We start from the raw sequence: 144179 nt of genomic DNA, 5'->3' as shown, positions 1-144179 counted from the left end.
TTAGATGCAAAAATCCCCAACTAAATACTACCAAACCAATTCCAACCATGTATTAAGAGATATATATACCATGAAAAAGTGGGATTTTTTCCTGGTATGTAAGTTTGGTTCAACATAAGAAGACAAATTAATGCCATATACCACATTAACAGAATGAAGGGTAAGAAACACGTGATCATCTCAATTGATGCAGAAAAGTCATTTGACAAAATCCAGCACAACTTCATGATAAAAACACATAGAAACACTAGTAATAGAAGGAAACTTCCTCAACAGTCAATGTGATAAAAGGCTTATCTAACAAGCCCACAGGAAACATCCTATTTAATGATGAAAGATGGAAATCTTTCCCTCAAAGACCAGGAACAAGACATGGATTCCCACTTTTATTCAACACTGTACTGAAAGTTCTTACCAGAGCAATTAAACAAGAAAAAGTAATAAAAGTCATCTAAGTTGGAAAGGAAGAAGTAATACTTTCCCTATTAACATCATATGATGCTATATACAGAAAATACTGAAAAATCCACAGCAAAGCTCCTAAGCTAATAAATGAATTCAGGAAAGTGGCAGTGTATGATACCAACACCCAAAAAGCATTAATGTTTAAATACATGATCAATAGAGAGTTGGAAGAAAAAGATCAATGAAAAAATTCCATTCACAGTAGCAACTAAAATAAATAGGAATAAATCTAGACAAGGATGTAAAAGAATTGTACAGAGAAAACAAACAAAAAACATTCCTGAAAGAAATCAAAGAAGACAGAAATAAATGGAAGATCATTCTATGTTCATTGATTGGAAGACTAAATATTGTTAAGTTGTCAATACTATCCAAGGCAATACATAGATTCAATGTAATCCCAATGAAAATTCCAACAACCTTATTTGCAGAAATGGAAAAGCCAAGTATCAGTTTTGTGTGGCCAAGTAATTAAAGCCACCTTGAAAAAGAATAATGAAGTTGGGGGACTCAAACTTCCTGATATTGAAACTTATAAAGGCACAGTAATTGAAACAACATGGGGAAAGCAGATGTGGCTCAAGCAATTGGGCTCCTGTCTACCATATAGAAGGTCCAGGGTTTGATGCCCAGGGCCTCCTAGTGAAGGCAAGGTGGCCCGTGTGATGAGCTGGCCCATGTGAAGTGCTGGCCTGCGCAGAGTACTGCTCTGCACAGGAGTGCTGCCCCTCACAGGAGTGCCAGCCCATGCAGAGAACTGACGCAGCAAGATGATGCAACAAAAAGAGACACAGAGGAGAGACAATAAGAGAAGCAGCAGATCAGGGAGCAGAGGTGGAGCAAGGGAATGATCGCCTCTCTTCCACTTCGGAAGGTACCAGGATAGGTTCCTAGAGCCACCTAATGTGAATTCAAGCAGAAACAGAAGAGCATACAGAGAATGGACACAGAGAGCAGACAATGGGGGCAGGGGATGGGAGGGAGGGGAGAAATAAATAAATTAAAAAAACACAAAAACCAAAAAACAACATGGGACTTGCACAAGGGTAGACATATAGACCAATGTAATCAAAGTGAAAGCTCAGAAATCAACTCTCACATTTACAGGCAACTGATTTTTGACAAAGTGTCAATGACCACTGAATTGGGAAAGAATAGTCTCTTCAGCAAATGGTGCTAAGAAAACTGGATCTCCACTGTACACACACATACACACACACACAAAGGAGGAACCCCTACCTCACACAATTTTTTAAAAAAATCAACTCAAATGTATCAAAGACCTAAACAAGAGAACTGGAACTATCAAACTCCTAGAAGAAAACACAGAGAAGCATCCTTAGGACGTAGTATTAGGCAGTGACTTCTTAGACTTTATACCCAAAGCATGCACAAAAAAAGATAAAATAGATAAATGGGACCTCATCAAAATGAAAACCTTTTGTGCATCAAAGGACATTATCATGAAAGTGAAATGACAGCCTCCACAATGGGAGAAACCACATATCTGATAAAGGTTTAATATCTATAATATATAAAGAAATCCTTCAACTTAACAGCAAAAAATGCAAACAACCCAATTTAAAAATGGGCAAAAGTATTGAAGAGACAATTCTCTGAAGAAGATACACAGATGGCCGGAAAACACAGGAAAAGATGCTCAACATCATTAGCCATCAGGAAAATGCAAATCAGAAACACAAAGAAATACCATTTCATGCCCATTAGAAAGGATCCTATTAAAAAATGGAAAGTAACAAGGGTTGGAGAAGATGCAGAGGAATAGGAACATTCACAGGTTGCTGATGGCATCGTAAAATGGTGCAGCCATGTGGACGACAGTCTGGTGGTTTCTCAGAAAGCTGAGTATAGCATTACCATATGACCGGACAATCCCACTCCTAGGTATATACCCAAAATAATTGAAAGCAGGGACTCAAACAGATAGTTGCACTCCAATGTCCATAGCGGCATTATTTACAGGTGCCAAAAGAAGAAAGCAATCCAAGTGTCTATCACCTGATGAACAGACAAATAGAATGTGGCATATACCTAACATTACTTAGCTGTAGAAAGGAATGAAGTCCTAAATAATATGACACGGATGAACCTCGGAGGCATCATGTAGGAGGAAAAAGCCTGACATAAAAAGGCAAATATTGCATGATCCCATGGATTTGAAAACACAGTTAGAATAAGTATAACTCAAAGTTTGGGAGTCCAAAATATAGTTTACCAGGTAACAAGATGTGGACAGGGAATGGGAACTTGAGGCTTAAAATTTCCAGGGTTCCTATTTGGAATGAAGGCTTTTGGTAACAGATGGGGTGATGTTAGGTAGCATAACATTGTGAACACAACAGCATGGGCATATATATCTGAATTTGATTAAAGCGGGAAATGTTAGACTGTATATATGGTAACAATAATTTTTTAAAAGAACATGGAGCTACACTACACAGTAAGCCCTACGTTAAACCATGGACTTTAAATAATAGTAGAATGATAAAAAACGTGCTATCATTTGTAACAAATGTTCCACACCAACACAAATTGTTGTTGGTGGGATGGTGTATGGGAATTCTATAATTTGTGTATGATTGTTCTGTAAACCCACAACTTCTCAGATAAAGAAATACATAAATAGTTAAGAAACTATTAAAAACAGAGGGCAATCTATATGTGTTTTTAGGTACAAAGAGGAAGGAAATTCTCTCAAATTGTGCCTTCATCAATGGTCTCCATGGTATATTTCCAGATCATACACACAAATAGCTTAAAAATAAGTAATAAAAGATATAGCTGAATGAAGTTACTAAATTAATTTATTCTTTTTTTTTAAGATTTATTTATTTATTACCCCCACCCCCACCCCATTGTCTGTTCTCTGTGTCCATTTGCTGCATCTTCTTTGTCGGCTTCTGTTGTTGTCAGTGGCACGGGAATCTGTGTCTCTTTTTGTTGCGTCATCTTGTTGTATCAGCTCTCCGTGTGTACGGCGCCATTCCTGGGCACTTTCTTTCCCACTGGGTGGCTCTCCTTACGGGGCACACTCCTTGCGTGTGGGGCTCCCCTACGCAGGGACACCCCTGCGTGGCAGGGCACTCCTTGCGCGCATCAGCACTGTGCATGGGCCAGCTGCACACAGGTCAAGGAGGCCCGGGGTTTGAACCGTGGACCTCCCATGTGGTAGACAGACACCCTAACCACTGGGCCAAGTCCACTTCCCAAATTAATTTATTCTAACAAGTTAGTTTAAGGAGAACTATGAAATAGTTCAATTGCCTTATGACCCAGAATTTATAGACAAAGTCTCTTTTCAAAACCTGCTTCAGATGGATAATACTCCTAAGGATCCACAGGCTGACTTGACCTTGCCCTACAAATTCCAACATATTGTGCTTCTCCCAATAGAGATTCTAATCCAGAGGTACACTAAAAGCTCTACTCCAGTAGTAGGGGTAATATGAAAACAAGTGAGAAACATCACTTAAAAAGTTAAAACGAGCTGCATCTATTAATTGGGAATTCAGGATGCTCCTTTAACAATGATCTGAAAATAACGGTGGCTTAAACAAGATGGAAAGTCCTTTTTTCTTATGTTAACTGTCCAAGTATATGTGCTAGGCAGTGCGGTGCTGTAGTGGTTCTGTGGTGCTGGAGAACCAGCATCCTTCTGTCTAATTGCTCAGTCACCCTCTACATGTAGTTGTTTTTTTTTTAAGATTTATTTATTTATTTCTCTCCCCATTCCCCCCCTCCCCCCAGTTGTCTGCTCTCTGTGTCCATTCACTGTGTGTTCTACTGTGACTGCTTCTATCCTTATCAGTGGCACGGGAATCTGTGTTCTTTTTGTTGCATCATCTTGTGTCTGCTCTCCATGTGTGCGGTGCCATTCCTGGGCAGGCTGCACTTTCTTTGGCGTAGGCGGATCTCCTTACGGGGTGCACTCCTTGCACATGGGGCTCCCCTACGCGGGGGACACCCCTGCGTGGCAGGGCACTCCTTGTGCACATCAGCACTGCGCATGGCCAGCTCCACACGGGTAAGGAGGCCCGGGGTTTGAACCGCGGACCTCCCATGTGGTAGGCGGACGCCCTAACCACTGGGTTAAGTCCGCTTCCCTACATGTAGTTCTAATCTTGCAGTTCTAAGATGGCTGCTCTAGTTATTACTATCATATTTGCTTTCCAGATAGCATTAAAAATAAGGGGAATGAAGGCCACGCCCTTTTCCTTTAAATATTATGCCTCAAAATTATACAATTCATTTCTGCTTCTGTCATTTGCCAGGATTTAGTCCTATGGCACGAGGGCCTGGGAAATGTAGTCTAAGCTGGCCAATTGCCCAGCTTAAATTCTGGGATTCTATTTTTAAAGAATGAAGCATGGTGGGGGATGGATATTGAGGAGACAATTGCACTTTCTGCCAAATAAGATAGGCATAATCAGTAATGATTGTCATAATTTATTGTATTTTAGAGTAACCTTGGAAAACAGTGCTGCATTTCCTTCTATGTTTATGCTTAGAGTCTAGAATTCTTTACATTAGCTCCATTTTACTAGCTAATTCTTGTTCAACCTTTAATATTTCTTAACATAATATTTCCCTCAGAAAATTACATTGACACCCAAGATGGATTTGGTAATCATTAACTCTACTTCTATAATAGCTTCTCTATATCCCTTTGGTTTGCAGTTGTAAGAATGTATTTTAATTATTTCCTCCGTATCTCTGTTCTCCAATACTCTAAGAACCTTTAGGCAAGGACTGATTTATTTATATTTACATTAGTAGAGCAAGACCTGATAGATGGTATATACCTATGCATTTTTGTTTGTTTAATTTTTATTTTGAAATAATTATTTATTTGCAAAAGTTTACATAGCAAATATAACAAGAGCCCTATTCAGAGAATTCCAACAAAACTCCCACCCAATCCATCAGCTTTTTAACATTTTGCCACATTTGCCATATCATCTATTGATCTAACCAATCTATCTACATTTCTGTTTTCTAACACTTGAGACTAAGTTGTTCCCTTGAACACTTCGTACATCGGTGTATATTTCCTAAGAACAAGGATATTCACTTATGTAACTACTTTAAGTATAGTTTGCAAGTTCAAAAATTTAACATTGATACAAAGCTTACAGTCTATTTTATAATTTTTTCTTGTGGTCCAATAATAACCTTTTGGGCATTTTCTCCTTCATTCTCTCCAATCCAGGATCATGTATTACTATTGGTTGTCTCTTTAATCTCTTTTGTTCTTTTTAATTGTTGAAACACATATAAATATGAACTTTTCTGTCTCAACCACCCTGAGGCATCCAGTGCAATGGGATTAGCCACATACACAATGCCGTGCTCGCCCTCACCACTGTCAGTTACCAGAGCTTCCTCTGCCATCGTGCACGAATTCCTCCATCTCCCTCCTCCCCCGACCCAGGCACCTGGACTGTACCTCCATGTTGCCAGCCAGCCCTATGAATTTGCTTATTTAGCTGTTTCATGTGAGTGAGTCATGCAACATCTGTCCCCTTGTGTCTGAATTGGCTCATTCAGCATGGTATCTTCAAGGTTCTTCCATGTCATAGCATGCACTAGAACTGCATTCCTTTTTAGAGCCGAATAATGTTCTAGTGTCTGTTGTTTCAGTTTCCTCATTGCTAAACCAATGACCCTGCAATGGACTGATGTAAACGAAGGGAATTTATTGGATCATGGTTTTGAGGTCAGAAGTCCAAAATCAATGCATCATCGAGGTGATGCTTTCTCCCAGAAAAAGTGACATTCTAGAGCTGGATGCCAAGGATCCTTGGTTTTCTCTCACTGACAGGCATGTTGTGGCCTCCTGGCTTTTTGGGGTTCTGTTAACGTCCGGCTTCTGGCTGCCTCCTCGGGCTTTCTCTCAGTGCATGACCTTCCCTGTAAGACCTTTGATAATCAGACCAAGCCCCATCCTGAGTCAGATGGGCCACACCCTAACTGAAGAAACCTCCTCAAAAGGTCGTATTTACAATGGTTCACACAACAGGAATGGATTAAGTTTAAGAGACTTTTGTTTGTTTTTTCTTTGTTGTTTTTTTTTTCCCCCTGGGATACATAGCTACAACACACCTAATCTATATATACCATATTTTGGGTATCAGTTCATCTGCTGATGGGCTTTCGGGTCCCATCCCCTCTGGGTGTTGTCCATGATGCTGCTATGAACATTTGTGTGCAAATATCTGCTCAGGACCTGCTTTCACTTCTTTTGGGTATATTCCCAAGGTGGATAAGCAGGTCATTTGGTAGTTCTATGTTAAATGTTTTTTTAACTATCACCAAACTAGTTTCCCCAGTGACTATACCATTTTACATTCCCAGGCACAATGTACTAAGGTTCCCATTCTTCAACACCCTCACCAGAATTTGTTACTTTTTTAAAAATTGCAGCCATTTTAGAGGTGTGGGGTGATGTCTCCTTGGGGCTTTGATTTGCATTCCCTAGTGGATGACATTGAGCCTCTTTTCATGTGCTTCTTGGCCATTCGTATCTCATCTTTGAAGAGATGTATGTGCAAGTCCTTTGCCCATTTTTTTGCTGAACTTCTCATTTTTTTCTGTGCATTTTTCCAGATATTTTCTTTGTGATTATCTTGGAGCTTAAATTTAACATCCTAAATCTCTTGCAATTTTGTCTGGTATAATAACAACTTTAATTCAATAACATACACATACTGTGTCCCTAGAGCCTGCAGATCCCCCATCTTTATGTAGTTACTGTTGCAAACTACATGTTTGCACATACTCCCAGTATGTGTGTGGAGGTCAGGCAATGTCCTTCAGTCCTGATGCTGGGGACCAACCTGGGAGAGTGGGCCAGCTCCGCACTGAGATGGTGAGGGACTGGGGAGGGCCAGCCGGGGCACCACAGTGGATTTCACACCACTGTTGTCTTTTTCTTGACTTGGCACCTGCCCGTTTACTGTTTTCTGGAGCTTTGAAAAAATAGTGTGCCCGCTCTAGTTTTTTGCTTAAACTTTTCTGTGGTGGGACAGAGTCCTAGAGCGGCTCACTCCGCCAACGATGACCTGAACCTCACCCATATTTTTGTAAGGGTAAATGAATGAATGAATAAATACAGTGAAACTTTGGTATTCTAGGATAGTCAGGGAAGTGTAGTGTATCCAAGGAATGGAGCTATAACAGCCAAAGACTTTTAATTCCATAACCAAAGGTTAATATTATAATATTAGTGAGCATGTTTTATTCTTGATACTTGGTACAGGGTATACTATACGCTTCAGAAATGTTCCACAAACAAAATCAAAAGATAAGGTGAAATACTTTCAATGGCAAGGCAGAAGGGTGTGTGGCTGTGCTGAGTGTACACTGCACCCTTCTAGAAGGGGCCATTCACAGGGTCTGTGAAATTACATAGTGACATCCTGCACAAATACGGAGGCCCTAGTCATATGAACAATTTTAACTTTCTTACATAGAAAATAAATTATTAAAAGCTGAAATACTTTAATTAGATTTTATGTTTTTAAAATACTGTAGTGTATTAAATATAACAGTCTGATAAAGTATCAAAGATAATTAGTGTACTTTATAATTTTGCCTCAGATAACTATTTAATGGGTTGCTAATTGTTAGAATGATGTATTTGATAAATGAATCCTATACTTGATTGATTCCTGGAAAATAAGTTTTTCATTTCATCTTATTTTATTTTTAATCTGATCTAGATTTTTTTTTCCTAGTTGGAATCTGTGAGATTTTTTATTAGCATTTGGATTTTATATATATATATGAAGAAGATTATCATAGCCTGCTTAAAGTTGTATAGTATATATAATTTTTTATGTTCTAGTGAATGCACACACCACCTTTTTTTTATCTATTCATTAACTGATGACTGTTTGAATTGTCTCTACTTTGTGGCACTATCTGGATAAATATAAGAGGCCTATTTTGATATTGAATGCTCTGTTTTTCAACAAATTATTATTAAAGACTATCAAAGTAAAAAGCATTTTCAGTTTTTAGTATTGGATCATTTATTGGTATATATTATATCCATTGTTAAAAAGACTGATTTGTCAAATTGGTCCTTAGTTTGGCTTTATATTATTAAAATCATAAACTACAGTACCTGGCAAATGGGTCCTAAATAAATGGTTACTTTTATTTGTAGGTATTATGTTTATCAGATTAGCACATAATCAAAATTCTGGTTAAAAAAAAGTTTCTGGAACAGCACTAACCAATACAACTTTCTGCAATGATGGAAATGTTCTGTAAATCTTCACAGTGCAATGTAGTAATCCCTTGCACAAATGATTATTGCGCACTTAAATACGGCTAGTGTATCTGAGCAATTACATTTTTATCTAATTTAATTTAATTTAAATTTAAAATTCACATGTGGTGAGTGGCTACCATGTAAGACAATGTAGTTCTAGAAGATTCTGTAAAAGCTATCTTTGAAAATTGTCGATTTTGATTTACTACAAGCATTAAACATTTTATATGCATTGTTGTTGAGTCTAAGAATTCAGTATGAACTTGCACTTGGAAGTAGAATATGTGATTTAATTTTGAAATCCTTTGTGTTTTATAAAAAATTAATACTCTAAATAATTTCATATTTAGTATTAAAAGGTATTATAAAATAGGGTTCTGCTATTTAAAAATTCCACCCATGGTGGGCATAATAAAATAATAATTTTAGGTATATACGTGTATTTTTAATAATTAATATGTTAATAAACTCTAATTCATACTGAAATTCATAATCTATGCAGCTTATGCTATTTTGAAATCTCAAGTTTTGGAGTGTAAAAAAAAAATCTTAGAGCAAGACTTCAAGAAAACAATCATGTTACTGGTTTATAAAACACCGTACTTACATGGAACAATTTAATCGTTAATGGAGGAAAATGTTAGTACAGTAACTCACTGCTTTTAAACCAGATTCAAAGTGGTTTTCACTGAGAAATGTCTTATTTGAAGTAGAGAGTTAAAAAACATCAGACAGATAAGATTAAATCGAAAGCATTCAATGATTGGCAGATAGCAAGTGGCACAAGCACAGGTACTGTGCCCTTGCTTTCCGCGACAGAGGTACAATCAGATGAAAAGAAAATGGGAAAATCTACATTAGGTGCCTAGTTCACTCCCGCCACCTCATATCTCACCCACCCCCCCCAAAAAAGCTGTCTGTAATCAGTTACAGTTGACTGAAACAACAATTAGTTTCCAGGGATCGAAGAAAATGAACGGCTGACCAGGCAACCAGAATATCCCACAGTGAGTTAAATATTTATTAGTAAGCCACTCTGCCCAAAACAATCTGAATCCTGGCGTATTTCCACTAAAATAGCTCATCAGTAATTAATTTGGCATGTCATTTTGCATAAAATTAGTAATTAATATTAGTCTATGCGCATTACGCTAAATTTTTTTTCACCAAAGGATTCAATCTCCCTCACTTCAAAAACATGCTAAAACAGTCATTTTACGTTTTGTTTAGAGCTCAGGCCATATATTAAAAAGAGAGGAAGAAGGATGAAAAAGCATTGCAGTCTCCATGAAGGAGACATCAAAGTTTATAGACCCAATTTATTTGAGGTTTTTCAAGGTCACTGCATTTTTCCCCTTCCACTGCTTCATATTATAAGCACTATAATATGAATGGATCTCACATCCAGTCCCCAAACTTTAATGATATTTTCTCAACTTTTAAATGGATCTTTTTCAAAGTTTAACAGGTTCTAAATGGAACCTTTGCAAAATGAATCATTTTACATTGACCATTTTCTCGATCTTTTAAAATTAATCTCTTGGCTAAGTAATGGCAATATTATCAGTAAAAATAAAATAGCTGCATTAGGTGATCCTGCAATCATAAATACTTCACTTTGTTCCACCTTTTATAAGTTTTAGCCAAATAACTATACAAATACCCTATGGTTCACAGCCGTAGATTCAATGAATAAAAATATTTTAATTAAATTATTTAAAGTTAAATCACTGTTTGCCTGAAGAAAACATATACCCAACAGTTGTTCATTCACATCTATCACTGACATTTCCTTTCAGATCCATCTTTGGAGCCTACTTTTACAAGAGTGATTTCAACAAAGTTTGTTTCTATAATTTCTTTTTGTCTACGTTTTCCCCTAAACCCAATTTGTGGGGAATTCTGTTGTAAAAAATCTTTTCTATGTTGTCTTATCTTAGCATGCTCTTTGTTTCCTCTAAAGGCATATGGCAAACCACCCCCCTAAGATCAATGCTCACATAATTGATTGTGGCTCTCCTCCATCTAGCAGTTTCCCTCAGGTCCCGATCACCTTCCTGGAATCTCGGGTCATTATTTGTACCTTCCATTTCCTTGCGCTCTCCTTCCATTTCTCTCCTCTGAGATGGCATCCTGGTGGAGAGAAGCTGGCTTGAAGATAGAAAATGTCAATAGTACAACTACAACCACAGCTATCATCTTTACTCCTGATAGTGTTGCTGATAGGTGACCAACATATGTTTTTTATTTGGCGTCTTGGGCAGGCACTAAACCAATCGTTTTGCACGTTATTTTTTCTTTCTCTCATTTAAGTCTGAGTAATCTTGCCAAACACCAGTTTCTATCCTTATTTTTTTGGCTGAGAAAATTGCGGTCCAATTAGGACACATAACTTGCTCAAGGTCATATAGCAATTAAGGAAGCCAGGATTCAAAATCACGTCTGTTTAATTCTATATATGTACACAGATTTATAATACTTGCATTATATACATCTTAATTCTGCATATAACGCAATGTCATTTTATTCCCTGGTGACTTCTCTGATTAGAAAAAAAAATTCCACATAATTTTAAATTTTGGGTACCATACCAGTACATTTCACAATTTTCCCCCCAAAACAATAATATTTGTCCTTTTGCCCAGAATTTTTTTTCTTGTCTCAGGGACCGATATTCAGGCCATTTCTCCAATGCCAGAAAACCTCCGTTGTTTAGAGAACCAAACAGTGATATCCCTGCCCCGGCTTTTTGGCCCTTTGTCTCTGCCTGCTACCCCCACCCATGCCTTGCATCTGTGCTTCTATCTCCTCTTTTCACTTGCTTTCTCTGTCCCATAGATTGTGCTGTTTCCAATTTCTGGTTTCTTGGGTCTCCATGCTATGTTCCTTCCAAAGAGAAAACTAACTAGCTTTATCAAGTGTTTTTTATTGAGATACACAAATAGTCTCAATATTTCATCTTGCTATATACTCATGCCTTAAAATACCATATATAAAACATACATGTGTGCTTTGTGTGTATATATGTTCATATATTCATACACATATATATGAAAGAGCAAGAGCTAAATAGGTGGACACCTAATGTGTAGATAGGAAGCAAGCAGAGGGCCAGCGAGCCATTCACGTCTCCCGATATATTTTTCTTGTGTCTGGGTTTTTCATAATAAAGATTTTTTAAATTGAATGTGTTTTAATGGTATTGTGTTTATATTCTAAGAGCTTTTTTATTTTAGAATACAGACTGAAAGTATTCTAGTGGAAAGGGGAGGGAGTATACACTAAAGTATACAAGATAGACGATGAATTGATGATGATGATTGATGCTGGGTGTCCCATACATTGGAGGTTATTGATGTTCTTGCTACTTTTATATATGCTTGATATTTTTGAAAATAATTTAAAAAAATCTGTCTAGGAAGTACAGAGTAAGCATGTTCTCTTTGATTCAGCCCTTGATTTAGCATAACCTTTTAAGGGACAATATCCCACCCTTTTCTTCCAGCCCCATCAAATGAACATTTTATTCTTTATAGTAAATATACAATGCACGGTGTTAGGAGTTTTGTCACATCATTTTATGGAGGTCTGAAAATCATGCCAGTTTCTCCTAGGAATATTATTGTCTGCATTTTTGATATTTTAGGAAGCTTGACATGTTTGCTACCCTTCATCATTCTCATTTTTGATATTTTAGGAAGCTTGACATGTTTGCTACCCTTCATCATTCTCACTTATCTGTGAAGCTGTACTCTCATGATTTCTTCTTGTCATTGCCTTCCTTCTTTTCAACGATGTGGCCGGTGATGAAAACCATACTGGATACTTACCTACTCTGCTACGTGCTAGGCGTTGTTCCATGCAGTTTAAAATTTTGACTAACGCAATCCTTACACTAGTTCTCTGAGGCAGGTACTAGTATTGTCTCCATTTCACAGATGATGAAACTGGAGCATGGAGAGGCCACATGAGCTCAGAGGTGAGAGAGCTGGCATGTGAATCAACACAGTCACCTGGCAGCCACATGACCCCTACTTGATGCCTCTTCTATACAACTGGGCCCATTGATTAACTCTCCAACATATCTTTCTGCCACCAAATTCCTCTTTAAACAGCAAAACAGATTCCCTATCCCACACGTGCTCTTTTAGCACCTCCCTGGTGCCTGCCTTTTTTCACTGGCTACACCCTCACTCGCTGTCCTGGAGACTCTGACTCCCCCTCAATGCGGGCTGCTCTTCACTGGTCGTGAGGTGCCTGTGCTCTGTGCATTCTGCAGGAGGCAGGAGGGCAGAACAAACCTCAGAGGCACGCACACTGATCTTCCATGCACCAGAGACTCGTTTGAATGGCTCTCTACTCCTGGTCGACCCACGTGTTTCTGAATTAGACCAGAGATCTGAGGAACTGCGGGAGAAATGACCCCATCACGCTGCGTCTGCTCTTGAAGATGTTCCCTCTGTTTGAGCACTGTCCCTGGTGGTCCTGCGTACTTGTAAGGGCAATTTTTATGTTACTGGACTTCTCATGCCTAATTCTACTGCATCTGAAATGCAATCAGTATGGCACAGGGAGTTAGTTTAGTTAATTTGCTAACCAGCTTGTTGTCTCCTTTGACTTATAACTAGCTAATACACTAGAAAACGTTTAATTTTCAATATATTGGTTAATATATTAACAACCACACCTGATGCCAGCTCATTAGTTTACAAGTTGAAATCTACCATGATAACAAAGAGTAGGGGAGTTTACAGGTTAGAAGGCCCTCTAGAGAACATATTTTGGGAAGTGCATGCTGTAATGACAACCTTTAAACAAGTAAAGCTTTTAGAAATAAGGCAAGATAACAAGAATAAGGGATCTGTTTCAATCTACCAGTAGAGACACCTCATTGAAAAACTTGCTTTTCATAACTGAGATGTCAATTTTTACACTTTTGATTATACATCATCAGGTCTTTCTTTCTTTCTTTCTTTTTTAACAAACACAGCACTCCTAAATTCTGAAAGGACCCATGCTAGTGGTAACAGACACCTTTCCCTCAAGGATATTATAGTATAAAAGAAAAGATAAAAATGACTATTGTATATACAAGTGATGATATAGGAGTATGGAAAATATTTAGGAGGAATGATGTCTGCTAGAGTTAAGAAAAAGAGGACAGCTTGGGGAGGTGGACTACATTCATTTTTAGCCAATATGTACCCTTAGTATTCCAGTGAAGAAAACACTGATATCAATAATAAGGAAAGAACTATTCGCCTCTGGAGAAGCAGAATGAGTTAATGCCTGCACAATTTTAAGACCATAAAACGTTAATCAAATCTTAGCTATGATAACTATATGTCCTCCCTCTGAAAAACGTTGAGTTGCAAATGTAATTTTTTGCCATAGTGTTTGTTCTGAAGCCTACAATGCCCCAGCATGTTAGAAGAATTGTTGGAAAGCAGATTAAATTCCATTTGTATTGGGCATGAAGGGTGTGTGTTTGCCAAGCAACCATTGGCAAACCCCAAAAAATCCTGAATTTGGCTTCTCAAGCTCTGATACAACTAACCCTCCTCCTACACCTCACACTGAATTGACTGATTATTTTGCCTTTATATAGCAACCCGTATGAGTCAGACTTTCCCCTGTGAATTTCATTTACTGGTAATGTCAAGTACAAATCCTTATTAGACCACAGCAATGCTGTGTAAACCTTTTTAATCACCTAATTGTTTTGCCGGTGAGCTATAGCTCTAGAAGGAAGAATAAAATTAATTTAGTGATTACAAGAGTATCCGTTAGCCTTCTAGAGTAAGAAACATCAGAAAAACGAAGACTCTGAGCTCCTTTGCACTATCAATTTATTATTAGATCGCAGTGCCTTCCTTTTCCCTTGTTTTGCAAAAGAATCATTATCTTTCCAAACTGTGTGTGATTAATTATAACATAATACATTAAGAAAGCATTTTTCCCTGATTAAGCTATATTTCAGAGTCTTTGTGATACATAGATGAGCTTATCTTGACATGCAGAATGATTTATAGAAGGGCAGCACAGACCCTCAGGAAAAATACTCTCCAAGGCTTACCAGGGAGCTTACCAAAATTTGCCAGAAGACAAAACTCAGGCTACCTTCGAAATAAATGGAATTTTTGTCTTTGCTTTTTGCCATTTTCATACTGCATAAAAAAGGATTTAATTTTTGTAACCCTTGAAGTGTTTTTTCCTCAGGAACTTGTCTCAGAACACGGTCACAAAGTATTCTGCCACATTAGAAATAAGCAATATTTTAATTGCATGAAATTTGCCTAACGCTGGGTGCAAAAAATAGCATTAAGTCTGACTTTAGTTTATTTTTAAATTATGTAAAGGAATAAATGAGACAATGAGGCTTTTCCTAAGGATAGTTTAAATCAAGGACAGGAATAATATTTTAAGATCTAAAGAGGTTAACATAATGAAGTAGAAACCAGCTTTTAACTGGGAAAAGGCAAAATGCCAGAACTGAGGGAAGCAGTGGGAAATATAGTGGATGTAAGACCTTGAATATGCCAACGCTGAAAGAGAATTAGATGATGGTAAATTGCTATCATGGTAGTAAAAAGAGATATGATGAGTATATGTTCTGATTCAGCAATTCTCTGAGACTTGCAGCCTCTGTCTCACTTGCAGAGATCTATTTTTTCTCAGAGCCTCTGTGTGAACTCAGTGTACTCCCTGCTCCTTGAGCTTCTCCCCTCAGCATTTCATGAAGCCCAAGCTCTCCATTCAGGGGCACTGCCACCTGTGTGGTCTCGTGCTCTTCCTGCTATCCTTCACCGACTTGTTCTTAAAAGTTTTTGCTACTTAAAGCCATCAGTGGCTCCTGAAAATGTGTAACATAGACAGCTGCATGAAATCCACTCAGAGTGTGGAAAGAATGGCTGGTCCCAAGAAGCCATTCTGACAAGATCAGAGTATATATGTCCTGATGGGTATCATCATCTCATAACACCAGCCGTGTGCCAGGGCCAAAGCGAAAAGAAAGAGAAGGATGGATTTAGTAAGGGTGATGGAAACTGAGCATAGCCAGGGCATTGAGGAAGCAATGGAGAAAGGGAGAAACCTGGAAAGAGGCACCACCAGCCTCCACTGTCTAGATATTCTTTGTAGATTTTAAGTCATTATTTCTGGTAGGCACTGTGTTTTATTGTTGGCTCATCAATGCACTTATTTCATATGAGGAAAATAACTTTAATTTCCTAGTGACTTCCACAAAAGCCTAAATATCAGGGAAAATCATTTAGCCAAGTAAAAATACACTTAAGTAAAACGATTGGCAATATTATTTGACACTGAACAACATCAGACTCATTCTCAGAAAAAAACTCTACATAGTCATGTATAGGGAATGAAAGATCATATCGCTTATTTCCAAATACATGTGTACTTTAAAAATGATTTGTCACAAATGTACAAATCTGCATTTGCCTCACTACTCTTTGAAGTAAAAAATAAAATACATAGAATATGCTCAGATGTATCCTAATGAAGGCTAAGTTGTCACCTAAACAAAGCAATGGTGTTCTTGATATCCATAGGTATTGAAGGTATCTAAAAATATTTTCAATAATTTCCTATCCATAAATAATCTAAAGTATGTATATATGTATATATTGCTGCATAAATGGACATAAATAAATCTCACTAGAGAGAAAATAGTTAAATGATAGTTAACAGGTAATACTAGGTAATTTTTCTTCAATTATTTTAATTAAATAACAGTGATCCATAACTCCCCAAATCCATTAAGTCTCAAGTCTTTCTCCCCCTCTTTCCATAGACTCCATTTTGGTATAATACTTGATTGCAAGAGGTCAGGAAAGGTTGGAAACTGACAATGTATTACTTCCTGAGGTTGGTAACTGGAGTACATTCTGTCCTTGGTGCCAGAAATTAGTAGTCAAGAAACAACAGACTAAAAAAAAACCCCTCCAAGTTGAGTTCAAATGACAAATTACTATATATTGCACGATTGCGCTATGCTAATGTACTATTTTAAGCAAAGTGAGATTATTTTAACTTGCTACCATATTTGAGCATATTAGGTCTCTGGGATATACAGGTCTTTCTGAAATACATTTTGCTTAATTTTTAAAAATATATGGCATCTTAATTTATAAATAATTTATGTAGTATAGAAAGAAAAACTGGTAGTAAGAATGCCTGTATTTATTTAGGTCTCTGACCTTAGACAAAGAACAAGCTTTCAAAGTCTCCGTTTTCTCATCTATAAAAAAGCGTTCACAATCCTTGTTCTAGGGTTCTTACCTAGGAAAATGCACATAAAAGGGGTCTGAACATGATAAAGTATTATGCCCATAAAAACTATTTTTGGAGAAACTGAGAAGCTCTTAGCTTGCATAATTCCATCTTAATAACACCTAACTACTACTATAAGCTGGGGAAATGTAGTTAACCTGATGTGCAAGAAATATCACATTACCGAACGACTCTGAAAACTTCTCTAAAGGCAGGTCTCAAGTTAAAGCCCACTTTTGAATGAAAACTTTTCCTAAAAACTTTTAAAACCTGCCCCCTACTTTGTTCTTCTGTAGATTCTCATGTTTACTAAATTTAGCATTATTCAGCTAAAATCTGACTTTCCTTTAGGTCCATGAAGGCAGTGATTCTGTCTTTTTCACAGTTTTATTGCAAATGGTTAGCATGATGCCTGACGTGTTGTAAGTGCTCAGTAAATATTTGATGAATAATTTGATTTTGAATAAATTAAGAGATACATCGTATTGTTATGATAAAGAAAAAAGCCTAATTTTTAAAGAATATTACCCTTCAAAGAAAACTGTTGTTTTCCTGCTAATACTGAAACATATATTCTTGTATAAAATTCTAAATTTGTTACAAAATTAAAGTAGAGATAATAACACCTAGTTATTGGTGATTAAAATAAAAGAAAATTTGAAGTAAAATATTTTAGAGAAACTAAAGTATCTCTCTATATTAGACAAATACCTCTTTAATCTTTGATTTTATAAATACAAGACAATGTTATAACACACACAAGCAGCTAAAGTCAACTCATATTGGAAATGAAATTCACAGTTTCAGTCTAAGGAAAACATGGTACATGTGCCACCATTTGGTGAGATTATGGAGTTGCAAATAATTGTTGCTAATTTTCACATCAGAATAGAATGGGGGAAATTCCTTGCATAATATAAGATATCATATGATTTAATATTGGAAATAATACCTTTTTTGTAAAAAACCACAATTTAAATTATACATAAAGTCATAAAACCTAAATCCACAGCATTAAAAATGTTACAAAAACCCCATATCCAGTTCGAAGTGGTTCTGGTTAAAGTTGAAGGAAAGATTTTTGCTTTCCTGCCCACTAATGTTGTTTTACATGTTAATGTCTGACCAGTGACAACAGGGCCCAAGGAGTTCTAAAACCGTGGGTTACCATTTCTTGTCAAAGCTGAAAGGACCCGAGAGGCTGTCCTTTCTAGAGTGTGTGTGGCTTGACCTTAAACTAATGAGCCTGACTTTTCTTACCTGGCTCCTAAATTGGCTCTGAAGCTAATTCCCAAAGAGGAGCTCAGGAAATTTATTCAATGAGCATGGCATCCTAGGAATTGATGTTTCTCCTTCTGAGGGCACACTGTCATCTGGATCAGAAATTCTAGGGTTGCTTCAAAGTCAGCTCTGTGAAGATACATTCTCACCAGTGACCACTGCAGGGCAAAATCCCCAAATTCTGCTTGACTCTCCCCTAGCATTTTTCTCACTCTGCTCTTTGCTTTCCCAAAGGTGCTTTGGGCATTTGGCACGGGAGAGGACAGTGTCCTCTGCAGCTGGCTTCCTCGTAGAGCCGAGAAGCACCTGCTGCAGTAACCACAGAGCTACAAGTGTTTGTTGTTATTATTATGCTTCTTATTATTGTGTTACCATGTATACAACCTAACAATGCACCTTTTAGCCACATTCAGGCATATATTTCAGTGCTGTTAATTATAGTCATAAAGTGGTTACTAGTGCAATTATAAAAATGCACTGCCATCAGTTGTCACAAATGTTGCACACCTGTGTTTTTTGCATGATTGTTCTGTAAACCCACAGCCACTCTAATTTAAAAAAAAGTTTTTGGTTGTAAGTTTAACTTTGTCCCAGCTATTGGCACCTCCTTCCATTATACTTCTCCACTGCCTGCTAATCTTTGGACACAGCTATTTCTTCTTGATTTCGAATTGTCCCTAGACAAGAGGGAATTTGGAAAACGATGCATTCTGATTATCTCAGCTTTTTCTTTCAATTCATTTTTGTTTGTTTCTTAGTTTCCTGCACAGGGCCTGAAATATTTGAAAGACTACCAAGTTATGTTTTAATTTATACATGCTTTAAGGGAAATTTCAGTTTGTCTAATATACTTAAAACGGACAGTGGATAGTTTCTGAAAAATTCCAATGTGTAACATATTATTTCCTTTTCCTGGATAAATCAATTCAGTGAGTTGTATTGGTGGAATAAATAAGCTCCATTTTGAGAAAGGAATTTTAGAATTGTGCTGAACAACAAATGAATTCTCAGGAATTGTAAGCCATCTGTAGGAGACCGTTTTAATGTAATTTTGAGAGCCATAATATAAAAGTAAGAGTCCCCATCTAATTAATTTGCCTGTATAGAAACAAATAACCCTGCTGTGACTGAATAAAATTCCCCAGGTTCTGGAAAAGACACCTTACTTTATTTTAGCTGCAGAATTCAGAATAGTCTCAAATATACTATTCAGTTAACAATAGAAGTCAAATATTACAGGTCAGGAAGAATAGTCCATCTTAACAGTTACAGTAGTAGTGCTTGAAAGTCATATTTGTTCAGGACATAAAATGACTTTTTGGTTAAGACAGACTCTAAATAAAGTCATTTTTAGGTTAAGATAAATACATCATACATTAAAACAAACTCAGCATGCCTTAGGATGGATATAAAATTAATTTAATGAATTCCATGTCAACTTCATACTTTCTAGTGACAATTTGAAGCATTGTCACAGTAGTTAGAAAAATTATGTGATTTCTGGAAACTAAAAAATAGTCTATGATTTTAGAGTTTTGTTCAATTCCTATAATATTTTGTTATTTACAACATTATTATTTCTAATTCATTGGTAAGAAAGATTTGATGCTGAATAACAGAGCTGAACTTATTTTTTATTTCTTTCATTTATGTACCTTATTTGCAAAATGCAGCTAGATATTGTGTTATTTTTTTATCCAGGTTTTGATGAGAATTTTGTAAACCATTTGTAAACTATTTGTGCTGTTCTATTCTATAGGAGAAACAGTACAAAGTCTTTAAAGAATTCCTGTTAGAAAAATGTTGCATCCATTTTCTTTGTTGTATTTTGTGATGAAATGCCCTGTAATGAATTAGGTAAAATTTTTCTGGTTACAGATATTTGCTCAGTAATAACAAGATAGCAAGGAAGAAACTAAAATTGAAAACAATAGCTCTATTGATTGAGTGGAATAAATGAGTTAAAAGTAAAATTAAGGCTAGATTTTCAATTCTTTCTAAGTCAGAGGTTTTTTACTACTTATGGTATAAACAAGATTTCTATGTGGATTTTAACTCAATGAAATGCAAATATACAATAATAAATCTAAACATTTTTAAGACTTCTTTAACAAGATTTGATTTAAGACTTCTCTAGATTTGATTTAAAAATATTTTTAAAAACTATTTGAAAACTTTTAAATTCTCATTTAAACAAAGACTGCCATAGAGACTTAAATATTTCATCAGTAAAGGGACCCCAAACATGGGTGTAAAATATATTATGCAATGATTTGTAGATACTCTCTGCAAAATGCAGAAACATGCGCATACCGTTTATCTTAAAGTATTTTGCCGTTTTCCTGACATTTGTTTATATTACGTCACAGGTGAAAAAGTCTCTCTTTTTCCTTTCTTTTTTTTCTGCTGAAATTTCCTTGTTTTGAAAGTAGGTATGTAGAGTAATAAATCACCCAAAAGTATTATTTGTGCTTTCCTTGTGGTTTCCTTACCAAGAAATCCAAAGTATTAGCAAAATGGGTGCCACCGTTTGTTTTAGAATGAATAGCTTTGAATGGTCAGCTTTCATCAAAGACCCACCACAAATGAACGACATTTGAAAATTGATTAGCCATGTGTAATAATGACGTGTTTATACTCAAAACTCAACTGGGAGTGGAGCGTGGAAGTTGTTCTACCTATGCAAGCTCTCTTAATGCGTAAGTGCTGAAAACACTTTGCACCTTTTAAGTTAATTTTTCATAACTCATAATAGTATGAGATAGGAATGGAAGGGAAGGCAGCAAAATCGCTGTCTATGTTTTAAAAGGCTGAGAAGGGTCCTTTAAAGTTTTTGTACTAATATAGATTTGAATAAGTTCCGGCTAATGACAATTGCAAGGAGAGCACCTGGGTTTCTTTTCTTTTTTAAACTAAATTTCAATGTTAGAACCACAAGGTGCTCAGAACTTTGAAGTGTGCCTCCCTTTTTTACTGCCATTTACCCCTTTATTAACAAGTAATAGCCTAACGGCAAATTCCAAACCATTTGACTAGAACTTCTTGGAACACACTTCTGTTTCATTTATCCTTATTATTATTTTCAAAAGAGGAACAGCAGACAGGAAGACCTGGAACAAAGGTGATGTGAGGAAATATTGACAGTCCAAACAGCATTTGCTCATGTCCTAGATTCTCCCTTTACTCTTTGTGCCCGAGATTTGAAAATACTTAACTGTGGAACTTTTCATTCCCATTCATAAGCCAAAGAGAGGAAAGAGCTTGAAGCAATATTAAATGTAGGAAAAAGTAGTTTGAGCCTATTTCCAAAAGATTAGTCTCCTTTCTCCCTATTTTTCCTTTTCTGGCTGACAGCTCCCTCCAAACACTGATATTTCCTCTCCTTTCATCTGATGCTAGGCTACAAACCACGCTGAAATTGTAGCAGCTACTAATATCCCTGAATTATTGTTTTTGGTCAATTGTCCTGTACTACTGTGATTACAGCCTTAACCCCATGACCAGCTAGCACAGGAAGATGTAGAGGGAGCCCGTTTTAGGTATGATTTATCATCTGGCCTGCTCTTTTTCAGGATTATTAGCAACATTTGTTCAGATTACAAAACCACAGTCACATCTTCACGTCTACAGTACAGATTTAAAGAAATTATTGTAATAATTCAAACCACAAGCACAGGTACATGTATATTCAGATATTCCAAAATTGTCTGATATTTGATGCCAAATTATAAAATATATTAAGGCATAAACCATACGGAGTTCAAATTTTAAAACACACGTGAAGCCTTTGTATCATAGTAAGCATGTATAAGTAAACTGAAGTATAAAAAGTAAACTGTAATTATCAAAAAATTCAGAACCTTAGATAAATTTGCCTGAAATATACGGAAAATTAATTTACAAATATATTTTGCCTGAATTCTCTCACTTTCTTGTCCTCTAGAGTCAAATAAGTAAATAAAATTGGTCTGTTTAGGCAACCACAACAATTATTTGTCCTACATTCTTTCCTAAACATCTTTTTCATTTCGCTGGTGATATCTGATGTAAAATATACTGAATAAATTCTAATAAATTTTAACAAAAATTATCATGGGTTATCTATGACTTCCTTAAAATCCATTTTGACATAAAAATATTATTGGAAATTAATCAGACTATTAGTATTTAATACAAAGTAAGGGACAACCAACACAGAGCACATTTTATTAAGTTTAACAAGACTGAGACTTTATTTTCCTTGGATTTGAAATAAAAACTATTTGTAAGGCACATGGGCACAAGTTTCTTGTCTACTTGACACTGGAAATGCTTTCAGCATTTTAGTGCTTTGAAGTATTTGTTCAGGGCAGTATCTTGGCTGACATAGAATCAGAGTTATTTAGGAAGAATAAAGAATATACATCAAATACCAGAATCACCACTCAGAAAACATCGTCTGCCACAGTGTGTAGTAGAGCTTTTCATGTCTGTTTTCTGGTCAAGATATACTGCATATTGTTCAGACTTCATTCCGATAAGTGCAGACACATGATTAAAGCAAATTTGCCTTTAATCAGTTACAGTTATTTTGGTACATCTTAGAATGTTCAGACATCTGATAGAGTTCTGTACATTTTATTACTTTAGAAAGCTTAGAAAAAAGAATTGCAAGGGGAAAAAGTCAGTGCTCTGCTGTTTGGCTGTTCCACATCATCATTATCATTCATCATTCATTGTTTTTGAAAGTAAATCATGAGAACCATGGATTCTCCATTTTAAAACCCTCTCTTCTATTTGAAGTCAAATTTCAATAAAATCAAACATCATGTTTCCAGTTTATTTTTTGTTTGATGTCACCTATATAATCCCAAATATTCATTGTGATAATATCTTCACTTATCTCTGTAAAATATCTTGAATAGAAAGTAATAATTAGTCATGTATTGAAGTTTTCCTCAAACATTTCAATCATGGGTACACACTAAATAAGCTGATTTAACATACAAATATTAAATATTGCTTTTAACTTTATTTTTTTAAAGTATTTTTTAATTCAAAATATTAAACCTTTGTAAGCTGTACCCCTCCAATCTATATCTGTGGCATTTAGAAAAATGATGCTGGAGTAAGTTGTAAAGATTACTAAAGGAAAACTATCTTAAAATCTGCGAGTGATAAATATCCAAATCACTACTCTGAAGGTGTTTAAAGGTTTAGGATTGCTATTGAGAAAGGCACCACAGAGAGTTCGCAGAAAATTACTCTCTTCTCACCTGTAATTGCATTATTTAAGTTGAATATTGCCTCTACTGAATAAAACACAAGTAATAAAATTGTTTTCATTTATTATGCAAAGTCCTTTTCAAACAAATTATGGTACTAAAGGAGTTAGGCATTCCTTATTGAATCAAATAAAGAACGAAGCAACTAGACTGCTTTGTGAACACAAGAGGATTTAATTTAGTTAGGACACAAACCACTTTATGATGAAAAAAGGAAAAAGACAGTGTTCGTATGGAATTGTTTCTTTTTACTGTTTACATGAAGCCTTTATATAATAATTAAAAAGACAAGAAAAATAATTTCTGGAAAATAAATCAAGCAATAGAAAATTACTTCCTTGGGGTACAGGTATGTGATAAGTAAATGTTCCTTTCTTCTCTCAAAAATACTGTTCTTCCATTCTTTTTTAAAAAGTGGAATATATTCCTATTCTCAAAATTATTACTGAATTGAATAAACTGTTTAGGATAGAAATCATTGTAGAATGCAATTACTTTTCTAATTGGGAGCTAAATTAGTTTTAGTATCATAAGAATTAGTCAAGATAGTCTTAATTAGAACAATTTTAATAATTTCACTTTACTAGGATCTAAATGTTATTTAATGTAAGTTGATGAATATTATTTAAATGTTAGAATACTGTGTGGTGTGTGACGGTGTTCCACTTGTAAGTGAAACCTGTTGATACTTTTCCCTTATGCTTGGGCATATTTCTCACTTTCCAGGGGTTCTTGGAGAAGGAAGCAAGCATGAAACTAGCATTCTCCAGGCATAGTGGCTGTTAAGAAAAGTTATGTCTTTGTTAAATGCCAGGAAGTATAACTTCTATAGATTCAGCAGTTTCCTTATCAGTGAGATGGGGTTAATAAAGTAGAAATGTATGTAAGCTACAAGGCATTTTTAAATGTTAATTAATATTATTAAAATTATTATTAAGTGTAATTTTTTTGCAATATTTCCTATGAGTATCAGAATGTTTGAATTTTATAAAACAGTTTCTTAACCATGATCTGCAATATAGATATAACAGAATGTAGGGAACAACGTATTTCAACAGATAAATGTCAGTCAGGCAGTGGCACAAACATGCATTACAAATTCATGATTTAAAAAAGAAGGAAAGGAGAGGATTTTATTTATATATTCTACCATCTGAGCAAATGACAGTGGCTTTCTTGCCATATGTGATCCATTAATTCTATAAGAAGTTGTAATAATTTAGATAGAAAGTAGGTATATTGTGTAATTTCTTAGATCAATAAAGAGAGAACTTTAACTTTTTAAATTTAAAAAAAGCTATAAAAAAAGCCTTTATTCTTTTTGGGGTAGTTGAAAAGTTTGAGTAATGGTATCACAACCTTATGAATTTAATTAACATCACTGAATTGTATACTTAAAAGTGCTTAAAATGAGAAAGTTTATGCTATATGTGGTACCAGAATAAACATTTTAGAAAAAATCCATTATATCATAATTCTAGCTATTTCAATATTTAAAAAATAAATAAATATATTACAGCTTAATGTTGCAACTAATACAATTGTTGAATAGTTTATTCTGTGCTTGCAACTCCATTTTCAGCATTTTCTTCATAAAAATAAGCTTATTTGTTATCCTTTCAGAATAAACAAACAAGCTAATTGTAAGATCAAATTTTTTATAAATTGTTTAAACAACAGTAATAGTAAATACTTAACAAATCTGTCCTTGTTTGGCAAATAGTTTGACAAAAATATGTATTTCCCTGACTTAAATATAAAGTTTTTCTTTAGAAATAAAATAATGCCATATAAAGAAACAGCAATCATAGACTGAAACTGAGATTTTCAAATATGTTAGAATGATGAAGATATCAAAACTGTAAACGGTATATTAAATCAAATAGAAGATAAATATTCACATGAGAGGTGTACTGTTGTGGATAATTACCATTGCTATAACAAAAAGTCTATATAGTAGCTGTTAATGAGTAGGCCACAGGGTAAGGTTTTTTCCCCTCCAAAATCAGTTTCCATTGCCTTTCACTGTGTCTGATAGTATCTCTTCTCTTAGGATTTGGTAGAGTTTATAGCTTTGTGAGCCTTGTATTCCCTCTTTCTCCCATGTGTCAGAAACCCTCTTTAGAAAACAAATTCCTGACTTTGGGCTCAGAGTAAATCAAAGAACTGAATTTGTGTGTGCCCAAATGGTATTTTGAAACCAACTATATCACCACAGAACTGAGACATGTCCTTTGCCATTGAGTATAACAAAATTCAGGCAAAATTTTGCAATGGATAAAAGTTCCCCTTCAGTCATATTTTTCTTTCTTTGAAAGCCACCTCTTTTAAGTCCCTGAAGTAATCTTCTGGCTCTGGGTCCTTTCTCTTCTGTAGAAGAGTGAAATTATAAGTTATTTACTATTATACAATGAAAAACAGAAAAAAGAATTGTAGCAAATTTATGAAAATTTAAAGAAAACATCACATCACAAAGAGAGACCTTATTTATGCAAAGGATTATATTATAAAAGGGTGTTCAAATGTGAAGGAGAATTTTAATTCTGGTTTTGATTTTGGTGTAGTGTGTAAAATCTACCCCCATCTTTCAAATTTTAACACAGGCATATTTTAAAAATTAATAACTGATCATATGACTGGTTCTATTATTCACTTCTTTACTTATTGAGCAATAAAGTTTGATTATGTGTTTATTTGCATGTAAGTACATAATTACATATATTTTCTAAGGGCATCAAAAGCATGGTTTTGACTTACACAGTTGGTAGGTTTTGGAACAACACCTACCATGCTCCTTCTGTCCCCTTTTGCGATGGAAAAATATGTTTGAGAGGAGATATATTTTATGTCTTCTTGTTAGAAACAGCAACTTTAAGATAGGTTAATGAAAACGTTTGAAAAAGATGTTAGAGGATATTGATGGAATATTTTTTCTCTTTGAATATGATCGTTAAAGAGACTTCCAAAACTCTGATATTACAATCCTCCTTATATTGTTAAATGTTGAGATCATTGTAAAGAGTGGTTTAAGAGTAATTGCAAATCAAGACTAAAGGCTTAAAATGTATAGGGTTCCTGTTTGGAAGGACTGAAATGTGCTGGTAATGGATGGTGGTTAAGGTAGCACAACTAGGGAAACGGACTTTGGCCCAGTGGTTAGGGCGGCTGTCTACCACATGGGAGGTCCGCGGTTCAAACCCCGGGCCTCCTTGACCCGTGTGCAGCTGGCCCATGCGCAGTGCTGATGCGCACAAGGAGTGCCATGCCACGCAGGGGTGTCCCCTGCGTAGGGGAGCCCCACGTGCAAGGAGTGCACCCATAAGGAGAGCCGCCCAGCGCGAAGGAGGGAGCAGCCTGCCCAGGAATGGCGCCGCCCACACTTCCCGTGCCGCTGACGACAACAGAAGCGGACAAAGAAACAAGACACAGCAAATAGACACAGAAAACAGACAACCGGGGGAGGGGAGGGGAATTAAATAAATAAAAATAAATCTTTAAAAAAAAAAAAAAGGTAGCACAACTTTGTGAATGTAATCAATAGTACTAATATATATGTGTATATATATACATATACATATTGTGTATATGAGGGTTAAAAAGGAAAAATGTTATATTCCATATGTGGTAACAGAATAAAAATTAAAAATAAAACTCCATGGAACTATGCTACACAAACACCAAGCCCTAAGTTAAACCATGTAATATAGATAGTAGTGCAATTATAGAAATGTGCTCTCAACAATTTTAGCAAATGTCCCACACCAGTGCAAAGTGCTAATAGGGTGGTATATGGGAATCATGTAATTTAGGCACGATTTTTCTGTAAACCTACACAATCTCTAAGAAAGAAAAAACTCACAATAATATAAACCGAGGAAGGTAGGAACCTAATCTTTTACATCCACCAATGTTTTTTTAGCACTGTGTGCTGTTCCCAACATATGGGAGATACTTCATAAATATCTGCTGGATTATATAAAAAAAATTAAAGTTAAAAAATTATAGGATCTTATGTTTCATCTAAAAACTACATCTTTTTTCTGTCAAAGTTATGTGTTAATTGTACAAAATTGACTTAATAAAAATAAACAACAGTACCCCAACGTTTATAGCAGCAGACAAAATGTGCTACATACACACAATGGTATAGTGTTCAACTGTAAAAGCGAGTGGAGTTCTGATATATGCTACAACATGGTTGAACCTTGAAGCATTATGTTGAATGAAATAATTGACACAAAATGACAGCTATTACATGGACTTGCATATATGAAATACCTAGAAGAAGCAAATTATACAGACTGATAGTAGATTACAGGTTGCCAGGAGGTAGAGGAGGGGAGTAAGAGATATTGCTTAATGGGAAAGAGTTTCTGTTTCAGGTAATGGAAAATTGGGAGTACTGAATATTGGTGATGGGAGCACGGTATTGTGAATGCAATTGATACCACTAAATTGGTCACATGAAATTTTAAAAGAAAAAAATTCCCATAATCCAAATACCCAGAGATAATCACTGTGAACACTTTCCAAGAAATTTTTCTCTGAAGGCATGTATATGCACTTTTCTCTTCAAAAAATGGGACAATACTACACTTGCCCGTTTTTAGCATTCTGTCACCTAATATATAATGAAGCACATATCACTAGTTTTAAATGGGCAACCATATAAAAATGTTAAAAGTTCTGTACTGAGAGTCTGTTGCTTATTCTAAAGAGGTTCCTGGCTTCTTTTTTTAATGTTTCTCCCTACTTGAAAGGAAATGCAACATCTGTGCCTTGCTTTCATACACCATCTCTGAAACATGGGTGAGCACTGACATGCTCCAGCAAGGCAAGAGACCGCAGCATCACTTCCATGTATGACCAACACTGCAGTGCTGCTTCCACACAGGAAAATTAGCAGTTTTCCAGTTGTAGTGCATTTGCATTGGGAAGGCTTATCATGGTGGTTCAGGAGCAGAGTAGCCCAGTCTATACTCTAAATGAAGGAGGAGGCTCGGAAGTTTTAGTAGTAGCAGCACGGGTTATGTGTCTGGTCTTGCTAGGACAGAATCCCAGCTGTCCTAGTGACTAGCTGGTTGACCTTGGGGAAGTAATTCAAACTTTCTGTCCGTGGGTTTCCTCACTTGTATAATAAAGATGTTGGCAACACTCCCTACATCGATTTTTGCGAGAATTAAATAAGTTTGCATGCTTCCCCTCCACACACACACACCGCTATATGAAATACTTAGAAAAATTCCTGATACACAGCAGGTAGAGCTCAAGAGGAGACTTAGCTAAATTTCAGTCAATTGGGAACATTGTTCTTGGTCACCGTCTGTACTTACAGGAAAGCAAATATAAATGATAAATTTTATTTAAAAGAAACTTGTGTAGGTGGTGTAAATGCGTGAATATATTAGTTTGCTTATGTAATCTCTAGAAGAAAAAATGAGACAACTCTACACATCTCTTCTGAGGCCACTTACGGCGATACGATAGCATCATTTACCGTCGTTAAAGATAGCTTATTAGTATTCATCGTCACAACCGTTATGAGTAGAAATCACTCCAGTCTGAGTAGACTCACTTGTTTTGGGACGAAAGGAGGAGTGCTTCAACAGCACTTAAAATGCGGAGACCAGCGATCACTATTGATGGCACACCTAGCAGTGTGACTGACTGGAGAAGAGGATTTTCTAACTTGAGACGTGCTCCCTCATCTTATGAAACTTATATTTTCATAGGGTCATATCACCAACACATGTAAAGCAAATCACAGTAGAAGATACGAACAACTCGTCTTCTAGTTGAACCAATTAGGGTAGTGAAAAGAAACTTCACGAAAGAAGTAGGACTTGGCATTCTCCTTGGAGAATTTGAACATGATTTGGAGAAAGAGGGGGGTCAATGATAACCCATGGTAAGAAGAAAGCATCAAGAAAGGTGTAACTAAACTATGGAGCGAATGAGTCTGGGTTGGAAAGCTGTGAGTTAATAGAAAGCATGGCATAGCTGTTTCAAATGAATGTAGTTGGCAGTGGAGGATCATTGGAATTTATTGGAATTAAAGCAAGCATGGGAGAAGCAATCTTTTAAAAAGTTAATTTTACTATTAGAATTTAGGGTGAATAAAGGAAAGTTAAAGCTTTTGCAGTAATATAGATTTAATGAAACAAGGACCTAAAGAGGGGGTATGTAAGGAATTTTTGGTATTTTAAGTCTGCTTCCCATTGTAGCACCTAGCACAGTGCCTGGCATATGACCAATAAATGTTTTGGCAAACAAACAGACAGCTTGAATATTAATGGTAAAGTATCACCAAGAAGCAAGTGTGGTTTCATTTTTGGATCCAGGCCATTCCAGGATAATGGCATCCTGGAAAGACTGCAAGGAAAATTGGGAATGAAATAGTAGAGATCGCATGTGGCATAGTTTCAGATATATTGAATTTGAAATAGCAATTCAATTGGAAATTACTTGAGGCCAGTGGGAATTGTGGAATTCTGATACAGTTAAAGATGAAGGATGGAGATCTCCTGGGAAGTGTAGTGGGTCGAGCTGTGCACACTAGTCTGGACATGGTCTTGTCTTGGTCCGTTTTCTGGTGTGTGTGAACCCACTTTAAACAGGATCTCTTGAAGATGTTACTTCAGTCACGGCATGGCCGAGCTCAATCATGTTGGGGTTTAATCTGGATTACTGGTGCCCTCTAGAAGCAGATAGAAATTCAGACATGGGAGAGAAAAAGACACAGGAAGAAGCTGAAAGTCAACAGTCCATGGATGCAGAACGTTCTGTATCCTGCCATAACCCACTGAATGAATTGGGAGAAGAGTGTAAACTACAATGTAAACTATAGTCCCTGAGATGTAGCAGTGCTCCAAGAAATGTTCATCAATTTCAGTGAATGTGCCACACTAATGAAAGAAGTCATTGAGGTGGGGAAAGTGGGGGGTGTGGGGACTGGGGCATCTGGGAACCTCCTATATTTTTTAATGTAACATTTTGTGTGGTCTATATCTTTTAAAAATAAATTAAAAATATATTTAAAAAGAGAGAGAGAGAGAGAAAGAAGGAGATATCCCGCTATGCACTGCCATGGGAAAGAAAAGCCGAGGACCAAGGATTGCTGGCAGCCAAACTCAAAACACCGCGGTCTTCGGGGAGAAAGCACCTCCTTGCCGATGCCTCTGGATTTGGACATCTCCTAGGCTCAAAATCATGAGCCACTACATTTCTCTTGTCTAAGCCAACTCACTGTTTGGTATTTGTTTCAGCAGCCAGGAACCTAAGATGGTTTTTACTCTTAGCACCGGAGTTGTATATTCATAGTTCTCCAGAGAAACAGAACTGCCAGGATAAATATATGTAAAAATTAAGAGATTTATTATAGCAGTTGGCTCATGCAACTGTGGGATTGGCAAATCCAAATTCCATAGAGCAAGCCAAAAGTTGGAAACTTGATGACAGTGCTGTTGAATTCCCCAGGAGAAACCACAAGTGGAAAATCCCAATGAAGGTAGTGAGGAATTACCCCGGAGAAGCTGACTATCTGGAGTAGAGATAGAAGTTCTTCTTTCCGACTTCTGAAAACATCACTTCTCCTTTTCAACTGACTGGATGAGAAGACTTCACTTCTTGCTAAAGGACAGTCTCCTTTGTTGATTGTAGATAAAATCAGTCATAGATGCAATCAACTGACTAATGATTTAAATCCCTGAAATACCTTTACAGTTGCAATCAAGCTAATGCTTGCTTCCCCAAACAGCTGGGCACTCTAACCTAGCCAAGCTGACCCACGAAATTAGCCATCAGAAGAGGTAACGCTATAGCTAACGTATTAGAACTTTGAGTGCAGATGGATTCCTCCAAGACCTGGGTGTCTACACATAAAAGCAGGTCAGATGGTAAAGAATGGTTTGCTCTTTAACCAAGTATTTAGATATTTTCCCCTGTCATGATAAAGTCCTTAGCTCTTCTGTATGTCATAAATTTCACAGTTATTTGCAAACACATATGCATGTGCACAAATGTAAATTCCTATAAACACACATACTCCTTTACAGCTGATGTGCTGTCTGGTATAGATAGAGAGGACAGGGTTCTGAATTAAGAGGAGTTGAAATTCCTTTGCATTATTGCAGGAGACAGGGTAGTTGGCAGACCCAATCTCCATTTCCCCCTTCCCTTTCCCAAGCCACCTTCCACAGGGGTGACCACATGATTCAATCTGTTTAATAAGACAGGAGCAGAAGTCCTGCATGTAGTTTCGGGCAGCATTTTGTTTATCCGGTACACATACTTTCCTTTCTCCTCCAGCTTCTTCCTGCTGAAATGTAGCTATCCACAGCATGAAGAAAAAAGAATCTCTGAGACTTTTGTGCTGACCTGGTGAACCAGCACCAGCTACTGCCTAACTTTGGACTTCTCATTATGTAAAAAATAATCTCGGTGTATACAAGCCATTTTATTTTGGCTTACCGACATAGCCACATACCGAATGTATGATCTTGCCTACTCAGATACCTCATTAGTAAAACGTAGATGATCTTAATAACACCTAAGTACTGTTGTGGCAATAAGGAGTGGATTATGTTTATGAAAACTGCTTAGCAAATTGTAAAATGCTGTACAAATGTTCGTTGTTATTGCTCATAAAATCATTTGTGCCCTTTCTCCACATCCAATTATATACCTTGATGAAAATGGTTGAAGTGGTGAATAAGTTTGCAGAAAGAGAAAGGAATTGTCCTTAATGAATTATTAACAGCAATTATCTTTTGTGACCCAGCTTTATACACTTACATCTGCCTAATATGATGCTATGTCCTTGGATTCCACCCAGGAACAACTAAGAGTAATTCATATGCATCATCTCGTTTCTCCCACACACATATATTGTGTCACGAAGTTACTGCCGGAATTTCCTTGGGAGATGCAGACCAGCATGTGTATTAGATTATTTGACTCACTAAGCTGTTTGTTGTTTTTTTTTTTTTGAGAATGCAAAAGGTAAAGCCTATATCCTTTTTTTTATTTTTTGGAAACAAGGAAGGGTGCCAGACCACAAATCCATAAATTTAGTTACTCCAGGCCAAACAAGAACACAAATATTTACATTACAGTTTATTTAAGGAAAACAAAATCTTTTAAGAACAAGGTGATGAAGTGCCTAATTCACATCCTAATAAAACAGAGATTGTCCACAGGGTATGGGCCAGCAGGAAGAAAATGTTAGGTGTTTACTTTCTTCGCGAATGTGTAAAACTAGAGCTACAAGCTGTAAACTCTCATTTAATTTTCAAGGCATATTGATTCATTCTGAATCAATTTCCTTATACCAACTCCTGAGCGGTGTGTGTGCACGTGTGTGTGTGTGTGGATATATATATAAATAGCAACTAAGTACTCAGGCAGCTGTGGTTGATTGTATTCGCTGCTGTACATGGTTTTGGACTCTGAGATCCTTCTTACCTGGAGCACCCTGATCTAAGGTGCTATTCCAGATCCCTTTCTGGGAAGAGGAATTGGACCCCCAATAAAAGTGTGCTTTGCTGTCTGCCTCTCGCCAATTTCAGGAGATAGGACACAGGGCAAAACTAGGGTGAGGCCATCCAAGGCCTTTCCTTGGTTGCAAAATTTAAGGGATCCAAAGAAAACCCCTCAAACTTTGTAGTCAAGATAAAGAATATTTTCATACAATATTTTTTAAAAAACAGAGTGACTGCAAAGTATCTATGATGAACAAAATATCATAGTTTTACCATTCATTTAAATTTCAAAATATTACATTATATACATATCCTCATTACTGAGTGTTTGGGGATTTTTTGCACTTTGTGCCTTAATCACCTCACACTATTGATGGGGGAAAATATCTTTGATTCCTCACTGGAGAAAAAGGCAAACCCTTTCTATTCCTCCACCACATGATTCAACACTCCCCAATGAAGTGAGCTTTCCTAGCGCCAGTCTGGCTGTTTCTCAGCTATCTTCACGTAACCTCAGTCCTCTACACCTGACATGATCTACACAATAGTGGCATAGTATTAGTTTTATTTTATTTTATTTTATTTTAAGATTTATTTATTTATTTCTCTCTCCTCCCCTCCCCCTGCCTTCCGGTTGTCTGTTCTCTGTGTCTATTTGCTGCGTCTTCTTTGTCCGCTTCTGTTGCTGTCAGCGGCACGGGAATCTCTGTTTCTTTTTGTTGCGTCATCTTGTTCTGTCAGCTCTCCGTGTGTGCAGCACCATTCCTGGGCAGGCTGCACCTTCTTTCGTGCTGGGTGGCTCTCCTTACGGGGCACACTCCTTGCGCGTGGGGCTCCCCATGGGGGGACACACCTGCGTGGCAGGGCACTCCTTGCGTGCATCAGCACTGCGCATGGGCCAGCTCCACATGGGTTGAGGAGGACTGGGATTTGAACCGCGGACCTCCCAGGTAATAGGCAGACTCCCTAACCACTGGGCCAAGTCTGCTTCCCGTATTAGTTTTATAGACACTATGACATTCACTTTCCTTGTCAATTATTGCCATGTGCCAAGTTTTAAAACATCCTTCCAAATATCTCAATCCCCTTCTCTAATAACTAAGGGATAGAGGGCCCACATATAACTTTCTTTTGCTGATTCTTCCTTTATGAAACAGTTATCTGTTCATATATTCATTCACTGGCACTTATTTTTTCCAAAACTATTTTATGCCAAGCACTTTTCAAGTTTCTGGAGATTACATAAGTGAATAAACATTCATTAAGATAATCTTACTGTGGCGATAGACAGTAAGCAAATAAACAAAGATTAGATAACACAAAGAAAGGTAAAATAGAGTAGAGGAACAGAATAATGGGGTTGGTTTCTTTCATGTCAATCACTTTACCTCTTTTCTCAATATCAGTATTTTCTTAATATCTGAGCAAATATTTTGCATTTAGAATGCAAATGATGGTTCTGTATTGACTAGGTTTGTCCTGTAGTTTAGTGATCTTTTCTAGCATATACCAGGCTCAAATAACCCTTGATTCATAGTTCTATACTTGATATTCATTACATCATAAAAGGCCACTCAACAACCATGCCCTTTGCAAATTAATATTGTCATGAACATTAGAGGTCATTTGGCAATAGTGAAACAGCCAGTGTTGATTCTGTTATATATTGTAATATTATATATCATCAATACTGACACATATGTTCAAAACTGTCGTAAATTGTCAATATCCCAGGGGACTAGTTGTATAAATAATTCTACCAAAGTCCATAAGCTTTTGGCCTCACTCTTACTTATTTCCTCTTTTGAGCAAACAGACAAGACATGAACATCACTTTAAACCATTTCATTATTATAGCATTTTAATAATAGTATTAATAATTTTTTCCTTAAAAAAGCATGTATTAAGCAAATTTTCTGGGGCAGAAAATATACAAAACTGCTGTGGATATAGAAGTTAATCACACAGACTTTGTCTTTTCTCCAGTGACGTCTTAAGATAGGAAAGAATAGAGATTTGAATCATTACAAACATGAATGCAACAAAGAATTATAGAATGTGATATTTTCTGCATGATAGGAGGAACAGGTCTCATGTTTTGCATTAAGAGAAGGCATCTCTCGGGCAAGTCATGTTTAACTTTACTGGGGAAGTGACTGAAAGGGAGTCAGAGTTTGAGCAAAAGAAAGAGCTGTATGAACTAAATCCCCAATACAGGAAAGTGTTTCGATGTTTCAGGAATTAAAAATAAGGACATTGTGCTAGAAGTGTTGAAATGGAAGCAGCAAATTGCTTAGATGTTGCTGGGGAGATAAGCAGGAGGAAATGGTCTCGCAGATCCAGTAAGGCCCAGCAGATCAGGTAAAGGAGTTTGGAATCTTTTCCTAAGAGGCCAGTGGAAGTGATCTTTGGGTTTTAAAAGGGAAGAGGATGTTTGTGTTTTAAATGAGTCCCTCTGACTGTAGAGTAGAGATTAGACTGGAGGTGATTCAAGGCAGCTGGTTAGAAGGCTGATATAAAAATCAATGCAAGACTTGATGCATACGTCGTAGGCCAGGGCAGCGGTTGTTGGCTTTAAGCCAAGTGGGCAGAGTCCAGCAATAGCAAGCTGGTACAGTTAGCAAGATTTAGTAGTTGATTGGATGAGGTTCATGAAAGAAAGTGTAAATTTGAGGTCCAGATTTCTGAGTAACTGGAAAGGGAATGGAGACATTTACTAAGATTGCTATTGATGTGCCTAGAGGACAGTAAACCTTCTCAATGGAAGATTGCTAGTATTTTCTACATAAATGTGAAGATCTACTAATGTTTTCTCTGCTTTGATTTTCTTCTCAGGAATAATAACAAAGTATTTTCAAGTCAAAAGACTGAACAGGGTCCCAAATACACAGCTTAAACCAGAATCGAATTACTTGGAGATCAGTCTTGTGGGGGATTCATTAGTTTAGATGTTCAGGGCTTTAATTTGCATGACATCATGGGAAGGAAGACATCCTTGAGTTTAGCCAGAAGGCTCAGAAGGTCCGATCGAGGATACATAGGGTGTTTGGAAGGAAGATATGGCTCTTATCAAATCCAATCCCATGAGTTTCTAGACCTCTGCTTTTGGGCTTTTCAGTAACCATCTGGCTTCAATTCTGTGACTGAAAGACCTGAAGCCTCTCTTCTTTGTCTTCCCTCTTCTTCCTTTACATACTTCATCCTCTTTTTCTATCCTTGTGCAAAGGTTTTTCACTTGGATATAAACACCAAATATATTCTCCCATCCCCACAAGTCATTTCCCACTTCTGGATTTTGAATATGAGATATGACTTTCAATGCTTAAATTTCAGTCTTCTTCATTTCCTCAATGTGCCATATTTTGCTTAAGAAAACATTGTTGGCAATGCTTTTCTTGTTTTACAACTGAGGATCTAAGAAAAGTAAACCCCATAGAAATACCACTAGTTATTAAGTGACATTGTCTTCTTGCTCATGTATGTGAATCCCCTATAAAAATCTCTGCTTTTTGTGTTTATTTTTTACGCCTCTTGTTTTCTTGTGTATGGTAAGACTATACTCCTCAAATACATCATCTATCTGCCTATCAATCAGACATACATATGTAAACCAATGAGCTAATGGCATATACTGATTATAAACAGAAATAATAAATAAGGGCATATGATTTCTTAAATTATGCAATATTTAATAATAATGATATAAATTTTGTATTAATAAATATTCGGTTCAAAATGTATATAATTTTTACACCTATCCAGAATATTTCTTCCCAACCGATAAGTTACCTACATGTATAAAAAGGAGCTGGCCACCCTACAGAATAAGGAGAATGACAGTTTCATCTTTAGTCTGCTCTCTTTTTGGATCCATGAATTCCCACCAAAGAACAGTGTTTTAATTTCCTTGCTGCCAAAGCAAATACAGCTATCGGTCGATTAAACAATGGTAGTTTATGGGCTTACATTTTTTTTTGAGGCTGGGAGAAGTCCAAAATCAAGGTATTGTGAAGGTGAAGCTTCTGCCCAGAAGAAGACTGGTGGGTCTGGGGTTGGCTGTAGGTGATCCTTGGTCCTTTCAATTTTCAGGCACACAGTAATGTATGTGGCTGCCTCTCTTGGCTTCTTACTCTTCCAGTTTCTGTGGACCTCCAGCTTCTGACTGCTCTCTTAGAAGGACTAAGACCCATCCTTCACTGCATCCAAAGTCCTATTTGCGAGAGTTCACACAGACAGGAATGGATTAAGTTTAAGAACAGGTTTTTCTGGGGTACAGAGCTCCAAACCAGTACAAATAGATTCACTTTTATAAGATCCTAAAAATCCAGAAGTCCTATCCTAGACATAGTTCTATTAATTTTTCTCTCAATCCAGTCCCATGCTTGTACATTCTATCCACCATTTAAGAGCCCCGAATAATCACTGTATGGTTTTCAAGAGACCATATGTTCATACAGTATAGACTGGATGATTCCTGACATATCCATATCTAGCACTTTCTAACCACTTTTATCTGACTATTCTGCAACATTAGAGAATTCAGAAATTAAGATATGTTACATCTTGATCTTGTTCTGTAAATTCTTAATCAACCCAAATGAAGCATTTGCCCAGGCTTTGAAGCTAAAGGGTATATCTATGTATGCATTTCTGCAGAAGTCTTATAAATGCTCCCCAAGCTTCCAATTCATCATATATAAATGAAGGATTATTAGATAAATGCTAAGGCCACTTCCAAATCTTCTATAAGTTTAATTAATTCACGTATATTAAAAGAAAAAATGGAAAATAATTTGTGACCATCTCTATAGATACTTTAATTTTTCATATGACTTTTCATATCTAAAAACCTCAGGGTGGTGTTCTTTGTAACTGAAAAGTACATGTGACCAAATGCTATGTTCATATTTTTCACTGCTCAAGTCAAAATTTCCTTGGCAGCCATTCTCTGCCAACACTTCAGAATACTGTGTTTATATTCAGAAAGATGTATTTCACAGATTGTAATAGTAACATAGTGTATATCACATGTCTATGAAAAAGTGGCATCAGAGAATATTAATGCTAGTTTTATACAAGAAAATCTAGTTTTATCATAATCACAATGTATTAAAGTGTGCATCACCTAAGTCTTACCTTGGTCCATGTTATAATTGGTTTGCATTATGAGCACTAAATTTATATAAAAATGTTATTTTATGGACTTTATTGTGTGATGTGTGTTATTTGTGTGCATAGGGTAGTTATGAATTGTTGGTTTTTATGATTTTTTAAATAAAATGTTTTTTAATGAAGATGAAATGGAATATTTTATTCTCCATATATTTTCTCTAGATATCTCTTGACAATTTTTTAGAGTTCTGTGTATGTTCAAAATGAGTAATATATCATCGGAATATTTCAGATGGAGAAAATGGAACATACTGAAATACCAATTCTCTTTTTAGCTATGGGAAACTTAGGAATTTGTTTAAAGATTAAAAAACCACCATAATCCAGTGCCAAAAAGTGTGGTAGTTTGATATTATTTATGAATCCCAAAAAGAGATGTAGATTATGTTTGTAAACTGGTCTGTTCCTCTGGGTATGATACCCTTTGATTGATTTACTTTCAAAGGTTTAAAGTTTTCTTAATCAAATATATTCAGGGCCTTTGATTCAAACACATCAGTAGGGCGTAGCTCAGGCTGGAGTCTCCACCCCTTTGGCTATATAAACAGACACTCAATCTAGAAGACACACAAGAGAAGACAGAAGAAGAAGAAAGAGAGAACTTTGTCAGTTTTGATACTGGAGCCCGGGGGAGAGAAGAGCTATTTGCCTGATAGTTTACAACTGACTGAGAAGAGAAGGGAGCAGCTGAGAAGCCTTGAGAGACGAGTCCTGTGCCTACAGCTGAGATCACAAGAAGCTGGGACCATGGAGGCTTGAGAGGAAGAAGGAAGAAGAGACCAGGAGAGATCGCCCGCCATCTTGCTTCAGCAGGTGGCAATGGAGTTTGGTGAGGAACTACCTTGAGTTGGACTCTAGAGGACCTTGTAAATGGAAGCTTCTGCCCTCAATAAATACCCTTTATAAAAGCCAACAGATGCCTGTACTTTGCATCAGCACCTCTTTGGCTGACTAATACAACAAGGTATTCTGACACCATTGTCCCCAAAAGCCAAGTGCCATTCAGTGAGAAAGTAGCTAACCAATATAAACTATGCCTCCCCATTGCTTTGTGATCAGATTTTACTCTGTAATGAAGGAAAGGATACTATTATTACTTGCTCACGAAGTGTCTGTTTTTTATTTCTCCTGTAATTTATCTTCAGTTGAACTGATATTGACTTCATGGGGAAAATTGTATAATCTCCAAAGAGATTTTTAAAGGACTAATCTCAGTTTGTCCTTTATTTTTTGTTTCCAGTGGTTTATTCTTCCCAGTGATTTATCTACCTAATAACATAATAGATAAAACCTGGTCTTTCAATTTATTTCTTCAGGAGCTGTTCATGTTTGAGCATGCTTTGTCCTTAATTGCCTGTGGAATTTTAGATAACCCTGTCTTTAGTGGTCTGAAACAAGTTGCAATATAAGTAATTAAGGCACTAAGCAACAGAAGTCTACAAATTGCTGTTTTGCTTCTATGTGTGATATTTAACTAATTGCTCATTGATGTGAAAACCTTTAACTTCATAGGTGTCATGACTTTAAAGTGAATAAACATTGCTTTTATATTTATTAAAATAGTGCAGTATAATAATGATAAAGCTTCCAAGTACTTTGAAGTACCATCCTCTGCTATATGCTGTGCAGTTTAAATTCAGAGTGTTGAGATTATCAACCCTTCTTTAGAAAATTGTAAAAATATCTGACTTCCGGGGCGAAGCTCATGGGATGCAGTGAATATTGCATTACCAGGGAGTAGAGGAATTGGTCTCTAGACCATTTCTCCCTAGCTAGGTGACCTTTACCTCTGTAGTCTTATTTCCTCATCAATAAAGTTAGGGATGGCATTAAATGCATGTAAATGGACTTTTCAGTGGGGTGTCTTCATGGGAGAATGCAAGGGAAATAAATGTAGGGAGAGAAATGAATGCCCTGTCAAAACATGTATTATGCTACGTAGGAAAGACACTTTTAAAAAAATTATTTTAGATGTTTCTTTTGCTCTTAGATATTGATATTTTAGCAAAGCACTTTCCTGAAGATGAATATTAAAGTAATAGTCTTGCTTAATCTGGCAAATGTTGCTGAAGGAAAGAATTGCCTTTGTGTATATTTAAAAATATATATATTTAGGGAGTGGGATGTATGAACGGGCATCATGAACTGTGTTTGGACCTGCTGTTTATTTTTATTGTGGTTTTTTCCCTGAAAATTTTGCAGCTTTTCTCCCTACTATGGTTTGGTGCCCACTGTAGTAACAATGCAAAAAAAAAAAAAAAAAAAAAAACCAAAAAACAAAACTAAACAAAACTAAAAATGAGTAAATTGCAATGATTCTTTTAACCCTCTCTCAGCGAAGAATCAGATGCTGTGAAAGGCATTTTCTCCTTACCCAGGCCTTTAAAATGACCTTAATCTGCAGACACAATCTGGCATTGTCACTACCTGTAATAGAGTTGTCACTATCAGAAGACATTCCTTTCAACAGCTTGTGTCCTGGACTAGATCACAAGTTGGATGATTTCATTCCTAGAAGGCTGTCCGTTGAGGGCAAGAAACATGTACTCGGAACAGGCGCAAAGGGATTTTTCTTTCTTGTTTTGCTTTTTTTTAGTTGCTTTTTTTGTCTTCAAATAGAAAAGGAAAAGAGAAATTAAATACTAAGCAGACTTCATAAAAGATTACCCGTTTTAAAACAATAAAAAAATAACAGTGGTTTGATTCAGAAGCCTGTTCAGCCTGTTTCCATCTGCCTAGGAAGCAGGGCTTTTCTGTGAACGCTGAGTTTGTATCAGTAGGAGCCATGAAGAAGGAATGCGTAAGAGAATATAGATTACTCTTAGCAGACCTTTTCAGCCATCTGGTGTAAAATTCTTCTTACCCTTCATAAACCGATCTTTAGTAAAAGGCTGAGCCTTCCTGTCGCTAGGTGGCAGTGCAGTCACACGCTTGTGGCTCCTCCTGTGCCTGCTCTTCAGAAGCTCCAGGCGTCAGTGCCAGGTTTCTACACATCTCAAGCAGCCTCCAATTCCCTTCTCCTTTAGTCAAAAGGCCAGCCTCTCTATACTTAAATGATGTACTCTGTACATCAAGCTCGGTGAAGTTTCCACTTGTGTGTGCTTTTATTTTGAAAGAAGACACTTCAATACATTTGTAACAACGTATCGCAAAACACCATGAGATTCTTCATTATCTTTGACTTAAACGGCTCAATATGAAAATGCTTTTATGAGAATATTAAAAATGAAAATTTTAAGATGCCCAAGAGCGATGTCATTGCTGGGGGAAAAAAAGTATATTCTAAACTCACAAATATAAACAAAAGCTCAAGTCTGTCTCAATTTTCTTTTTAAGGGTAAATGAACAAATAAGATATTCAAATCCTAGAATATTATCAGGGGCATCATTGTGTAAATTCTCTATTTATTTAAAATATTTTCTCTCTTAGGCTTGCTGGAAATAACTGTGTTTAGAAGAATACATTTTATATTATTGCCATAAATTTAGTATCGTTTGTTATAAGTAGTGTAAATTATTATAGTCTTTTCTGGAAGTATCCTACTTCCTTAATGACTGGTATAGTCGATTGGATTCCTATGCAGATAACCTTGTAGTATCCCATTTAATATATTTTGGCAGAATTCCATATTCCAGGCTGTCTTTGCCACCTTCTTTGACACATGAAGTACAGTATCTGCAATTCAGAAAACAAATCAATAAACTTATTTCTTGCCTTTTGTCACTTTTCTTATGCTAAAATAAAATAGATTTCAAGTTCTTAATAGGTAACTATTATCAGACTAAACATTTTTGCTCATGTGCAATCTGCCTGTTCTTTATTTGACTGCCTTGCAGACTTCTCTGATACCTGCTAGAGGAGCCAGGCTAAAGAAAATCCTAGCGGAGAGTTCTTGCCCCTCTGTTTATGTAAGCCTATTGAGGAGAGACCCCCACATCTGCCACCCTTTCCTCTTGCCTCACCTAGCTCTTCACCAAGGAATTCTCCATCCGGCAGGCTCAGCAGCCCCAGTCTTGTGTGGTCTGGAAAAGCGTGTTCCTTCTCATTCCTCAGAAAAACACCCATCGATAGGAAGAGGGTAGAGAAAGACCAATGGACAAAAGACCGAATTTTATTTACTTTGGGAGCTGACCAGATTGTTTTTTTAGGACTGCCCATAAGTCAACCCTGGTAAGCTATTGGTATTTTATAAAAATGTGATAAAAGAATGTGTAAGAAGCAGTTAAATCTAGAAAACTAGCTTTTCTTTAACGTTAAAACATTGATCTTCCTGGGCTCTACAGATTCTCCAATTTCATTTTTATATTTTGTTCTCATTTGATTTCCTGTTTATTTTCTTTCCTTTCCACTTGGGGGGTTATGATGTAAAGGGAAATATGGGACACCACAAATTCCTATAGGAAGTTTTCTCTCTCCTTAGGGATTCTGTGCACACGGCTTCATCTATGCTCACAGTACCCACTGATGACAAAATAGAAAGAAATTGGGCATGCTCGGAAATCTACTTGCTAATATTCCCTATAAGACTTTACTTAGTCCTTTTTATCTGATTAATTTTCAAAGGAGTTTTATCAGAACAATTTAATATATTCTGTAAATAATAATATTCATTCATAAACTCCACAAGTCAAGACATTTCCCCAAATAGATTTATTTCTGGAAATGTCTATTTCATTGAGTTATAAATCAGAATATTTAAAATCTCAAAACAACAGAACTGGGCAGAAACACCATGCTCCTCTCCTCTAATTATTTTAGAGATGATAAAATAGAATTCTTTTTAAAGTATTGATAATTTGGGACTATGTGTTTTATCTCATGCTATTTATTACAATAAGAGTTACGCAAAATAATAGATCAAATGATAACTCTTAAGCCAAAACCATCATGTCCAATTATTTGGTCAACTACCTTTTTAAAGAAGATGTAAATTCATATTTATTGACTTTTGGAAGTTCATTTGTGGATGCGATTATAGTCCTTTAAATCCAAAACTAGCTTTGTAAAACCAAAGCTGAATAAAATTTATATGATTTGATTACTGGCTTATTATTTTCCAGACAGTCTAGATGAAGGTTTATAGACCCCAGCGACTCCCTAGAATATGGTACTGGAGAGTTGGGCTCTTTCCAGCGATGCAATTAAGGAAGGTGTAAGCTCAAGGAAGCCAGCCCTTCCAGGACTCAGTGTCCACTCCATGTCAACGCAAATGATCTCTAATACATGTGAATATCTAATTTTCTAATGAAAATAGAGCGGCTTATTTTTCCCTCAAAATTTCCTAACCTATTATTATATTTAATTGCACTTTCTCATGCATCAAACATGATGCCAGGCATTAAGGATTCAGCAATAACTTGGAAGAGGCAAAAGACCTTGGACACATGGCACTCTTCTTACACCCTCACTGGTCCCAGCTATCATCCAGAGAGGCAGGAGGTTGGAGACTTACTCCACCCGACCCCACTCAGTGGTGGTGATCTAACTAGGCTTGTGAGGGTGTGACAAAGATACAAACCAGAAGGTATCACTTATCGCGAGAGAACAATTTAGGTGCTGGGGAAGTCTGACATGTACCAAAGAGGAAAATATAGATTTTCTTTCATCTCCACATTTCACTCCTCTAGTCATTTAAATTTAATGCCCAAACAATTGACTTTCCAATATTTAAATTCCCCAAGTTGAATGACATGACTACCTTCTCATTCGTCACATTCTGGCTTTTTTCTAAACACTTTCATTATTTGTCTACATTGATTGGATGACCTTTGCCATCTATTTGCTAGCCTTTCAAAGATTTAAATCTACCGTAAGTATAATCTGACTGCATTCTTCACAAATTAATTAATATTATTGGTCTCCTGTCACATATTTATGAATGGCACTTCCTTTATTTTTGCACCTGCTGTGACTCATATTAAGTTGTGTTCTCCTTATAAGATGCAAAGATTGACCTTTATTATGCAACCTAATTAAAAACGTACTAATTTTATGGGACTAAAATTTAATAAATTTATGTCAATGTAGAATGCTTGTTTTTATAATGCTGAGAATATTTAAATGCCAGTAATAAACCAAACAATATACAGAAAAATGTATAGTTGTTTGAATTGAAGCGAATATGAGTTTCTATATTTTTGTCTGGCTCTGAAATAAAGAATCAAGGAATTATAGCTTTGAATAGCCTTGATTTTACTAAGTTCACTCATGGTTTCACAACCCCAAAGTCATGTTTTGAGTTATCTTGGATTTTCCAGACTTTACAAGAAAGAGCAATTTAGGTATATTCATCATGATATAAAATATTTTCAGTTAGGAACTGAAAAACTTTATATAGAATCTCTTGTTGTAGGATATTGGGAAATGAGAGTGCAGTGAAGGTGAGATTTGTAAAGAAGTTGGGGGAAGTGTTGATGCCTTCCTTTTCAAACACTTTTCCAAGTTGCCAAAAAATCAATGATTGCCTGCCATGGTAAAGCATGGAAGCTCATCTATAGTAAGTGGACAACTTGGAGCCCACTTTACATGCACATGCTGCCACCACCATGTGTTCATCCTCAAGATTGTGGCCACAGAATTCAGGAGGGTGAGAATGGGAACTCACTCTAAACAAGGGTTTTGTTTATTGTTAATTTAGTGGTTATATTCACAATTAACTTGTCACTAGCATTTTATTTTTTTGTAAGCATAAAAATAAACATTTATTTTGTTCTTTTGCACACAGCACAAAATGTTCCTACTGCATCAATAATACTCTTTAAGAGTGTTATTTAGAGTCAACATTTATTGTAGACCCAGTGATTAAGGAATTATATCATATGTTCAATAGGCAGCCAGTTATTTTAAATATACTGAGTTGCTGAAAAAGTTGGGGTAATGAATGTTAGTGATGGAAAACAATATTACAAATGTAATTAATGCCACTGAATTGTACACTTGAAACTGTTTAAAATGGGAAATGAATTGTCTGTGTTACAACAATGAAAAGTTATATGTATATATGGCATGTACATTTTGCTGAGTTTTAATTTATTGTATTTTATTGCCAAGTACTAGGTGAAGTTTCTGTTTATAGACATAGAATATTGGCATTAAGGAGAGTTTAGCTCATTAAGCTCCCTGAGAGTCTTTTTTTCTTTCCTGTTAAAGGCTTTCCCTCTTTAAGAAAGGCTTGTTGAATTATTAATATTACCGGTGAAGAATTAGATTGTTTCTATATTTATTTATTAACTTAATTTGTGGATAAGAGTTTGATACATTGGATACATTGGATTTTTATGGGAGTTAGAGAAGAGTTATATTTTGGGGCCCCATGACCAGAGGGAGAATATGGGAGAGGAAGCTTCTGAGAGCCATGAAACTGACACAGCTGAGTTCCTGGGATTAAGGATGATGTCATCCATTAGAGGTGAGAACAGAGACTCCATTTAGGACAATATTCATCTACTTTATAATGTTCTGGTTGTCCGGACTAAGAAAGAGAGCATTGCATCATGACTTGCAGGTTTGGGATCCCCCAAAATACATACAGTAAGTGGGAACCTGACATATTCTACCTTCACTTCACTGTCTCCTCCATCATCTCCTATTTTCAATGGGCACTTGTTTGGACTTCTCCCACTGTCCTTATTCTTGATCCAGAATTATCCATACTTAGTCTTAGTTATGGTTACCTTTAAGGAAGGAATAAAGAGAAGGTTAACCACAAATCTTGAAGACCATTCCGTTTTTATGTTCAGATATGTGTTTATGGTGGCACTGTTTTACAGAAAATGCAACTGAAGTTCAGTGAGTGAAAGTAATTTGGCCAACACTGCATGGCTAGAACCAAGGCTTCCTACCTTCCTCTGCAAAACTGTTTCCAAAGCACAGGTGGCCTCTCAACAGAAGAACACTGTGCCCAGATTTCCTACACCAAGAACCCCAGGTGCTCAGAATGCTACTCCATTTCATTCACTGAGCTGGTTAAATGTGAGCCTAGTGAATTTAAGGTTAATCGCTAGAACGACAGAAATACACATGTGAGTTTTTACCACTTTCCTTGTGTGATATATTATTTATCAAATACTATCACCAGCAATGATGATACTGAGAAGTGGCTTGTTACATGTGTTTGTGTATATGAGAAGGAAGGGGGATGGACTTTAGTCCATCATTATCTCCATTATTACAAGCAAAGGTTTTCCAAAAACATAAAGTCTATCAGGCAAAAGCTGAAATTCAGAACCACTATGAAAATACCTTACTGTTGATCTCTAACCCGGAAGCAAAGTGCAACTTACCTTATTTTGTCTTATTTTTCCCAATGAGTTATATTTCTGAACTTTTGCTGACACTTTCAGGTTATTTTATTGCATAATGAGCATTGTTTAGCTCAGAATTTGTTGGTGTTTGTCTGCGATCATCATGTTAGTTTCTCTAATCACATCTGCTCCAAAGAATTCTGATCATTCTACATATTCTTTCTTATAACTTCTCTGTAAAGTGGCTGAAGACAATGTGGGAAGGTAAAGTGTATTACATATGGAAATATATAAAACACTAGAAGAAACAAATTTAAAATCTTTAGGGAAATCATACTTTTGGGAAAAAAACATGCTTACTCTTGAAGTGAACTTTGAGTCGGTTAATAAATTCATTCTCACTCTGATCTAAACTGGATTTTTTCTTGTGTTTGTGGGTAGATCAGAGACGGCTGCTGATGCTGAATCTCTGGATGGCTTTTCTCAGGATCCATGGAGTAGAAGTCAGGGCGAGGAGAAGCAGCCCAAAACTGCTTCTAGGGTCAAAGCCCATGGAAGTCACCATAGAACTCAACTCTTTTCATCTCAATTCCAGTGACTTTCTGAAATTTGTGTTTGTCATTCGGTGGCATTGTTTCTCCAGTGTCACCTTCTAATGTAGGATACAAACTCGGAACTAAGTAGATGTGACATCCTTTCATGTGACAATCATGGTGTTTATCTTATAGCCAAAGAAAAGTAAACGGAGTCAGTTCCACCAAATATCTTATGTTTCTCAGGTAATATCCTAAAAATTTATTCTTTATGAATCAGTAATGTTCATAAGGCATGGAAGCTTTAACTTTCATCATTGTCCTAGTTACTGCAATGGAAACTTTATCTCGTGTGGGTATATGGTGTATATGGCAAATAAAAATAGATAAAAGACATAGTGCATTAAAATGTGCTCTATTTCTCTATTCAGCATTACTTAGTGGCCAGAAAGAATCTAGTCACTTCCCAAAGTCCTGGTCAATTAAAAGAAATTTCCTTGCAGAGAAATCTGTTTCAATGAAATTTACCTTAAATGCATCTGGCTTATCCAATGCTAATGTAGATATTATATTTTTCCACACCAAAAAATATTATTTCTTCACCTCCACCTACAGCTTTCCCTGAAATATATGTATCTAGCTTATGATAGAGAATTCAAGGGTGACAAAATGTCATTTACATAATAAATGTGACTCTCATATTCAGTTTCAAGGATTCCTTATCAATAATTTAGAAAGAGTTAATAATATATTTATAACACATGCTAGAAGTAGGATAAAATTATTTATAAATGCTTAATAAATGTTTGATAATGCTTTTGCCATCTACGCTATAAATGATAAATAGGTGACTATAGATACCTTGTTAAAAATTTATGGCCGGCAGTTATGGTTATTCTATAATGCCTTGAAAAAAGTTATTAAAAGAAGGAATTAAACTTTACATGCTTCCTATAAGCCAATTATGGCAAAATATGTAAGCTTTGAAGTAGTCTGTAGGAAATGTTGGGTCATTATAGCTAATGATATTTATTCAGTGCTAGTAATCTACTCTGCAAAATACCAAACATAGTAAGATACAGTTTCTCTTAGTCTTAACTTTGAAATCAATATTTGACAAATTTCAGTTTTTATTCTGATGTCATGATTTTAAGAAAATTACTTTTAAATCATTCACAGTTAAATAAATACTCCAAGCCACACTTCTATATGGCAGTGAGGGTTTCCTAACATAGTTTTTTGATTTGGAATCATCACCCATTCTATTGAAATTTTATAAAGAAAAACATAGTGATAAGTAAGAGAAGTGGTTCCTTCCTAGTTAACTAAATCAACCCTGGGCATCACTGGAATTAAGATGTGTCTTCCAGCTTTTCCTTGTATCTCAGGAGATAGAGGAGCTGAATTACTGCCCTAGTATATATAATGTATATACCTACTCCAAAACAGTCCACATGATTTACACATATTTTAAATAAATAAGGCGTGAGGGGTAAAACACTTTTTAAAACTCATCCAGCATTTTGTTAAAACTATCTAATATCCTTACTAAATCCATATCCAATAACATCACACCGTTGTTTAACTTTTCTCCCTGTTGCTCACAGAATGATGTTTAAACTAATTTGGATTTTAATATAGCCAGAATGCCAAGTTTCTCCACGGGAAGTTTCAATTTAGGCACCCAAGATTTATCAGATTTATGAGTCAAAATCCATATTTATTTGGAGAGACACATAGCTGTAGTGTGAGTCCTACCTGCTTCCCCAAAGGAGGAGGAGTGAGTTTGCCAGTCCTCTCAACTCCAGTGCGAAGAGTTTCAAAGAACACTGCTCTGAGAACTTGACATATATCCCTTAAATTAGGAGGAAATATTAGCCAAGAACTTGGCACCTGCCAGAGGAATCTAGACAAGAGGCTAGAGCAGTTGGCTTAATGAAGAGGGCAGAGTGAGAAAGAGTTGCTGCCTCCATCACCAGGTAAAATGTGCATGAATTCTGGGTTTCAAATGTGAAATCTTCAATAGGAATTTTGGCCTGGGTCATTCTAAAGGACTTTGCTGGACGGTTCTTTTGTCAGAAAGCAAGTGGCCTCAGTAAAAAGAGGCTGGGGAGGGGCAGACTCTGCACATAGGAGGGTCATCAGAACGGTTTCTGGAAGAACCAGCTGTCCATGGCTATGGCACTTCCTAACCATTTGCCTATTGAATGAAGGCTGCAGCCAACCCACAGTCGTGATCACACACTGCTTGGGGAGGAGAGCTGACGCTATCAGGTGCTGTGGGAAATTAGTAATGAAGCACTATCCACAGTGCTCTACTAACTTGATGTCCAAAGAAAAGCACATACCACACCAGACTCAGCACACTTATGTCTATTGAACGAATAAAACAACTAAGATGCATTGGCTACATACGGAAAAAAAACAAGTTTAGAGTGGCAGCAATATAAAATGCATGATATGACCGGAATGAATTTCAAGTATTGGAAGCAGGTGAGGAAGTGCAGGTGTCTCCACGGACAAGGAGGAGACAACGAAAGATGATGGAGTAGGAGTGGAATTAGCATGGGAAACTAGACAAAATATGCAAGAGGGGACATAGTGCATGCAATATGTATTATCCCAGGGTACGAGAGGATGAAGTCTACCTGGAAACACAAAGCAGATTTTCTTTATTGTGGCAAAAGCTGTGAGATAAAAGCCTATGACATTTAAGAAATTTAAGACTAAGAAATTCATAAGTGAACTAAATACTGAAAAGCAGTGGTCTCCCTCTGCTCTCAATTCAAATAACATGTGTTGACTAAGAAGGGTCTCTCTTCATTAATAATGTTTGACTCTTTGTCTCCTTAAATAAATCATGAGCTTTTTGAGAGGAGAAATTCTGCCTCCTATTCTTTGCCCCCTCCCAAAGTACCAAGCACTAGGGCTGGGTACCTGATCGGCCCTGAGTAATTATTGGTGGATTCCAGGAATAGAGTCCCAATAATAACATATGAGGACAGTCATGTTTGCTTCTCTGCTTAGCTATATTAGAAGGAGTTGCAGTAACCTATTCGGTCCTCTCAGGCGAGGACTCCGGCAGACCATGGAAATGGAAATTAAGGGACTGACTAAGAAATACAGAGAAAAGCATCAGTAGAATTTAGTGACAGACTGGATGGAACACGACAGAAATTCAGGTGCCATTTTGGAAAATGCCAAAAGCATCGTTGAGGGCAGAATTACCTGAGCAGGTGACTTTATGCAATCAGGCAGTGCCACGAAAAGATCTAGTTATCACAGGAGGCTTTTTCTCCGTCTCCTTCCTGGCTTGAAAATACTGTCAAGCTACATTAGCACCAAAAGGAGTTAGATTGCAATGACCTTTACTATTCCACCGCCTTGATGTTTGTACTTTTCTAGCGATAAATGTAACATTACAATTATTAATGTCAGCATTTTCTTTGGAAACAGTGGTGAACTCATTAAGAACACTGCCAGGTGTTGCCAACCCCAGGTGTGAACCTAGTGGTTAGTGAGATGTAAATAACTCTTTATGGAAAATTTGCAGTCTAACGAATTAGCAGTCTCACACAAAGCCAACCTAGTTTCCCGTGATTAGCTTCATTACACCACTAGCTGATTTTGTGCAAGTCAAATAGAAAAAGTAGCATATGCCCCACCTTTTAGGATATAAATCAGATTACTGTCTACCTCACTGCTCAGTGCTTTCAAAGATAGTTGTCAGCCTGGCTGCAAAAAATATACATCTGTTAAAAGATACATAGTAGAGTACGTATCAGGGCTCTTGGTATTATCTTGCTCCATTTCTCTGAAATGCATGCCCCGTTTTACCCAACTATTGAAATATTTTTCAGTACCTTTGCAACTTCCCTAGAACTTGCTAGTGAAGGGAATGACACCTGCCGGTGTAGGGAGAGATGGGCAACAATTTCAGATCCATGATCAGCAACTGTTCAGTGGCCAGCCGCTGTGCTGAAAGTCCTTTCCCGGCTAGATGCTGTGTTCTGTTTCTCTTTCTAGGAGCTCTGAACTAAATATCAACATGATTCAGAAATGAAAAATAATGTAAGCATTTTGGGATCTCAAAGTCGGGATGCACACATCTGCTAGGCTATTGTGACTGCTGCTTGTTACTACTTGACACAGTCTTTAAATGCGTCCAGACACTGATGGGGTCGTGTATCCCCACGAATGTCATGATAATGCTAACATCACAGGAAATGTCTTTATGTGCCATGACAGCTGCACCGAATATGTGGCACTCAAGAAACATATTTGATTAATGGAGTATACCTCCGATAACTTTTAATGCAGCCATCTGTAACTTTTTCTTTGGCCCAGGTTTTGTACAGTGTGTAAAATGCCTACTTTTACTCATTTGACACTGCTTTAATTAATACAGGTAATAACTGAGTTTGGTGAAATATTACTATGTTAAGGAAGTCAACCTCTCTATTTGTTAGCCAAAGGGGTGCTAATGCAAAATATCAGAAATTGGGTGGATTTTATAAAGGGCATTTATTTGGGGTAGAAGTTTGTAGTTACCAGGCCATAAAGCATAAGTTCCTTCCCTCACCAAAGTCTCTTGCCTCGTGTTGGAGCAAGATGGCTGCTGAGGTCTGCCAGGGCTCAGGCTTCCTGGGTTCCTCTCTTCCCGGGGCTCATTTATCTCCAGGCTCAGCTGCTCTGATCTCTCTACAGTAGACTATCAGGCAGCTGCTCTGTCTCTCTCCCGGGGGCTTCTGCTGTGCCTAAGGACTTGTCTCTCTCCCTCTGTATTCTTCTCCTGTGTGCTCACATCCCAGGCTCCAGCTCAAAGCTCCCATCTCCCTTCTCTGTGGTGCAGTTTCTTTGTGAGTCCCACCCATTAAAGGGGCAGGGACACAACGTCCTACTAGTAGGCACAATCAAAATATCAATCATCGTTGAATCAAGTCAAAGCAAAACCTGAATCCAATACATTCTAATATGCCCAGAGGAACAGACCAGTTTACAAACATAATCCAATATTTCTTTTTAGAATTCATCAACATCGAACTGCTGCAGCCGCCAGAGCTAAGGTCTTGGAGAAGTTACTTAGCCTCTCTAGGAAAATAGGAGTTATAAATCCAACCTCAGAGAGTTGTGGTGAGAATCAATGAGATGCTACCTAAAGCCCCTAAGTGGGTCTCCCGGCCGGGGCTGTCTCCGGCGCTGGCCCTGCTGCAGGGAGACATCTGCACCTGCTCGCAGCGGCCTGAGCGGCTCCGCAGGCCTCTGCACACCTTGCGCATTGCAGGTGTCACTCCTCCACCTGCCTGGCAGGCAGAGAAGGGAAGGTGAGTGAATGCAGCCGAGGTCCAGCCAGCCCTTGGCCTCCAGGCCGGAGAGCACGGCGAGGACAGGGCAGGCCCCGAGCAGCCGGGCAGTCCCGGCACAGGCTAGCAGGAGGCAGCGGGCGCCGGGAGGTGGCCACGCCTGAGAGCCCTGGCACCCAAAGAGGAGCAAAAGCAAGGGTGTAACCAAGCCCGGAAAACCCCCGCGCCTGCGGGGAGGAAACCCGGGGCAGACCCGAAAACCTGGAGGAGGAGGAAGAGGAGGGCGACTCGCAGGCGTCCTGGGAGCAGGAGCAGGGACCGGACCCCCGGCTGCTGGGACCGGACGGCCTCGCCCCGCTCCCACGGCCCTGTCGGCCCCAGACCCCCGCCCCCCACGCCCCTGTCCCACCGCCCAGCACCCCAGCCTCTCTAGGCCCCCCGAGGCCCGAGGGGGGACGGTTCTCCTTGGGTTTGGCTCCCAGCCGCCCTTCCCGCCCACACCCCACCCACGTGCCCCCCTGGACAAGGCCGATGTCCCCCTTGGCCACCCCCTGCGCCGGCGTGTCCCCACTCCCTCGGGCGGGGGTATTTGTTTGGGCTCCTGGGTTGGGGGCCCCTTTTCTGTCTCTCCATTCTTCCCTCTGGCTCCCCATGAGGGAGTTTGGGGGCTCCCCCGGCCTAAAAGGGGGCCGGGGCCCGCTCTATCTCCTTCTGACGCTCCCCACGCTGCCAGCAGCAGGTGCAGCGCATGGAGCGGCCCCGACGCTGCCCCGACCCGTGCCCTTGTCACCAGGTGGGCAGGCGGGGCTTCACCTTCCGTCCTCCCCCACCTTCCCTGGGCCCTGCAGGTGCCCCCTCCCTGGGGCGCGAGAAGGCAGGGGAGGTGGTGAGTCTCCAAGCCCTCCCCGCGGCGACCCCAGCCCCCCGCCCCCGCCCTGGAACCTGAGTGTTGCTGTCGAGAGGCCGCGCGCCCTTGGTCAGCGGGTTGCAGAGCCCCAGCCTCTGCGGCCCCCCGAGGCCCTTTCCTCAGATGGGGCACGGGTACCAGGGGCCAGCCTTGCCCCTCCCGCCCCCCAAGGCTCTGGTTTCACCTTTTCCTCTGTTCACAAACTCCCTCTGGACCGCTCTGTTGGTTTTGTCCGATGTTTCCTTCTTAAAGGTCCATCATCGCAGCAGCTGCTGCCTCCAGCGCCAAGTGTCCTTCACCCTCGGTGCCTCCCTGGTCTGCCCTGTTCCCCTGCCCCCAGGTAGCTGACGGGGAAGCGGGCGGGGTGACTGACCACCCCAGACCCGCGGCAGGTGGGCCCTGCCCCCAGGATGCTGCAGCTGAGGGAGGAGGGGAGCCGGGGGCCCCCGAGGGTGTCGGGCTACCTCCCCTGGTCTGTCAGGGGACAGGGTCCGCATTCTTTGTCCCGTCCTGGGGCCCTCCTGGTTTCCTATTTGCAGTTACTTGAATAAAAAATATCCTTTTTCTGGAAAAGAAAAAGAAAAAGAAAGAGGTGCTATGTAAATATCTATTACGTTTGAGTATAGGATGTGCTCAATAAATGCTGGTGTCCCATTTGAGAGAAATAGCCGTCAGTTGACACAGTGCATCAGTGACTTCTTCAGTCCATATGCAGTGACTTGTGATTAAGTTATTGTCCTGTTCTCTTTGCTTATACGCATCATCCCAAGTGTCTCCCATCCCCAGTGTCCTCGTCTCCACTTACTTTTAAATGATAAGACATTCTGTGGCAAGGACGAGGGCCATGCTGCCATAGTATCTCAACTTAGCTTCAGCTCTGGGAAATCACAGGTTATGGGTGGAGTGAGATGACATAGCCTATATCTCCACCAAGCTCTACCTCCTATACTAAGCTATGCGTTTGTTGAATGTGCACATGCTGTGTCCTTGGCATATGAACAGCACTGTGTTAAATGTTTAATATAGCCCAGAAGTAGAACATATTTTCTTTATCTCCATGTGTGTGCTATCTAATTGTAGAAATAAGACATACCATGAGGTTCGGTGAAAGGAGACTTGCATAGGGAGTCAAAGAACCTAGATTTTGATATTAGCCCACTATTTCCAGAAAGATATGTAAACTTGAGGTTCAGTTTCATCTTCTGTATAATATGAAGAGAATAATAACAGTAACTCCTTTGACTCTGTGATATTATGAATGTTACTTTAATAGATATAAGAGGAGAGTCTCTCTAAATCAAGGGGTCAGTTTCACTGGTTTTAGGCACACAAAAACAGAATTTATCTTTTTTATTTATCACTTTAAACCATCTCCAGTGCATTTAGTGACTTTCCACAAACATCCACTGAGTGAATGGTGAGATGAAAGAGCGAGTAATTGTAAAGCACAATTATTAAACTAAACTTAGTTAGGGTGTGTTGTGGATAGACAAGTTACAAGACTCAAACTCGACTCTGTCCTATAAATTGCAAGCATCATTTCAGGAGAAAATTGAAAATGTGGATTTCTGGAAGACTTCATCATGTTGTATAAAGCTGATCCTAAAAGGATGTTTACTGTTGTTTTTTTTTTTAAAGTTCACCATATAGTTATTTAAAAATTTCTCTGTGCCAATGTTGGTTCCTTTAACCCTCATAATAGCCCTATAATGGAGGTACTCTGACTGTCCCCATTGTATTTTAAAGGAAATAAAGGCACAGAGACGTTTGGTGCTTTGCTTTAGGTCAGAGCACAGCTAATGCTATGGGGTGAGAGTCCCATGAAGAAGAGGGCAAGAGACTGCTGGTAAGGAACGTTACCCATGGAGATGCTGCGTGGGAGGGAAGCAGTGTAAAGATCCTTCCAATCCTGACCTGAAAAACTCTGGAAATACTACTAGAGTAGAAACAGATTTTTTTTTTTTCATTTTGTTTGTTATGTGCAATGAATAGGGAGGCACATATGTGTGGCTAGAGTTCTTAGCATTTCGTAACCACATTAAGGGAGAAATTAAAGACTTGTATTGTTTGCAGCAGATATTCAGGTTCTATGAACATCACAAACAAAGGACTTCCCTAAGCAGCTGCCTTTTCACAATCTAATAAATAAGGGTCATGCGAGGCAATGTGATTACACGAGGAGTTTAGCAATATCCTTTGCTCTTCTAATCCCTGGGTGGAAAAGTCATTAATAAATTCTTCAGAAGCATTTTTTCTCTTTTTCCAGATCAAAGGTAACATTGAACTAAAGGCATATTGAACTCCATAATTGCAGAACTGGGGGCCGAGTGTAGGAAATCGCATCAGCTACCATGGCAGCTTATGCACGGTACAGGAGCAGGTTAATCTGTAAGACTAGGATGCAAGTGCTTAATCAAGAGCTTGGAGAGCTTTATTTTCACATGAATATGTAGCAGAACAGGAAAATGTCTGCTTTAAAGGATGGTTAAACCAAAGTTTCCTACTTCCCCTGGAATAAAAAGCAGATAGACCCCGATATATATTCTCAGGGGAAACATCTGAGATTTTTGAGGTTTATTTACCTTGCCACACTGTTGTATGCACTGACAATGACTCTGCTTTTAGATAAATCAGTTCGTTTAACTGACATTTTTCTTTAAACTATTTTAAAAGCATCTTCATAAATCTAAGCTTTTCTTTTTTAGTAGAGAGAATAACAGGACATTAAGGAAAAATAGTCCTGCTCGTTCAAGTAGCAGGGTTAGCAAATGCCATGTCATAATGGATTTTTTTAAACATCCGTACAATGCTGCCCATTGCTCATCCTTTGATTCAGTAGTTGAGAAATATGGCAATTATTATCCAACAGACAGGATTCCATGGCTCCAAATGCACAGGGACTATAATTTTCCAAGCATTAGAGCCCATGTCCTGTTGTCCTCAGTACTTGGAGGTCAGCAGCACTTTACTCCAGTATTTACATTTCATTCTTTGCGACAAAAGAACATGAGACCTCTAATGGATTCCAAGATGCCTGTTTTGTATTTTGCTTCCTGCTAGCCTACTCGCAGCGTTCACCCAGGGGAAGTGGAGCCGCCTGTCTAGGGGTAGAGGTGGTGATGGGGGCACAGGACGAAGACTGCTTTAGATCCAGGGACAAAGACTGTCTTCAGAGCTGACATTCACATTTATCCTCTAATCAGAGGCCATGAAAATGGAGAAGAAGTTCTCTAAAGAGGTGATGCAGTTTTGCGTTTACTGCTAGAGAAAATGTATCTTGTATTTTTTAAGGTATAATTGTTTGCTTGATGACATTAAGTGAATTATATACCTTTTTATATATTGTAAAATAATCAAAAAGGGCAGCATGCCTCAAAATCAGAAATTTGACTAGATTTCACTTATTTACGATATAATCCTATTAAAACACCAATTTAAATAGTCTTTAAACATTGATGCAATGTAATAATGACCATCTATCCAATTAATATTGCAAATCATTTTATTTGAAATAAAATGGAACACTGACAAAAAAACAAACAAACAAGCAAATAACACTCCAGCTCTGCCAAGATATTATTTAACTTTCTTAAAGCAAATTGTATTAAGACCTCAAAAAAAGTCTTCTACTATCAAGCGTAAGATACTTTACACACGTGTGATATTTTCTGAGAATGTTGCCTTTGCTCTTTCAGTCCCTAGGCTATTGTTTAGGGCATAATTGCTGCAATGAGTACTTTTTCATAAATAGTATATGATGTACACTATAGCATAGAGATGGAATCGGTATTTAAATATGTAGAAAGATAGACTAGTATGTAATGTTTGTTTCCAATTTGTTCCTTTTCAGCACAGCAGGATGCTAGTAATAGGGCAAGGAAAGGATACAATGACTTTTCAAGATAGTTTCCAATTCTTGTTTTCTATTTACTGTATAATATGAAGTGGCAGGTCAATTGAAGCAAAATGGATTAATTTTGAAACAAAAATAACATGTCTATTCCAAACTTTCATCGATTTGAAATTGTCAGTTTTTACAATGTATCTCATCTTTTGGCAAATAATTACTTCTGCTAAATTTTCCATCTGCGGTCAATCGTCTGGCCATAGGCTAAATAGGGGCCGCTGGATAATTCTTAGCTGTCCTCAGACTAATTGTGCATGAATGGCATAGTAGGGGTGTGTGCCAGCCTGGAGTCCATAGGGTTGTTTCTTCAAAATATTACATTGAGTTGAATGCATTATATGACCTTGGACAAGACACAAGCTTCCTTAGCTACATTCATTTATTACCGCCAGACACTGGGCTGAGGACAGAGTGGCCGCGTAGATCTACATTTTAGTGAGGGGGGTGGAAAATAAATAAGTATATGAATACTTAAGTAAGATCATTACAAGTCTCCTTTGGTGCCCTGAAGGAAATAAACTTGCTGCCATGAGAGAGATCTATTTTAGACTGTGTTTTATGAAGGCATCAATTGGAAACAAGTAAGTGCAGGGAGCTCCAAAACTACCCTGTATAAAAATATCTGACCAACCTCCCTCTCAAGCTTGTTTTAAGATTGATTTACAATCATGGCAGTGGAAGGGCACTGAAAAATTGACAATAAAGTATAAATGTACAATGTTGTGAATATTTAAGAAGGAGGAGGAGGATGGTTATTCTTGCCCCTGACTCAGAGGTCTATATGGACATAGTCCACCGTGAGGCTAGAAAAGGGGAAGGGATAGAATTCAGAAAGTGACTCCATATCCAAGAACTTTTTTTGATAGCACAGTTTGGCAATATATGACACCACCTAAAGCCCGGCTCTATTATTCTAGTATGTAAAATCATTCGGTTTACTGCTACTTTTTAATACACTGAAAGCCGTTACAGTATAAGCACATGTAATTTTTTTTATATTTTGGAATTTTATCATGAGGTTATTTAAGTTTTTAAAGATTTAATAACCACTAATATAGGAAACCAAGCAGAGGCACAAAAACATTTTTCTCTAACAGCAGGGCCCATTTAATTTAATCTTGGAATACGTGATTTATCCTTAAAGAGAGATACTGTTACAAAAAAATGAAAAACATTGTTTCTGGCCATATGTTATTGTAAAACAGCATATTTGAATATTTTAAAGACACTAAATTTGGTCCAAATCGAAAAAGGCTTTTTTTCTTTTGTTGACAGTATGAAGCATATGCTGAAAATATGAGCCATAATTAAACAGTAAGACACAACAGGGTGTGTGTGTTGTGTTGGGAATGTGCCATATACTGGGTGTGTGTAAAATGTGAGGCCAAAGACAGAAGCCCACAGCCACTGTGGTGGTGGCAAAATTCCAACCCAACATATGAGCGTATGCTTTGCAGCATGTTTTTGCCATATTAACATGCCCTTATTATGAATAATGTTACTCTGTACTAGGAGAATATTTTAAATCTTTATACTTTTGGCCAGACCAAAAGTCTGCAATTCCACATTAATATGCAATATGCAAATATGCAAATTCCACATTAAGAGACCTTTCCTTTTCCTTGGTATTTTAAAGAATTGGCTTTACATTATTTTCTACATTTTAAAGGCATGCTTCAGTTGGGGATATGGTTTCTTTACTAACTGGCAAAGTAGACCATTGCAAAGAAGGAAGGCTATTTGGACTCAACAGGGAAGTGCTAATTCAGAGTTAAATCCTGAGTGCTACGGTGCAATTGAGAACTAAAGTCATTTGTTTTGCTTCTCCAGTTTCAGTAAAGAGAGTTGACTCTCTGAAGTTCTTAAATAAGAAAAGTGTAAATCTTGTTCCAAGGATCTCTTGAGCTTTTGAACATGGTACATAAAGAGAATAGAATGAATTTCATATTTACCATTTTCTTTCTACAGAGTAGATATATGTCTTTCTAAGACTTAACTTCTGACCTGGAATGACAGTGGGCAGAATCAAGGACACATACTTTGTGATAAAACTAGATCTAGTCTGTATTACAGCACTCCATTATGTATTTTTGTTGTATTGGCAAAGATAAAAATTAAATGAGGCTATATTTGTGGCCATGTACAGTAATCAAATTGCCAATACCCATTGAAATGGGACAAATAATAACACTAATATGACCTGGTCTGAGAAATAGAAATAATATAATAAAACCTATTACAAACTTCATATAAAATTTGTTGTATTTGGGCAGTCTGTTTTAAAAAGAGAGAGAAAAGAAAACAGTGGAAAACTTCTATCTCATACCCCCAATCTGAATTTTAGTATTAAATTTTCTAGAATATTTTTAATTTTTACACTTTTTATTATAAAGCTCATGTAATCATTTGATAAATTAAAATCTTAAGATGTGATTTCAATTAAAAATACATAATGTATCTAATTTATATGAAACATAAAACAAATTAGGTGCATGAAAAAATAATTAAGGGGCGGCGGGACTTGGCCCAGTGGTTAGGGCGTCCACCTACCACATGAGAGGTCCGTGGTTCAAACCCCGGGCCTCCTTGACCCATGTGGAGCTGGCCCATGCGCAGTGCTGATGCGCGCAAGGAGTGCCCTGCCACGCAGGGGTGTCCCCCGCGTCGGGGAGCCCCACGCGCAAGGAGTGCGCCCCATAAGGAGAGCCGGCCAGCGTGAAAGAAAGTGCAGCCTGCCCAGGAATGGCGCCGCCCACATGGAGAGCTGACACAGCAAGATGACACAACAAAAAGAAACACAGATTCTGGGTGCCGCTGACAACAACAGAAGTGGACAAAGAAGATGCAGCAAATGGACACAGAACAGACAGCCGGGGTGGGGGTGGGGGGGAAAAATAAATAAATAAATACATCTTTAAAATAATAATAATAATAATAATTAGGGAATATTCCTTATCCCGAAGAAGGTTAGAATTCAGTAAGGTGGATTAGAAAAATTCACAAGTTATTGTAATGTAAGGAGGATGTAGGTCTAGTGCCAGAAGAAACAGACAGGAATTCAAAGGAGGGAAATAGTCTACCCTATTGGAGGGGTGAGGGATGGCTTTGAGGAGGCAGTAATATTTGAGGAAGAATTTCAGGAGTGGGTGGGCTATGAATAGAGAGGGGACAGGTCATTTGGGCAGAGTGATGAGTCAGGGTGTGGTGGGGTAATGAGTGGCTTTCGAGGAAGTGGCTACCAGGTTGACTTTGTGAAGGAAGCGTGACCGAAAGTTTGAAATGTTCATGGAAGGACTTTTGAGGTCACGGCTTCTTTTCACATAGTTTTCAATGGAGAAATCAGCGCCCAGAGAATGGATGATTGGCTCAAAGGTACACATAAAGTTAGCATGAGCCCACACCTGAATGGGAATTTGTTTACTTCACGGGCCACTGGTGTTTTTCTTGCAGTGAGCCACTGTGGAAGGCAGAGTGAGAAGGTATTTTATTTTAGCGGCAATGGAAAGCCTGTGGAGGATTGCTCATAAGACAAGTTGGGAACGGCGGTTAAAGATCATTGTCCCGATAGGTGTGTGCAGGGCGGGTTGCACGCTTCGGTATTTCGAATTGAAAATACCTGATGATGCTATTAGCCTCTTATGGAAGGAACGGGGGGTGAAAATAAGCAAATAAATGTTAAGGAAACAAACATGATGTGAATCAGCTTAAAAACAGGAGCACTCCGTTTTTGCGAAACAGTTGCATTTAGTGGGCTAGTAAGAAATAAGCTATCTTCATGGAAGTGTTGTTGCTTTTATCTGACTACTGCAAGAAAATAAAGCTTCTTCTGGAACCTAAGTGAAAAGTGTTCATTCTTTATTCACCATAACTGAGTTTGAGCATTTCCAGGAACGCCTCCCAGATGGAAAGTGCCACAGAGAACACGATGCTGGGTCTATATCAAACACCAAGTATGCAGCCCTGGCTGAGCAATGCACACCTTTCAAATATAGTTGAAAATGTAAACAAGAAGATAGGACTATTTTGTTACATTTTTCTGTTGTTTTATATTATTTCACATTTGTCTAAGTTGTGCACAGGCATTTGAGGACTATCAGACTCTTAAACGTGAATTTATCTGAAGATGACTTTTAAAAATGTATTTTATCACTATCAAGATTTATGGACATTTTGGTGGTTGCACGAATAATTCCTATTTACCACTGAACCTCAAGTTGCGCAAGTGGAAATGAAGGAAAATGTGGAGAGGACCTGGCTTATGCAATGAGCATCTTGTTCAAACACTATGTTAATGATGATAACACCCAGTGTTGCTGAGTGGCCACTATTTGCCTTGCATTCTGCTGAGTGCTTTACATGCATCTCTCAACTGTGGGTATGATCATATTTAAGACTGTATTTTTATTTGCTAAATTAGACAACCCTATATTTATTAGAAACCAAAAAATTGAATTAACTCTCCCGAAGTTGCAGAGCTGATAAGAAGTGAGCTGGGATTAGAACCAAGAAATTTTTTTTTTCACTTTAGACCCTATATTTTAATTTTGATGCCATAATTTAACAGGCTCTAATGAAACTATGCAAAAGTTCCATGTGCAGAAAGATTTAATGGCAAAAGAAAAGCAAGATTTTATCTCATTGCCTTAGACATGTTGAATATTGTTGAAATGAATAAGAGTATAGTTTAGTTTTCTTTTAATTAAATTTGACATATTTATTGTTTATTTGGAGAAGGATGAGTTTCCTCTTGATTTGATTTGAATAGGCACTGATTAAGCACAGGTATTTTATTTTAACTTTGGTACAAACATGGGAATGTACATAAAGTTTCAAATGAGTATGCATAGAAACTCCTTGAAAGAAACCCAGCAGATGGGTGAGATCTGCTCTTATTGAGAAGAAATGCATTCTTTCCATAAACTCTCCTAGATGGAATATTTTATATGAAAGAAAGAAATTAATCATTAGTTACTTATTAAGGGCCACAATAATCCAAGCATGAAGCCAAGCTGTATACCAGCAATCATGGAGTTAAAAGGGGTTTTATGGGGGTAAGTCTTGGTACTTGTCCAGATGAACTTAAGAGAGGTACGTACAGGAGGTCATTCAGGGCATGAGAGAGCCATGGAGATGAGGGGATGGACTCTGGAGCCAGATTGTCTGGGTTTAATTTCTTGCTCTACCACTTATTATCATTATCTCTCTATAATCAGTTTCCTCACCTGTAAACTGGGGATGAAATAATACTTGCTTCATAGGGTTGTTGTGAAGAGAAAAGGAAGTCAAATATGGAAGCTTCGTGGAACCATGACTGAGATATAGTAGATACAACATATTTTAGCTATTATGGTAATAGTATTACCATTAGTATCACTGCTATTAATATATATATATATATATTTTAAAATAAATCCAAAATTACTTAAAAAAGGAAATGGGTTGCGGTTGCCTAGAAAGACATTAGAGAGGAAATGGAGCTGTAAGTGAGCCCAGAATAATGGTTGGATCTCTATAGAGTGGAGAGAGGCCTAGATGAACACTTATTATGTGCCAAGAAGTTAGAGTCAGAGAATACAAATAAATTCATCTTACCTAAGAAAAAGACTGTCTTTTGAGATGGAGAAAGCATCATATTGAGAAATTTTTGTGGGATATGTTTATGGAAATCTATAATAATGAAATTTAGATTTGATGAAATGAAAAAGCATCATAGAGTAGATGGCAGAGGAGCACCATAATGTACTGAAAATAGTCTTGTAATATGCTAAATCTCACATTGGGATGTCTGTAAATGAGTCTCATGAAGGCAAGATTAACAATGAATATATTTGAGGTAATATGCCTGAGATAAAAATGTCCTGGCTAAGGTAGTAACATGGAAAATTGAATAGAAGGAAAGAATATACTCAATGTCAAGCTAGAGGGACAGAAGTCGGAATGACAGAAGAATGTTCAGCCTGGAAGATAATCTGAGATGGGATGTCTTCAGAAAAAATTTTAAAAATTAAAAATATAAACAAATAAATAATAGCATCAGGGCCCCACAATTCCATGTATTCAAAATTTGGACCGAGATGAAAAGAGAGAAATTTGTCAAAAACCATAAAGGGAAGAGCAAAAATAGTTTTCAAAAGGCTTTATGTTTAAGGTGAGTTGTTGGATTCATTGAATGGCACAAGTATTAACATAAATTCTCCTCACTGATTTCTAGACAGCAGTTAGTGAGGAAGACTTTGATTTGTTTAGAGGTAGCCCTCCTCCCTTTTCTAACACAGTTGTATAAAAAGATACAGTTGTTGAAATGAAATAAGTAAAGACAAGGGGAAGAGGATACCCATGATATACAAAACCACTTTCTTTATTCACACCATGTGTCTCTGAAAGCAGCATTGTTTACAGACATTGTTTTACCTCAGGGCCAAACACTCAGTCTGGCATGGGTTCTCCTTCAAGGGTTGCTGAACTGAACTAGAGTTGAACTAACGATGTAAGAAGCATACTAATTCTTGGTTCTAGCGGAGCAACCATAGTCTGATGGAGATTCCTAAAGGACACGAAGGGAAAATAAACATATTCTGGGTAAGAGCTATATGACTATTTGTTTCTCTGAAAGAATTTGGCAGAATGAGAATGGAATCAAAGAAAGCTAAGAGGAGAGTTAATCCCACATTGCAATTTGCAGGGAAGACACCGTGGGGCATCAAAAGAAAGAAGTTTTAGAAAACTCTAATACAGCCTGCACCCCATTCAGCGGTAATTCTTTCCAACGACAATTGTAGGCACCTCAATAAGCTGCCTTTTAAAAATTGTGTTGTATGAATGAATATTTTATAAGGCAATTCTGTTCATCTAATTATCGTATTGAGATTGATTAAAGAGAAGGGAAGTATTAGTTCCTTTCTAATATATCTATACATATAAGTATATGTATATATTCACACCATACCCTGTTCAGCCCTTTGTTTACAGATAGTAATGTAGTTTTATATTAAAAAGTCAAAAACAAAACAGAACAAAAAGACATATACCCTGTTCAGCCCTTTGTTTACAGATAGTAATGTAGTTTTATATTAAAAAGTCAAAAACAAAACAGAACAAAAAGACATATACCCTGTTCAGCCCTTTGTTTACAGATAGTAATGTAGTTTTATATTAAAAAGTCAAAAACAAAACAGAACAAAAAGACACATGGAGCACCCGTTTTTTGCAATCTTGAAAGAAATTAAATAAGTAAGGAGAAAAGCGGAAAGAATTTTTGAATTTAAAAAAAATTTTTTTTAACCCTGCAGCATGGTAAAATTCCTTCAGATACTAACCATAGGCCAAGTACAATACTCTCAATGAGCTCTTTAAATTTTTTTTTGAGGGATTTTTTGCTCCCTTTAATTTATTAAGAGGCATTGCCCCTGGTGTTACAGGGATTCTTGTGTGTGTGTGTGTATATGTGTGAGAGTGAGATTTATAATTGTTTTAAGCTTTTAGTGAACTACTTAATCATTCTTGTGATTAAGACAAAACAAAAGACTCAATGTTTCCGTTGTCCTCTTCTGGCTAGAATTCATTTGGATTATGCTACTTTTCTTGATCTTTTTTTCCCAAAAAGTGTTTACAAATTAAACCATGTTCATCAGAGTGAACAGACTGGTTGAGAACTCTTAATCTATCAAGGATCTGATAATGTTTAACCAGAAAAGAAGCCTTTGGGGCAACCTGATAAATCAGGTAAACAATGTGACAGGCTGTCACTTAAAGAAAGAACTGTTTCACTGCAGCCCAGAATGGTGCAACAGCATTTGGATCACACAGGTAGACAAATTTAGGAACAGTGTATTGAAGAATAATTTCAATTATCCAAAACTGTAATGAGTACAATCAGGAGGTATTGAGTTTGTCCATTACTTTCCTCAGCTGGTAGAACAAAGATATTTTCTGTAGAATTCTTGAAATATTTAAATAAGATTTGCATGTATAAAATTTTTAATTCATTTTAATGAAATATAAACAGTACCTCCAAGAATGTTAAATTACTCTCAATAAATAAGTACAAAAGAATATTTGAACATATATTTGTTTGTAGAATAAGATCTTACGACTGAGCTTTTGAAAATTCAGTTGTTTATATATTACTTGTGTATGTATTTTATATAATATATAACCATTTTTTATTGCCAAATAGACTTTGTCATTGTAAATTTTTTTTCCCTTTTTTGAGTATCTCACTAGTTACAAATGACCACATGGAAAGTAGTTATCAAAGTCGCTAACATTTGCTTTCTTCATCAGAAAATATTTTTAGGCTAAATTTGCCTGTTTTAAGACTTTGAAGGAAGAGAGAACCAAGATCAGGAATATGTGGGATCGCTAGCTAACGTAAGAAATATCTCAAGCAAATCTAAAAGATGGCAAAGATGTTGAAAACGATCCCGGCTACCTTCCTCGATGGCTTTCCCTGCCGTGTCAGGGACCTCCTCTGATCTATGGGTGAAGTTCTATAGTTCTACCCAGGAATCCTCTTCAGATTTCAGAATCCTACAGTGGATATGTCAGAGTCGATATAAAGGTCCCATGCCTTCATCCGCAGTGGGAATTTTAAAAGGTGACTCCTTTCTCAAATACATGTGCCTTTAGTTAGTTAGATAGCTGGATGGATAGATATATAAATAGACAGACAACTATCACTTCAACTATGTTACAGAAACTCGTTGATCAAACTGCCTCACTCAGGTGAGTGAGCTTGATGCTTATACATTACAGTGATACACTATGTTTAAATGCCTACTAGGTCTCAAATAAAATGCTCGTCTTGGTTTTGATATGATTTAACATTGCCCAGCACAAAGAAAAAAAAAATGACAGTATATTTAGAGTTTTAAAAAGTCAGGATACATTCTGAATATATGCAGATGAGCAAAAGTAAATATGCATTTACATGTTTATTTAAAAACTGAGAGCTATATTAAGCTAGTAACCATGATTGAAAGAAAATCTTAGATACCTCATCGATAGCCTTAAAAAGTAGTTACTTTATGAAATGATTTTTCCAGTTATATGAACTGAATTTTGGTAGAAAACATTTTGTGGCTAGAAGAATTATAATCTTTCTCAGGTTTTATTTACATTATTTAGCCAATGGACACTGGAAAATATGGTTTTGCCTATGGTAAAAACCCATTTACTAGTAAATCAATCCACTCCAGATGTAGCTATGTATCTAACCCCATCCCCCAGGGTAAGGTAAATTTTGCAAATCATGATACAGGAATTATCTGCATTCTCTTGATCTTTTATTCATTTTATTTTCCTAGTCCACGAATTGCCCACTATATTAGAGTTATGAAATTTTTCATCTCAATGTTTATGAAAAATCAATAGCAGGAACTCAGATAGACAGAATTTAAATTGGTGTCTAGAGAAATTCCTCAATGCCCTCCTCTCTCACTACAAAAAAGGCCAGAGTTGTGGCTCCAGAGAGCCTCTACCATTTACAGGCCAACTTTCAATGAGGTCATTTAAGTCGTAAATCTTAGTGGGGAAACAATATTGTTGAACACTGAAGGTGTTCCATTAATTGAGAGGAATGTTGGGTCTGGGATGATGCTTTCCTTACCCAAGGGCCTTCTTACTGCCCTTGTGTTTGGGTGCACTCAGCTATAAAAACATCACTGATTTAACTCTGGCCTTTGCAGCTGGGATTTCCAGATGCTAAGTGCTAATGCATGATTTAAAAGAATGCTATTTCCTAGTTCCTTTTGGATTGCAAAGCTTTTGTCTCCAAGCTAGAAACATCTAGGTCATTTAAAGGTTGGACTGAGACTACACCACACGATGTAAATATTTGTGGTTGGGTTATATTCCTTGAACGATCCCATGATCTCCTAACCTGTAGTATTAAACTTTGAAAACTGCTCCTTTAGAGACTAAAAACAGAAAGTTTCTTGGTTTTAATTGATCTGCTATCTTCTAAAAGATTAAAATATTAGAGTTTAGATAGAATTGATAGTGAAGATAAAGGTAATTTTAGTAACATTAGCATTTAGTTATGGCTATTAAGTTCTTAGAAACCTCAATACTGTATAAAATACTTCAGAAATTAATTTTGAAGTGACTATTTGTATTGACCAATTATATTAAACACCTAAGAAAATAGGTTATATCAAAATATTCCCAAAAGCTATGTAATTCTTATACAAGTTTTTCATTTTTCATAAAGGCATAACGTTTTGTATATGAAAATTCTCCATTTGATGGTACATGAATTAGAAATTAGGGAAAAAATGTTATTCTGAGGCCCAAATTGAAGAAGACTCTTTTTGGTCCCCATAATAGATTAACCATTAGAAATAAAAGTTGAAAGCTACTTGAAGTTTCTCTTTGATATATAATTCCTTTTTGAATTGCATGTTTCCAATGTGTTTATATGCCTTTCCTGTCACATTATGAGATATAATACAACTCTAGAAAGATTGGCAATAAAGAAACATTAAGTACCAGAAATTAATTTCCTCAATGGTTCCTGAAAAATTTCATTAGCCTAGAGGGTTAATTTTACAGTTTTAGTGCAATCATTATTTATCATCTCTTGGTTTACGGGAAAGAATTAGAGTTATTAGCTATTAAATTATCCATGAAAATTTGACACTTCTCTAGACCAAACAAACCCTGGGGCTTGCTGATTTTCCCAGTGTGAAACATCTGTGACTTCAACTAGAAAGAACTTAACATTGTCTAATTAGATTCCCAAGATTTATAAGGTTCAAATACTCTGCATTAGAAACCTGAGAATTAGCACAAAAATTTAAATTCTCACTTATTAAGGTTCATTTAAAACATCTGAACAACAACGATATTTTTTACTGTGGGATGGATTTTTATATCATTCAAATCAATCAAGCAATACCCATGATTATAAGATTGGTCTTAGATAACACATCTGGTATAAATATGTACAAAACTTTTCTTGAAAAAATTGGAAATAATTCTGACAATTATTAGAAAGTCCTGGAGAAATGTTTAAACCTAACAGTTTCCCCAAACCATTGAATTAATGTCACATGAACTAACTAAAAGTAGTGATGGATCTGAGATTCTTGATTAGATGAGAAATAGAAGACAAACCACATCAACTTAAAAATTACTAGTTTTACAAACTCGCCACATCTTCTCCTCTGTACCTTTGAGCAAACACTCAAATGGGACTTAGGTCCAGGCTAGGGAGTTTTTAAGAATGTCGGGTTCTGTATTTGCTATTTCCTTTGGCTATTCTCAAGGAAGACAGGGAATCTTCTCCCAGTTCTTTCCACAGAAGAGACACTTCTTTTGCAGAGGCAGGGCACGTCTGAAGGAACACCTGGGATGTCCACTCTTGGGCTGGAATGCCAACAAAAGGAGAAGAGCATTTTTGGCCAACTCTGCTGCTACCCACCATCTTCACACCACATTTACAGGAATTCCAGTCGTCCAATGTCTCCAGGGCTTAAGCTGACAACAAAACCCTGTTGGGGCGTCTCCAAATCACCAGAACCAAATACACTGCCAAACAGAATTTACAGATTTCACCTCGGGAGTAGAAAATGTTTTTTCTTCCTACTTAGCAAAAATACATTATGTCTTGTAATGGATTTCAAGGTCTCATGATTTATTGATTTGTTATTCAACATATACACTGCCTCCATTATTTAAAATACATGAACCGTAACTCAAAGTCATGATTTTAGCAGATAATAAATAAGCCATAATCTTAGTCTATATGTATAAAGTAACATGGATATGAAACCGATTTAGAGATTAAAAAAATTAAATAGTCATAGATGAAGACAAAACAAGGAAAGTACTATGTCCTCGTCAAAATCTGTTTTAAATACATGTAGAGCTACTTTTATTTTGGTTTTCAAACATTTTTGTTTGAGCAAAATGAATGTAAAAATGAAACTGTGAATCTCTGTTAAACTTTAATACTATGTTGAAGACATAGGTTTCAAAAAGTATTTCAAAACTGGTTTCTTTTTGTTTTGCAGTATAGATATATAAAGAGAGGGTATGGCTCACAAGAGAAGCCTTGAAATCTGTAAGAAGAGAAATCCTGACTTTTATCAAGTGGAACAGATAAGGAAAGAGGAAAATCAACCAACCAATGAATATTTATTTAGCCATAAGGAATAGTAAGAAGTATATGACCTTTGATCACTATCAAGAGGAAATTCTAGTCCCAGGGGCTGGTATAACCAAACAAAGTGTACTACAAAATGAGTGCCAAAGGGTAGCAAAGATATTAACTGTATCTTTACAGTTATCTTTAAAAATTACTGAATTTTTAAGTGGCAATGATCAATGGAAGTGTACGTGCAGAATAAATTCACAGAAAAAGGGAGGAACCAAAACATGTAACGTATTTAATGGACAAAAGGGGCTCGGTAAGGCTTCCGTGAGCAGGGCAAAACTTCCCATGTAGAGCTGAATGAGTACAAAGGTGTAAAGCCACACGATGAGGTGTCAGTCGATGTAGCTGAGTGAGGAGTGCAGTTCTGCTGCAATCCCCGTCTCCTCGTCCCCTATCAGGTTGTGAAGATTAGATCCCAAACTATCTTTTCAGCTTTAGTGCTGGTTTCCCCGAAGACTGGGCCAGCGTGTGGTCTCAGGAGACTTCTTCCATATTTACTTATTTATTTTAAAGAACTTTAGATGACATAAATATTACATAAAATAATATAGGGGATTCCCATATGCTCCACTCCCTTCCCCCTCCCACCCTTTCCCACATTAACAACATCCCTCATTAGTGTGGCCCATTTGTTACAATTGATGAACACATATTAGAGCCTTCCCACTAAGTGTGGAGTATAGTTTACATTATAGTTAAAACTCTCTCCCGCACCATTTTGTAAGTTATGACAAGGTATGTAATGGCCTGTATCTGTCTTTGCAACATCATTCAGGACATTTCCCAAGTCCTAAAAATGCCCCCATATTACACCCATTCTTCTCTCCCTCCCCTCAGAATCTCCAGTGGCCACTGCTTCTACATCAATGATGAAAGTTCTTCCACTACTAGATTAACATTAAGTCTATAGGAGAATACTAGTAACTTTACTGGTCCATCGTTCATTCCCCAATCCTGAGGATTTGGGAATGGTGATGCCCATTCTGTTTCTGACTGAGAGGGGTCTTAGATCCCAGTGGACCAGTGATGGGACTATCTAGCTCTCAGTTGTAGACTCTCTCTGCTCCTTGGGATGGTCATTGTCTATCATCTCCTTGTTAGTTGTCTTGGGTGAGTCCAATGAACTAGAGAGTAGGTGATGCAAGTCTGTTGAGATTCAGGGTCCAACTGGCACATGGACAGCCTGAAGATTTAAGTCACTTATCATCTAAGCTCTCCCACCTGGTACGCACACTCCACACTGTGGTGAGACTTAGTACAACAGTGAATCTGTCAAAAGAAACACCTACTCTGCTTGACAACAAATTAATTAATTAAAAGGAGAAATCTCCAGAAACAAGAACTTTAAAATAAAAGAGGTGGTGAAAATAAAAGTAGCCTAGAGTAAAAACCTGATATATTGACCACTGGAATTAGGTTTTCGGACCTATACAATTTAATCGTACATTATCATTCCTGGAGGTTTAATAACCCAAGGTAACCTAACATGAGGTAGAGTTGTAAACTTATTTCCTTCCTTCCTTCCTTCCTTCCTTCCTTCCTTCCTTCCTTCCTTCCTTCCTTCCTTCCTTCCTTCCTTCCTTCCTTCCTTCCTTCCTCCCTCCCTCCCTCCCTCCCTCCCTTCCTTCCTTCCTTCCTCTTTCTCTCCCTCCTTTTCTCTTCCCCTTCTTCTTTTCCTCTTCCTCCTCCTTTTTCTTATTCTTCTTTGGCTAGTCATTCTTTTTTTAATTTTTTAAAAATTCTTTCTACCTCTATTCCAAGAAAGTGGAGCAGCACATTCCTTTAAAGTACCTCAACAATGGAGGAAGGGGTAAGCTTATTAGTGTCTTTTCAGATTGTTCTTGGCTCCTTGAACTAGAGCAGTAAGCAAATACACAGTTTTATATTACAGAGCTTGGGGAGGAATATCCAGAAATTATAACCTTGCATATATGAACTAAAGCTCTGCTTCTCATCTGAAAGTTTCTAATCATGTTTTCTTCTAATCGTCCTGAAAAGCCAAAAAATCTTTTGGAAAAAATAAAACAAACAAACAAACAAACAAACAAAAAAATATATATATATAATGTTTTTAAAAAAGTATAGTATAATGAATTCTAGACTTTAACAAGGAAATCTATAATAACAAAAATTCATACTCCAAAGCTTCAGACCCATCTGTGAGTAACAGGAAATCTAATACAATCCTAGGTATTTTTTTTTTATAGATTTTTTTTTTTAAGATTTATTTATTTATTTAATTCCCCCCCTCCCCTGGTTGTCTGTTCTTGGTGTCTATTTGCTGCGTCTTGTTTCTTTGTCCGCTTCTGTTGTCCTCAGCGGCACGGGAAGTGTGGGCGGCGCCATTCCTGGGCAGGCTGCTCTTTCTTTTCACGCTGGGCGGCTCTCCTCACGGGCGCACTCCTTGCGCGTGGGGCTCCCCCACGCGGGGGACGCCCTTGCGTGGCACGGCACTCCTTGCGCGCATCAGCACTGCGCATGGCCAGCTCCACACGGGTCAAGGAGGCCCTGAGGTTTGAACCGCGGACCTCCCATGTGGTAGACGGACGCCCTAACCACTGGGCCAAAGTCCGTTTTCCCCAATCCTAGGTATTAAAATCAATTTTCACTTGCACTCCTGCAAAGGGTGTGTCCATTTCAAATATGAAGATCAAAAAAGGAATCTGTCATACAATTGTCTTGTTCTTTTATAGTCACGAACATTTTTGAAGATTAAGAATATGCAGAAATTAATCAAGACTATTCTTTGGATTTGAAATTAATTCCTAATCATACAAAAGAGGCACTTACTTCTTTGTCATTTGGAATTGATGAGGCTGTTAGATGCTAATTTCAGGGTGTCACTAGCAACCATTTTGGGAGTAAAGATTGATTTGAATAACAGTGGGTTTTCCTTGAGGTAAAGTAGAAATACAATTAGAGAAGGAGGCTCATAATTTATCTCAGGTTTATGTAAAAATATTATCAAAAATGATAAGAGCAACTAACAAATGCTAAAATGTGCTAAGAACGCTAAAGCTTCTGTCAGATTTAGACAAGAATCTGAATGAAATTCTCTTTATCTTGTTTTGGCTTATAAATGTTGGTGAAAATACTGATATAGGTCAATTTAGATTTAGCTATTACATCTAGAGTTGGTTTAGACTGTTGAGGAATAAAAAGCATAACCTTGCAAAAATATCTAACAAGTCACTCCTGCCCCTGCCTCTGTGGATCGGCCTGTGAGGGCATGGCCTTGCAGGAAAATATCAAATAAATAACTCCTGGCCCTGTTTCTGTATATCAGCCTGTGAAAACATGGCTTAGTAGGAAGATATCAAACGAATGAATTCCCCCTTCCCCCTTCTGCAAATCAACCTGCAACCTTCCCCCGCCCCCCTTCTGTAAATCAGCCCACAACCTTGCAGCTGCATTCTGCCGCCGTAAACCCGCTGCTTGCAAAATTTTGCCTAGCAACGCATTAGCCAATGAACAAAAGTTATGCTGATCACACCTGAAATCCTATATAAGCCTATGAGAACTGAAAAACGGGCCTCAGACTTTGGACGTTGACTCTCCTCTGGGCTTACGCATAATCAATCTCTTCCTCCACTTCTCATGGGAGCCAGTTTTGGGTCTTTCTGAGTTTCAGAACTCCTGGCTTTGCTGCAACAAGACCACATTTGAAAATATATTTTATAGTGATGCTTGAGCACACAGGCATTCAGAATTTATCATGAAGAAATGTCATGATTTTCCAGAAACATAAATATCATCATAATCCAGGCAATAAAAATTTAGATGAAAATAATAGCTATTTTCAGAATGAAAAGTCATTATTGTGAACCTAGGAAGAGCGTGAATGCAGATATTTCTTTTCCTTGTACCATGATTCCAAATGTTGATATTATGCCATTTAGATAGAAGCCAAAGAACTTGCTCTCTAGCAGAGACCAATTCTGGGTAGAATATTTTGTTGTTGTTGTTGTTGTTTCTTTTTTTTTGTCTTTATTTTTTTAATGTTACATTAAAAAAAATGAGGTCCCCATATACCCCCCACCCCCTCCCCCCACTCCTCCCCCCATAACAACAACCTCCTCCATCATCATGAGACATTCACTGCATTTGGTGAATACATCTCTAAGCACCGCTGCACCTCATGGTCTAGGTAGAATATTTAGCAACAGTCTTTATATTATGCTTTACATTGGACCCTTTCATGTTTTTAATTAAGTTTGAGTATTTAAAGACAGTAATGATTCTTTATGTAGGTTTTTCTTTTAAGCCATAATCGATACATAAAAAGCCTCAAATAGTTATCAATTTCTTTCAAGCAGGTTTCCCACAAGCAATTTTTACCCCTTGGTTCACTTTATCTTTTTAATATAATATCCACAAACCCAACTTGTACATTCTCATCCACATGTATATAATGCAGTCCATTTACGTGAATGAATTAAAAAAAAGTTTATTTGTTAACACCTTGCCTTATTGCTAGTAAGCATTTGAGGTGTTTATCAAGAAAGGTCACCTTTGAACGACCAAGGCAACATAGTTTACTGTGTTATGGTGAAAACAGAATGAACAGACTTATAAAAAGGGGGCGTAGAACAGATTTATTGAGCTAAAGTAGCAATAACGCGAAGCAGTGCCAAAAGAGGTTTCTACTCCAAAAGGCTGAGCTGGGCGAGTGTCATATCTGGCTGCTTGAGAGAAGGGAAGATACTGGGGCGTGGGGAGGGATGAGGGAGACCTGAGCTAGTGCGCCAAGTGAGTTAAGGTGGGCACAGGAGCTGTGAGGGCGGTACCACGTGAACTAGAGGGGATGTGGTCTGTCCAGGGTATCCTTGTGTCGCAGTTTGTTAATTAGCAAGCAGGATACTGGCGTAAGATTGGGGCGGTAAACAGACTTTGCTGGTCAGCCTGATTTCTTTGTTACACTTGCTCTTTCCGGACAGAGAAGGGGTCGTTAGCAGCCCCACAAAGTATCCTTAGTGTGTCAGCCTAGTTCAGCTGGCCTCCCTTTCTTCTTTGTAATCCCCTGGATACAATGGAAGCTCAAGCCAATCAAAATGCTTAGTAATACCATTTATCATTCCAATTTCACAACTGTTTCATATATGAAGGTCTTAGAGTTTAGGAAATATTAAGGTTTATTTTGTTTTTTTATATCTCTCTTTTATTTTTACTTTAGGTTAAGTAGATATTAATAAATACTGTTATAATAAAAAAATAAGACATGGAAAGTGGCTAAAATGCAGGCACGGGCATCGGGATCTCTAACTATAAGGAATTTATTCAAAATATTTGGTCATCATATATCCCATCTATGGATTTGACATAATATTTCATTATGCTTGTAACCTTTACAACAGCAATAATGTAAAGCTTTCCTTTGGTCTTTTAGGTATTCTTTCAGCCTAGTATTTGAATCTTATATGGTAAACTATAGCTTTAGTGTCTTTTTCTCATTGATAACACTTAATAAATAAATTATATTCTGTTTGAATTGTCATAATTTTTCATACATGCATATAAGGAAATCTGTAAATACACATTTTTCTTATTTTTCCTGAAACTAAAGTGTTATTTCTCTCTGATATGCTAGTATTGAGAAGTTTTAAATTGTCTACACAATCATATTCCTAAGTCAAATATTTTGATTGTTTGAATATTTCATACTGATTATCTAACCTAAGTTTTACTAACATGCAGTGAGAACATTAAATTTTCCTTTTCTTCTTTTTAATATGGGAGAGAACTGACAATGAACCAGAACTATGAGGCAAGTTAAAGTGTATGTAAAACCACAATAGAATATTTGAACTAATGTAAGTCTTATCCTATTTTTAATCTTTCTTTCATATTTGAAGTAGATGGCAAGGAAATATATATATATATATGTATATATATATATATAGTATGCAAATTGACAGTAAGTTGATCTAATTTTTTCTGCATATTCATAGAAATATAACATAACTTACTATGAAGGAGTTTACTGCTTTAGAATGGGAACATTTATCTTATTTTTTCTTAATGAATGTATGGAAACTAATATATAAAAACAAAGCACTTTTAAAGGACAGAAATTATTTTCTTTTTACAAAATATGCTTGGGTAACAATACATTTCAAATATGCCACATTATGAATTTATTTGGTGTTAGCACCAATCTGAATGAATTAATGTACTTTTCGTATGTATCTTGCATATATTTCCATTAATACTTTAAGGTTCAGTTGAAATGCTGTCCTTGCTTTAAGAAAGAATTAATAGTGAATAGATTCATTTTTATTTTCTTAAATGGTTCTCCATAAAATTTGGCCATTTAAGTTTTCACATTAGCTAGTAATTAATTAAAACCATTTCCTCGGTTACTCAGAACTTTTATTTACTTCCCTGCATAATATTACAGATCAAATATGGGAAGCACCAGTGGTCTCAATACCTCTTTGCACATTACAACCCTGGCTTCTGCCACAGATTATAGCAGCATTAAAAAAAAAATCTACCTTTATTTTCTACGCACTGTTTTTAAACTTTCAACTTTTAAAAATCAACTCTGGCCTATGTTTTATTGAATACTGTCTACTTTGGACTTCTAGCCTCAGGGAGCAAACAAAGTAAGGAATTTTGCATACCAACCACAGTCTGTATCCAATGTTTTTATACCAAATATGTGGTATCTCGCACATATATGCAGCATATATTTTGTACTTTAACTTTTAGTTCAAGTTTAATTTGCACAAAGACAATGCAAAGATAAGTACGTAGTTTGCTGAAGTGTCACAGACTGAATATGTACATGTAATCAGATCACAGAGTAAGAACCTAACAATACAGAAAGGACTGTGAGACAGCGGCAGAGTGGAAAGCTCCAGGAATCAGTCCCTCCAGCAGATCAGCTATTGAAGTGGCAGGAAGTGTCTGAATCAACTCTTTCGAGACTCCAGAATACAGTTGGCACTGCGAAGCACCCGGGGAAGAGTGGGAGGAGGAGCCTGGAAATCGTGGTGAATGCCTGTGAATTTCACCCCAGCCCCAGCCCTCTAGCAGGCAGCAGTGGGGTTCGTAGCCCCGGCTCCTGGTCCAGCTTGCTGGTGCTAGGGTGGGCCCTGGTTCCCCAAGATCCAGGCGCATGTGTTCCGACCGCTGCTCACGGCTCGAATGGGCTACTTCTGACCACTGGGGTCCTGCTCTAGCCGTTGTTCTGCCTCCTTTGTGCAAAAAATGGCAGAGAAGTCTTAAAGACAGTAACCCTTTCAACTATGAAAAATGGCTCAAGAGCTGTATGCAAATGCAAAATAAAAATTTAAAAATGTTGCTTAAGAAACCACAGAAGAAGCTCCTGGAACCCTTGCTGACCCTCTCCCACCCCTCCCCAGCATGGGGGGGAGGCAACCTGGCCTTCCATCGTGGATCCCCAGCCTTGTTCTGGCAGGAAAAGACTGTCCCAGGAAACAACTCTTAGGCTGCTGCCTCACGGAAAAACATTAACTGTCCTGGCAAAAGCTTCTTGGGACAGATAAAGGAGTGCAAGTCAAACAACTTACGTCAAGGCTCACCTGTTTTAAGGCCTACAGTGGAGCACCCTGGAGAGGGAGAGAGAATATGCCATAGAGAGTTGAAGTTGCATTCAAATTCCTGTAAACAGAGAACCGTCTATGGCCAGCAGCAAGCACAAACCCAGGGCAAGACACAGGTAAGGAAACTCAGGGAGGACCCTCCAGGTAGCATTTACCCTGGGTCGCTCTTCCTGATAGAGGGAGGAACTTTGAAAAGAGCACTGGACAGTGCAACACCAATTTGCATAGAATATGGAAGGTGGTTTTTGAATTGGTTTGTTTGGCCTCTTGAGCTTCTAGCATTCAAGAAAATCTCTTTCGTATCACTATCTGGATACAAACAGAGAGAAACAGAAAGGTCAGTGAATAATCCCAGAGTAAATAGTTTAAAATATAAAAATATACAGTATGCAATAAAAGATTGCAAGACAAACAAAAGAAGAAGAAAGGATGGCCGATCAAAAAGAAGAAGAAAACAAATTGATGAAGAAGAACAGGCAGTGGAATACAGACAAAAACTTTTTTCAAAAAGGATCCTACCGAAAAGTTCTTTTTCAGAAACTTTTATCTCATCTAATTCCACCTGCTAGCTCAGTTATTCCTATAGTGTCCAGAAGATATGCAGATAAACACAGATTAAAAGGCATAGTCAAGTTCTCCTTATTAATGAAAAGAAAAATGAAGAAGAGAAAAAACACTTTTTGGGAGTACTGTTTCCATAAGAGTGTTGAGCTACATTTTCTGTTCTTTTATTTTTGTGAATTTGAAACAAATTTGTCAATAATAAAAAAAAAAAATGATCCTCAACATGCTCAAGACAATGAAGGAAAATATAGAGAAGGAATCAATGAAAGTAATATGAGAATCTCCATGAATATATAGAAATGTTAAAAAGGAACCATAGCAGAACAGCTAGAGTTGAAGACCATAATAAATGAAATGAAAAAAATCACTAGAGGTTTTCATCAGTAGACTGGAGTTGGCAGAAGAATCAGTGAATGCAAAGACAAGATAGTTGGAAAAAGCCAGGCTGAGTAACATAAAGAAAAAAATAATAACTAGAAAAAGTGAAAATAGCCTAAGAGACCTGTAGGAAACCAGAATGTGAACTAATATTACATTATGGGGTTCCCAGTAGGAGAACAAAGAGAAAAGGGGGCAGAATGAATATTCAAAGAAATAGTGATAGAAAACCACCCAAACTAACAAAAGACATGAATATTCACATATAAGAAGCCCAAAGAACAAACAAGAAACAAGATAAACTTGAAGAGGATCTATGCTCAGACACATAGCAGTCAAACTGTCAAAGGCAAGGGAGAGTCCTGAAATCTGCAAGAGAAAATCAATGTGTTATGAAAAAGGTAGTACCAGAAAGATTAAGTGCCAATTCCTCATCAGAAATGATGGGAGCAATAACAAATTGGGTGAAACACTTAAACAATAACAAATTGTTGAATGAAAACAATTTCAAGCAAGAATTTTATACCTGCCAAGACTGTCTTTAAAAATGAGGGAGACATTAAGACATTCTCAGATAAAGAAAAGCTGGGAGAGTTTTTCATCATTAGACCTGCCTTACAGCACATGCTAAAGGGTGTGCTTAGGACTGAAAGGAAAGGATACTAGACAGAAGATCAAAGTGATAGAAAGAGAGACCTCTGGTACAAATAACTGAATGAGTAACTATAAACGCTAATACTATCATATTGTATGTTTTGATATGTGATGCCACTTGTTACTTCTTATGGCTTAAAAAATTTAAATGTATTCATAGTAATGATTAATTTATGGTTTGGAAAGCAATGTATAAAGTTATAATTCATAAAAAGAACAATACCAAGGTAGGGGGACTGAAAGGCAAAGGAACAGGTTAGGCATATGCTCTTGAAGTTAAGTTGATACCAAAACAAATGTTATTGTTCTAAATTTAAGATGTTAAATTTAGCCTCATGGTAATGACAACAAATTTATGAAAAAAAAATAGAACAAAATGAGAAGGCACTCAATATGGTACTATGGTATGACAGAAAAAATAAATAAGAAAGTAGACACTAACAGAAGAGGAACAAAAAGGTGTAAGATTTACAAAGACCATGTATCAAAATGTCAGAAGAAAGTCCTGCATTATCAGTAGTTCCTTTAAATGTAAATGGATTAAAAACTCCAGTAAAAGGTAAAGATGGCAGAATAGATTTTTTAAAAAGCATGACCCAATGATATGCTACTTACAAAAAACTCACCTTCATTCAAAGATGCAGGTAGGTTGAAAGTGAAAGGATGCAAAAAATATACCATGTAATAGTAAACAGTAGAGAGCTAGGGTAGCTATACTAATATCAGATAAAATATACTTTAAGTCAAAAACAGTTGCAAGGGACAATGAAGGTCCACTATACTAAAATATATGCTAGAGCAACTAGTCAAGAAAAAGAAATAAAAGGCATCAAAATTGGAAAGGAAGAAGTAAAACTTGCACTATTTGTAGATGATATGATCCTATACTTAGAAAGTCCCAAAAAATCTACAATAAAGTTGCCAGAGCTAACAAACAATTTCAGCAGTGTATCAGGATACAAGATTAATATGCAAAAACTATAGTATAGTGTTTTTATACACTAGTAATGCACAATCTGAGGAGGAAGTCAGAAAAAAATCCATTTACAATAGTGACTAAAATTATCAAATATTTAGGATGTAAAGCACTTGTATTCAGAAAACTACAATGCATTACTAAAAGAATAAAAAAGACCTACATCAATGGGAGAAGATTCCATGCTCATAGATTGGAAGACTAAATAGTGTTAATATGTCATTTCTACCCAAATTGATGTAAAGATTCAGTGCAATCCCAATAAAAATTCCAATTCCACCAGCATCTTTTAAATAAATGGAAAACAAAATTATCAAATTTATTTGGAAGGGTAAGGGGCCCACATAGCCAGAAACATCTTAAAAAAGGAAGAGCTGGGGGAGCAGATGTGGTTCAGGTGATTGGGCTCCCACCTACCACATGGAAGGTCCTTGGTTTGGTTCCTGGTGCCTCCTAAAGAAGACAGTGAGCTAGTGCAACAGGAAGGCTTGGCAAGCTGATGCAACATGATAATGCAAAAAGAGACACAAGAAGAAAAACATATTAAGAGACCCAATAAAGCAGGGGAGCAGAGGTTCTGGTGACTCCTAGAGAGGATGAGCAAACCAGCAAGCTGACGTAATGGACAGGTGCAGTGAGCTGGCACAACAAGATGATGCAACAAAAGACTAAGAAGAAAAAAAAAACTAATGACAGACAACAAAGCAGGGAATAGCGGTGGCTCAAGTAATTAGGCACATTCCTCCCACATAGGAGGTCCCAGTGCCTCCTAAAGGAACAAAGAAGACAAACAGACACAGCAAGTGCAAACAATGAGTGGGGGGGAGGGAGAAATAAATAAATAAATAAATAATTTAAACAATTTAAAAAGGAAGAGCAAAGTTAGAGGACTCTCATTTTCAGACTTTAAAACACATTAGCTAGCTACAGTGGTAAAAACAGCAAGACACTGAAATAAAAATAGACATATAGACCAATGGAACCAAATTTATGGTTCAGAAACAGACTTGCATCTATGGTCAAGTGAATTTTGACAAGGCTGTCAAACCCACCCAGGGAACTGTCTGGTCAACAAATGGTGCTGGGAGAACTGGATATCCATATCCAAAAGAAAGAAAAGATTCCTATCTCACATCTTAAACAAAAATTAACTCAAAATGGATTGAAGACCTAAATATAAAAGCTAGACCCATAAAGCTCCTAGAAGAAAATGTAGGAAATTCAAGACCTGGTGGTAGGTGGTGGATTCTTAAACCTTACACCAAAAGCATGAGCAATGAAAGGAAACATGGATAAATGAGATCTCCTCAAACTTAAACTCTTCTGTGATTCAAAGGACTTTGCCAAGAAGGTGAATATTTGGAAATCACATGTCTGATAAGGGTTTAATTTCCATTCTCTATGAAGAGATCAACAATAAAAGAGCAAGCAATCCAATTTAAAAATGGGCAAAAGGCAAATAGACATGTCTCCAAAGAAAAAATACAAATGGCTAAAAAGTATATGAAAAAATACTCAATATCACTAGTCATTAGGGAAATGCAAATTGAAACAACAATGAGATACCATCTCACACCTCATAGAATGACCATTATTAAAAAAGCAAAACAATAAATGCTGAAGAGGATGTGGAGAAATAGGAACACTCCTTCAGTGTTGGTGGGAATGTAAATTAGTGCAACCTCTGTGGAAGACAGTTTGACAGTTCCTCACCAAGCTAATTATAGAACTCCCATATGATCCAGCAATTCCTCTCCTAGGAATATATCCAGAAGAACTGAAACTGTGACACAAACAGATATTTGCACAGTGATGTTCACAGTCACATTATTCACAGCTGCCAAGTGGTGGAAACAACAGGAGTGTCCATCAACTGGTGAGTGGATCAACAAAATGTGGCATAGAAATATGATGGAATACTGTGCTGCTGTAAGAAGAAATGAATTTGGGACACATATAACAACATGGATGAAATTTGAAGACATTATGTTAAGTGAAATAAGCCAGAAACTAAAGGACAAATATGCCATGATCTCACTAAAAATGAACTAAATATGAAGAATAAATGCATGGAGTTAAAATCTAGAGTATAGGTTTTTAGGAGATAAGAGAAGGGCTGAGAAGGGGTCCTGATGCTTAACTTATGTAGAAGTTTTAATTAACTTGACTGTAAAAGTGTGGAGATGAATAGAGTTGATGGTAACACATTATAATGAGTAGAACATATATATCTACTGTCTTTCTGGAATTTATTTTTAGTTTGAAATTTGTATCAATTGTCCCTGAACCATTTATTGAAAAGACCATTCTTTCTCCATGACTCTATCATAAATCAAGTGACTGTATGTGTGTGAATCTGTCCCTAGAATCTATTCTGTTTTATGATCAGTTTGTCTCTTCATGCACCAATTACATAGCTTATTATCTATTTTTAACTGTAATTGCATTTTTGAATAAGCAACATTGTTAGTGATGTCCCTTTTTTATTAATTTATTAATTTATTTTTATTCTCTTTTGTTCTTGATCAGAGTTTTTAAAACTTTATTAATTTCATTTATCTTTAAAAGAAACACACTTTGACTTTATTGACTTTTATGTTTGCCTCTTTTTTAATATTTTATCAACTCCCCCAACTTATTTTTCTTTTACTTATTTTGGGCTTAATTTGCTAGTATTTTTTATCTACTTTAGGAAGAAATTAGACCATTTATTTTAAACCTTCTTTTCTAATATTTGAATTTAAAGGTATATATTCTCCTCTAAGCAATGATTTAGCTATATCTAATCTGATAGTGAATGTTCTCATTATCATTCAGTTTGAAATATTTTAAAAATTTCTAATTTTATTCATATATTATTTAAATGTGTATTGCTTAAATTTTATGCATCTAGATTTCTCTACTTGTCTTTCGTTATCAATTTCTAGCTTAGTTTTCGTGTGTGAATAGATAACCTATTCTGATTAGCATGAAATTTTTTAAATTCATTGAGGTTTTCCTTTATATCCAGGCAGCTGGTCAATTTTTGTAAATGTTCCGAGTACATTTGAAATATATGTGAATTCTGTCCTGCTTGGGTCAGTATCAACTTAAGTCAGTCAGATCAAGTTTGTTAATTATGTTGTTCAAATCTTTATTGTCACTGATGCTCTTTGCTTATTCTGGCATTTCTGATAGACTGTGCTAAAATTTCCCACTCTGTGGATTTATCTACATCTCCTTGTATTCTTATCAATTTTTGTTTTATGTATTTTGAATCTATGTTGACTAGATAAAATTTTATAATTGGGTTATCATCTTGATGGTTTGACATCTTTTTATTTCTTTATGAAAGTCCCTCTTTAGTAAAGTTTCTTTCCTTAAAATATACATTGTCTGATAATAATATATCTAAGCTATGGCAACTTTCTATGGATTCATATTTTATGATATATCCAATCCCATCCTATTACTTTCAACCTTTTATGTCCCAACCTTATGTTCAAAGTGAGCCTCTTGCAAGCAGCATTTAGTTCTTATTGTTGTTATTATTTAAATCTGATAATCTTAGTCTTTTCTTGGGGCATTTTGTACATTCACAGCTAATTTGATTTATTTCTTCTCATGTAGTATATTTATATCTGCCATATTACTATTCAGAATTTATTTGACCCCTCTGTTATGTGTTCCTTCTTTTATCCATTCCTGCCTTCTATTAGCTTAATCATATATTTATTTATTATTTTCTCTTTCCTTTCATTAACTCCTTTGTATTGGTTTTAGAGTTTACCTTAGAGTTTGCATCATTCATCATTAACTTATTACAGTCTAGTAAAAAAATGTTCACCACCACCACCACTATGCTGATAGAGCCTTAGAAACTTTAAACTCTATTTGTCTTTTTTGTATGGTTACATTCTTGTTTTCATGCATTTCGTATAATTTAAACTTTATAAAACATATAATTATTGCATTGTACAACCAATATTCATTTATATTTACTTACATAGTCACCATTTCTAGTGTTCTTCAATCTTTTTTTATTTGCTAATTTCCATGTTTCCATCTTGGATTCCTCTTTTTCCTACCTAAAGACATCTCTTCAGTTTTTCTTTTTGTTTATGCCTCATGTAAAAAAATTACTTTTGGTGGGGGTTTGTCTGAAATCAATGATTTTAATTTCACCTTTATTTTTTAAAGACTATTTCTCCTAGTATAGAACTATAGTTACCCATTACATCTTTCAGAACTTTATAGAAGTCATTCCATTGTTTTCTGGCTTGTAGTATGTCTTTTTGAGAAATCAGATACTAGATTTGTTCTTTTGACAGCAATATGTCTTTTTTCTCTAATTGCTTTTAAACATTTTTTTTTTCATTGTCTTTGGATATTGGCATTTTTTCCTATAGGGTTTGTTTGTGTGTGTTTCCTCGTTAGGGCTCACTGAGCTTGTAAACCTACAGGTGATGCCTTTCATCAGAGCGGGAAACTTCTCATTCATTCTGTCTTTGAATATTTGCTTCTGTCCCTTGATCTCCTCTACTTCATCGAATTTAATTAGAAGAATGTAATACATTTTGGGTCTGTCCTATATGCTTCATACACAGTGTTCTGTTCATTCATTCCTACCCACTCCCATAAACTACTTTATGTAGTTTCTGTTTACACATCTTTGCAATCACTAGTTTGTTTGGTTCTTTTTGTCTGTGTAAACCCCTGCAATGAATTCTGAATTTCAGATATTGCATTTTTCAGTTCTGGACTGTCCATTAAATTCCTTTTTTATTTTTAAATTCTTCTTCTTTCAATCGGTTTTATCAGTCTTGTTCTCTGTTTTCTTTAACATGTTACCAAGCTTTTGGTTAAAGTACAATGGGTGTCTTTCTCCTCACACTAACAATTGTGGGGGCTAGAGCTCTGCCTTGAAGTGCTCCAGGCTACCTCTCCATCCTCTCCTTCTGCACTGATTGAAAACTCTCATGTGCTTGAAGGACAGACAGTCACCACAGTCAGTACAGAACCTTTCTGGGTAGCTCTTTATTCCCTAAGCACACAAGACTACAGGAAATTTTCTTTCTGCACTTTTTTGAAGCTTTCATCCTAGTTCTTGAGCCTCCATACAGACCTAGATTGCAACAAATTTCCTGTGGGGAATACTTGCCCTGTGTTTGAGTCTCCTCAAGTTTTGCATTTGTCACGCCAGCCATGTGCTACTACTGAATGCTTTGCAGGTTTCTCTTCACCCTCCACTTCTTCTGGGTGAGCCTAATTCAGTGCACCCTGAGTTGGCATATGCCTCAAGGGGAAAAAATGGCTGAAAATTTTCAGTTCACCACAGAAATGTTTCCTCCCCATGGAATTTAGTTCTTTAAATGTTTGTTGGCTTCCACAATAAATTTTATGAATTTCTTTTAAAATATGACTTTTCAAATTCACCCAGCTTGTGCTGCTGTGTTTTATTGTTCAGTGACCTAATATGTTGTACCTGAAAATGTGCTAAGACATTCAAATGTATATTCTTAAAGTTGTGATTTAAAATAAAAAAACATTTAGCATGTTGCTGCATTCAGAGTAAATAATGAAATTTCTTTGGTTAAATTTTCACCAACTGATATTAAGCAATGCAAATATTATTGGGTGGATATTCTTCTAATTGCTTTAACATTTAAAAACAAGCTAAAGAGGTTGGCCCCCACTTGTGTAGAGAAAAGTTTTTGTATTCTATGCTAGACAGCCTCTACGATTGTCCCTAAGTAGCCTCACCACTGAATATGCACAACTTTGTATCATCCTTTCCCCTTGAATATGGACTGGATTTAGTGACTTGCTTCCCCCAGCTCCCCCATACACACACATTTTTTTCTCTTTCAAAAAAGTTACCTCATTTTAAAAGTTGTAGGTTTAGAGAAAAATCATGAAAAAAAAAAAAAGCATTCCCATATACTACCGTCCCACCATTCACACTTTGCTTTGGTGTGGTGCCTTTATTACAGTTGACAGCATATCAATATAATTGCACTATTAACTTTGGACCATACTTTACCTTAGGGCTCACTCACTGACTTGCTTTTAACAAATGTCATGAGGCAGACAAGGTGAGATGTCGCTTTTGAGATTAGGTAACAGAAGGGCTCTGGCTGCCGTCCGTGTCCTCTCCTGTGCTGCCATCTGCTCGCTGTGCCTGAAGGAAGGTGCCGCGTGGTCGGAAGCCCTTGGGATAGGCTCGCGTGGGAAGGACGCAGCACCTGAGGTCCGCCAGCAGCCGCTGAGCCATCCTGGAGCGGAACCCTCCCTCCCTCCAGCCTTAAGATGACCTCTGCCCTGTCCAGCGCCTTGACCGCCTCCCCCGAGAGGCCCTGAGAGAGAGGCAGCCGGTCGGTCTGGGCCCGGTTTCCTGACTCAGAAAGAGTACAAGATAATTTCTTGTTTTAAACTGCTGAGTTTTGGGGCAGTTTGCTGCTCAGGATTATATAATGACTACAGAATTAGTGGAAATCACCTTCTGTGCAGCCCTTCCCCACCCTGGATAGCAGGAGATGGCTGATTCAGCCCTTCCCCACCCTACGTAGCAGGCATGGCCCAGCACATGGCACCAGCACTGGGCAGGTGGAATCAGCAGCCCCCGTCCCGTGGACTCACAGCTCCAGTGAAGGCGACACCACACACCATCTGGGGGTTGCCCTTGGGAGCAGAGTGAACCCGAGGGGCAGCAGGGGCAGGCTTTGTAGGAACCACAGGGAAGGGCGTTCCTTGGTGCCCAGGGGAAGATGTGATGGCTGGTTTGAACAATTCTGCAGGCCGACAGGGAAGTGAAGGCGGTAGATTGAGGAGGAGTGCAGCAGGTCTGGCTGGGAAGGGAACTAGCTGGGTGGGGAGCATAGGTGGTGAAAGCAGGGGGACTTAGGGTGAAATATTTGGGCCCTGGTGAGACTCAAAAGATGTCAAGCAACACTTGAAAGTTTAGGTCTTAAAATACCGTAGACTTGGAGGTAAAAAAGCAATTCCAATACATTTTAGTTATGTATTAATGATTAAGCTATCACACCTCCATGGTTTTAGTTTCCTCGTGTATGTAAAAAGGGGTAACATCTAATCTAACAGCAAAGACTCAGAGTGGGGAAAAGACCTTCGGAAAAGAAACACTATTTTCAAGAAGCATTGCAAAGGAGTTTAGGCTTTTGTAGGTTTACTTGTTAGTAAAAAAGTGCTGCCTGTACATATAGAGACAAAAACAACAACAAAAAATGAAGATTACCAAAATTGTCAAGGTTACAGTTCATCTATTTGAAGTGCAAAATAGCTATTTTTTTTCCACAAGAATCTTATTTGCAAAAGTCATCCTGTAACTTCAGATATGAGAATTTCAAAGTCAGGAATGAAGTAGGTTTTGTTAGTGACTCAGTTATGTGCACAGAAGTAAAAGAGATCATTTGTTTTAGTGACCAAAGGTAAAGAGGTTTACTTTTTTGTTGTTCTTGTCCTTGTTCATTTCAGAGTACAATACGAATGCGTTTGTATTTGTGTGTTTCTCTGATATTAATACATGATTTGCTCATGGTACAGTAAAGGTAAAATGTTAGTTTTTACTCCACACCTGTGAAGTTTAAATGAGATAAAATATATAAAGGAAACTTATTCCCTCACCTTTATCTTCCTGCATAAAATAAGTAATGTTCTTAAACTTCCTACATAAAATGAGTTCTCTTGCTCGAATTTCCTCAATTCAGCATTGAAATACATCCCTTTTTACTCCTAATTTAAAGATGCCATCACCCTTTTCAAATACCTTTCTACTCTCTCCAATTTATTGTCCACTTTTTCCATTACCTCATATGTAGCCTTTGTTTTCATTATATCTAATCTGGGTTTTGATCTCATTGTGCCCCAAAATTATTTACACTAACCTCGTAAATGTCATCTCCCTCTGTTTTCTACCACTGTAATTTAGATTTTCCTATTGCTTCCAACACTAGTTTCTCATCCTTAGATCTCTAACAATTTCAAAGATATTTTTTGTCTTCATTGCATCTAGGTATTTGGCAAGTTAAAAATGGAAAGTCTGTGTTTGTTATTCCAATGAAAGAGAGATCATAAACCTTGAAGAGAAACTGAATCCCTTAAAGATTGGTTTGATAGCACAGAATGCTTGAGATTTAGAGAAAATAGTGAGTCAAAGAATAGATTGAGGTACTGTGAAAGGGTTGTCGTACTCATTTCTAGAAGTTCCATAAAAAACAAATTCAGGAAAGAGGATCAAGGAAATCCTAGAATGTGCTGTTTAAAAATTGAAGCTCATTTCTGAGATGTATAATGAGATAATATATGCCTAGAGCATATATTAAGCCAGTCGGAGAAAGTGTTAGCATAGCAGCTAAGGTGTCGAGCCTGTTTTGGAATTCGGGCAGCTCCAGAGAATTCAGCCTAAAGCTAAAGAGTTAGGGTTGAAATCCTGAGAGAGAAAACTCCTCTAAGGAACCCAGAGAATATAAATAGATAGTTCGCCTGAAGGTGGAAGCAAAGAAAAATTGGCAGAAAAGGACCTGGAGGCTTGGAGCGTGGGGACAAATCTGTAAATGGAAGAGAGCAAAACTGATCGGTCCCCGGATAAACAGGATAAATGTTTAAAATGTGCCAAGATAACTTAGCCATGTGATTTTTTACAGTTGTAGGTTAGCTTCCTGGAATGCAGTTTTCTAGAATGATCATTTCAAAGGCAATTCGGGACCCCTACCTATTGTGCCCTACCCAGATACAAGAATACACTCTACTACATCCCCAAGGACTTGATTTAATATGTGTAGCCATGGAGGAAGTCTCTTCTATCACTGAACAACTCACACTGTTAGAAAATTCTTTAGCATTTTGGTCCCTATTTACCTTTCTAGGTTCATTACCTGTTAGCTTGGGTTTTACCTTATGAGACAACACGAAATAAATTTTTAAGGTAAACCTTCAGATGAATGAACTTATCCTTTCTGGCTGTTCTCTTTGCCAGTGAAAATATTTCAGTTTTCATTAACTATTTATGTGACATGGTTTTCAGAGTCCTCACCAATTTAATTGCCTTCTTCCTGGAAGCCTTCAGGCTTGTCAGTTTCCTTCAACTGCTTCACCTGGATTTTCTTAATGGCTTATCACCTTGCATATACAAGAGGTTTAGACATACTTATTGAATAAACAAGAAATGAATAAGTGAAAAGGAAATAGTGCTACAGATCTGGTCTGACTAGTGCAAAATTTGAAGGATCTGCTTACATCTGTGATTGAGAAACTACATTTCTATTTATTGCAACTGAGGCTAAATGTAGCTTTTGTTTATGCATATTTATTTTTATATTCACCTTAAAGCACTTCTTCTATCACTGCTGATCCAGTCTGTGTGTTACGATATATTCAGATCTTTTCCACATCAACCACAGCAATCTCAGGACTCCTTTGCTTATAGTTGAATAATTGAGTTTTTAACCTAAATTTATAACTTAGTAATTATACCACTTAAATTACACTTTATTAGCTTTAGGCTACCATACTTGTAAAATAATTTTGAATCTTGATATTTCATGTGATTTTCATATTTGTAAAGCCTAATTTCTATGCATACTTTTAAGTCATTGATTAAAAGTGTTGCTTAGGACACAGTCTTATGTCATTGGAAATATTCATACAAGAGGACATTAATCCACCACTAACCACAGTTTGAGTTTAATTGATTAGTAAACCATGAACCGTCCATAACTGTACCATTACTTAATACAGAACTTATTTTTTCCACAAAAATAAAATGAGATACTTCGTTAAAGACTCAGCTGAAATCAAGATTATCTATGGCATTCCCCTGATACGCCAACCAATCAGTCATATCCTTAAAAGAATTTGTTAGCTATGTAGCTCTCAATTGCTTTTAGTGGATATCAAATTTTCTCCATATGTTTAAGCAAACTATCTGTTTTACAACTCTTCCTACTCTTTTATATTTTCTGAAAAATTTTCTTTTTTTGTAAATAATAAAAATGTTTATTAATCAATAAGGAAAGTTTTATTTATCATTTCCCATGTTTTGCTTCCTCTAATAAACTTTTTATTGGTAAATATCTCTATTCTGGCGATAAGGTCATAGCATTTGCTTTTTTTACATTTAGGTGGTTAGTTCACTGAGGCCATTTGAAAATATATAGCCAATGCTAGCAGCTCCAGTCCTATTTAGTCCATGCACTCACTACCTCTTTCTATTGCAGGAGCCATATTCATTGCTATGGGGGGAAAAAGAAATGGACATAACAAAGATTTATCATTACACAAACAGTCTTGGGTAATTCTGCCTTCTGACTGAGAAGGCTATTGCTAGAGAAAAAGGAAGAAGAAAAAATATTAATTCCTCAGTTTTTAAAGGTAGAATCATTTATCCTTGGTGGCTGAAAGAAATGAGACTTAGCAGAAGTATACTTTGTTTTGAAAATCAGCCATTTCTTCATGCTTTTCTCTAGGTAATGTCTTTCCTCTACTTCAAAAGTTTATGTATTGCTGAACTCATGACATTTTTCTGAAAGTACTGGTCATTAAGCAGTAACACCTTCAGTAGTCTTCCCAAAATCCATGTGAACTGACAAATAGTATATTTTGTGTTTATAAGTGGGAATTTCTTTTCACTGATTTTAACATTGTGCAATGACATGCAATTGATCTTTAATTATGAAGACATACAAAAGGTAGGGATCCAGACATGTTGGCCATCTAAGAAATTAAATTTTAGGAACTTTAAAACAGGAAGAAGAAAAGTGATTTCATTCTTAGAGTTTTGTTTTTCTTAGAATAATAGGGAAGAACCTCACTATTGGTTAACAAACCTTAGGGAAGAACAAAATGTGATGCTGCTCTGAGCACAATTCTAAATACTATTGTACAGTTTATATTTATTATTTTCCTGCTGTGATTAGATAATTAGTAAGGTACTTTGTGATTAGGTGAATTTTCATTAGGAAAGCAGTAGAATTAAATTGAAATGGCAAATGTACCACTTATTTCTTCTGTTCTTTAATGTGTTGATTTTTTCATGCCAGACATCAAGGATAAGCTCAGCATGTGTTCTCATACAACTTAACATTTATTCCTTATAATTAAATCAAGCATATATTGAAATCAACATTACCTAGCTATTTTAAGGATATTCCTAACAATTACAAATGACTATAATCAATTTTAATAAAACTAAAAATATATCCATTGTCATTCATTAATGTAGGATGTACTAATAAGTGAACAACCCTTCAAAAGAAAACTAAGAGCAAATTTACTTCTAACTTAGAGGTAAAACTTGGTATAAAGAGCCCAAACATGCTTTCTCATAAAAATTAATTGTGTCAATAAAATGATATTTAGTAAATACTCTTTAGCTACTATTATTACCTGCAAAATGGGAAATGGAAAAGATATTTATTTTATTTTTTGAATTCTTGCTCAAAAGAAACTTGCAGTTATGTTAGGGAAATATTCATATGCAATAAAATGAAGAATGATAGAAAGAAAAGAGGCTAAATCGAATGTACAGATAGCATTCTATTTATTGTTAACCAATTAATAAATGTGTGTGAATGAATGAGTCCTAAAAAAAGTACCAGTGATGACTACAGTCATCAGAAAAGAACTATGGAATTAAAGGGCTGGAAATGCAATACTAAATTTTTGATAATTGAAGATATGGATGGTGTTGGGGATGGGGAGAAATTAGTACTCCAGATTTGGAGGAGAAGCAATAAAAAAACAGCTTTCAGAGGCAGGAAGAAGCACAGATAAGGCAGACTCAACCCACTGGGTTTGACCCTGGAGCCAGAGTGAGAGGTAGTTACATTATTATGTCGTAGTCAGATTTTGGAGGATTTTAAAAATGATACTGATTTTTGTTAATGTTATTTCCAGTTAACTTTTATATTTGAACATAATATACTATATGTCAGACAGAAACTTAATGGTTTTATTGTTTATTTTGTTTTTCACCATTATCTTTTTAAAAAAAATCCTGCTTTGGCACTGTAATGAGATGAAAAAGTACGTGAATACACCAGACTACCATCAGGGCACATTTTAAATGAACTTGTGAAGATATTTTTGATATCTTATTATCCCTTGAAGGTGAAAAATATAGTAATGTAAATTATGCAAGTTTTATACATGTGTATATACATAGTTCACAATATTCTAAATAATACAAATATCAAAGTCAGAAATCATCTGTGGTGTTTCATAATGTTTCAGTTAAAATCCTTTATTACCATAGTACAGTAAACCCTGGACATTTGCTAGGTTTATATTCACTTTCATAAATCCCTGGATAATCCAATTCCTCAATAGATCTAAAATTTCCAAAAAATAAAAAAATGTAGTAACATAAATTTTTAAATGTAGTCTGTTTACCTATTTCAAATATTCCATGCATTCATCTAGAAAATTAGTAAAATAATTTCACCAAAATATACTCTGTAATATATCATATGTCATAACACTTGTAGATGTCTGCAAGTTTATTCTTGTGTTTATTTTTCAAAGTATTTCAAGAGAAATACTTTTGAAATTGTGACTATATAATGACTATAAATACACATCATGTTATTGTTGGTGCATTCATCCACAGGTATGTATTGTCTGCCTACTCAGGTACTAGGATTGGGTCTTGAGCTAAAGAATTTGGCACACATGAACCAGCTTTATTATTCAAAATTATCTCAGTAAATTAATTTTAAAAAACAAAGCAACAGCTACAATCTATACGTGATAGACCTTTGAAGATGCTTATGAAACATACATTTACATCTGCAAATACGTTGAATAAATACATTTCATAATGGGACACTGAGTGTTTTTTTCAACGTTTCAATAATACTCATCAAAATGATCAAATCAAACTTAATTTTATTAAAAAATGAGTACTGTGCATATATTCTAGGAGGTTGAAAATAACATTGGTTTTATCCTTTTTTGTCATGTTGCATTAATGTAAATAACAAATGGTTGATGAAAGAAAAGGAGAAAAAATTGCTGATTAAGTCCAGTTGAGCTGCAGAAGACAAACCCACAACCATTGCTTGAATAATCCTCATATTCTCCATGGTTTGGGTCAGAGATGACCGGGAGCATAGTATTTTAATTAAAAGGGTAGGCTATGGAAGCAGAATACTTAGGTACAAAAATCAGACTCTCTGGTGGAAAGTTGTTTATTTTTTTTTTGTACCTCAGTTTACTCAGTTGTAAAATGAGTAATTATATTACTCTCTCCCCAACCTGTGAGGGCTGTTTGGAGGATTAAATTAGTTGATATCTATAAAGCACTCTGAATAATACTGCATACTTAACAAATTTTAGCATGTTTTCTGATGGCACTTTCACTAAAGTGAAGAATGTGTGTCGCTGGATGCACTAGTAACTCAACTGCTCTTCTCCACTCAACTCAGGTAAAGGTCGGCTTTTCAAATCTCTTCATCTGCTACATCTGCAAATATTATCCAAACATAATTTCAGCTATTTTTTTTAAAGCAAACCATACAAAGAAAAAAAAAGGAAAACCCACTACAGATGTTATCATCTTAAAATACCTCACATTAGCAAATGAGAGGTAAATGCCAGCAGAGAAACCATTTTGCATTGTCTGATCAGTTGGCCTGACAGCCCAAGCCTCTTCTCTCTACATCTTGGTGGGATGCCCCACCAAGGTAGTAAATGGTACAGTCTCCAGTCAAAGAACTGATTCTTTTTTAAAAATCACTGTTTTTGATATATAGTCACATACCACACAACCCATTTAAAGTGTACATCCAGTGACTTTTGGTATAATCACAGAGTTGTGCATTTATCACCACAATTAATATTACAACATTTTCATTACTCCAAAAAGTAAGCCCCTCTACCCCTTAGCCGATACCTCTCAATCCCTCTATCCTTCCCCTACCATAGAGATCCACTAATCTAATTCTATTTCTAAAAATGTATTTATATTTACAATTTATTTAAATGGAGTCAAACAATATGCTGTTCTTTGCATCTGCTTTCTGTCACTTAGCATAATTCTCCCTCTTTTTCTACAATTGATGAAGAAGTATTAGTATAGTATCTTCACTATATTCTAGATTTTGCTTTCGGTGTATTTTTGCCCAAATACCACCCTCTTATTAACATCTTGTAATATTAACATGCGTTTGTTCTGATTCATGGAAGAGCATTCTTAAATTTGTACTATTAACCACACTCATGGTCTGCAAAAGTGTTCACTATACTGTACAGGCTTGTGTTTCATCTTTTAACTTAAAGAACCAATTCTTGAAGCAATTTAGATAGAGAAGTAGAGGAGGCAAAGCAAAGATATCTTCTGATTCATGGTATTAGCAATGACCTGTGCTCTTCTCACTGGAAGAGATAACGGGTCCTCAATAACCAAGACATTCCCAACCAAATATAGTTTTTGTTTTCCATATTTATATATATCTCAAACCCATCCTTTCTTTATTCTCTCTTATGATCCTCATAGCTTTTTGCAGGGTTCCTCCTTTTGGAGGGTTTGTGCCCCTCTGGAAGGCTGGGTGTGGCAAGTTGATGTGGGATGGGCAGGTAATGGAATGCAATAATGCAATAGAATTAGAACAGTGTCCAAACGTGCAGGACCTAGTACTCCAAGAAAGATTTTTTATTTCTCTTAAAGACAAAAGGAAGAAATAGAGAAATTTAAAGAGGAAATAAATATGATATACTTCAAAATGAAAAGAAAGGACTAACTTGTGCCTATAATCTTTAAGGAAAGTGAGGACTTAAGAGAAAAATAGGGTTCAAAATAATAAAAGAAATTCTTATCTTCTCCCTTGCTGAAGAAAGACACGGTGGCAGTGCTAGTTTAGGCTGAGTGATCATGGGAAGGATCAAATTAGGGAATGGTTATAGGGAGTAGGTTTGATCTTAACTTTATCAAAGAAAATGAAGTTGTCAAGTTTGTGAGATAAACGTGTGTAATTCCTCAGGCAAACTGAGTACACTGCTTTGAAGCATTATGTAGATATTAGCATTTTTATTTATAAAGACCTTGAAGGAAAGGTTGGCGTCAAGCTAGTGATGAAAATGGGGCGTTCCAATCAGTCATAAAGATAAGTTTAGGATAAACTAATACAGCAGCAAAGGAAGGAGGGTTTCAGAATTGCTGGCTTGCTTTACAACTGCAGCCTGGTAACTTGCAGGGTATTCTTAATAAATTATTTCCTGTTGCTTCAGGACTGCAAAAGTTCACATGCATTTACTGCTAAGTGCAATACTGTCACAGTGTACTAGGAAATCTGCAAACCAAGGTATGTATTTGCAAGGGAAATCTAGTTCTTGCTCTTTGCTGTCTCATTAAGGTAATATCATGAAAGCGGCCAACCCGCAATTAAAACTGTATTTTTCATTAGACTGAGCTGTGGGCTGTGACTTTTGGTATTCTATCACGTGACACGGGGGCACTGCATCATAAAGGTCAAGACAATATCAGTGCGAACAAAACCAATAAGACGGCGCTCTACTAAGTTTACTGCTGTTTAGAACTGCAAGACTTTATCTTGAAACTTACGAGAGTAAAATCATAGCATCATGAAATGTTAGAGCTAGAAGTTAATTAAGGGGTAATCAAATCTGTCCACTCATATAGCTGACAAAAAAAATTGAAGCTCAAAGAGGTGAAGTGACGAGTCCAATGCCACAAAGCTGGTTAGAGGCAAAACTGGTTTTGTAACCTATATTTTCCAGATATCCATTCTGAACTATTTTCTCTATGTCCCGGTGCTTCTCATGTAAAAAGTGAAAATGCAAAAGATGTAGTTTTTTGGTTTTTTTTCTTTTGTATTTCCTATTACAACTTATGGCAGTTAAAGAACAAAATTAGTAGGTTGTGTTGGGAATACTTTGACGGCAGTGGTGGAACCAGCACTTTCAATAAGTAATTTGATGATCTGCCAGACAAAAGGCCATGAGCGTTGACTTCACAGAGCGTATGTCCTTACCTCCTATTTAGGAGAGTAATTCCTATACACAAGGTGTCCTATAACCTTGTCATAAATAACAACAAGGTAGACAGTGATGAATGAAAGGAGTTACTGATCACCTGTTACAAGCATTCAAAGGAGAAAGCGACTATGTCCGTTGCGGGCATCGGGGAAGGCTCACAGACAAATGCCATTCGTTCGGTGATAAAGAATGGAAATGATTCGAGATATGAAGATGAGCTGATGGGCAATTGTGGGAAGAGGAAATAGCAAGAGCTCAACAAGGAGAAGGAAATCCAACTACAGCGACTGGAACTGTTAAGGAATCTGGTTTAGTTGTGTAAGGAGCCTTGGACCCGACCTCACACCTTAGTGTCTCTGTGACCTTAACATTTTGAAATTCTCTCTGCACAGCATTCTTCCCACAGCAGCAACAGCTGACATTTATTTCTTAGTTCTTCCTGTGTGTACTGTTCCACACGTATCTCCTTTTACTCTTACAACAACCCTAGACAATAGGTACTGCTACTATATCCATTTACAGGTAATGAAGTCTGTTCCATTTGGGTATGGTCCACACGACAGAGTGTAGCACAACCAGCTTCATGTCATTCACAGGGCCATATCTTTGTCCTGTTTACTGGTCATCTTTCGCTATAATATGAGCAGTTGTACTGTGGCAATACACATGAGATTGTGTGGCAAATTGCATCCAGACAATTCAGATAAGTAGAGAAATTATAGCTCTTTTGACAAAGGAAATGTAATTGAAGATCTCAGGGCCCAGGGGCAGACTGCTGAAGTTTGAATCCCCACCCTACCTACCCTAACTAGCTGTGGGATTTTGAGCACAATCTTACATAATCTCTCACGAGTACTGAAGAGTCTTCATCTTTGAGCATAGGATCTTCTGTTTCCTCTTTTCTTCTGTCCTTCTGTGTGAACCACTGGCATTTGCAGCTTAAGTCAGGGGCTGCTGAAAAATCTGTCTGCCCTGTGGCTTGGTCAGAAACCTTACTACCCCTTGGCTGACTCAGCCTCAGCCTCTCCCCCAGTGGTGTGCAGAGCTCCTGGAGGACGACACCACGTGCTGGGTCAGTAGCCGCAGTGGTTGGTCTGCTGTACCGCCCTCACTCCAGAGCTCCTCCACAACCAACTTTTTCTCCTACTTTCGATTCCCCTCAAGGTCACGTTAGGGACTGAGGATGGAGACTTAGGAGAGCTAGAGCTCAATAAGGCCTCCTCTGCCCAACCTAATCACGGCCTATACTGAAGTGGTAGGAGAGAAGACGGAGAGTCCCGAAGATGGAGTTTGGGGTAGACAGAGGGTAATCAAGAAGCCTTGTCCATTTCCAGAGTTTTACAACTTATTTGCTCCCTGTCTCATTCACTGGTTTGCTAATTCACTCTTCCCCTCTCTCCCCCTCCCCCACGTCTCCTTCCCTTACTCCCTCTTCCAACCTTTCCTACAATCCCCTGGCTCAGAAAAGGATAGATTTCTCTTTCACTGTTTTTTACATTGTTAAGAACCTCTGACAATCACAGAGTAGACTTATAAGCTATATGCTTGAGGTTTAGCCCTTGGTATACTTAAGGAGTGCAGAGAAGACAACATACACCATCCCTTTGCATTTTAACACCTGAATACTATTTGAAGTTTTATTTTTTCATTCCTTCTGAAACAGCTTCTTTCTTTCTAGGTGGATGAATCTCATAGAGAATTAAGGCGTTGTATCTGCATTGGAGAAAGTATATTTACATATTCAACTCATTGCCATTGGTACAATACATAAAATAACTATTAATATTATTCTGATTTTTTACTCTCTGATACATGAAGTTATCTTTCCTACCATCACCACCTGCCTTTAAAATCATGTAAGAATTGGTGTTAACTTTACATGTGTATTTAACTTGGAATATTAAATAAACTTCTACTCCTTGCCAGGTTCTCTGCTCAGAGTAGTATATAGTTGTAAAAAAAAAGCTACTTAGGAAGTTTACATTCCAGACTGATAAGAAATAATATATGAGCACTACTGTTATGAATAAACAATAAAGAAAGAAGGCTTAGGTTAAGATCTTGGTAAGTGCATGATAAATGCCAAGTCAGGATGGCATGATAAAATGAGTCAGTTTGGGTAGGGATGAGTTTATTCTAGCTAGATTGGTTAGGTAGGGACTTTCTGAAGAAGTAATGTTCTTATAAGACCTGAGGAATGGGAAGGAGCAGATGTGCAGAGTCCAGGAGCAGAGTGTTCTGTGTTCTTGTTGTGCTTGAAGGTCAAAAAGGAAGCTGGAGGGCAGTTTCATAGTGAGTGAGGAAAAGAGTGTGACAGTAGGAAGCCAAAAGAGGCAAATCATCTAGGGTATTGTGATTCCTGACAAGGATTTTGGAATTCTTCCCAATATTAGAATTATTAGAGTACTTGGTCAGTAATTCTCCTTGAAACTTATTTTCAGTTATAATTGTGTAGCTACCATATAGCTACGTAAATGTCTTACTTCCTCTATAAAACTTCAAGGGCAGATCATATGACCATATCTTCTCCTCAATTTGTTAAAAAGTTCAACAGTTAGACAAAGGTAGGTGATCTTAAGTCTATGGTTAATACCCGTCATCTGACTTCACATAGAACATTATTGAATTCATTATATTCATTTTAACATGTAAATAAGTAGGCTGGATATATATATATATATATATATATATATATATATGTTTAATTATATATATATAAATATAGACTAGTTTAAATAAATGTGTGAGCTAGATATTTATAATAGACTAGGCTACATATACACAGGCATATGTTTGCATATGACTGTGAGTAAATTGCTCTGTGGTTATTTTATTGTTCTCATCAATTAGAGAGCTTCCTATATATATAAAGGACTATGTCTTTTATCTGTTTTTATTTTTGCCTGGCACCCAGTAGGAATTAAAAGAATACTTAGAGACTCATTAAATTAATAGGGAATTTCCTCAACTTATTTTTTTCAGCTCTCTATTTTCCAGTTTTCTAATGAGAGAGTCATAGACACATAGATCAGAACTAAAGTTCTGATAAAAAAAATTTCCTCTAAAACTATTGAAGAGGGACAGTGTAATCATATACTATATGAATTCGTAGTGACTTTTCCTCTTTCTAAAAATGTGAAATGTGGATGCTAATTAACAGGCGCGTTGTGAGGAGTGCCCTAGGGTCGTTGCCTTCTTTGGTAAGATAAAGGAATGGATATTTTAAAGTCAGCTGGATTTTTTAAAACTTGAAAAGTTTATTTGTATTTCTCATAATTTTATTTCCTTATACTGGATTTAGACATTCAAATAGCATGCTGGGGTAAAAAGGGCCACATTTTCTGCTTAAGAAACACCAAAATCAGCCTCTGGTGTCGAGTCATTGCAATACACTTGGCCATATCTGAGTTACAGAAAGAGCGCACAAGAGTAATGTGAATATAATGATTTAGGAATCTGTAATTCTCAGTGTGTGGTGCTGTACTATTGATCCTGGTGTGTTAATCAGCATGTGTAGTGGGCGTTGCTAGTGTTTCTGACCACTAAACTTACTGGCCACATTTTATTAATGCCTTTTTGAGCATTCAAGTTTTGACTGTTAATCATAATATTTTACTATGCTGAAACTACTATGGTATTATTAGGAAGTACTTAAGAAGATCTTGTTTTTACTTTCTAAAGAGAAGTATAAAAATATTTTTTCTTTATTTTTGTATTCATAGAAATAAATGCAAAACATATATTACTGAACATATGTATTTAAAATATCACGTCAGTATGGATCAGGCCCCTAAATCAGTTGACAATTGAACTAATATCTTTATAGTTTTCAAAAAAGAAACATAAAATGAAACATAAAATCAATCTCTAATATTAAATGGCATTTGACTTGCTTGGGTTATGGTGACAATTTTAATATATTAGTAATAGAAGAGAAACCAATTCAAAGTGATGTAAGAAAAGTAGCAAACCAACCAATCCATAGCTATTTTCTCAGGATATTTTACTAGGTCTTCTGGGTTTTTTTGGTGAATAGTCTACCCATTTGGAGTATGAGTTATCACAGAATGAGATATTTACATGCACTTCATGGTTTAATTTATAATGTCCCAAGTTCAAAGAGCTTGTGAGTGCTTGCGCCAGGATTTGTTCCTATGTAGTTTGGGATTTTGTGCCATTTGGACTTGTGGGTAAGGCAACATCAAAGAAAAATATTTGGAGTTTACATTCTAGCTATGTGGTATTACACCGTATTTACATGCAGTTTGTTATCAACATAGAGAGTATATCATTTTTAGCAAAAGTAAGTTATTTCACAAATCCAAATGACCTTCAAATATAGACACAATAGTTTCAAATACTGGCTAAACTCACAAAAGATTTTTTAACCTCTCAGAAGGGTATAATTACTTCTATATTTTAAGAGCTATCAAAGACATAAAGGAAAGACCCTTTTATTAAAGAGAAGAAATGTACTCCAGTGTTAGCTCTGTACCTGTTTAGGTTTGGGCACTTGCACAGGTCAGTTCAGTTACCTGGGGAATGAAAGGTGAAGGTAACATTTTCTCTAAGGATTTTCCCTCCTACGCATAAATGATGGGTGGGAAGTAGTTGGGAAAAATGAGAAGAGTGGTTTAGAATGGGATGTTCTCCCACAGACACTCCTTTTTCCTTTTTCTTTTCCTTGCCTTTTTTTTTCTTTTTTCTTTTTAACTCTTTTTCACTTCTAATACAGGGAACAGCTAAAGCAATGGACAAGCCTGCCTACCTGTTTGGTTCTTGTCTTATTACTACTCTTCTCCTGATGGGTTGTCTTTTTCAGCTGGCATACCTTAACCTCTGCTGTCTCTTGCATTCGTTGTGTACCAACGTTAGGGGCCGGATATCCCTTCTCCAGGAGTGTTCTCAGCTCTGTATGTGCGTGTAGGGGTGGGAGGGACAGATTGGTAATCAAACACTGTCTAGAGTGCAGCATGAGTATTGTATTTTGCTGTCTGGCTCCGCTAAAACTCTTCTTGGTCTGAAGGGGGTAGATAGAGGAGGATGAGTGCCTTAGCTTCCTAGGTTGCTGTGACAAAGTACAGAAAACTGGTGGCTTAAAACGACAGACATTTCTTTTCTCGGTTGGAGGCTGGACATCTGATCTAAGGTGTCAACAGGGACACGCTTCCTCTCAAGTCTGCAGGATTCTGAGGGTGAGCTATGGCATACCTCCACCTCTGCCTCTCTGTCTTCTCTGTCTGTCTGTCTGTGTCCAAATTTCCTCTTCCTATAAGGACACCTGTCTTTTGGATTAGGGCCCACAGGATCACACTCACAAGAACAGGGGTGAGGACTTGAACGTGTCCTTTTGGGGCACACAACTCAATCCATCACAATGAGCCAATCAGATACCTTCCCATACAGGAAAGAGAATCAAATTAGTTCCTGAGAAAATGTTTAGGATTGTTTCAAGCTGTAAAGTAGAGAAGGACATTTCAAGCAGAGTGAACAAACAGTCAGGGATATATAACAGGGAGAGGGTAGAAGTCTGCTAAGAAAATGATGAAAAATCTCATGTGAATGTCTCATGCGTTGTCGGCTATGGAGACAGAGAGGCTGGAAGGAGGCTGTACTCTCAGGGTCTGTATATTCTATACCCAAGGGTTTGCATTGACTCACTTTTCGCATTGGTTGCTTTGTTTTGAAAATTTCCCCATTTTTTAAAACAACTAGCAATAGACATGAGTTAGAAGTAAGGTCATTCAGAAAAGTACAATTTTAAGAATCAGCACAATTTTTCTAGATATCTGTAATATTCATTGGGGTGTTTATCGAATTAGGACCTGATCTCTCTTCATGAGTCCATTTTCTTTTCTAGGAAGCCCCACCTCATCTTTCTTCTTCAACTGGCCCCTCAGATCTTGTCTTTTCCAAATTGTCACTAACTTTTGCATTTTCTGATATTTCTCCTACTGAGATCTGCGAGAGCCTCACTTGGCAGTTTTGGGGGACAAGTCATTCTATTGTTACTAATTTCTATAATTCTGTATCTGGTAAGAACGTGCCCCCAAACAATTGTTGGATACTTGACTGAAAAACTATGGTGAAAAAAATCAGTCTGTGGAAGGAGTAAGTCAGTTCTCTCTATGTTATTTACCACCACATACTCATGAATTCTGGTTGTAAAATTTTGGTTTTCATATGATTTATTAAGAATAACTCAGTCTGTATACCACTATTGACACCTCCTACTTTTAAATCGTTCACTCTTCTTCATGCTAATATTGTACTTGCGTAACTTTGTTAAAACTGTGTTTAAAACATATTCAGCTGCAGGTTTATTATGGTCTCCATTTGGTGTACAATGTATAACATTAAGAGCGAAATTTTAAAATGTTTTGTTAGGATATGTTTCATATCTGTTCATTACAGTTTTACCTTTTAAGATGTATTTTTATACACTTAAGGAAAAGATTGTTTGAATATGAGAAATTAAAAAAAATAACACCTTGGGGCATATCCACTATATATTGTTCATAGCAATCATAATCATGTGGAATAAAAATTTTTGAATGAAATAACCCATTTAAAAGTGTCTATCTTTTAAACAGTCATATTTTGGAAGTTTTATACCAACATTTACTGAATATTGGCTCTTCTTCACATAATATCTACCTGTTAAGGTCCTAGGGTAGGTTAGGGAAGGAAAAGAAGGCCTCATGATGTCTGGGCTGCCACAGACCAGACAAGTCTTACTCCAAGTCTGACTCAGAAAGATGTGTTCAATCTTAACAGGGGGGCACTTTTTCCCAATCTCGTTGTTGGACTTTTGCCATCTCTTCATAATACAGTTACTTCCCTCATTCCATAATAAGCAGAAGAGGAAGTTGTTGTTCATGTTGCCAGATCTTCATCTTCTTTCTAACATTTATGATCTACCATCTTGTCATGTAAATCATCAGTCATCATCTCCATTTGTCTCAGAATTCCTTGCACTGTGTGCACATAATTTTTGAGTTTGGCTGAACATAACAGAAATGAAAAACGCAACATTCAACATACACAAGCTTATTTTCCCGTGCAAAAGAAGGTCAGAGTTTGGTAGACCAATGCAGACATGGTAGCTCCAGAAATAAACTGGGCCCCATGCATGTTTCTGTTCCATTTTTCTTGGATTGCTGGTGCTCCAGTCATGACACCTGGGTTCCAGGCAGCGTGAGACAGAAAAGGTAGATTGGAAGAGAGGGTCTTGTTCCTTTTTCACTATCCCATCAACTGGTTAGAACTTTTAGTACGGTATTGAAAGTAGTATTAAAAATAAACATCCTTGCCTAGGTTCTGTTTTTCATTTTCACTCTAAAGAATATGGTTCAGTAAATTCCTTACTAGGCTATAGGTAAATTTCTGTATTTCTGGATAGCAAAGTGTTTTTTAATTAGTGATAGCTGTTGAATTTGGTCGAATGATTTTTCATTATCCATTAAAAAGATCATATATAGCTTTTCTGTTTTAGTCTAGCATTACTATATTAGTATTACTAAATTATATTAAATTTTTCAATATTGACTAAACCTTTCATTTCTTGGGTGAAGTCTCCTACCTTCTGATGTATCATTATATCTATACTCAAGTAAATTATATTTATTGATATTTTATTTGTATGTTGTGAACTAAATTGAGTTTATCCATTATTTCCTTATTTCTGTATTCTTGAGTTTTAACAGAATTTTGGTTGTGGCATCTCCATCCTTTTTAAATGCTCTGTAATATTTTATATTATATAAAAGTTATATATATTTTAAACAGATACTTGGTGCTAATTGAACAGTAGTTTTTCCCTCTGTATTTGATTATTATTATATATATAGCCACTTACCATTTTTAGTGAGCTTTAGTAATCTATATATTTTTATAAATGTGTCCATTAATTGAAACTTCTTTAGAATTTTAAAATTAGACTAATTTTTCTTTATATAATATTTTTAACTATCACCATTTCTGGTATTGTAGACTTTTTAAAAATTATTAATGTGTTTTATAGGACTTTATGGTTTTTTCCACCCTTTACCAAACAAGCAAGATTTATTTTATGGATTATTTCAAAGAAGTAGAGTATTTTTATTGATCAAGTTACTTTTTTGTGTGGTTTTGGCTTACTAATTTCTATTTTTACTTTATAAATTCCTTTCCTCTACACTATTTATTGCTGATATAAAAATGTTTTTCTTAATGAATGCTTATATCATTTTTATGTTTTGTTTCCTTTATACAAGCATTTTAGTTTATACATTTTTCTCTGACTACTAATGTAGCCATATTCTATATGTAGTGTTTCACTTATTGTTCATTTCTAAGTATATCATAATTTCAGTGTTTATTTCTTGAATATCCAAATGACATAAAAGGAAGGGATGTATTCTGTTTCTTGAGCTTGCTTGTCCAAAGTATTAGACTTTATTTCTTATCATTTTGTTTCTAATTTCTAGTTTCATTGCTTTACGGTAGAGAGTCTAGCTTTTATGGTTTAACTTTTTTGCATTTTTTTGAAATTTTCTTTCTACTGTTAGAAATAATATCATCTTTTTTAAGAACAGAATTTTGTCTCCATATAAAATCATGTTGTTTTTACTCACATTTGCTACATCCTAACTTATTTTGTTGTCTAATTTGATCTAACATTTTCTAAGAGTTGTGTGCATCACTCTTTGTACATCTCACTGTTCTCTCTTTATATATCTCAATGCCATTCTGTTGTTTGATGTACAAATGTCAACAACTGTTACATCCTCCTGGAAAACTATATAATATAAAAGGGGGAAAAACAACTCCTTACTCAATTTTCAGTGCTCTTACTACTTCGTTAGAAAGCTGTTGTTTGCAAGTAAGCATTAATTAAATGCCATATTGTCTTATGGTATTGTTCATTTGAGCTTCAGATGTATGCATGTACAGTATGTTTAAGTTAGAGTGTCTTGCCAGGTGGCAATAGTAATCATTTTCAGTTTAAAAAAAAGAAAGAACTATTATGTGTGATAAAATGTATATGCTTCTAAAATAAATGGAAAAATTTTATTTAAGGCCCATTCATAAACAGGTTAAATGAAATGACATTGAAGAAATTATATACAAGACTCATTAAGGTTGTGTTAGCTTTAACGCATTAAAAATTCATACTTGTTTTGATGGAAGCCCAATACTCAAATCTCATTATCTACCAATCTGAGTATGTTAAAGAATCCATAAAAGGAAGACTAAGTTTTTTTCTTCATATAATAACCTTTATTTTAAAGAAATTTTAAATTACAGAAAAGTTACATTGAAGTTTTTTTCTTCATATAATAACCTTTATTTTAAAGAAATTTTAAATTACAGAAAAGTTACATTGAACCTATAGGGGATTCCTATATGCCCTGCTCTTCCTCCCACATTTTCCCCTATTAATAACATCTTACATTGGTGTGGTGCATTTGTTACAATTGATGAACAAATATTGAGCACTGGTACTGCATTAGTCAGCCAAAGAGGTGCTGATGCAAAATATCAGAAATTGGTTGGTTTTTATAAAGAGTATTTATTTGGGGTAGGAGCTTACAGATACCAGGCCATAAAGCGTAAGTTACTTCCCTCACCAGAGTCTATTTGGAGCAAGATGGCTGCCGACGTCTGTGAGGGCTCAGGTTTCCTGGGCTCCTATGTTCCTGAGGCTTGCTTTTCTCTGGTTCAAGGTTCCTTTCTTCCTGGGGCTGGCTTCTCTTTCCTCTGGGAGCTTACTTCCTGGGGCTCCAGCTTAAGTCTTCAGCATCAAACTCCTACATCAAAACTCCAACATCAGAAACTCTCAACTCTGTTCTTCGCCATGCCCCACCAAGGGGTAGGGCTCAACACTAGTCATAACTCTGTCGTGCCCAGTGTAGATCAGATTACAAGCATAATCCAATATTTCTTTTTGGAATTCATCAGTTATATCAAACTGCTACAGGTACTAACTACGGTCTGTAGTTTACATTATGATTTACAGTTTGCACGGTATTGTTTTATAGGTTTTCTCAAAATGTATAATGGCTGTATCTGTCATTGCAAAATCAGGCAGAACAATTCCCATGCCCCCAAAATGCCCTGTGTTCCACCTATTCTTCCTTCCCCTCAGAACCTCTGGTATACCACTATCTTTATATCAATGTTACATTTTCTTGTGCTACTACAGTAATAATAAGTCTACTTTGGCCCATAGTTGCAGTCCCCCTTATGTTTGTTCATTCCTCAATCTTAAAAATTTGGGAGTGGTGCTGATTCCTCTGCTTCAGATTGAGAAGGGACTTAGATCTTATTGGGCAGATGGAAGGAACTCTTGCTTGCAGTTGTAGATACTGTTTTTTGGGATGAGTGTTATCCAACATATCATTTTGTTAGTTGTCCTGGGCCAGTCCAATGAACTGGAGAGTAGGAAGGAACTGTTAAAATTACCTTCTGAGGGTCATGCTATTCTTGGAAAACTTAGACGGAGTGATGATGCATTAGCATGGTTACTGAAAATTCAATGAAAGTATATTTTCAGTCTGTCCTAAACATAAAGTTTAGATAGCAACGAGGCACTTTCCTTCAGTAGAAGGAGCCTGTAAAGCAAAGAAAAAGTAATTTTATTCATGAGAATATTATTAGTCACACTTGTTGGCAGACATTAAGTAAGAACATGATTCTTTTACAAAATTTGAACTCAGTTTATAATTTTGATGGACTTAGAACTTGTATTCACTTAAAAATCCTATAGTATCTATATAGTAATCATGTAAAATAAATTTCAGTAATTTCACTGGACAGTGTGTTTTGTAAAGAGATATACAGATGTGCTTTCATTCTTGTTTTTGTAATATTTCAGTTCAACTATATTGTGACTATTGTAATATTTCAGTTCAACTATATTATGTGTGGTATGCTTTCTATACTGTCAGTGTCTTTACTCATGAAACATGAAAAATATAAGCAATTACCTCAGAGCAGTAGCTGTGATTACTCTTTTTAAGGCTTTTAGCTTTAGTAAGAGCTTTATAAAAATTATCGACTGCTGATGTTACTGTTCAGTTCCATTGGGAAAATAAAAATAAAGTTATTGGACAAAATTCCTAGATAATTTCTGTTTTCCAAATATGTCATGAGAATCAAGTGAGATTAAGTGAGTTCTTAGTGTAATTCCCATCATGCAGTAAGCCATCAATGTATGATAGCTATTATTTTTATTTCCTTATACCAGGTGCTATGCAAGAAAGCAGAGTGAAAAAATAAGGCACAGGATTTGGTATGAGATTTTTTTTTAAAATCAGCAAATACCTAAGAGAAATTGAAGTATTGAGAGGTTAGGTGACTTGTCCAAGTCACACAGCTGAAAGTGGCTATCTACATCCACATGCCATCCTTTACAAACAATTGCCTCTGAGCTTGAGTCTAGGCTCCATCTCCTACAAGTTAGAAAACTTAGAACAAGGGAACTAACCTCTTGAGACTTATGTCATCATCAGTAAAGGAGGAAATGTAAGACAAGAACAATAATAGCTGGTAGATGGTTGTTGGGATGGTTAGATGAATCTGGATCAAGCACTCAGCCCTGTGTTTAGACATTTATTTGATCCATAAAACAGTTTACAAAACTTTTAATTCAGTACATTTCAAAGTTTATCAGCAATCGAGAAGTCAATATTTTTTTGTTCATGTCATGGAGGATAAATTATAAGTCAGAAGCTATTTCCATAGCTATCAGCTTTGCTTCTTTTAGTAATTTGTCTTCAGTAATCTGTGGGCTTCAATTTCTCATTTAAAAAATCTAGTTCAAAACCATCATTAGCAAGTTACCTTGGAGACCACCATTGGAAATATGACAATCTAGGAGGGGGGACACAGAAATAAGACAATAAACACCATTTATTAAAAGTGCTATGGAAAATATAAAAAGAGGAGCAGAGTGAGGAGAATTGAGGGAGGGATCGGGAGAGGTGCAATGTTAAATAGGGTGCTTGATGTAGACCACATTAAGTTGTGGCATTTGAGAAGAGACTTAAAAATGAGGGAGTTAGCACACATGTATCTGGGAGAATATGCCCACAATCTTAGAGGCAAGGATTATGGAGTATTTCATTCTGGAGTGGACCTATTTCATCATTTTTAAATATGTGTTTGGACATGCCTGCTGGTGAACAGAATAATAGGGCTACTGAGGGAAAGGAAATAAAATTATGGGTACAGCATGTCTGGGACACATCTTGGAAACAAGAAGGTATCTGGCTGGTGTTTGCAGTGTGAGGACTGGAACAGTGGAGAAAAAATTGCAAAAGTAGGTTGGCCTTAGTTTGTGGGGAGTCTTAAATGCCATACCCAGAGCTTTCAGTGAATTTTCTAGAGTGAAGGCAATCTGGTAACATAGCTATCTTTCCATGGTTCTATCTAGAAAGATAAATTTTAAAATATTTTAGGGCCATCAAAGATTCACCTCTATATTCTTTATATAAATACAGGCTGCCATGTTTTAAATTAATTTTATACATTTATATGGTCACCAATTATTAAGTTTTTAATAGGTGTCAACATGATGGAGTAAAATGAGCATACACTTTGAAGTCATTTTGAATTTTATTTCCACCAATCAATAACTGTGTGGTCTTAGACAAATTATATAACTTCACTGAAGCATCATTATCGAGACTTAAAATTTGGATAATATTTATCTTCATTGACTGCTAAGAGAAATCAATCAGGTGAACTATATAAACTGGTTTTTAGGTACTCAACAAATGTTTGTTAATTTTCCCTCTTCTTTTATGCTCTAGGTATATTCTATATCATTTTTCTATTTTCCACCTTCTAGTCTTGACTCAACATGGCAAATTTTCTAAAGAAATTTTTCAATAAGTTATAATAAGATTATAGAAAAGCATATATAAGTAAAAAATATTTTATACATGAAGAAGCTCATGCACCAAGAGACAAATTCATCAATGCATTAAATCAACAAACATTGTGATATGGCTTGGAATTTGTTGATATATAAAATAAGGAATTTGACGTATTGGTTTTAATAGCCAATGAAAAATAAATTGGCAGTCAAATTGTTAAATTAATTGGGGGGAATTATTGATATGCAGTTGTTTTTATTTAAAATTATATTATTTCATGTGTAAGGATAGCAATGTATTCTCCCCAAATAAGGAGACTGTTAAATATAGATTTAATATGATTAATTCTCCTAAATGCAGTGTGATGGGCCTTTAAATGTAAGTTTTCACTGTATGCTCAAAATTTAAAGAAACCTTTTTTTAGCGTTGTGCCTTCAAGAGTCTATGATATAAAGGAGGAACAGGGAAAAGTCAAACATAAAAGAACTGAAGCTTTAAAAGGACACAAATCTAATTGCATCTCTCTCAAGTTTAGATAGGGCAAATTATGTTTTTATATGTATTTAGAACTTTATATCATATCAAGGCCATTCTTATTTCACTATACAGACTTAAGATAAACCCATCAATTGGCATATTTCTCAGTTTTATGAGGTTTTCTGAATGCAATATTTTCCTGCAGTCATTTGTAATTTTATATTAGGGTTTAAATTAAAAGTACTGAGAAACAGATGTGGCCAAGCAGTTAGACCCCATCTACCATATAGGAGGTCCAGGGTTCAATTCCCAGGGCCTCCTGGTAAGGGCAAGTTGGCCTGTGTGGTGAGCTGGCCCACATGGAGTGCCGACCCACAGGAGAGTGCCCCCTTTGCAGGTATGCCGCCCCGGGCAGGAGTGCCAGCGGATGTGGACAGCTGGTATAGCAAGATGATGCAACAAGAGACAGAGAGGAGAGACAATAAGAGACATAGCAGAACAGGGAACTGAGGTGGCACAAGAGAGTGATCACCTCTCTTCCACTCCAGAAGATCCCAAGATCGGTTCCTGGAGACACCTAATGAGAATACAAGCAGACACAGAAGAACACACAGAGAGCGAATGAACACAGAGAGCGGACAACTGGGGGGGGGGGGGGAAGGATAAATAAATAAATCTTTTTAAAAAGTACTAAGGCTTTGTAAAGGGAATGATTTGAGGACATCAGGTAGCAATCCTCCCCTCCAGCTTGCTTGCACTACCCCACACAACCCTGAAAAAAAACAACAAATCTCATCTCCAGCTCTCCCTTTGATCACCAGCCTGAGGTGCATTACCGGGGAGCCTTTCCTTTGTGTCTTAAGTGATTTTCTGTCAGTAAGAAAACTTAGTAAAATGAAAACATTTCTTGATGGTATTACACTTTCACAGCTATCAACTCACATTTGGGATGATTAATTTTGAACGATGATAGTGAACTGAAAATTAACATCTTTGAAAATGTGACATAGAATACAGATGTGTGTATACCTGCAATTGAAGGTCAAGTGTATATGAAGGTCAAGTGTATATGAAGGTCAAGTGTAGAGAAAGTTTGAAGGGAACAAGAATTCTCCTGAAAAGAGAAAGAAAGGGTGACCAATAAAACTTTATCACTACATCCTAGGAGTAGATTTAGAGTAACTTGGATGTAACAGAAGTATGAGTAAGATTTATTTAATATTTCAGAGGTATTGGGTAATAAAGCTATAGTTCAGCAATAGAGTAAATTATAGGCATGATCTTAATATTCAAATATAAGTCATCTTATAGTACCATTTCCAGAAAATGAAGTTTTATAAATTTAAGACCCATACCCTGGCCCCCAAATTCCAGTCACTTAGTTTTACTCCAAATAGTTCCTCAAAAACAAAAGTTAATGCATTTGTTTTCTTCTCTAGATAAAGCTTAAGAACACAAAGATTTCAATTTACTGTGATGCCAGATATTCCATGCACTAAAAGACAGATTTTTTTCATGGTAAAACGTTTTCCAGAAACAGAACTGTATAATAAAAACACGTATCTAGGCTGAAGAAAAAATCTGTTGACTTTATATGTTTTTGAGTATTGCTTTTAAATTTTATGAACTGTCTGCTGCTCTATCCTTTTCTTGATCTCAGAGAATAGAAGGAGAAACCTTTAAAATTGGAAAACACACATCTTGCTCTGAATATAGCTTTTAACAAACTATGTGATGGTATATGTCACCCAGAGTTTGAAAAATGCAATGACTACATTCTTTCTGGCAAGAGAGCATCTTTTAAGCAGAGGAGGGTAGAGCGCAGTATTGATACAGTATATGCTGTGTGTCACTTTCCATGAGATGACTATTCAAATAAACTTTCACAGCTAGCAGAGAGGAGCATTTCAGACAATTTACTTTTGAGGTAAGTAAAGCCATTCAGTTTTTGTGTGTGTTTTTTAAAGCATTTTTGAAGGTGCACTCATTATGTAATAAGGCATGATGCTGTAAGATTTTCTGACACTTTTGGAATCCTAGGGAAGTAGTCAGCAAATATTGATCTTCAGGTTGAAAGACATCTGGTGGTGCCATAATTGTTTTAAATTACACAGGCTATCAATGTTAAGGCCAGGAATTCTTTCCACGTAGTCCACAGATAGGTTTGTGATTATACATAATGATTTCTAATTGATTAAATGTATTCCATAATTTTTTTTCTGCATATATTCATTGATAGGCCTATCACTTTCTGTAATTCTCCTTTCCTTCTTGTTCGTAAGCTACTGCTCATCTCCAACAATCCTGAGTTGGCAAGAACTAGTGGTGTTGATTAGGGCATTCTTTTTTTTTTTTTTTTCCTATTGCAAAGACAGGAATTTGGGAAGTTGTAAATGCTTCCTGAGCACCAGCTGTCATGTGGCCATTTTAACTCAGAGGTAAAAGAAAAGAAGAGGTGGGCACAGGAACAGAGGATGGGACAGGTATCGAAGCATACTGCGGAGGTTGTTCAGGCAAAGAAGGAAGCAATGAAAGCTACTGTGCATTGATGGGTTCTTATCTCTACCGCTCCAAAGCTGATTTGCCTCTGTGGGTAAGAACAGGGTCTCTAACTCCCACTACATCAAGGTTCTCCTTGATGTCTTCACTGGGCAAGCCCTTGGATAGGGTTTTCTTAGTTATGATTGGTAGACAGAAACCTTGAGTGAGGCTGAGAATCTAGGACCTCGTGTGCCCAGGCATGCTGCACCTCTGAGCCTCTGAAGTCTCCAAAGTATCTAAAGACAGGGCTGCTGGTGCCCCCACACCCCACCCACCTCTCCCTCCATCTCTATTTTTCTGTCTGTTTGTTTCGGTCCACAAGAAATTCCTTCCTTGCCACTCCTGTTGCTTTCAAAGGCACTTAGAACAATCTTCAAATAGCAGGCTGCAGGGAAACAAAAGCCAGGTAGGGAATTTTTCAGACAATTTCTACTTTGGAGGTTAATAAAACAGACCTCTTCTGAGAAGAGGTTCACAGTAATGGCTGGTGACAAATGTGGAAAAACAAATTCAGTGAGAAATAAAAGCGTATTTACCAATAAATTATTCTGATAGTCCTCAGTACATCCTCCCACACACCCCTTATAACTTTTTCATGAGATTTCTGCACTAAGTAGAATAATGCAGTCTACTACTAACACCAGGATATCATTATACATCAGAATCTGTGTACGGTAGAATCTCACTGGTGTCCCAAGTTGGATGGTTGGCTATTAAATATCATCCAGTTTTACTTTAAACTATGTAAAACTGCTTCCAAATTGCTGCTGATACAACCCCGGATTTCTTTCTGCATTTGTTCCTTTTCTTTGTTTTCCATATGGAAAGCGCTTCATTTATTTAATTTTATAAATAATTGTTTAAAATTAGAACAAGATACAAAACTAAGTTATGCAACTATATCATCCTAATTTAAGCACTTGTGGCTATTTGATGGCCATGGACTTTTCATGCTTTTATAGTCACTGTCTTCTTTTGCCAACCAGAAATCTGTTGGCTTTTATAATGGAGGTTTATTGGGGGGTAAAAGCTTATCATTCCCAGGCCATGAGAAGTCCAGCTCAAGAACCATATAAGGGCTTTCTCATTGAAATCAGCTGCCACGTGTTGAAGCAAGATGGCAGGAGATCTCTGCCTGGTCTCTGCTTCCTCTCTGGGCTTTCTCAAGCTGAGATGTTCCACTTTCCTCCAGATTTCAGCTGCACGCTGGCATAGGACTTCTCTCTTAGGGCTCTCTGTATCAGTCTTGGCTGCTGTGCTCTCAGGCAAATAATGGCTCATCTCTCCCCCGCGGCCTCACCTGTTTGAAACTCTTCATATGGCAGGATAAAAATGGCAGAGCTCTCTCTTCTTAAGTTTATCTGAATGAGTATCCATTTATATCAGACCCAGCAAGGGGGCAGTGACTCAATCTGAATCCCACCTCACTGATGGAGCCCAATAAAAAGCCTTACGTATCTTTAAGAGATAATCTAATCAAAGGTCCTTAAATGAATTTAATGCAATCAAAGGGCATCACACCCAAAGAAATAGATTCATTAACAAACATAATCTTTCTCTTTCTCGTATTCATAGAATAATATCAAACTGTCACAGTCACATACAACCTTTTATGTATCTAGAGATGAGTGTACACATATATATACACACACACTTAGTTCTGCTGTAATGCAACATGTATTTCTGAAAATCACCACACCATGCACGATTGGGCAAGAAAAATCTCACTGTGCACAATTGGGGGAATGAGGTTGGGGCAAAATACTCAAAAGTTTCTGTCAGTGATATGACAAAAAGAGATCACAACCTAATAAAAATAATAGCACAGTTTTACAAATATTCGATGGTTTTAAAATGCATAAAGAATATAATGAAACTTGAAATGAAACTGAATTTTTCAGTATTTTTTGGAAATGGGTGTTAGAAGGGCTGCAGCTTGTGGGTAATTGTGCAATGGTAGAAATCGGAAGGCAGGTTGTAGCGCCTAATGTGAATGGTCATTGACCTCCTCCAATGGACTATTGCAGTTAAGAGACCTTGTGCAGCCTTAACCCCTGTCTTTGACATATGGTCCTTTGAGGCATGTGTTCACAATTGGTATGTATTTTATCAAAATGGAAAATATGGTCCAATATGTAGGCTTTTTCTTTCATTAATTTCTTCGTTATTGCTGGCAACTTTCTTGTGGCTCTCCTTTGCATCTGCTGCTTTGCTTGTTAGCTGACGGTGCTGGAAATCCTTACAGAGATCTTTGAAACGACTCAACCAGCCACTGCGAGCACTAGTAGGAGACACTTCTGCAGGATTTGGCTCTGTCCACCTAAGGTCTTCACACCTAAAAAGTGACATCCATGTTGCCTGCCCTGCTTGGCATTTGGAACCAGGACACTGAGATACATTTGGGATGTTAAATGAGCTTTGTGCTTTTGTTTTTAAACATATAGAAAAGTTCATAAATGTGAAAAAAATGACAAAACATAACCTTGTAGGATAACATATGGCAATGAACTGAGGTAGCATGTAGATGTTAGCAACGCGGGTATGTAGGTGTTTTGTGTCTTCTTACTATTTCAGTTCAGCTGAGTGCAGTTTTCAGCTTTCACCTAGTGTTTCTAGCAAGGAAATCACACATAAGTTAACTCCAAATTTGCATTAGGCTCATATTGTTCCTAAATATATCAATCACATTGGAATAAATTTGTGTTTGAAAACAAGCATTATAGCTGAAATGACTGTATTTATGTGTATATATACATATATATGCCATACACATTTTATATATTTGGGTATGTGTATGACATTTTTACTGTTATTTTGGTTTTTAGATGGGCAAAGGGAAAACAACATTTTTTCCAATTATTTTGCCTCCACAAATAAAGTTGAAATAAAGCTTTTATGTAGAAGTTTACATACTGTTCCATTTATTTAAAAGTGGTAGAGCACCAAGATGGCATTTTTGGTTAAGGAATATCCATATTTTTAATTTAAATAATTATTGTGATTACTTTTCCAAGAGGCTGCAAAATATCATATTTATGTCAACAATATTTGAGAATATTTTTCCTTGAATCTTCACTAGCAGTAGGTGCTACCGTTTGAACAAAAGTCTTTTGCAATTTAATAGGCAATTAATATTTCATTGTTACACTAAATGTTTTTATTTACCTGAGCAATATTGGGGGTGATTATATTTTCATACATTTAAGCAGCCACTTATATTTGCTCTTTATGATTTTGGTGTTCTACCTACCCTTTGCTAATTTTTCTGTTAAATTGTTTCTTTTAATTATTAGTTCATAAGGGTCTTTTGTATATTATATATATATATTAAGTTTTCATTAGTCATGAATCTCCCAAATATATCTCCAGTTTACAATTGTAAACTGATTTTGTGCATATCTCTTACAAATACGTTAATGTTTTTATAGTCCATTATATTTATCTTTTCCTATTCTGAGTCTTATTTTTGGTCAGAGTTCCCTCTCATTTATGTTCCTTAGGTTAAGTATGTGGTTACCATAGTCAGCATTGCATGTCTGCAAGTCTTTACGTATCATTCTTTCACCTTTAGCCATGAATAATACATATCCCTTCTGATATAGGAAGCTTCTAACCTGTTTTCTCAATAGTTTATAGATATCATGCCACTGGTTTCTAACTTCCAGTGCTATCGTGCAAAGTCCATTTGTTAGCCAAATTGCTTTTCTTTTGTAAATTGCGTCTTTCAAACAGAAGAAGTTATAACTTTATTATTTGCATATTTTTGTTTGTTTGTTTACTGGTCTTTAGAATTTGGTATGTGGCTTTTCTTATCAGTCCTGCCCAGAATTTAGTGAGTGATGTATCCTTGCGTATTAATTCTGGTGTTAATTTTCATTGTTGCCTCAATCCCACTTAATACATTTTCTCCATCTGAAATTCCTGTTGTTTACAGGTTAAGACTCTTGAATCTTCCATTCATATCCCACTGCATCTTGTCCTTCCACTGTCCAAGCCAATACTCTAAGAAGTCCTGGACTTTTTAATGGAGAATGGTATCTAGAAACCTGGTTATGGGTGCTAGCTGTACGCATGGTTTCTGAGACACTTCTTTCAGGCCCGCCCAGTGGACTGGGCTGGGAAGTGTGTGGGAATGTGTGAGCATGCATGCCTGCATGTGTGGATATGCATGTACTTACATGCCTGATTTACCTAGAGATGTGCCTCCCAGATGATCCTTCAGGAAAGGACCATGGGCTTGCTCTTAGCTACCAGTGGAACACTCACACTCAGCAAATTAACTTCAGCTCCTTTCAGGATTGTCCTCAACTGCAGAGAGCTGCCTCATTCAAGCCCATACCCTCTCAAAGAAATCCACATGCAGGACTGGTCCTGGCAGGGGTAGAAAGGCCTGGGCATTTCAACCCACTGCAGGTTAACCCTGACAGAAAATATAGGCTCCAAAGCTTCCCGGGAGGTTGGCCAAAGCTTTGTCGCGTTTCTTCCTTTGCCCACCTCCTACCCCCAACTTCTGTGGGTCTTGATTCCTCAATAAATATCCTGCACATTAAACTCTGCTTCTAGAGAACTTAGACATGTTCGAATATGTACATATCTGATTTATATTTATTTTCATATTTATCTATGTAATATGTTGAAAACCATTAGTTTGCCATGAAACCTCCCTTTTCATATTTGTAACTTCCATCACAAAATTTGTGCTTTATAGTTAGTATATTCACTTATTTTATCAATATCCCTGTTGTAACCAGCCTGCCATTCCTGCAGCTGCATCTCCCTGGAGTTGTGTAGACACTCAGCTCATCCTACTGATGCGCCAACCTTACCCCAGGCTACAATGCTCCTCACTACATGTGAGCTCTGACACGTTTTGTTGGGCTGACACCCCTATTCCCATCCCCCACGGGGATGCCCACCTCTGTCAGAGCCCCAGTGCCATGGAGCCCGCCTGTGAAGTCACCCACTCATCCTGCCTGCAACTGGCACTCCAATCTGGGCCATCGTTGCACCTTTCCCTCCACTCCAAAACTTTCATAAATTGGCCCTGTTTGACTCCACCTAATGGTGTGAGGATTCAATTATTCAGGAAGGGAAGAGGAAGAGGTAGAACAGTGTAATTTTTTTAGTTGTATCCATGTTATTGCCTGCACTCTTCCTTTGTTGTTAAGTAGTATCCATTGTATGATTATACCTCTATTTATCCATTCCCCTATTAATGGGCACTTAGGTTGTTTTCAGTCTTTAGTTATTACCAGTAAAGTTGCTCTTAACAGTCTTGGAAAAGTCTTTTTGTAAAGATATGTTTTTGTTTTTCTTGTGTAAATATCTAGATGCAGAAATTCTTTATAAGAAACTACCAAACCAATTTCCAAATTGGTTTAACCATTTTATGCTCTACCCAACAACATAAGAAACTTCCATTTGTTCCAACCTCACTCCCACTTTGTGTTCTTGGTCTTAGCCCTTCTTGTGAGTAAATAACTGCATCTCACTGCATTTTTAATTTATGTATCCTCAGTGACTAAGGAAGTGAACCATTTTTCCATATTCTTGTTATATATGTATTATTTTTTAAAGTATCTGTTCAATTTTTACAAATTTTAAAAATTTAGCCAAGTAATTTTTGTTTTATTATTGCATGTTCAAGTTCTTTAGATATTTTATATACAAATAATTTTTCAGATATACATATTGAAAATATTTTTGCTATTTATTGATGTGCCTGATAATTTTCATAAAAATGTCTTTTTCATTTAATTTTTTAAATTAGGGAAGGTGCAGGTTTACAGAAAAACCATGTGAAAAATTCTTGCCCCTATTATTAACACTTTGCATTAGTGTGGTACATTTGTTGCAACTGAGGAATGCTTATTAAAGCTATACTATTAATAATAGTCCACAGTTTACATTAGTGTATATTTTTCCCCATGTATTATTAACACCTCACATTAGTGTGATACATTTGTCATAATTCATGAAAGAACATATTTATAATTGTACTGTTAACACTAGTTCATTATTTACAATATGGTTCACTGTGTTGTACAGTCCTATGTTTATCATTTAATTTTTTTATCCTGTAACACATATTCAAACTAAAATTTCCCCTTTCAATCACATTCATAAAATTCAGTGCTGTTAATTATACTCACATTTTATGTTTACCATCACCATCATCCATTAAAAAAACTTTACAATTAACCCAAATAGAAATTCTGTAGAAATTAAGCATTGGCTCCTCATTTCTTACCCCCACCCCAGCCCTGGTGACCTATTTTCTAGGTTCTAACTATATGAGTTTGATTATTCTCATCATTTCATGCCAGTGAGATCATAGAATCTTTTTTTTTTTTTTGGGTCAGGCTTATTTCACTCAACATAATGTCTTCAAGGTTCATGCATGTGGTAACATGAACCAGAACTCCATTCCTTTTTAAATCTGAATAATATTCCATTGTATGCACATACACATTTCGTTTATATATTAATTCAGTTGATGGACAATTGGGTTGCTTCCATCTTTTGGCAATTGAGAATAATACCACTATGAACATCAGTGTATAAATACCTGTTTGAGTTCCTGCTTTCAATTACTTTGGGTTCATTCCTAGTAAAGGGATTGCTGGGTCATATGCTAATTGTATACTTAGCTTTGTGAGGAACTGCTAAACTTTCTTCCACAGAGGTTACATCATTTTACATTCCCACCAGCAGTGAATGAGTATCCCTGTTTCTCCGTATCCTCTCCAACACTTGTAATTTTCTGTCTTTTAATAGTAGCCATTCTTGTGGGTGTGAAATGGTACCTCATTGTGGTTTTGATTTCCATTTCCCTAATGCAAATGATATTGAACATCTTTTCATGTGCTTTTTATTAACACTCATTTGTATATCATCTTTGGAAAAATGTCTAGTCTATTCTAGTCTTATGTCCTTTTTGGATATTAAACTCTTATCAGATGTGAAACAAAATATTTTCTCTCACTGAGTAGGTTGTCTTTTCACTTTCATGATTAAGTTCTTTGAACCAAATATTTTAATTTTGATAAGGTCTCATTTATCAATTTTTTTTTTCTTTTGTTGTTTGTGCTTTGGGTCTGAAGTCTAAGAAACCATTGCTTAACACAAGATCCTAATTAATGCTTCCCTATATTTTCCTCCAGGAGTTTTATAGTCCTAGTTCATTCATATGTTTAGGTCTTTAATCCATTTTGAGTTAATTTTTTTATATGGTATGAAATAAGGGTCCTCTGTCATTCTTTTCATATGGATATCCAGATCTCCCAGCACAATTTGTTGAAGGAACTATTCATTCCCACCTGAATCAACTTGGCAGTCTTGTCAAATATCAATTGGCTGTAGATGTAAGGGTCTGTTTCTGAATTCTCAATTCATTTCCCTTGTTTTATATATCTATCCTATGCTGTTTTGACCGCTGTTGGTTTGTGATAAAGTCAGGAAGTATGAATACTCCAACTTTGTTTTTTCTTTTCAACATGGTTTTGACTGCTTGGGAACCCTTACACTTCCAAATAAATTTGATAATTAGCTTTTCCATTTCTGTGAAATAGACTATTGGAATTTTGATTGTGATTGCATTTAAGCTGTAAATTGCTTTGGGTATAATTGACATCTTAATAATAGTCTTCCAATCCACAAGCATGTAATGTCCTTCCAAGTATTTAGATCTCCTTTGAATTTTTTAAGTATAGTTTTGTACTTTTTTCCATGTATTAGTTGTTTGTACCCTTGGTTAAATTTATTCCTAGATATTTGATTCTTTTAGGTGCTATTGTAAATGAATTTTTTCTTGATTTCCTCCTCAGATTACTCATTACTAGTGTATAGAAACACTACTGATTTTTGCGTGTTGGTCTTGTACCTTCCACATTGCTAGATTTCTGTAATAGTTCTAGTAACTTTGTTATAGCTTTTGGGAGTCTTTTTATATTTTTATATTTAGGATCATATCTGCAAATAGAGAAGGTTTTAATTCTTCCTTTCCAATATGGATGACTTTTCTTTCTGATTGCTCTGGCCAGAACTTCCAGCACAATATCAAATAACAGTGGTAACAGTGTACATCCTTGTCTTATTCCAGATCTTAGAGCTGGGGTTCTTATCCGTTTTTTGTTCCAGGGACACTTTTGCCAGTCAGGTGAAAACCACAGACCCATGAGCTTGAATTGAAATTTTCTCCCAAGATCCTATGACATATTAAATTTTCTCTCCCTCACTCGGTTTTCCCTACACCTCTCAGTTCTGAGACCCCTCCTGTCTTACAGAAGCTCAGTTTTCCCTTCTTGTTTTTTTCTGTGAGACTTTTCTGCCTCTGATTGCTTCCCTGTTAGTGTATCCTGCTGTGAAGACCCAGGACAGTGGGTCAATCCTAAAGGTGCCATTTGCATCTTGATGTCTCCACAAACAGACCCTGCATTAAGTGTGCACACCTCTTGCAGCCGTTCTGTCATGGGCTCGCTCGCTCTTTTTCCCTCCCTGAGGGTCCTTTTGTAGGTGACACTCCTTAGCAGCTTGTGTTCTGCCCTGGGTCCCTGCATACTTGTGCACCTCTCTGTGCCTGGGTATGTGCCGTTCTAACTCACTGCTGTTCATGGCTCTGGTCTGCACCCTGGAGCAGGGACCTAGGCCAGGCTTCCTCTGGGCAGCTCCCAGGCTGCACAGGACTGAGTGAAGGTGGAGGTGGTCCAGGCTACTGGGTCTGGGGTGAAAATCTCCTTGATTTTGGAGATTATTTTACTTTTTATTTGATTCAGCATTTGTAGAGTCATTTGCCAACCTCTGCCATCCTCCGAAGTTCCAAGCAAGTGGGATTTGGCTTTTTATTAGTGGATTCAGAGTGGAGAATTTTCCAGGGGATGTCTTGTGTTACTATGTGAAGAATTTCACCCTTAAAGATTTATTTGATGAGCAGAAATTTTCACTTCGATAGAGTAATTTGTCACTGTTTTTCTTCTATATGAATGCTTGTTATTTTCTGTAAAAATTATCTTTGATTATCCCAAATTTTTGAATAATCTTCTATATTTTCTTTTATCAACTTTTTATTTTTGGCCTTTACATTCATGTCTATGATCTATCTCAAGCTAATTTTTGTGTAAGGTGTGAGGCAGTGGTCAATGTTTAATTTTTTATAGATATCTGCTTAGATGTTCCAGCATCACTGGATAAAAACACTTTCCTTTCCATATTGAACACCATTGGAAAATTTGTTAGAAATCAATTGACAGTATTAGAGTCCTGCTTAATTTTCATTTGAGAACTTTTTGCAGATATCTTATTGTTGTTATTTCTAATTTAATTCTGTGGGCACAGAGAACTTTAATTTACTGAGGTTTGTTATTGGCCTACCACATGGTCTCTATTTGTGAAGTTCCAAGTACATGTGGAAAGAATATAGAGTTCTGTAGATGCCAATTTAGTTAAAAATTTAGTTAACTTGGTTGATAGTGTTGTTCAAACATTCTACATCCTTACTGAATTTTTTTGTCTACTTTTTACTATGAATAAGTGAAAGGTCAGGATTAAAGTTTCCAATTGTAATCATGGATATATTTATTTCTTCCTTTGGAACTTTCAGGTTTTGCTTCATGTACTATAAAGATCTGCTATCAGGTGCTTGCATGTTCACAACCCTTGTGCCATTTTTAAATGCCACATTTCTGGTAATGCTTCTTGTCTTCATATCTATTTGGTCTGATATTAAAATTGGCACCTGAGTTTCCATATGGTTAGTGTTGCATGGTGTTTCTCAGTCTTTCACTTTTTACTTATTTTTACTTTTTACTTATTTTTACTTTATATTCAAGGTGAATATTTAGCTCTTTCAGCATTATTTATATTTAAGTGTATCTCCTATAGAAAGCATAATTGGGTGTTATATTTCTATACAGTTTGATGGTCTCTACCTTTTATTGAAATGCTTAATTCATTTATATTTATTTTACAATCGATATGGTTGTGCTTAAATCTATGATCCTGCTGTTTATTTTCTGTTTTACCACAGTGCAGTATTTAATAAACAGACTTAAATATATTTTACTGAAAAAAAAAACAACCACATCAAATTGCAAAATGTTTTTTTTAATTCCCCTTGAATAGTTCTTAGATTATATATTACTGTGAAAGAACTGTCCACGTAATGAAGTTTGAGAAGCTCTCTTCTAGATCCTATGTCTTTAGCTAATATAGCTTTCAATTAGAAATGTCAGCACATTAACCAGATCATTGTTTTAAATATGAAGGAGACAAGCCTAGTCTTTAAATAGATATCCTATTTTGTTGAAAGCTCTTTCAGCTAATTGTTTGTATGTTGAGATTTTAAACTTATTTCCCAGGCCATAAACTGTATAACATTTGTGGTTGTCCTTATATATTACCATCTAGTAACAAGTCACCAGAGACTGTAACTCTTTTCTTAGGAAAAGACTGAAAATGTAAAACATCTGTTTATAGATATGATCATTATGAGTATATAGAATCATATAATTCATGATGTTAAATTATACAATCAGTGACAAACCAGAAATTGAAGCTACAAAATTCTGTCTTTCTCATAAAAGCAACAGACATAACTGAAATAACATATACATTTTGTCTGTGATTCTTTGTATCAGCATCTTCTAGTTTAGATGTCTTTTTTACTAAATATATCAGGATTTAAGTTTCATGTATTTCTTTATCTTTTCAGCACAAAGCAATATCTGAAGAACAGCCTATAGATTAAAACGGTTGGACTGATCTAAAAGAATGCTCTTTGTTTTCCATATGTGCACACACACACACTCACATTTGTGTAATGGCAAAGCTCTGTCCTGCTGAGAACGATCTAAAAAAACACTACCATGAAATGTCACAAAAAAGCATTAAGCTTTTAAGAAATAGCAACCTAAATTCATCAGCTTTTGGGAAAGGTAAGGAGAGAAAAAAAGAAAAGATGAAGTGTGTGAGAAATGAAAAAGGAATTGGTCATAGTAGAGGCAGTGGCCTTATCTAGATTTTTTCCTCTTTGAATTCACTTTACTGTTTAATAAAAGTGTGTAGTGTAGCACTTCAAATTATTATTATGCTAGGGATAACACACTGCTGATATATCTGCTGTAGTGTAAGACTACAATAGCAATTTTGTGGATTTTTAGTCTTTACCATCATATATAATGGATTTATTAATTAAAATAGCCAGAATTGTTAATTTTATTGTTCATTGGAAAGCAAATTTGATCTTCAGAAGGAAGGGAAAGAATAAACCTTTTATTTCATACTTTTTCTTAGTAACCATTTTATCCAGAAATGGGCATTCTTATATTTCCATGCTTGATTTTTGGGGTTCCACAGTTAATAAAAAATTACTGGTTCCAGATACCCACATCTATTCTTTAATGAATAGAACCAGTCGGCCTCATATAGTAAAATAATACGGTACTATAAACTCAACTCTCTGGTCTTGAATTTTGTCATTAAGAGTTCTTTATTTTCCTGTATATCTGATGGTATAAAATGTATATATGATGCTGCAGGGTTCCATTCTTGACTTTGCAAGTCTGACATTGAAATACTGATTTCATTTTTCAAAAACCCATGTGATTTTCTTTATCTTTAGGAGAGATGAAAAAACCAAGAGCCTAAACTTAGACCTTAGATAACTAGATTTAACTTCAACAATTGCTTTGATTGTGAATTTTGCAAACTGTTTCTAACTCTCCTCACAGAGAGAATTAGCTTTCTTTAGTCTTTCTGCAGCATTTGTTCCCCTATACACCCATTTTATACTTCTTAAGAGCATATAAAAGAACTTTGTTGGCAGCTATTTCTTGCTTGGGTTGAGGCAACAGTATACTGTTAATGTATTAGACACATCTCAAACTTTAACGAGCTTTCCTGTAAAGGCTGATGTGAACACAGGTCACAAGAGCACATGTCAAATCATACATATCAGACATATTTCTGTCCTTTGCAGTTTTACTATGTGGGTGGGAATCATAGAAACCATCAATGGCAATGTGTTTTCTTCTTTAAAATATCCCCTAACACTGGATTCTAATTTATTTCTGTTTGATTGGTACTTACTATATTGAAGACTGTTTATATCCTCCCAAGACTAAAGCACAGAAAGAAGTATGCTGTCTCAGAATTTTTACCAATGCTTGAAAAAGGCAAAGGCTCAGGAAAAGTTTGAAAAGAAAAACAAGAGATGATGTGGAGGCACACGGCAATTTTAATTTGAAAGTCACTGTAATATACACAAATCTGAAGGATTTTTAACTGACATTTATATTTAGCCATATTTATTTTTAAATATCATCTAAGATGGATTACAAGCTGTCTCTAGTAAGGCTGCTCCTTCCAGAGAGAGAAGTGATACGGAGCCATGGCTCAAAGTTCATCTGTGAAGCTTTTTCTTTGCTTTCTTCACCATCATTCAGAGGCAATGACTCAACCCTTTTTTGTCATCAGCAGAGGCTAAGTGTAAACAAAGGACATCATTCTTGACAAAGGATCTTTGTTCTATGATTCTTTTATTTCCCAGTGCAATAATTTACTTTTACTCCTATCATATGCATTATTTAATACAGGAAATCTGAAATCACTTCTTATGTTGATATTTACGCTGAGTTTTCTAGCCAAGAAGTGCACTCATGCACGTAAGCAAACACACAGAAAAAGTAGTATAGATCACTGAAAAGGTGGCTCTCATTCTTTATTATTATTTTGAATAGTGTTAGCATTGTTTCCTCCACAGTATAGTGTTTCCAGCAAATCCATTTTCTGAATAGTTATGGAATATTTTTTAAAAGTGATAGAAATGAGATTTAAAAATGACAAGGCTAGCATTGGCTCACACATGGAGGAAAACCAAACTCCAGAGAATGGGATGAGACTGGATATGACACGCGAGAAATAATAGTTCCAAGTTTATAATCACTGTTATTTTCTTAAAAACCAAGACAATGCTAGGGATACCTAATTCAGTTTGGATAACAGACCTCAAGATATTCTCCTCAGTAATAGTGGCATGTATCAGACCCATTTAAAGCACCGAGCCTGTTAGATGGCAGTTAATGCTGTTTTTAAGAAAACAAAATTCTGCCCGATTGGCTTTTTCCATCAGTTTAGTGGCAGACAGAAGTTATTATTATTACCTTTCTAAAAATAAGGAAACTGAGTTCAGCTTGAGGTTAAAATTGTTGCCCAAGACCAGACTCTGCAATCCCAAAGACATCACAGAAAACAGATCTCGTGCCTCTCGGTGCAGTGCCCTTTCCTCCACTCCCGGTGCAAAGCCTCCCGTTGCTGATGCTGTCTCTAACAGTTCAGAACCACTGAAGCAAAATTCGCAAAGACCACATATTTCATAAATATCTTCTAATAAGCTGCTTAGGGACTACAAGTAGACATTGGATGAAGAACTGGGAATACGATTTATTTTTCATTTATTTATACTCTGCTTTTTTTCCTGAAACAAACTATCTTAAGATAGCATCTGGGAATATTGAGCCAAGCTGGGAGGGCAATTAAAATTTGACCTTTGAGTAAATGACATGCTCTCACACCAGCTTTACTCCCTTTTGGCTGAGTAAATATTTGCAGATAAAGATAAATGCAGAGTGAAAAATTAGGTGATTTTTACCCTATGAATCAATGTAGCACCTAGTATGCATGGGACACGATATTGATTATAATTGCTATCAATTTAATGACTTCCTCTTGGCTCTAAGATCTTCTCTGGAGGTTCTAAGAAAAAAAAGAAAAAGATTAGAGATCAGATCATTCTCTTTCTAGCATGGCTACTTATCAAGGGCTTAATGGTTTAAAAAGTTTCACGATTGCTCTTTTGGAGAGTTTAAAAAGCTCTAGCTCCCTGACATGGGTCAACTCCAATAATTTAGCGTTTCTCAAAGTTTGATTTCTCTACCAGCAGTGTCCACAGCCCCTAGGGACTTGGTAGCTATGTACGTTCTTGGCCTCACCTCCAATTTACTGAATCAGAAATTCTGGGCATGGCACCCAGAAATCTGTGTTTCACCATGCTCTCCAGATTATTCTGATTTCCGCTGATGTCTGAGAATCCCTCCAAAAAAACAGACATTACATGGACAGGAGCGTATACTTAAATCTTGTTGAGAGGGAATTGAGAGGTAAGTGTATTCCTTTTGCCTATCGAATACTGAGCATCACTAGGGATCAGGAAAATAGAATGGTGTTTCTCACTGCATCCATTTCTATAACTGCAAAATAGCTACTTGATAGAATAGATATGGTTGTGCCTTTGCCAATACTGTCTACTTAGCTTAGAAAAGCCAATTCTAAAAGAGAGGAATCAGACATATGGTCCATGACATACAAGCACTCTGCTCCTTTTCTGCCTTCGTCTACACAAACACCTAAATACGTTTGCCAAAAAGCCAGCTTCTCTTAAGTTTGAGAAATAAAGATTATTAACAATAAAAGAGTTCCCAGGAAAACTTAATGTGGGGTTTTACTGTGTAAATTTTATCGCTTTTCAAAAAAGTAATCATCAGAAGGGCTTGCTTCCTAAATTTGCATATAAATATTTGTATCCGAAAGGTAGATTTTAAATAAGACATTTTTTAAAAGCTTCAGGAAATATTAACATATTTAATATGTTTAAACATGCTCCTTTGTGACATACAGTAGCAAATATGTGCCTATATGGATAATACGTAATAATTTATTGAGTCGATTTTTGTTCTCAGCTATAGATTTTATTCATATAAGTTAGTCATTGTGGCTTTGAAGATCTGTCCCTAAACACAAGACTATAATTCAGTGAATGATGTTCTTCAACTCAGAATGTTAAAATATATATATATATATATATATATATATATATATATATGACATAGAGATGTTTTAAATTGCAATTTGACTTTTAAAGAGGGTAACTATTTTTTTGTTGTTCATTTCAAAAACATTTAAATGATAGAGAAAACCCATGGACATCCAAAAGCCCACCTACTAGACATTTTATCTATAAAGATGAAAACGATGAGTGCACTTAAAAGTTACCTTTGGTATTTTCAAAGACTGCAGAGGACTTTACTTTGCATATAGCATATCTTTGCTTCTCATATGCTTCAAAGAATAAAACACCAAAGTCCTCTGTTAAAGGCAGCTATTTTCTATGATTTTGATATTGGTATGGATATTTTTGACAGACATTCTTGTCAGGCTGGCATCAGGAACCACAGATAGAGCTGGGCTTTCTGTTAGTCCCCATACATTTTTAAAAGAGATATATATATACATTTGTTTAGCTTATGTTATACCTATACAAAAAGCGAGTATGGGAGATGTAACTTAACGAATGCTATTTTCCTATATTTCTACTATATTTGTTTCCTTGATTCTGCCATTTCTTATTAGAGAAAAGATCATAATGACTAAGTTTAAAAATGCGTCATTCCTCTACAAAATGAAAAGTTTAAACCTGACTAGCATTCTGATTAGAGGCGAATAAACAGGACTGGAAATATGTTTCTGTTAGCAGACTGTGCTGTTTTTCAGTTCTGAGTGGTGAGGATTTCTGCTCTATAACATGCTAACTGAAGGTGAATTGATGGTTAGAGCTGGTTGTGTGCCCTGGCTTATACTGCTATAAACTCTGGAAAATCAGAGGGAAATAAGTGAATTCAGGAAAATGAGCAAATACACACGTGCTCAGTTTTCTCTTCGAATACGTTACAAAGTTCTCTAGTCTGTGATTTTAATTTGTTTAAGATATTCCCCTTAATTCAGAAGATTTTCAGTGTACCAGGAATTTCAAGAATTCCATCTCTAGCTTAATATCTCCTATAATTTCCTTTCAGAAATTTTTATTGAACAGATAGATTCTTAATTTTGATTATGATTACTTTGTGTATGAGAACCATAAATCTTTGACCTGAATTGCATAGCATAAATGTGAAGAGAAATAAAAGAGATTGTCCTTCATTTAATAGCTCCCCTGTCTCCAGAGGGATATTATTATTAATTTGAGAATGTGAAACACAAAGTTAATGAAGATTGTGTAAATGAAATAACCTGAGCTAAAACTGATCAACATCTTTCCAATTCCAAACACATAACAAATTATGTACACACATATACACATATATAGGGGCAATCAAAAGGAATAAAATTTAATATAAGGGTACTAGAAAAAGAAAGAAACTCAACTGAGACTCAGGAACAGAAATACCAAACCGCAGTGATTTTTGGAGTTTAACTCCATAGAGATAAGCCTCACTGATTAGGTAGTTTAATTTTAACATGCATGAAGAAGTGAAGGCAAGTTCTCAGAACTGCTGGAGAGACCCCTTCAAAAGAGTCAAGAACATCAAATCTCTAATTCACTCATAAGGATGAGGAAAGTTCTGTTCAACCTGGGGAAGCAGCACCCAAGTTGATAATCTGATGGTTACCTGCATAGGTGTAGTCTGAATTTACATTTCCTCTTATTTCAGGATCTCAAGGAAAGATTATGAGGTAAACTTGTAAGAAAACAATAAAACTGCCAGATGCCTGGCAGAAGCAAATTTCAAGTAGTTCTGTCTGAATATACTACAAGAAATTCAATGATCACATTAAACAGAACAATTAAGCCTGGAAGAACTTTAGCTATGGAGATAATAATCTGAAAGAGATTATAATAAGTATCTTTAAACTGTTTAAAGATATAAAACAGATTACAACAATCAAAAACCAGTAACAATATATAATGAAAAAAGAACAATCAAATTTGAAAAAGAAGCAAAAAGAAGTCCTTGAAATAAACATATTGGTATTGAAATAAAAATACTATTTGATGAATTAATCAGTAAACTAAACCTAGGAAAGAAAGAATCAGTGCATCAAAAGCTAGGTCTGTGGTAAACAACTAGAAAAGGAAACACAGAAATTAATAGTTGGGGATATAAAAAGGGGAAGTAGCTGGAATGGACTATAAAATAAGACGGTCCAGCATACATTTAAGTGACATTCCAAAGAAAAATATTGAGGGAAAGATGAAGTTGTATTTTCCAATAGGTAATGCCAAATTATTTTCTAGTATATGTATGTGTGTGTATGTATGTATGTGTGTGTGTGTATATATATGTGTGTGTATAAATATATAGTAATCTACACTTAGTTGCATCATAGTGAAATTGAAGATCCTCAATAAAAAGGGAATGTTACATCTGTAAGAGAAAAATGAGGAACTACCTAAAGGAATAAAAATAATCTGACAGCAATATTTTTGTAATCAATAATAAAATTTTAGAAGACAAAGGAAAAATATCTTCAAATTTCTGATGGAAAATAGCTATCAACTAAAGTTTTATACTCAAATAAAGTATTTCAAGAGTTAGGTCAAAATTACATATTTTATAACCAAGGCTAACAGAGTTTTCTAGATGTAGACGCTGATGCATCTAGATGTAAATGTAGATGTAGACGCTCTACAACGTTCCCATCATTCCTCCTCTGGTGCGCACATTAGCCATTCTCCCATCTTGAGTCGGAGTCTATTCCAGCAGCTCCTTGAATCTGAACTGGTCTGTGGATGCTTGACTAATAGAGTATGGTAGAAGTGACAGTGTAACAATTCTGGATCTAGCATGTAAGGTCATTCACAGCTTCCATCTTGGTTTATCAAGGCCATGAGTTACCATGTAAGAAATTCTATCACCAAGCTGGAGAGAGCCTGTGAACAGACCCTGAGTCCACATGGAGAGAGAAGGTCCTGGCTAAGCTCAGCCTTCTAACTGTCCCTAGCAAATAGCCAGCCCAGGAGTAAAACTGCCAGCTGAGTGACACCAAGTGATCCTGACAACGTCACACGGAACAGAACAACCAGCTTACCAAGACCTACCAGAAATTCTTAGCCACGAAACCATGCGCTAGAAGGAAATGGTTGTGGTTTTCAGCCATTAAGTTTAAGGATAATTTGTCACAGCATTAAATAACTAGATGCTAGTCCTTATTGATATAGGCTGAAATATTCTAGTAATTCTTTAATAAGAAGTTGAAGCCAGGATCCAGGAATGGATTGAAGAAGCAGTGGCATATAGTTATCAAACATGTTGTTAAACCTAAATATGCATTGACTTGTAAACAACAAACAAACACTAGTATTGGGGAGTTTAGAAAAGAAGGAAGTGAAAAAAATAGCAATATAATGGAATTTGAAAAGTTAAAAGACAAGACAAATGTTCCAAATGTTTCTTTTCTTTAAAAATGAGGATATTAGAAATAGACTAGATTTAGATATTGTCAATAATTATATAGAAAATCATATATATAAGAGAAGTATAATCTATACATTTGAAATAAATAGAGGAGAAGAAAAAAGAATTAAAAATTTAAGGAATCCACTAATAAACAGGAAAAAAGGAAAAGAAGGAAAAGAAAGAAAATTTTATGGCAAGATGAAAACAAAAAATAACATGGTAGAAAAAGTCAAATGTATCAGTAATCACAATAATTGTAAGTAGATTAAACATGTTCATTAAAAGATATTCATTTTTAAAATTTTAATTCAGCTAAATGCTATTTACAAATGATATTTCTAAAAACATATATAACTTGAAGTTTCTAAGTAAGTTTATAGGAAAAAAATATCCCAATAATGTACTAGTATAAGCAAGTCTGGCTTCACAATTTTAATATTAAGTGAATTGTCTTTAGGGAATAAAACACCAAGGAAAATTAAATCCTTAATTTAAAAATCATTAACCAGGAAAATATGACAATCATCACCCTATATGTATCAAATATCATATGTGGATACATTTATTTATAGGAAAGTTTGACAGAACTGCAAGCTTGATAAATTTACAATTTGTGGTGAGAAATCTCACCATTTTTTTTACATAAATTGTTATATTAAAGAGAAGAAGGAAAATAATCAAGAAAACTGAAATTTTCAATAACACCAAGGACTAGCCTATTACAATGACATACATCGAGCCATACACCCTACCTCCTAAAATTAGATAAACACAATCTTTACAATCAGGTGTGGATTAAAAAAAAACAAAAACAATTGAACACATGTCACAGGAAATTGATAACTTGCAGACCATATTCCCATGCTACAACAGAATAGAAATAGAAATCAGGGGCATTGCCATCCCAAAATCTGCAAGATTGAAGAATGAACAAACATAAGGGAGGAGTGCAACTGTGAACCAAAGTGGACCTATTATTATTCTAGTAATAGAAGAACTTGTAATACTGCTATAAAGACAGTGGTCACCAGAGGTTCTGAAGGGAGAGAGAGGGAAGAAAAGGTGTAACATGGGGAATTGGGGGACATTGTAATCGTTCTGCATGACATTGCAATGATGGGTACAGGCCAAACTTTTTCCAAAACCTATTAAATTGTGTGATGCAAAGTGTAAACCATGATGAACTATAGACTATGCTTAGTAATGATGTTTTAATATGTGTTCATCAATTGTAGCAAATGTATCACACTAATGAAAGATGTTGCTAGTGGGGAAAAATGTGGGAGGTGGAGGTGGTAGGGTATATGGGAGTCCCCTATATTTTTGATGTAACATTTATGTAATCTAAAACTTCTTTGAAAATAAAAGTAAAATAAAAAGAAATCAGTACAAAACTGTTAAATAAAATGTATATTTGGAAAACCAATATTACACTTTGCAATAATTCATGTATTAAAGAAAAAAATTATAATGGAAATTTTGAAATATTTAAAATGAAATATCATTAAAATATATTTGGATATACAGTGTATGTTGCTAAAGCAGTACCAAGCAGAGTTGATAACTAGTGGATTGAACTAAAAAAGTTCAAAATACAACACTGAAGCTGGCTTAATGAAATAAAAGTAATAGAATATAGTAAGATAAAAGTCAAAATTAATAAACTAGTTAAAAATATGATTCTTTTGAAAATAAGAAAATAGACATTCCCTAGCAAATCTAGTCAAGAGGAAAAACTAAATAAAAAGCCCAAACGACAATATAAGTAATGGACAAGAGGGAATTAATTACAAGCCAAATAAAAGTTCCAAGAACCACTTTATGACAATAAATTTCCAGCTGTTGAAATGGTCTATATTTAGAAAAGTTATATTAATAGGGTTTATATAAATGTATATAAAATATATAAATAAATAGAAAACCTGAAAGGGCTGTTAACTATTAAAGCAATTGAGTCTGTGCTGAAAATTACTACACTCACACATCTTCAATAAGAACACTGGTTTTAAACAGCTTTACAAGCAAATCTAACAAAATTCCAAGCTGTACACAAGCTGCATCTTAAAAAGTTAGTTCCAGGAATAAAGAGGCTCTGAACTGGCGTAATCAGTTTGCCGCTACCATTATCCTCCCCACACCCGTAACCATTAGAAGGAAGGGAAATTAGTCATCAAAGCTAGAGTACACTATTGGAAATCTTTTGTCAGTACCAATTTGAAGATATAGCTCCATGTTTTTAGAATAAAGCTAGGAGAGAAGGTGTTTTATCCTATACATCAGATTGGTTCTTAGTTTCAACGTGCCCATTTTTCATGATTAATATCATTTTGAAATTGTTGGGACTCTTGGGCGAGACTGTGGAAGGATTAATTGTTTTGCTTCACTATCTGCAAATGACACTAAAGTAGACAGGAATGTAGTCTCAAACAAACAATGTAATATAGTTTATCAAGTAAATAGCTTTTTACAGGGTAAACTTTGCTGAGAGAGAAATGAAAATGAGTGATCAGAAATCTATTTTTAAAAAAGTCTCTGTTATGATACTGCATCGTGCAAGGAAGACTTGTGAATGAGAGGATTACCAGTTTACATCAGCCCATAGAAATCTGACTTTCAACATCAGGGGAAGAGGGGAGGTCTTTTGGGAATCTGTGTGTGACAGAAACGAAGCAAAATAGGTACACACTTAAAATACCACGAACTTTCATTGTTAACATTAAATGAAACCAAGGAAAACTAAAGGAATGGACAGTGGGACAAGCGTTGATACATTAGCATAATCCATTTTCACTTAAAAATGTAAAATTCATGCTGATAGGTTTTAAAAGAAAATGGATATTCATAGCAGTCACTCTCAATTTATAATAATGTGCCTACTGAAATGGAACATCTGAGTACATTTGCATATGCTGATACAAAACTAGGAAATTCTAATAAAACTTATTCTAAACGAAATACAAAATGTCATATAACAAAAGTCTATAGATTGGACTCATCTGAAAAATTCCAGAAAATTAAATTCAGATCCATCTATCTTCTGCTCAGAATACACTACCATTTCTCTTTACTTTTTAAACTCTGCACAAAAATGTATTCGTGATTTTGCAGCTTCATAGAAAGAATGTTTTCAGAAATGCACAATATTTCCATGCAGAAAGGATCCTAATAGTTAACACATGATAAGAGCAGTTTTTCTAAGAGCGTATCATATACTAACTGAATACTATAGGAAAAATGCTGTCATTTCACCCATTTAACAGACAAGCAAACCATAACACAAAGACTAAGTTACTAAAGATTCCACATCTGATAAGCATGGTACTGCACAATAGGTCAGTAAAGAGCATTAAAGCCTTAGAAAAAGTCATTGTGCTTGTAAGGGCGCACATCACTGCATTTATAGCAGTAATGAGTAATAAAGAAAACCAAGTCAAACCTTCTAAGTCAGTTTATTTCAAGTACTAAATGCTGATGCTAAAGATAACTTTTCCTCTTACTGAAGTAGCATCACAGATCAGTCAGCATTCAGTCTTTTAAATGGGTATGAAATATATCTTCTGGATTAGAAAGGGAAGCATAACTTCTCTTTGTCTCAGAGTATTTTAAAAGACTTTCTTAACCGTGAAAGCCTTAAGAACAACGCTCTTTTCTTATTTATCTCTTCATCCCACATTTAAGAATAAAGACTGGCCCTTAGGTCATAACTGGCTCATTTATTCATTACTTATTTGTTTATATTTATATTTACATTCATTTTGATATTCATGTATTTCTTATTAATATTTGTTTATTCATCATTTAATAATTCATTATTCAATGTAATTGGTTCTTTCATTTATTCATTTATGCATTAAGCAAATACTTATTGAGGTCATATTTCTCAAAATTAGGGATGTGGCAGTGAACAGAATGATAAAATTTCTGCCCTCATGGAGCTTACATTCAAATAGGAATACACAGGCAATACATAATAAACAAATAAAAATGTATTCTGTCAGATATGTGCTCTGGAGAAAATAAAACAGGGTTAGGAAGGTAATCAGAAAAGGCCTCTCTGACATAGTGGCATTTAAGCAGGAGCACGAGAGTAATGCAGATATCAGAGAAAGCACATATCAGAAAGAACATGTGTGATGGCCATGAGGCCAGATCATGCTGGAAATATTTGAGGACCTGTAATTCATGTGACTGGATAAGGGTAAAGTGATATGAGTGCTAGGAAATGAGGTTGGAGAGTTAGTCAAGAAATCAATGATACAAGTTCTTCCATTGCTAGAATCACAAGTCTACAGTAGAATAACAGTAAGTCTATCTAGTTGATCATTCATTCCCCAATCCTGAGGATTCTGATATGGTGATGCCCACTCTACCTCTAACTGAGAGGAGGCCTAGATCCCATGGGGCAGATGGATAGGACCATCCTGCCCACAGTTGCAGACTCTCTCCATTCCTAGAGATGGCCCCTATCCATCATCATCTCCCCATTAGTTGTCCTGGGTGAGTCCAATGAACTGGAGAGTAGGTGTTGGGTGTTGCAAATCTTTTGAGATTCAGGGCCCAACTGGCACGTGAACTGTCAAAAGATTTAAGTCTCTTGGATGTACACCTATCAATCCTAGTACTAACTATAGGTTCAAATAGAAGGGGCAAAAGAGCCATTTGCAGGGAAACCACAACTAAGTCGAACTCTGTCACACTGGGGAGTATACATTCCAAAGTAGAACCCACTGGCAAGGAACCAAACTCCTGAGCTTTCTGCCCTGCCTACAGGGCTTTATAGCCCTCAGAAGCTCTGCTATTTGAGGCAATATTTACTTTGGCAGTTAATGAGTTCCTGCTGAGACATGCATAAGTGTAACCTCTGGAATGACCTTCCAACTCACTTTGAAGTCTCTTAGCCATATACAATCATTTGTCTTTACCCTTTCCCCCTTTTGGCCAAGGTCTTTTTCCAGTTGCATTGCTAGTTGGTGCTTGATAATAATTCCTTGGTGCCAGGGAGGCTCATTCCCTGACATCATGTCCCATGCTGGGGGGGTGGAGGGAGGGAGTTATTGCATTTATTCACTGAGTTTGTTCGGCTTAGAGCAAGGCTACATTTGAGCAACAAGGAGGCTCTCAAGAGATAACACATAGGCATCCTATAACTCTAAGCTAGACTTCATTTTCAAAAGTAAAGATTCATTAGTGCTGTCATCACTATTAAGGGCTCATTTATGGTCCATCCTCCTTCACTAGTCACTGCCCTGGACTCAGGGTATTCTTACTGTCTTAGTAGAGAATGTGGCAGAGCTCCCCAGGGTGGGAATTCGATATGATATTCTTTCGGTTATTGTGTGAATCTCCACCCACTGTGACAATGCCCCATGAACACTTGAACACATTCATATGCCTTATAGGTATGCCTCAGGTGAGCTTCCCATGCATCCCCCATCTCTGAGACTTGTTGTGATTCTAGCAATGGAAGAATTTTTGTTATTGATGTGGAGGCAGTGGCCACTGGAGTTTCTGAGGGGAGGAAGAGGGAAAAATAGGCATAATTTGGAGGCATTTTGGGGACTTAGGAATTGTCCTGCATGACATTGCAATGGCAGATACAGGCCATTATATAACTTGTAATAACACATTATATAACTTGTAATAACAAAGTGTGCAGGAGAGGGTGTGAACTACAATGTAAACTATAATCCTTGGTTAGTGGCAACTTCAAAATGTGTTCATCCATTGTAACAAATGTACCACACTAATGAAGGACGTTGGTAATGTGGGAAAATGCGGGAGGCCTATGGAGCAGGGCTTAGGGGAATCCCCTATATTATGTAACATTTATAAAATCTAAATTTCTTTGAAAAAGTAATTTGAAAGTATATATATATATATAAAAGAGAAATAAATCATATAGGCTTGTGGGCTCTGATAAGTACATTGACTTTAAGTTTGAGTGAGATGGAAATCACTAAAGAGACTGGGCCATTTGAGTAAAAGTACACAACTTGAGTTTTATAAGGATCTTTCTGACTCCTGGATTGAGAACAGAAGAATCCATTCTTATAGAGAATGCAGGGAACAGGTTATAGGAATCCACTATAGGAAGTGGTGTCTTGGTTAAGTTGTAGTGGTGAAGGAGGTACAGCATAAAGAATGCAGAATATAGTTGAGCTGAATAGCTAAAAAGACTCCCTGGTTTATTCAATGTGGGATGTAAAGAAAAAAAAAAAAAAAAAGAGGGGACTTAAGTATGAATCCAATGGCTTGGACTGAATAACCGAAAAGATAGCATTTTCATTTTTAGAGATAGTAGAGAATAGAGTATTTGGAGTTTTGGGGGAAGGTGGGCATCAAGAGATGAATTTGTGTATGTCGAGTGGGAAATTTGATTGGGTCCTGAGATTTACTAATCTGAAATTCAGTGCAAAGAGTTTATAAATATGTGCAGAATCAAAGAATTTATTCATTTATGAATAAATCCATTGTGTAACTTTCATTTTAGTTAGCTCATTCCTTAAACCATGGCAAATATTTTAATATCAATTCATGTGCTACAGAAAGATGCAGAGTTGAAAAGACACTGGCTTCCAAGCAGACAAGCTGAGTTTCAATTCTGCTCTGCCAATTAATAGTCTAAAATATTTGGAAAATTTAAGTATTATGCCTGAACCTGTTCTTCCTTAAGTGAAATGGCAAAATAACACTTTCTTAATTGGATTTCTTGAGGTTTAAATTAAGTAATATATAAAAAAGACTCTGCATATAGTAAATACTCAGTAAATATAAAAATGCTTCCAACATGACCCATAGTTAATTTCACCTGGAGCTTGGATTGCATGACATTATTTTATCACTAATTCTAAAATAAGTAAATGAATAAATGCATTTTGTGACAAAGAAATTCCGTTATCATAAAAGACACAATGTAAGCTTAAGGCTGTAAGATTAGGTCAGTAGCCTGAAGACAGACTGTAGTAAGAATTTCACATCCATACTTTTATTAGCTAAGAATGGCAAATGATAAAACCTATGCCAATATTCTCACTCCTTCACCTCTTAAGTGATCATGACATTCTGTTATACTTAGCGTGGACTTCACTTCAGAATCCTTCTTTTTTTTAAAATATATTTTTTATTTATTTTAAAAAGATACATAGATCACACAGAATGTTGCATTACGAAATATAGGAGAGTCCCATATGCCCCATTCCCCACACCCCCTACTTTTCCCACATCAACTTCTTTTGATAGTGAGGTACATTCATTGCATTTGAATACATTTTGGAGCACTCTTACAGGGCATGGATTACAGTTTACCTTGTAGTTTACACTCTCTCCCCGTCCGTTCAGTGGGTTACGGCTAGATATACAATGTCCTGCATCTGTCCCTACAATATCATTCAGGACAACTCCAAATCCCGAAAATGCCCCCATCCTCCCCTCTTTTTCCCTCTCCCTCTTTCAGCAACTCCAGTTTCCACTCTCTCCACATCAATGATATAATTCACTTTTCAACAGTGAGATTTGTATGTGAGTTAAAAATCTATTTGCCCACACTATAACAGCCAGTAGAGGTTATTCAACAGCACAAAATGGAAGCAATTATTAATATTAATAGTTAAAATCAAACTATATTTACATAGCCTTTAGGAAGTTTTCACACATAAACTTTGCTCATTCAAGTGTTAAACTCTTTTGATATAGCCATACTTTTTTCAGTACTTTTGAGTGCTAATTCTTAGGATCCTAAAACTGTTTAAATAGGGAATATTTTATTCGTAACAACGTTTAGAATTCATAGATTTTACTAATTACTGCAGAAAATAATACTCAGAATTTGAAACTTTAAATTTAAGAATAATTTGTGCTGGAACAGAACATAGAAGAAGTAACATTATTTAAAAGCAATAAAAAGAAAACAAAACATAATTTACTGAGTGCAGACTATGTACAATAATTTGTGTTAAACACTTTGTTTATAAATTCTTATTAAATTTTATAACTAACCTATAATTATCCCTATTTTACAAATGAGAGAATTGAAACTTAAAGAAAGTCAAGTTCATATAGGAGGGAACTGACTGATCTGGGCTTTGAGCACATCCGTCTTTTACTCCAAAATCTATTCTCTCTACTTTGGGCTATGTTATTTAGAAGAACTAGATACTAATAAACAATTAGCTGTTCGACATGGGTTGAGGCATTTTACTAATTCATTTTTTGCCTAAATGTTCTTATCTGTAAGTCAATAAAATGGATTAGATGCCTATGAACAATATTAATGCTAAGTTCACGGAACTTTTGCTAGAAGTTTATATCAGTTGGTAGCCTGTGAAATTGAGTTGATTTTTATTAGGCATAAACATAAATTTCATCATCATAGACACTTACTAGGTGTTTTCTGTGAGCACAATGATGTGAGCAATTCTCTTGTGTATGCAAATGTTAGAGCAAGATGAATCGAGATGAGAGATGAAAGAAACCAGGCATAGGGGTATGGGATAAAAGGCCAGGATTTACATTTCTGGGAATATTTTGAGGTTGCTGAAAATCATCAGCAATTATAGAACTTAGTAGGGTCATGCCTAATGACGATGAATTCTTTAAATTTGCGTTTATTTTATCTTTTAAGAGGGACATGGGAAAAAGTTTGCCATTTTAAAATAGAAGTTAGCAGAAAAATATAATTCATTTTGCAGAACTTCACATTGCCATGAATTTTCTACAGCAGATCTCTTAGGTGAAAGTAGAAAAGTGTTTTTCCCTAAGATTTAGGAAATTCGTTTTTTAATGCTGACACTACCTTTAAAATATTCTGCATTTACATTTTCTGGGCGGCATTACCTGGCAGTCTTTGCTCTTCTCTATCTGCTTTTGTCTCAGCAGTAACGTTTAATGCATTAATACAGCTGCTTAATTATATGACAGTGGGCAATTACCTCTTATAGAGTGAGGACTGTGTTATTAATTGTGTAATCCTCAATACAGAGCTCTGTAACTGGTATAAAAAATAATCAATGTTTATAGAAAAGAAATGGAAAAGGAAGGAAAGAAATTGCTATTTAACCTCCAGATACCGTGGAGTTAGACTGTTGTCAATTCAAATTGCTGCATAATCTCAGCATGCTATGTTATTTTTATCATGAGCCATATAAACGACACATATTTAAAGGGAAATGTTCCTAATCAACAGATGAATCAGGGTCAGGGAAACCAGAGTGTTTTGCACAGGGAAGTGCCCTGGGCGGTGAAATGACTGACTTCTTTCTCAATGAGAATAAGATCTATATTTATATTTGAGTAATGATGTATGACACATGTTACAAAGTTAAAATTTCACACACGAAGAGGAAATGTTGCTTCAAGAACATAATTAGAATACCTGTTTCGTTTGTTCCAGATGCAGAGATAATTTGGCTTGCTGTGAGTCACCAGCAACTCCCTGAATGTGCTTTTCTCATGTGCCCCATGTTCACTGAATGTGTTCTCCCATGTTGTTGATTTTAACAGCAAGAAAACAGAGAGTCCACATTTCCTAGGAAGCATTTAAATATATAACTTGATTATTAATTCAGCTAAATTATGGGTGATGTCTATTATCTTTATAAATAGATAAAAAGCATATGGACGTGAAAGAAGCATCGATGTGGAAAATGTTGCAATAACAAATCTTATTATAAGAAAGAATTTTGAAATAACTTGCCAGGAGGGTAATGACCTCAATTAAATTTTATGTGAAATAATAATTGGTGATTTTAATAAAGAAACTCTATTGCAAATTGCATATTTGATGATACAATATTTTGGCATTTCTTATTTCCCTCTGGCTTGTTTTTATATTAAATAAAAATCTTTGAGATAATCAAGTAAGATTTATAATTTAAAGTGCTTTTTCTTTCAATTTACTTGAATAGATTTTAAGTTTTAAATTCAAAAGGGGGAGAAGAAAACTATTCAAATCTTCTTGCAGATATTTTTTCCATCAGCAAGGGGAAAATATTGGACTAGAAGAATGTACAGTGAATATCAAAGTTATATAAATCTAAGTGGGGGAAGAAATTAAAAGCTGTAGTACTTGGAGACATTTCCATGTCTGTAGTACTTGGAGATAAATACATTTAGAGTGAATCATCTGGAAAACAAAACTGAAATAACATAGGATGTATTCTATTCCCATGATTTTGTGTCCTTGTTTGTGCTTAGAGATTTTCTAACAAAACTAATTTTTGTAATAGTTATACATTTTTCATGTACTTCACATAAAGCACTCAAACAGTTTTGAGTGTTAGATAACGTCACAATTCAACTAGGAAGGGCTTTTGTTTCTATCATGACAAACAAAAAATTTCCCTGTAAAGCAATTCTAAAATACATCACACTAGAGAGCTGCTGCTGTGCACACATAATTAAATTTAGAACCAGTAAAACCTGCATTGTGATGTTCATTTTCTTCAGGCTTTAAAAATCACCTTTCCTGACTTTTCTATGGCATAATGTGAATTTTACCCTGCTTCAGGATGAAGTCTGTAAACCCAAGGGGCAGGGCTGCCTCAACTCTTCTGTTATTTACATGGCATAGTTGTTCTCAGTTGCTGTTCAGTATTGTTAGCAACAGCAATAATAAGGTATGCTTGGAGTGGAATGGGTAACAATCCGTAGCAAGCATGTTTGAGGGGATGCAAGAGCCATGTTATTAACGTGGTTGAAAAAACTGAACATAGAACACCCAGATAAAAACATTTTCATAGTTGCTCACATTCACCAATTTAAGTGATTGACTGAATGAATGTCCACTGACAGTTACAAGTGAATGTAATTGATCTAAATGAAATAATGTGACCTAATTTGTTTACAATATAATTTTAGACTTATTTTATCTACATTTCTGTAAATAAAAGATTAGTTCATCTCTTTGCTTTTTTTCTCTTTATTATCCTATTTGTTTAAATGAGTTCCAATTACTGAAGATTCAGGGAAGTGTAAATATTGAAAGATACAATCTATTTCTAAGTTCTAATATTCCTGTGAATTTCAAATCTGCCTTGGTCCAAGGTATGCATGGGTGTAGGGAAAACAAATGATAGCATTAGTAATAGCAGCTAGTATGCATTGAACATTTACCATAACTCAGGTACTATGCTAACAATAATAATCTTATTTAAGGAGGAAATATGTGTGATCATTTGGAAAATTATTGAGCAAACAATAAATATAAACTGTCATCCTTGGGCAATGGCATCATAGTGTATGAACTTCTAAAATATAAAATATCATACTTATCACTAGTCTAAATTAAAGGAAGGAAAACAATGAGAATCAGAGACTGATTATTTTAAGGCTGGGAAGTGTATGTACATAGACCAAGCAAAGCAGTTCATTATTGTATTCAAGTATTTTTACGGAAGATGACAAAATGGGTATGATGAGGTTATTCTAAAGGGCAGACCTGGTAGATAGCAACAGTTCCTGAATGAGTGGGCCCTAGAAACCATAAACAGATACTAGGAATGGAATGAAACTGCAAGAATTTCCATTTTTTGCACTTGCCACTAAGCAGCCATTTAATTGCCGTGTGTGGGAAATTATCTCTGACTTTAGGCCACAACTACACTTCCTTTTTTTGCATCAAGTCAACACTCCTTTAAAAACTTCAGATAACTTTCCTAACAACAAGTGAGAGAAAAAAAAAAGCTTACCTAAATTTAACAGTCTTCCCTACCACCTAATAAAATGACACTTAGGAACCGAACATTTATTTCAAAGAATAAACTGCCATAGTCACTATAGTGGGAAAAGACCAGTCAATCCATTTCAAAACAGGATTTTGCATGCTGATTTAAGAGGATGTGTAAATTGAAGAGCACTGTGCGGTTAACTGTCCATCCACCAGGACTCATTGTCCCTTTGTAAATGCTCAAACAGCCATATGTCAGGCCCTGTGCACAGAAACTTAGCAGAACTCTATCCAGAGAAGTGCTACAGAAGGGTTTCTGGCAGTGAGCTCACCTGGGAAAGCAGTTCCTAATCTTCATTTAAGAATAAAGCAGTGTGGGGTTTTTGGTGAGGGGATTGGTTGGGAGGGATTCTCCAGGCCATGTATATAGGCTACATAGAAAAGTTTGGATATTTTCATAGTGGTTTCAGTTGGAAACTACAGATGAGAGAGTGCTGACTGTGGAGCTCTATCACATTCCCCTGTGGAACAGCAACAATCCCCCAAGTGCAATGGCAAAGACCAACAAAGACAGATGGTCCAAAGATGAGTCATTGATACTGATGGCTCCGATTATGAGCCTGTGTGCCTGAAATATGAACTAGGCCTAGAGCTGCGGGTTGCCTAAGAGTTACTTCCTGATAGCCTCCATGTTGCTCAAATGTGGCCACTCTCTAAGCCAAACTCAGCATGTAGATGCATTGCCTTCCCCCCAATGTAGGACATGACTCCTGGGGATGAGCCTCCCTGGTGCCAAGGGATTACTACCAAGCACCAGCTGATGATGTAACTAGAAAAAGACCTTGAATAAAGGGGTCAACTCAGATGGGCAGAAATCTCAGCCTACATGTAATATCAGGTGTTAAAAACTGGTTTTTGACTTTGGATAAAAGGGGAAGCGGAAAGGACAAATGAATTTATATGGATATGAGTCTCCAAAAAAGTCAGGAGGTCATCAGAGGGGTGATGCTTATGCACACAATAGCAGGGTACCAGAGACACCCAAGGTAGATGGAAACCCAGGTGCTGGTTCTTCTGAGGGCTGCAGAGACCCACAGGTTCTGTTGTCATGGCAGATGGCTCTCGAATTCAGGGCCATGTCAGTTGGCCCTACTTTGGAGTTTGTGTTCCTGAGCGTGATGGAGTTGGACTCAGATATAACTTTTCTACACATGCCTCTTCTGTTACTTTTACTGACCTGTGGTTGGCATTAGGGTTGGTGTATACTCAGGAGACCTGAATCTCTGAACTGTCCATGTAATGGCCAGGCCCTGGGCCTCAGCAGACTTGCAGCCCCAACCCTCTGGTTTCTTGGACTTGCCCTGGCCAGCGGACAGGGAGGTGAAGAGGGTCAACTTCCACACCAGGGAGCCAAGAGTGCCTACAGCTGCAAGCAGGAGAATTGCATCCATCATCCATGTGCAATCTAAGCCCCTTCTTGATGTAGAGAGGGACTGGACATCACCATCCCAGGGTCCACAGAATGGAGGAATAGAGTATGGATTAGAGTGGAGTTACTGGTGTTCTGCTGGGGAACCATTGTGATTATTAAAGGAAGAAATTGTAGTAGGGATGTGGAGAGGGTGGCCACGGTGACTGCTCATGGCAGGGAGATGGAAGAAGAGATATGGTGTGGGGGCATTTTCAGGATTTAGAGTTGTCCTAGGTGGTACTGCAGGGATGGATGCTGGACCTTGTGTGTCCTGTTGTGGCCCAGTGGGTGGACTGGGGGAGAGTGTAGACTACAATGTGGACCACTGTCCATCTGGTACAGTGGTGCTCCAGAATGTATTCACCAGGTGCAGTGGATGTGCTGCAATGATGGAAAAGGTTGTTGATGTGGGAGGGGTGGGGGGTATATGGGGACCTTGTATTTTTTTAATGTAATATTTAAAAGAAAATAGAGAAGGAAGAAAAAGAATAAAGTGATCACGCTCTCTTTAAGTGCAATTGTTGTCCACTGTAATGATTCTCTAATTGACATCAGAATGGTTCAGGAAAGCTGACCTCTTACCTTAGAAGAGGGACTCCTGCAGAATTGATTAGGCCCAGCTCTTCACAGCTGCATCAGGAAGTGGTTTCCTTAACTGCGGCAGGCTTAACTTGCCAGAGTCAGCAACATACTCCAGTGAGACATGCAATATTGACATAAGATCACTGCCGTGCCAGGTCAGTAGCAATGTTTGCCATTCTGAATGTTTTTCAGTTTTGATTTTCAGATTGACTTGTAATATTTGGATACATCTTTCAAATAATTGAATATAAATTTAGATTCTGTCTCGGTTGAAGAGGAGTGCTATGGTTACATGGTGTAGAGTTGGGGGGTTCACTCATTAATGTGCCTAATTAAGAGAGAAAGAAGTTTCCCCTAGTCATTATCTTTTTCGTTTAACAACATAAAATTTTACTGAATCACCTCCATAACAACAACTAAACAACTCTAGTAAACACAGTCCTAAAAATGACTCATTTTGAGCAACGTCTTAGAAATGTATGTTTGATAGATGTATATTTGATGTGCTTTTCTCAAAATCATAAATACATTTCAAAACCAGATTAACGATTGGATTGTGAGAAGATGGCAGAGGAGGGAGCTCGAGGTCTCAGTCCTTCCACCCAAACAACTATTAAACAGACAGGAACTGTCTGAAACAGCTATTCTGAAACTCCAGAGGCTGGACGGTTATTGTATAGTATCCAGGGAGGAGTGGAAGGAAGAGGCTAATAAATTATAAGAAAGAACAGCAAATTGCTCTCTGTGTGGATGTTACTGGCACCCATCCTCCACTCTCCCGTCAGGCTGCAGAGAAGTCCTCTGGCCAGCTCGCTGATGACAGAAAACAGCATAAAAGTCCTCTTTCCAGGAGCAGGGGTGGGCATTGCCGATCATTGAGGACAGCTTTTGATTAGCCAATTTGGAACCCTGGGGGCCAAGCTCTG

This window comes from Dasypus novemcinctus, chromosome 1, assembly GCF_030445035.2.
Source record: "Dasypus novemcinctus isolate mDasNov1 chromosome 1, mDasNov1.1.hap2, whole genome shotgun sequence".
In the NCBI taxonomy this organism is placed as follows: Eukaryota; Metazoa; Chordata; class Mammalia; order Cingulata; family Dasypodidae; genus Dasypus; species Dasypus novemcinctus.
Note: the sequence above shows the minus strand (reverse complement) of the source record.